The sequence below is a fragment of the Bombus flavifrons genome, chromosome 8 (genome assembly GCF_040668555.2).
Source record: "Bombus flavifrons isolate JBK064 chromosome 8, iyBomFlav1_principal, whole genome shotgun sequence".
Taxonomy (NCBI): Eukaryota; Metazoa; Arthropoda; class Insecta; order Hymenoptera; family Apidae; genus Bombus; species Bombus flavifrons.
Genome location: NC_138449.1, coordinates 16,028,209 through 16,145,414, shown reverse-complemented (window position 1 = coordinate 16,145,414; position 117,206 = coordinate 16,028,209). Strand labels below are relative to the sequence as shown.

Genomic DNA, 117,206 nt, shown 5'->3' with positions numbered 1-117,206 from the left:
CAAATTATCCATTTTACCTGCAGTTTGTGTTGCCTAAATTAATTAAGCAGATACATACATTATTTTGCCACCTATAGCAAAATAAAGTAAAGTTACAAAAGTTTTGTTTTTTATTTGATCTGATATGTTTTATATTATAAAACTTATAAAACTTTTAAATAAGATTCATTTGAGAAATAAAAATGATGATGATATTAGTGTAAATATTGATGTAAAGAAAATTGACGTATATTTGAAATGAATTATTCAATATACTCTATGATATCTTTTTATTGTATGTATAAGTTGTAATTTCATAATAAAAACACTTTTGATCCTACTTACATATTTTATGTTCTAATTAATTAAAGCACTTTATTTTATTGAAAATTAGAAATTCTTTTATATTAAAAGTGTGAAGTTTTAAATACATTATTTGTTGAAATTTTAAATTAATCGATAGTCGACCACTCTTTCGATATATTTAATAATCGATATAGAACATCGATAGATGTAAACAGTAAACTTTGTAAAGAATCTATGTAAATTGTGATTAAAGTATAAATTTATATTTGTAATGGCTAATTTTACTGAAGACTTGTTTGACGTTTTTGAAGAAACAGAAGATATAGAAGTGATTCCAACTCCAATAAAGCCAAGAAATGAAGATATAAACGCATCGTTAAACGAAAAGTTAGTATAAACGTTTACATAACCTCTTCGTAATATAAGTATGTATGTAGTCTGAAAGTAAATTCAAGCACTCTTTTTAATTAAAAGAAATAATATGCACACAGGGGAACCAATACAGAAAGTGGAACTAAACGAGAACTTGAAAATAATTCTGATGCATTTATTTCTAAAAAATTACGACCTGATCCTGTATTGGAGGATTTAAAGTAAGATGCAAAGTGTTAAAAATAAGGGCTTATAGTATTTATCAAGAGCAGTAAAAAGTGTCTATTCAATGTTTCCATTAACTATACATCTAAATAATAAAAGTTAAATTTACATCATAAGAATTGTTTTTAGAATCTATGTCAATTAAACATCTTTCTACTCTTTTCAGTGAGTACTATAAGCTCTTTAAATATTAAATACTTTTTTTCTAACAACCTATACAGTAGTTGTTCCTCTTTTAGTTATTTGCAAAGTTTTATTTGGTTCACTTAATAATTATCTTTGAATAATATATTTTCAAATTTTCAAATTTTTATAGTATAGAAGAATTAACATCACGTATCAAAATACATACAATAGAAACGATTGAGTCATGTACACACGAAGTTGCAGTTCCACCAGATTATGAATATGTATCCCTAGAAAATAAACAAGGCAAACCAGCAAAAGAGTACAAATTTGTATTGGATCCTTTTCAAAAGGAAGCAATATTATGCATCGAGAATAATCAATCTGTTTTAGTTTCCGCACATACATCAGCTGGTAAAACTGTTGTTGCAGAGTATGTATTAGAATTTGAGAAAATGATATATTTTAAATAATCTATGTATTGTTAATAATAAATAATGTACAAAATTTTGTAGGTACGCAATAGCGTGTTCGTTGAGAGATAAACAAAGAGTTATCTATACAACACCTATAAAGGCATTAAGTAATCAAAAGTACAGAGAATTTTTTGAAGAATTTGAGGATGCAGGTTTAGTAACTGGAGATGTTACAATTAATCCAACAGCAAGTGTGCTTATCATGACTACTGAGATTTTAAGGAATATGCTTTATCGAGGATCTGAGGTTTTTTAAAATATTTTTTAAATTTACATGTAAATAATATTCTTACCCTCTAGAATCTCAAAAGCGTATTTAATATTTAGGTAATGCGGGAAGTTGGATGGGTAATTTTTGATGAAATTCATTATATGCGTGACAAAGAAAGAGGAGTTGTTTGGGAAGAAACATTAATATTATTACCAGACAATGTGCACTATGTATTTCTTTCTGCTACTATACCTAATGCCAGACAGTTTGTAGAATGGGTTGCACATTTACATAAGCAACCATGCCATGTTGTTTATACAGATTATAGACCAACTCCTTTACAACATTATATATTCCCTGTTGGAGGTGATGGTATCCACTTGGTTTGTAGACTATAATAAACAAGTAGCCTGTGATGAAATGACCAACATATATTTATATATTTATATTTATATGTAGGTTGTAGATGAAATGGGACAATTTAAAGAAGAAAATTTTAACAGAGCAATGGCTTGTTTGCATCATGGTGATGCAGCTAAAGGAGATACTAAAGGACGTAAAGGAGGTATTCGTCCATCGAATGCTGGGCAAACAAATATTTTTAAAATGGTTAAGATGATTATGGAAAGAAATTTCGCACCTGTAATTATATTTAGTTTTTCAAAAAAAGATTGTGAGATATATGCAATGCAATTGGCTAAATTAGATTTGAATACGTTAGAAGAAAAGAAGTTAGTAGATGAGGTATTTAATAATGCTATGGATGTTCTTAACGAAGAAGATCGACGTTTGCCACAAGTTGAAAATGTATTACCGCTTTTAAGACGAGGTATAGGTATTCATCATGGTGGACTTTTACCTATTTTGAAAGAAACTGTGGAAATATTGTTTGGAGAAGGATTAATAAAAGCGCTCTTCGCGACAGAAACTTTTGCTATGGGATTAAATATGCCAGCACGGACAGTTCTATTTACATCATCGCGAAAATTTGATGGTAAAGACTTTCGTTGGATTACATCTGGAGAATACATACAAATGTCTGGTCGAGCAGGCAGGAGAGGTTTAGATGAAAAAGGAATAGTAATATTAATGATAGATGAACAAGTTAGTCCTGTCGTTGGTAAAGCAATTGTACAAGGAAAACCAGATCCTATTAATTCAGCATTTCATTTAACTTATAACATGGTTTTGAACCTTTTGAGAGTTGAAGAAATTAATCCGGAATATATGCTTGAGAGGAGTTTTTATCAATTTCAAAATCAAGCATCTATTCCAGACCTATATAACAGTAAGTGGATTATCTTTTCGCCTATTAAATATTATGATTTAGAATAAAATATTATTTCTGTATATCATTGTAGAGGCGAAGGATTTACAAATTGCATATAATGCGGTGACTATTGATAGGTATAACCATATATCTTCTTATCATGATATACGTGAGCAACTTGACCATCTTAGCACTGAATTTAGGTCATTTTTGACGAAGCCAGAATATTTACTCCCATTTTTACAACCTGGAAGATTAGTAAAAGTATGTATTTATATATATTATTTACATTTTAAATCATTTTTTTTTCATAATTATATTGATAATTGTAGGTAAAAAATGAAAATGAAATGTTTGATTGGGGTATTATTGTGAATTTTAAAAAGAAAAGCCCTAAAAACCCAATGAAAGAAAGCACTGCTATTATTATTGATATATTACTTCATGTTTCTAAAGACTCCAAGGAAGGTTGCCCTGTGCCTTGTCATGAAGGAGAAGAAGGTGATGTGGAAGTAGTTCCTGTTATACACACATTAATTTCTCAAATTAGTTCACTTAGATTGTATTATCCAAGGGATTTAAGACCATCTGATAACAGGAAAAGCGTATTAAAAACGATACAGGAAGTAAAGAAAAGATTTCCTGATGGACCACCATTATTGAATCCTATTACAGATATGCATATTGAAGATGAAGCTTTCAAAGATATTGTTAAAAAAATTGAAGTATTAGAAGAAAAATTATATGCTCATCCTTTGCATAAGGTAAAATAGTCATCTTCTGTTTTTACATATTTTTTCTTAGTTTTAATTCCTTACATTAATAATGAATATTTTACCTTCTGTTAATGTAGGATCCTGATGTAAATACTCTATATGAACAATTTTTACATAAAGAAGATTTAAGTAGTCAGCTAAAACAAGCTAAACTAGAATTAAAACAAGCTAAATCAATACTTCAAATGGATGAACTAAAATGTAGGAAACGAGTATTGCGAAGAATGGCCTATTGTACAGCATCAGATGTGATAGAACTAAAAGGCAGAGTTGCTTGTGAGCTGAATGGAGCTGATGAATTGTTAATGACAGAAATGATTTTTAATGGTTTATTTAATTCGCTAAGTGTCCCGCAAATGGTAGCGTTAATTAGTTGTTTTGTTTGTGATGACAAATCAAATGAGATGCCTAAGTGTACTGAAGAGTTAGGTGGTCCACTCAGACAAATGCAAGATTTAGCTCGAAGAATAGCAAAGGTATCTACAGAAGCTAATTTAGAATTAGATGAAGACGCATATGTAGAACGATTTAAACCGTATTTAATGGACGTTGTATATGCTTGGTGTAAAGGAGCTACCTTCTTGCAAATTTGCAAGATGACAGACATATTTGAAGGTATGTTTAGAATTGTTGTTCCTTTTTACTAGATTATTGAAGGCCTTTACATGTTATTTTTAGAGAATAATGCAATTTTAATTTATTTTAGGTTCTATCATAAGATGTATGCGTCGTTCGGAAGAAGTTCTTAGACAGTTATGTCAAGCAGCAAAAAACATTGGAAATACGGATTTAGAGAATAAATTTAGCGAAGCAATTAAGCTTATAAAGCGTGATATCGTTTTTGCTGCATCTTTATATTTATAATATAAATTCTTAAAAAAATTAAATATTATTCAAAATATATCTTTTTATTACAAATTCCATTCATATTTGTTACAAATTGAACTCCTTTAATATATCTTTAATGCTTTTTGCAATCATGGTAACGACAAACAAAAGGCTACTTTTGTTTGAGGTTTTTTGAAATGTAATTTATTTTTAGGAATTTAAAATATACAATGCACATGCATGGAAAGAACCTTTTTTTATAATATAAGACTACATTTGTCGTACGAATGAATAGTACGAAAAAATACAGCATAAAAATGTAGTTACACGATAAACTGAACTCATACTAACTGATAACTATTCAAAACTTGTTAAATAAATAACACTTTCAGAATATTGCAATGTTTAACTTCTACATTTTAATTTAATTACAACAAGTTACTTATCGTTCTTCTAAAATTACTGTTTCTTGAGGACAGAATTTTAGATCCATAAGAGTTAATTTCGAATCCATAGAAGTTAACTGAAACAAATAAGAAAATAACATTAAATAAATTTTAACTTCACTATTACAAAGTAATGACACATGTAAAAAGCTCATTTATCCACGTTTAATTCAATAAAATGAGAAGCACATTTACGTAGTGAGAACTCAAGTGCTTACATCATCTACTTACATCCCTTCGAGGCCAACTACATAGAACTTTGTATTCTTCTGTTGGGTAACCTTCCACAATAAGGAAATTAAGAAGCGTTTGTAATGGTGTATCAGACTGAAATCTACGTTCCAAAAATTTCCCAGCTGGGAGCCGGACTCGTACTTTTAGCACTCCATCACCAGTACTTTGTTGTGGTTCGGGAGGTAAACTTGATTCTACTGCTTGTCTATGAGCTTCTTTTCTCGCTTCTTCAGCCAACCTTTCATTTTCTGCTTGTTCTTTTCGTTGTTTTTCTAGCTCTTCTTGCATTTGTTTCGCTTCTTCTTTCGCTCTAGAATTATATCGAAATTAAAACAATTTGGATATATATATATTTATCAAAATATTATATGTATATTTTTAATGTACCTGTCTGCAGCTAAACTTTCTTGATATGCTCTATCTTGCTCCTGTTTTACTCTTTCTCTAGCTTGTCTTTCTTCTTCAACACCAATATCGGTACGTCTTTGTTCCTATTTTGAAAAAATGTAATGCTAGAGATTATATTAACAACATATATTAATTTTCATTTACCTGAAATACTTCAACAACGTGAATTAAATTCGTTAATAGTTCATTTACTCCGACATTGGCATGTATTACTGTAAACATTTCTGTAATTGATCTAGCTCTCATTATAATTACAAGAGCAGGTAAAGTATCAACATCTATATTTTCCATAGCTAATGTTGCAAACGATCCTAACGTTTGTTTTACAGATGAAAGAAATCTGTAAATTAAAGGCATTTTGCAAGAAAAAGGTTTGATGTTATTAAAAAATTATCGTTTATTGTTATATATACTTTTGCTTATTGGATTCAAATGTAATATCCCAACCCCATACAATGAAATTTGCTGAGAGGACTTGGAGTACTGCTTCACAACTTAATAACTGTGTGCAAAATACATTTGCTAATACACTATTATCATGATGCAAATATACAGCTAACAATTTTCTCTGTAACATTAAAAAATTATAATATTTTATATAAAATATTAATTAAAATAAATAATTCTATCAATTACAAACCTCTTTCGCAGGCTTTAAACATGATTCTTTAACAGCATCTTTAAATGTACCAGTAAAAAATTCTGGATGTGCTGGTCCATACCGTTTTTCAAATTCTTCTGCAAAATGCATTGTACCTATTGTTTCATCTGTTACATTTTCTGGCACTAAAAATAAATTAAATAAATTATTGATAATGTAAAATTAAATTAAAAAAATTTAATGTACGTACTAAGACGTTGAGTTTTTGTAGATCTGACATTATCTACAAAAACATCATCTTCTATATCATCTTCATCTATAGAACTGTCACTCTCAACTAGGTCTATAACTTCCTGTAAGTACATAAGTATTATTTTAAAGCTATATATATATATATTTGCAATTTAATTATTACTATACCTTTCTTTCTTTTTTTATGGGGATTTCATTAACAGATAGATCATGTTCTGGATAAGAAATTCCACTCTGAGCTAACATAACATTATCATTTTTTACTGAACTTGGCCAGCCTTTCCATTGTTGATTTCGAACTGGAACAGCTGTTAATGAATAAATGCCAGATTTTACATCCAAAATTGTATTGGTTCCAGGAAATTTCAAGTTATATGTTTCCTTATTTATTTCATTTTTAATGTTCAAAGTATATGTTTGAGTCATTCGATTTGATAAACTCACTCTACAAAAATAATAAATATGTGTAATTATACATAAAATTGAAATATTTTATAGAATTAAACAGATCATTTTTTAGAAAATTTACTTACATATCAGTTGTTAAATCAACATCTTCTGTTGCTGGAGACATATACAATGTATTTTCTTTAGGTAAATCTAATGATTGTAACGATCTATAATCTGATTTTGGCTCTTTTTTCCACCCATACAGACGTTGTTGGCAAGGTGGCACATTTGTTTGTACCCATATAAGCTGTTTGAGATCCTCTGAAAAGATATATATGTGTAACTCCCATTTTAATTATTGTATACAAACAATATAATAAAGTGTTAACCACTTACTTAATGATGAAAACTCAGACAAATTTATTTTATATTCATTATTAAGATGGTTAATATGGAATGTAAGAGTTCTTTCACTTTCGCAACTTTTAGGTTTACTTGTCCCTGGTTTTGAATTTTCTGTTACTTCTACTTTGGAATTACTTTTAGGATCACAATTGGTTTGGGATGATAATGAATGTGCCTGAGGCATTCTTTCAATTTCTTCTATCATTTCTATATCTGGACTTACTTCAGAAGGTAATTGTTGTGTAGCATGAAGCATAGCTTGATTTACTGCCGCCTATATAATATGATATAATATCACTTAAGTTCTAATGCTTTTTTAAATATAATACATAAATGAATTTATACAAAAAGTTACCAATAAATCCCAATTTGATTCTTCTAAATATTTAATAGCATCACCAACATCATCAATTCCTGTACATGCCTAAAAGAATAGTTTACATTTATTTATAATATTCATAAATAATTAATATAAATATTAATATAAAATAGAGAAAATATTTTTTGAATTAATTAACAACAGAATTCTTTTTAAAGTTTGTTTCTGTACTTGTAATTTTACAGTCTTTGTTATCCGTTTTTATGATTTATAAATACAATAATACAAAAACAAAAAGAGCGTGAAAAAACGTTTAACAATATACAGAATTAAACATCATAAAATATCGTTTTAATATTAATAATATAGGAAAATTGTCAAATTTTCAAAATCACTTCTTTTTCTTTTTTTTCTTTTTTTTCTTTTTTTTTAATAAAACGAACTGTGAGAATTTTTTTGAAAATTCTCAGAGGACAAAACTTCATACTAAATTTTTTACTTATTTTTTCTCATGGAATCGTTTTCTTTTTGGTTGTACTACGATTTTCAGTCCACCCTATATATGTGTATGCTTATCTTTTTATATACTTTAAAATATCGCTAAAATTTTGACAGATCGAAGACAAAACAAACGAAAATATTGTTTTATATTTATACACTTTTTTTACTACTGTCAATGTCATTAATGCATACAGCATAACCTAAAATTCTATTTTGTATTTAATATTGGCGAATAATTAATCATTCAATATATTACCTGAAAGTTAGCTAAAATCTCATCCCGGATCCCAGCCATCGTGTCGTCGTTTACTGTCACACTTAAAAAATACTTTCGGATCGCGAAACGCTAACTCGTTACTTTTTGATCGTTACAAGCAACATGCACAACTAATGTAAGCCATTGACGTCTTAAACCTCACTCTAATTCGAAACGAACATTGAACCATCTAGGTATATAGTGTTTATACATTTTCCCTTGTAGCAGCAAATAATTGTTCGTATATTCAACGATACCAAGAAAGATATTTTCATTGCACGAATAAAGGTTTCCAATATATGTGAACTATTATGATTGGTAGAATCTCAAATCGTTACAAGCGATCTCCAATCATATTTGAACAGCAAGAAATACATGCGAAATACTTTTCTATACGTTTATGCTTATGATAACGTAATATAAACATTTGACATTCTATATCTTCAAATCATAATATATCTTACTTATTATAAGCGTTTAATAATAATAATAATAATTGATTTTCATAAATTGCCTTGTAGTTTATGTAACATTTAATCTTCAGTCTACGCTCCTCTGAATTATGAGACACTAAATTAATTCAAAACTGATAAAATAAATTATTAATATTCCATAATCTACATTACTATAGGTAAATATCAAAAACATAATAGCAAAAATTTGTCTTAATCGAAAAGAACTAATTATTTAATTTTAATCTGGAACATGTCACGTGCATATATGCATAAATGAAATACAGGCTTTACTATGTGAAAAATGGTACTTTAATACCGTGATCGTAACAGAATCGAGTTCTGTTCCGTCCACGTGAAACCAGTCGTAAATTTACAGTAGTTGTTTCCATTGTCAAAAAGTTTTGTTGCGTGCATCGTAGCTGCGCGCGTGGTCGATCGAGGAAGAAGACTTTTGTGCCTTCCACGCCGGGCACCGCCACTCTATCATGATCAAATTATTCTCGTTAAAACAGGCGAAAAAGGATGGCGAGTCGCCGAAAGCTGGCACCCAAAAGAAGGCATCTGCAGCACAACTGAGAATCACAAAAGGTTTATTGACGGTTACTCATAGTCTCCTTTACAATGTCTGTTGTATTTGTTACTATAAATTCAACTTAATATATAAAGACTAAAACGTATCGATTAAAAGCTGATTAAAAGTTTTGTTAAGATTCAACGTTGTAGTTAGTTTTAAATTTTGTAACAGTCAATATTTGTCCATTTTTATTTTATACCATATTACGCGCATATTATATATTTAGTTCTTTACTTTCATTTACCTTGCATATACATATATACAGAATTTACAAATTAATTTATTTCCGTATTTCTTGAAGATGTTGATTTGTGGGCAAAAATGTTATAACTTGTTTATAAAATATTATTTATAACGTTTCGACAAATTAAGCTAACTTTAACTTAAAAATTTTAAAATTAACTTAACTTTAAGAAGTTAACTTAATAAATAATAGAAATATATGGTTATATCCAATGAAGCAACAAAGAATTATTCACAAGATTATTATAAAGAAAATTCCTTAATAAATAAGATAATGTGATTTGATTTGTTTTTATAGTTTTTGTTATTAATATTAATATTTACATAATATTTAAGACTATCTTAAATTAAAAATATTTTGTTCACTATTTTGACCTTTAAATAACCTTGTGTAATTTGAATAATTGAAATATATTTTTTCTTCTATTCTTTAACATGTACGTTAAGAAATTTTTATTTTATGTAGACATAAATGAACTTAATCTTCCAAAAACATGTGGGACAGAGTTTCCTGATCCAGATGATCTTCTCAGCTTTAAGCTAATTATTTGTCCAGATGAGGTGAGAACATTTTTCTTTTTATATATACAACTTGGTAATGATTTAAAAATTTTTTAGGGATTTTATAGAGGTGGTCGATTTGTCTTCAGCTTTAAAGTTGGGCCAAATTATCCACATGAGCCGCCTAAAGTAAAATGTGAAACACAAGTTTATCATCCTAATATTGACTTGGATGGCAATGTGTGTCTAAATATTTTAAGAGAAGATTGGAAACCAGTCCTTACAATTAATTCTATTGTCTATGGATTACAATATCTTTTCTTGGTATTTAGTATAACATAAAATTATTACATTTTCTGTAACAAAGTAGAGAATTTTCTACATAAATGCTTAATTATTCAATTTATATCAAATTCGTTATATGTTACATCTTTGTATATAATTGAGCAAAGAAATTTTTATGAAAAGATATTATTTGTTTAGGAACCAAATCCAGAAGATCCATTGAATAAAGATGCTGCGGAGGTCCTGCAAAATAATAGGAGAGCGTTTGAGCAGAATGTAGCAAAAGCAATGAGAGGTGGCTATGTTGGCGCGTTTTATTTCGAACGGTGTCTCAAGTGACATTAACGTTCACTTTATCCGAGGACACATTGAGGAAAGAGATCGAGAGTAGAACTCCTTCATGCTCTAAACGTGTTCCTCTCATCCATCTCATTCGTTTTAACGGGCCTCTTTGCGTCTTCATGAGTGCTTCGTACCTTTGGTCAATAAACCATCGGTAAAAAATACCACCGATGTGCTGTTTTCTCGGAGTTGTGGGATACTTTTTTTCCTTTCTGTACTTTTGTTTTTCTTTCAAATGTAACAAAGAATTGAAATTGTATTTACACTTGCAAGCTTTTTATTCAACTGTTAATTCGTTAGTATATATAATGAAAACAGAACATATTGCTAATAACGATTATTAAAGTTGTTTTTGAAAGTACGTCCATTAATGATTAGAAGTTACTGCTTTACTAGATACGCTTTTTGCAAGATTAAACATGAAAATAAGCGTATAATTATTTTGTATTTAAAAATTTATTTTTAACTACAATCTTCTATACCCAAATGAAAATTTCATAGTATCTCTAAAACTGGAATTGTTCTAATCTTATTTTTAAGAATGTATGTGTGTGTATACATATATATATATATATATTTTTATAAATTATATATATATATATATATATATATATATATATATATATATATATATATGCGTATAGACAACAGCAAATGTATCTACAATTTCAATCATCGCAGCTCCTCTTATAAATGTATCTCCGCCCTGAGGGTTACTTTGCAGGATATAAATTATTTTCCATAAATGGATATATGTATATATCCTGCTAAGTTCTTCATTTAAAATCACGTAACTTAACTTATGTATCGATCGAAAGTGGAATATAAGGCTGTTAACGAAAAAATTTTGCATTTTAATTGTTAGTCAATTCTGTTCCTAATTATACAACTTCCGTTTTTCTAGTCAGATATGATAACCAATGTTACTATGCGGAACTGTTATCAAATTTTATTTTATTCCTTCAAATAAATGAATAAAAAATGGTTAATAAAGCATTATACAATTTTTACAAAACAGGACTTAGCTTAACTAATGTCTTTAAATTAGAAACTTAGTAAGTCATAAACTTTGTACATGACTTTTACTTGTAATATAATGTACAAAGTGATATAATTCTGCATAAATTTAATCTCCTTTTGAAAATATTATTACAATTAATGTTATTGAAATTAAAGCTGTTAAGTTCTTTAAGTCTTCATTTTTAATTAGCATTAATTTATTATACTCTAGTACATTGTTTAGGAAACTTACAAACTAGAGAAGCGTCCTAGCCTCGATCCAATTTGCTTTGTTTAAGTTAGGTCCCATCCGCGTCGAGCATGTTGAAGGCACTTTTTCGAGCGCTTCAAAAGCGATCGAACTACTTTCTCCTTTTTCGTCTGCTTTCCTCTTTCAAACACACACATACATACACGCGCTCTTTCTCTCTTTTCACCCTTCCATTTTTAGTTTCATACATATCTTTTTCTTTCTCGTACAAAAAAAAAAGATTCGATCGCGCTGAACGATGGATTGGCGTGAGCTCGGCGAAGAAGCACAGTGATTTGGAAATCGAGATCAGAACATATTCCCTGGAATCTGGAAATCGAAATAGCAATGATCAAAAATATCTTTCATATCAAAAAATACAAATTACTATCTTTATTTATCCTAGATGCATTTTTCTACTATGAGAATTAATTACGTTTTACTATTATGTTATGAGAAGAAGCGTGCTTCTCCGCAGACTCCATCGTGGAATGGATTTCCAAACGCTCGAAAGGATGCTACCATTGTTGTATGTACCGAGCTATAGTCATGAAAAGTCAAAAACGTGGAGAAAAAAACAAAAATGAGAGCTTTTTTCATGTTGAATTCAACTCGTGTGCAACTCGGTTTTAACGGAGTGGGAACATGTACTGCATTGTTAAGGATACTCGACTTGGATGCTTCACAATTTATTTACTTACTTAAGCTAAGAATATAAACGATCGGGTGTCTATCGGCTTAAAAGCGTTCCACCAAAATTGAACGATGTAGGTACAGTCTGTGAATGAAAGGCGTAACCTAAAACAAAAACATTAAATATATGTATATTATTTTAGTGCAATGCATCTCGAAAGCACCTATATTATACCTATATTTTTTATCAATAAAAGGGAGGCTTACCACCGCTCTGTTCGATTCTTTTACTTTCAAGGGCTGCTTTACGCTGATCCGCTAAAAGAATAATTTCCTGTAATGCCTTTTGCTGTTCTGCAGTTAAATGACCAGTCAATGCTCTATACCAAACTGTATCTGTTCTTTCAATATCTGTAAATAAAAAAGAATTTAAGTATGTACTTCATTCAACAAATAGAAGGAGGTACAAATATGTGGGAAGCATAAGAATATAGTGATTACTCACTTTGCATTACTTCTTTGAAAACAATGTACTCATCTTGATTCATATCATCTGAATCTAAAGGTGTGGCATAGTATTCAAGTGGAGTTTCCTCATTAGCATCATATTCTGAGTCATCATCATCATCATCTGATCTGTGATCACCATGTCCATCTTGAATTGAAGCTGATACATTAAAACCATGTTGTGTAGATGACCTTGTCACCTTCTCCTGCAACTTTTCCAAATATTCTTGACTAGCATCGTCGATTTCGTCTTCATCGGATGATAAAACCTCTATATAAACATATTGATAGCACTATTAGTTTTTGGAAATAAAAATGAATGAAAAGAGATATAGGAGGATAAATGGAAATTCCTACCTTCATCGATATCGCTGTCGACCTCCTCATTTTCTTCGTCACCGACGTCAGATGCTTTAGCTGCATAGGCTCTTTTCAGTCCATCAAAAAGTAGAATCAAAGATGGGATGATTTGCTGGGCGCATTCATTCACTGCTGATGGTTTTGCAGGACCCATACTGATTAAAGTACACAATCCAAGAACACAGAGCTTTCTATCATGCAACCTAAATAATGTAAATATTGTTTTTATAAAAATGTATCAATTAATATTTATAATATTTAATTATAGAACAAAAATGCAATCACTATTGAACAATTAAAATAATTCACCCTAAAAAACAATCTGTATCGTGAATCCATTGTTTAATAAAGTGTGAAGCGATTGGTTCTGTCGACTGTCTAAAATTTCCTTGCAATCTATCCATTGTTTCAAGACAAAGTGCTGGGTTATAATAAAGTGCTGCAATTACTACTTGCAAACACATTGTTCTTAACTCAGATGTTTTAACTTCACGCATCAAACGTTCTAGTACCAATTGTACAAAGGAAGGTATGCACTAAAAGAATAGCATTACATATGAAATTTGTCACATTCTTATAAAATAAAGTTAGGTTAAAATGCACATTAAAATATACATCTAGAGTGTAGCTTACTTGATCAATATGATCTTTACACTGCAAGATTATGACTTCCAATAATTTTGCAGCATGACATTCTGGATCTTCTCCAGCATCCCCTGTTAATACCTAGTATGTACAAATAAAAAATGAATTTTTAACAAAATAAATTAAAAACAACGCCTTCTTCAATTTTTATAAAAACATGATCAACGTACAGCTTTGCACATATTAAACATAGCCAATATATGATTTTCATTTGATAAGAATGCTGGAGTATCAACTGTAATATAATTATGAAGAGCAGGCATCATATCAGTAAAGTATTCAAAGCCATCTTTCTGGAATAACTCATATATCATTTCTAAAACTTTCCACATATCTCCTGATATTGTTTTTATTGTAAGATCATAAACTAATGAAAGAGATTCTTCATAGAATTCTAAAATAAAAAAATACATTACCAGTCATTTTAATAAAGTGTATATTACATTTAGTATCTGTGCCTTCATTATTATTATTTGCCTTACCCATGACACTTCTTCCAAAGATATGAGCCACAACTTGAAGCACTGTTGGTTGCAATCGTGCTATGATTTCTGGTTGATTTTCCATTACACTTAATAAAGACTCTATTGTATTTAATAATCCCATGGCAGTAATAGCTTTTTCATCACTGCCTTCATCTGTTTCGAGCACATGGCTGAAAGTCGCAGCCTAAAAAATATCAATAAGATTTTTTTTCAATATCTTAATTTATTTTGTAAAGGGAAGAAATAAAGGAATAATACTCACAAGATGTTGACATATCTCAACTGCGATTGGCATAAGTTGGTCTGGATATATATAAACAATTTTTTGAATAACGGTTGTTAAATCATCATTTTCTGTTTCTCGTACAATAGCTAATAATTCAAGGGTTATAGGCTTAATTAGAGGTTTTACATATTTTTTTGCTTTCTCTTGAGCAGAAAGAAGCATTTGCAAAGCAATAGCAGCTTCTACCTTAACAGGTAGATCTTTGTCCGTCAGAAGAACGTTCGTCGTCAATCGAACAGCCTCAACTAATATTTGTTCTTGCTTAAATTTTATTTCGGAGAAATAATGCAATACCCAGCATGCCTGGAGTGTAATAATTATAAAAGGATTACAAATCAAATAATCAATAAATTTTAATAAATAACAATATACGAATTACTTACTCTCGCTCGCATATGTCCATAATCACTACTAAATTCTGGAAGAACATATTGTAGTAACATCTTATCCATTTCCTCTTTATAAACTTTCTTCTTTAATAATACATCTGCTAAACTTCCAATCTAAAGAAAACTGATTTTTAGAATGTTTTATATTTTCTACTTTATAAAATACTTTTCTACATAAAGATAATTACCATATGCAATGCGCCATCCTTTTGTGTAGGGTCTGCATTTGGACTAGTTAGTACTTCCACACAAAATTGTATAGTTTCCTGGAGCATATCTTTACGTTTCTTACACGCAGAATATAATAAGGACTGTGCTGCACTTACTGGAGACACATAGTCTTCAAAAATGTCTAGAAAGTAATAAATTATATCATTTATTAAAATAAAATAATAAAAGACAAAGTATATGCAAAGAGGATACACTTTATTTTTAAATAAATCATCTCACCAAATTTGACCCTAATATATTCATGTGGATTACTATTCCAAAGATCTTCATCTGCTGCAGAATATGAGAGTATTGGAAAGAGTACATCACGAATTATCTCAAACATGTGTGGTTTCAAAAGCTTCCATGAATATGCGTGGCTTACTCTATACATCAAAACAGAGAATTTTCAAACTGTAGCTTGCAACATAATAGAATTATTGTTTGAATTTATTGCTTACCCTTGATTAATATAATTAATTGATTGTTGAATCACTCTAGGTGATACATATATCTTTCTTCGATATTGGTCCAAAATTTTCAAAAGGACTTCAAGTATTCCTCCACTAAAAGTTCTTAAATACCACCCAGAAAACTCCTTGTACTCATGAGTTACATTTCCTGGACTTCCATATCTTTCAAACACTCTGCGTAAAATATGAAGAGCCCACTTCTTACATTTCCACCATGGCAATTCAGCTCGTTCGTCATCATCTAAATCTGGATTGTTGGTCTCAGATGGAACAGGTCTATCAGCTACTTGTCGTATCACATCCATCCATTGTGAAAAAACTTCTTTTGAAATCAAATCTAAAGGAAGTGTATACTGAAAGAAAAATCATAAATTATAATGGAAATTAAAAAAGTGATTACATATACTTTTATACAGAATAATATGTTTAACATCTATAAAAGCAAAATGTATACCTGTATAAGGGTGAAAAATATTTTTAATATCTGTTTTTGCAGCGATACTGATTGTTCTGAAGGATCTGGTAAAAGTCGTAATATCAATTGATAAATCATAGGAAACAAGAGATTCATTGCTTCATTTAATGGTGCTCTTTCTTCTGCCTTCTTATATCTAAAAAAATATACCAGTAAATGTTTCTACTATTATCACTGCAATTTGAAACATATGTAATATGTCGTGTTTTGGTAATAATTTTTTCTTTGAACAAGAAAGTCCAATAAGACATACTCAAAATTTTTGACAAGTTGTTGGAGTGCAAGGAGAACACCTGGCCAGCAAGAAGCATCTGAATTCTGTAAATATATTGTGATCTTGTCCACTATCTGTGTCCATCTTCCAGGAAAGTCATGTTTAACTATATTACTAACACAAACACCCAATTGTACTCTAAATCAACAAAAGAATGTATTGATTAAGATTACTTATAAAGATACCATGTTACATATATATATATATATATATTGTATACTTTCTACAATTGAAAATGTGATTGTGATAGAAAAACTTACCTAATAAGTTCTGGTGCATGTACAAGAGCATCAACAATTGCATCACGGATCATTGCACGATCTTGTTCATGAATAGTAAACTCGACTGACCCATTTTCATCTTCTCTGTCAGTCCAATTTGTTGTAATTAGATTCTTCAAATATATAACACCTAAATTGGTATTAAGTTATCATTAGGTAACTAATTTTTTCTTTTTTTTTTTAAGCAATTAATCTTATTAATTACCGGCTTGTCTTACAGACATTTCCTCTGCAGTCATTAAAATTTGAAGTAGTGTTGGTGCAAAACCAATAATTTTGTGAATCTGAAAACATTATGGAATCCTTTAAATTATAAATCTAGCCTAGTGTAGTTATTATTGTATGTAAACCATTATATGTAACTATAATATAATCTTTTATAATTTGAAATATAAAATAATAGTTCATTTTTATTAATATTCAACAGAGTATATAAACACTATGATGCATACATTCAATAGTACAAATGAAGAGAAAGAGCGTTAATAAATAATAGTATTAAATTATAACAAATTAGGAGTATCTCGTAAATGAAAAAGAATGTTTTTAAGTAATAATAATTAAGTAATAAGTAAATATCTCAGAATTGATAGACAGTAAAATAATGTTTTAAAATGTTAAAAAATTTATCTATGTTATTTCATGGAAGAATATATAACAAAAATTTCTAGATCCACATAATTATGAGTTTGGTTAAATGCCGTCCTCTCGAAAATTAAAATTAATAAAAAAAATCAAATTGTTAGCTAACAAAGATAAAAAGATTTATTTTCCTGAATATGTTTTAGAAGAATGAATTATATATGTATACATATATACATAGGTGAATAATAATGAAGAAAATATAAAAGATGAATAATAATGAAGGAAAATGATAGGAATGGAGCACATGTTTCTGTTGGAGTATCGGTCATTTAAGCACGTTTTCAATAAGTTGACCGACCTGTTTTAGCTGCTCCTCAGCTTGCTTCTGTTGCTGTGGGTCGATCGTGGCACGTAATAATTCTGTCACTTTTCGTATATCCATCTTGTAATTGGTTTCGTAGTAGACGGTGATGTCCAAATTTTTAACTCTTCGTCACGAATTCGACCCGGCGCATTCACCTCGCTACTCCCTCATCACGTGACACAACAATATGGCAGCCAAAACTGATGTGCGAAATATCCGGCCGTTAACTGTATAAGAGTTAGAAAGGGAACTGGCAAATTCATTACGTTGCAAGATTGTAGATAGCAAACTACGTTATAAGCAGATACATGTGCAATAGCTATATTTGTTTATAGGTCATCGGTCGGTCAAAACATTGTAATCGTAATTGTATGCACCATAGTTGAAGCTGCACCATTTTTACTACTATTGCATTAACTTGGAAAAGATATAATTTAATAATATTTTTAAAATTTCACTTGAGTGAAAGTGTTAAGAATTTAATTAAAACAAGAACAGTGATATGTTGCAATTAATAAACCTGCCTGACATTGTTTTAGAGACAATTTTGTCTAACCTTTCGTACGATGATATTTCTCGATATAGAATTGTAAGATTATTTTTATCTTTCTTGTGTGTTATTGTTTGCTAAGACTCATATACTAAGTTTTAAAAAAAATTGTAACAGGTTTGTAAACAATTTGATCGGATATGTAAAAAGTTATTAAACCGAGGTTTCAATTTGATGGAAAAATATCATGCACAATGTTTGCGTGCAGTAAAAAGTCAATTACCACGAAGAGAATCAGAAAGAAGGAGTCATCCTTTGGCACGTCATTGTGATATATTAACAGCTATCGAAACAAGAATATCTATGTTATCCATGACTTTTATAAAATATGTGGATCTTAATTTGTGTTGTTTTATTCCCGGAAAGGTAGAGTATTAATAATTTCAGCTCTTTTGATATATGTTTAATTAATATATATTTTTGCATCAGGTAATCGATGAGATTTTTCGAGTTCTTCGTTTAATTCGGGATTCTAAAACTCCACCCAGGGCTCATGAAATACTTCAAGAGTTAAGAGATATTAGTAGCATGGCTATGGAACATTTCGATGAAAAGATTTTACCAGGTCTAAAACACAGTATTTGTACTTCAGTTGTTAGTAATGTAGGTTCTTATGAATTGCCAAGTGGAAGTTTAATGATTTCTCATCATACTACAAGTACAAACAGTGTAACACTGCCACACAATTTTAGTTCAGAAAGATTGAATCAGACTTTCAAGAAAATTTATAGTCGTACTAAAAAGAATAAATTATCTGTTCTGTCTATAAAAGGACAAATTGGTAAAATGAAACTTCGAATGAAAAGACAAGGCTTCCAAATGAGATTACAAAGCTTAAAATTACAAGAGCAGGCAAAGAAAATACATGATCAAGATACACAATTAGCTGAAATGAGAAAACATCTTGAAGAGTGGGAACAAAAAATGGTTGATTTAACAGCTGAACTAAGTCGTGCAAGAGAAGAAACACAAAAACCTGATTCTATAGAAACTTGCAAAAGAAAGCATATAGATATGATTAATCAACGAGAAACTGATACATTGCAAACAAAAGAACTGCAAGCGAAGAAACGTAAATTAATTGTAGAAAGAATATCATCTAATGATGCAAAAGATGTCAAATTTAAAAAATTTATGACTGATCTTCTTGCAGGTAATGCTATAGAAGCATATCCATCAACTTCACATTAATTTACTATTTGTACATAATGAGGTTGTATATCAAAACAAAATTATTATTCTATGTGTATTTTGCATTTTGTATGTTATAACTGAATAAACTTAAATGTTTAAGCTTCTTCCATATTTAAATCAAATCTATACAACTGCTTCTACAATATAATTTAAAATTATTTGAAAATATAGTAGCGAAATATCTAATAAAAAAGTAGTATGCAAAAAATGATATGTTATTTTAAAGCGATACTGTGTTTAATAAATAAACATACAACCAAATCTTTTTAATTCAGATAGATAATATTGTACAATTTATACAATAGTCCTCGTTTAATAGAAGCACACTCCGAACCGCGTCGCGTCTATTACTATACTAAGGGAAGTAGATACATATTACTGGCTGTTATCTGATTTTGGCTTGCACGCTTCTTAAATACTTACATATTTATATCAGAAACAAGAGTGACAAACAGAGTCTGAAAATCTGAATGAAATGAAAGGAAAGATTCGATAGTTATTTTATATTAAATTCATTCATATATGGTCACGTTTTCAGCTATCATTTTCGCCAAAAACACTTGAGATATTTTATTAAGATAAATACGAAGTAAAAGATATAAAAATGTTACTTTTCTTATTTTGATGTTTCATTGTTTGTGGAAATAGCCTGATCACAGATCAAAAATGACGCGAACGCTTGCTCTACGTAAAAAATTACAAAAACTGGTGGAATAACATTGCGTCTATGAGCGGAAAATACTGTACATACAAACACATGAAAAATGAAATGTGTGATGTTCTCTATTTTGATGCAAACATATTATTAAACAAAAAAAATATGCGTATAAATATAACGAATTGTATATTAAATTATTGTAAAAATTTAAAATACAATTAATAAACATATTAAAATATATAATTGTACGCGGCATGATATGACTCATATATTATTTTAAATATATCATTAAAATGTAGATATTAATTATCAACTAAAATATTAGCCCTTAACGCTCCGACTTTTAATTGTGAATATCGACCTGTAACTCCAACTTATTCTCATCATATTTCGACATCCGAATTCTTCATGGAGTTTATCGAAAATTTACTGTTCAAAACGATTGGTAGACAATGCTACTTCGCAAACATCGCATCTTACATTCTTTATAACAGAGGAAAAAAGGAAAAATTATTTATTTAAAAAAAATAAGAAATAAAAATCATATTATTTCTCGTGGAATTTTTTAAAATGGTGAATACAATAAACTGATATAGGCGAGATGCCGACAAACGGGTCAAACGTGAACTCTCACATCTGAAGAATACCTAGCGATTGAAATAAAAAGCAGTCGCAGCGCGCGTAATAGTCCGCGCTTGGTGATAGAAGACAGTCATCCGATTGCGTAATAATCCGCGCTTGGTGATAGAAGACAGTCGCAGCGCGCGGATTAATCCGCGCTTGGATACAAATGAGCTAAAGTCATTCAAAACAATCTTTATTCGTCTTAGAAGTAATATAATTTTGCTTACAATATTTATATTAATTATAATTGAGTAATGTGTGGAATTTTTTAAAACATTCATTGGGATGCAAACCGGGTTTGCGTTCACAGGTCTCACAGTAGAAAACTGTATGTTTTTTTACCGCATTACTTCCTTTTGGTGAACAAACAAGACACTTTTTCTTTTTCCCTTTCGGCAATTGATTTATTATATGGAGTTTCAGAAGGCCTGCCATACACATTGTTACTCCGAAAATTACTTACAAGCTGACTTACTAATAATTTGACAAACTTATAGTGTGACAAAGCGTTTTCTCCTTTCCTTTCCTGAGAAATTTTGTAAAGTATATAAGCATTTATTACGCTTGTTTCTAGTCCTCAAAAAAACAATTTCTACCGCCATTTCAACGATTTTCTCAGGAAACAATATGTTGATGCATATTGATCGGCTTTATCTACACCACCCTTATTACTCCTATAATCAGCAATCACATTTGGTTTTGAAGCTTCTTTAATAGTACAATTTCGTGATGATCTAGTCATGACTCTTGACCCAAAGGTGTGATATGTGCTCAACATAGTGACAATTCACTTGTCTTTCCAAGCAAGGAGTAAGTAATTTGAATGGCGCATTGCTATTATATTTGAATTGATAAATTTCGGATTAGAAATTCCTTGTGGTATGTGTTTGCGATTTTTTTATATTGTACCTGTTATGTGACTCTTCATTTGTAACAATTCCTCTGCCAGGACTAAACTTGTACAGTATCTATCTGTGTAAACGTGATATCCTGCACAGCCAGGAAAGGAATGTAACAATTTGTTACACAGATGTAAAACTATTCGTGATGATACTGGCAGATCTGGTTTTATAAAATCTTGCGATGTGAGTTTGCCATAGTATGGTAAAATGCCATAAACGTATGCGGATTTTGCGTCGGCGAGGACAAATATCCGTATTCCCCATTTAGTAGGTTTCTGTGGATTATAGTTTATAAAACTAATCCTCCCCTTAACTTTTACAACAGCTTCGTTTATAGAAACTTCTTTTCCGGGTACAAAATACTCTCGGAATTTCTCGTCCAAGTATTCGATGAAATTGTTTATTTTCTGAACTCTCGTTCTGATGTCTTGAGCTTTTGAAGCATTCTCATTCAAGTGTAACATCCAAAAAATTTGCAAGAAACGCTTCCGGCTGAATATTTTGTTAAAGAACGGTATTCGTGTTTCAAATTCCTTTGATCGATAATTTTAAATTTGGCTCGCATAAATTGTACCCATGTTCAGTATGACACCAAGAAAAGCTTTCATCTCTTCAAATTCAACCTCACACCAGTCATTCCACATAGAGCATTTTGATAATATCCTATCCCTAAGAATATGCCTTGCATATAAATTTGTTTCTAGCGTAATGTCTTCTATTAACGCATTAGTAAAAAATAATCGAAAGTACTCAATAGGTTCATATAAATTGTGTACTTGCGGACCAGGAGTTTTTGTACCAGTCGAAAATTCAAATCGTTGTGGAATGATATCTTCGTTAAAAATTTCCTGCCAATCAGAAGGTCTTACGTTACAAATACTCTTGGTTAGATTTTCTTCCTGTGGTTCTCCATCATCTGCACTTTCGATGAATTCGATGAAAGTTTTCTTATTTTTCTTCTTCTTCCAGGAACGAGAATATCATTATCACTGCTGTCACTATAACTGCTTTCCAAATCAACAGCTACATCATTATAGATGCGAAAATCAAGATTGTTATCGTCACTATCTATACCTTCCTCATAAGGATAATTCATTTTTCTTCTCGACATAATTAAAATAGATGGGTTTACAATAAAACAGGTTCAGGTCTGACTATCTTTACTGATCGCTTGTAACTGACTGAGGAGTATCATTTTTTGTTTGTAAACAATTACCGGTAACGACCCAAAAATACATTTAGAGTAGAGCGCTGTACATCGGTGGTGCTTGAGAGGCACACTTGAAGCGTTAACGGTTAGATCTCACAAATATTTAATTTCTTTTATTTTTATCATAATAAATTTTCTATTTACAGAAAAAATTTTATTTAATATTGGTAAAAACATTAATATAAGATTAATAACAATAAATTATTGGTAAAAAATATACTATCAAGTGTACGTAATTATATTTGTTCATGTGCCTTTACTCTCTGTTAATTGTGATTGTTTTTCTTATTATCTATAACAATACAAAATAATTAAAGTGTACTGTATTGTATTTTTGTTTTGTAAATATTATGTTGTAATACGTGGTTATATGCGAAAATACACTTGAGATAATACTCTACATAATTATTACAATATTTTTTGGAGGAATTACAAGTGTTCATTTTAATTCCGTATGTGTAATGTATATTATTGAACATATTTCTAACTAAAATAATGTAATATAACATGAAATAACAAAAGATCGAAAGTAAAATATTCTAAGGGATAATAATATTTATTATAATTTTTTAAGATATTTAATTCTGTGATTCAATCTTTTTGCCATGTTTTTCTTCAGATTCTTTATCTAATAAACTTTTGTCTTCAACAAGTGGTAAATTGAATATCTCTTCATAAATTACAGCATGTGCATTCTGCAAATAAACTTGTTGCTTTTCTCTTATATTTTTTCGTACAGCAGTTCTTTCCACTTCAGGTAATACAAAATTATAAATCATATTAGCAACCATTTCTTCTTCTGATAATTTTGTTGCACTAAAATATGAAGCATTAGGAAATATAATATATTAGTCACAAAAAGATTTTATAAAATGTATAATATTCATCATACTTGTTCTGCGCAGCTTTTGATATACTGTCTATTTTATCGCACAATTCCGAAATATATGCTTTAGTTGTTTCATCAGATATCCATTCAATGCCTTCTTTTATTATATCTTCTAAATAACTTTCCACAGATTCTTGATTAACTTTCATAGTTTGCCTAAACATTTCGTCAAATTCCCTGCGACGATTATATTCTAATTGACGTCTTCCAGCTTCCGCTGCTTCTCTCGTAGCTCTTTCTCTTTCAGCCAATAATGCAAAAGCATGTATTCGACGTTCATCCTCTAATCTTATTAATTCCTTAAAAATAAGAGTGAGAAATATTATAAAAATTGTATTTAATTATTTTTAATAATCGGAACTCAAAATGAATTGTACTTTGCTAAGAAAATCTAGCATTCCCGATATAGTCATTCCTTCTAAAGAATTAAGAATTTCATATAAACGATCTTCTTGCATAGATTTTTCACTTTGTAAATGTTGTAATTCTAACGTATGCGCTTTTTCTTCTTGATGTTGTTTTTTACTATGTTCTTCTAATCCATAAGATGATTGTAATTCTTCGATTAATTCCCTACATCTATTGCGGCCTTCGAACATCTAAAACATGATCACTTTTTTATCGAAATTTTTTATCGAATTAATCGAAATATCTTATTTAGTCTCATTTCATATCATTTAGTTTCTAATTATTACCATGCATTGGATAGCTCTTCCTTTAATTATTTTTTGAATAAGTATAGACAACTGATGCAGACGTTTATTTGTTATATCTTCTGTGCTTTTTCTATATGGTGTAGAAGGTAGAGATGGCAATTTATATTTGCGTTTCAATAATAGTGGTGCCTCTACTGTCTTAGTACTTGATCTACTTGCTTTCAGGTCACTATGTAATTGACTTAGCTTTTCTTTTGTCCATCTTGTTGCTCTGATACATAAATCAGCTGACTTAGATCTCGGCTTTAATGCACTTAATTCTTCATATGTTGGAAGCCAATTTGGCAATGTATTTATTTCAGTTACATCTAAAATAATTGAAAAATATAATATAAAAAATATCATATACAGATATAATATTAATATTAATATACATATTCTTTTTACTTTCGATACAGCCTTCTCCTAACAATTCTTTTTCTATTACTTCATGTCTTCTTTGAGGATGTTCGCCATAACGCATTTGTGGGGCATACAATTCAGAAGATGGATCATCATGTTCTTTAATAATATCACGTTTAAAAGGTTGCGATTTTTGTTGTTGTCTTTTATATAGTTTTCTCAATTCTCTTCTAAGCTTGTGTTTAATAGAGTTTATTTCTTTATCTCTACGTATAGATAAAAAATTTGTCCATCTATCCAAACGGCCTTGAATCTTTTTTTCTTTTTCATATTCTTGTGATTTAGATATTTCATTCATTAATTCAAGCCTATAATCCACTATTGCTTGAATTTCCTAAAATTAAAAAATTGTATTTATTAAGCATTTTATTCTAGAGATGAACATAATTACAGTCTATATTTTATGAATTAAGAAATATTTACTGATTCTCTAAATGCCCATTCATCTATTTCTAATGCATTTATTATAGCTGATCGCCTTTTTATGTTTGCTGGTGTATCCATAGGAGGAAGAACAGCTTCCCATGCTCTTTTTCTTCTCATTCTATTAATGATTTCTAAATCATGAATTCCAATTTGTAATCCATGATTCCAAGATAAATGTGCTATTGATAATGCTTCAGGATAATGGCCTGGAAAATAATGTTAATATTCATCAACAGGTGAAAATATGAAGTATATCTAATATATTATACCTGATTTAATTTTATACGGTGGATCCCAAGGTGCAGTTTGTGAGTCACTATCCCGATAATCTGTTTGGGTTCCTATATTTCTAAATGGTTTTAATTTAGGTGAAAATGTATAACATTGTTTTTGTGCATTTGTTACTATGCCACTTAAAATATCATGATTAAATCGTACAGGAATATTCATATTTTGTGATTTTGATACTAAAAATGGTACAACTGGTCGATAAAAACATTTAAAACTGTTACAGTATTCAATTTTGGTTAATTTATTATGTCCAGCCATTATCCTATAAGTATCAGACATAAAGCAATTGTATGTGCTCACGCTCATTTCTTAATTATAACATAATGTATAAAAATATTGATTTTTAACTTATATAAATGGTTTACCTGTAAATTAAAAATTATAACATTAATTTATTACTCTAAATCATTATTTAATATATTAACTTGCTTAAACTCTGCAATCCAATTTTCTTTTTCACTGTTACATTGTCCCTTCAAGCTATACTCTAAATTTTTTACTTCATTTTTATATATACGCACATCATTTTTGTATATATTCTGCAAATTTATAAGTATGAAAGTTTGTACTACTATTATTTAACAGAAAAAAACAAGAATAATATCATAAAGCAACTTACATCCATAAAAATGTTTTGCATGTCGGATGTTTGAAATTTTGGTTTATTAGCACATGCAGTATATGAAGATTCTGTATATATAAATATATAGAAAGATCATAGAAATTTAATTAATAACATATGTATTATAAAATATATAACTTACGGTTTAATATTTGTCTTCTAGGCATCTTTAGAATTAAACAGTTACATACTCTATTTTAAGATAAATTATTTTAGTATTTTAATTTTAATTAATTAAATAGTTTATATAAAAAAAATACTATTGTTTTTTAAAAAGAAGTTGATATTAGCTGTTTAGGAAAAACTTCTATATCAAATGGATATTGATCAAACACCTAGCTTCAGACTTTTTAGAATCATATAGTAGAGATTTATTCCGTTACTATATCAGTAATAAACAATGTTTTTAGCAAGTTTTAATAAAACTACATTGGTTGTGATATCTGTTGCATATAATACCAGTATTTTACACATAATAACAACCGATAAGTTATTTTCCATATCATTATATTAAACATTACAAATACCTTGGAAATAGAATATATTGTACATAAATTAATATTACAACAATTGACAACCTTATAACTTATACATATGTAAGTTATATAAATTATAGACACACATACGTACATATCATTATGTGACATATCAGTTAGGCAATAACATTGTATCTTTAGAATGTTAGTACCAAATTGTAGGTACTACAATCTTGTATATATAATGATTTCTTTTATTACATAATAAATATATATTAAAAAAATAATAATATATAGTTGTAGTTCATTGAATTCTGTTTATAATGTTAGTGTTTAAAATCTAATATTTCTGATAAATTTTATATATTCCTATAAAAAAGAAATATATATTTATTATTAAAAAATAAAATATAAAATAGTATTAATATTTTAATGGATTTAATGCTCTTTATGGAAAACATAACTATCTTATTTAAAAATTTGTTTTATAAAATGATTTAAAATATCCATTTCCACCTGAACCTAAATATTCAGGCCAATTCTGATGCAAAGATATATTTTTGCAACTTTGATTGGGTAACATATCTTCTGGACACATACATTCTAATTTCATCCTATATATTGTCATTTGTCCAAGAGAAATTTTTAAATCTTTTTTGTTGCTCGTATCTAGATTTGCTTTATAATTGATACCTCGTTCACCTAAACATTCTTTAATAATATCATCATTTTGTTTATACTGAAAATTTTTTTCGGAAAGCAATGTTTTCCAATGAATACAATTAAAATCTTCTTGAACTAATATTACAGATGCCTCAGAAGACGGAAACCAAAATGTAGAGAATACTAAATCAATAGAACTTATTCCTTCTGTTTTTAAAATAGATGGTAATAATATTCCAGTTGGTGGTTGTTTTTGTATACCATGTACTGAATACATTTGATTGTTAGCTTTTATATCCCGCTTTTTTTTTTGTTTTTTTAATTTTGATCCAGATTTATATTCTAATTTTAATTTTAAATCTATGCCAGTATCCTTTTTCTTATTCCGACCTTTCAATGATCTTTGTTTAGGAATTTTTTTTACAGCAACAGCTTCTTCTTCTTCTTCTTCTTTTAGCGCAACATTAAAAATCTGACGAGTGTAGGTTTCTACATCCTAAAAAAAATTTTTCTGTACTTTTTTCCTATAAAATATAATTTTTAATAATCTTATTACAAATTAATAGTCTTACTATAAAAGGTTGATCAGTTGTTTCTTTTGTTTTATTTACGTCATAATGCAACAAATTAATCGCTCTTTTACTTAATATTTTAGTTTCTCCATTATTTGCATTGTTTTCAATGTCTAAGTTATGAGAAGTTTCATGTGTACTTGTCTTACTATTCGTAATGTCCGTTTCATCATTACGCATATTTTTTCGCATAAAATTATTTATTCCCTTATCAAATTGATTAGTAAATTTGAGATTATTGTCGCTTCTTTGTTCTCGTACTTCATCTTCTTGTTGGTAATCTATTGGCTGTTCTCTTTGTGTGTTAATTTTATTATTCTCATCATATAACAAATCAAAATCTTTACTTGTTTGTATAATATTCTGAGTCCATTCATTCTCGTTTTTCAAAACATTATTTTGTCTACCAATAGGAGTAAATTTTTTCTGTTGTGTGTATTGTTCGTAAGTTTCATGAGAATCTTCCTGTTCTTGTTTGGAACTATCTTTTTTATTTTTATCTTTATATATTTTTGGCGATCGTTCAGATACAAAAGGTGTATTTTCAGGTAATTCTATTCTAACATTCATAGAATTATTATATTCTAATGACTTCCAGTCTTCAGAAAAATATAATGATATACCAGGTGGTCCAACATGTTGGCTTAAAGCATATAAATTTGTAATTAAAGTAGAGTTAAACCGTAGTTTACAAACATCAGCGCGTGATTCAGATATAAAATCTTCACTTCTTAAGAACTGATATTTTTCTTTAATTCCTTCATAGTTTAGACAATCAACTGACCAATGTAAAAACCAATCATTTCCGAATCCTTCAACGGTAACAGATAGGCCAGACATTTCTCTACTTAAACTATCTTCTATTGGTTTTTCTAGTAAAGATTTGCCAGTTTTTCCATCTATGATTGTTGCAACTGTGTAGTAATATGTTGGAAAATCCGAACCTATCTGATGTTTTACCATAAAGTCTGGAATATTATCATCATTATAATAACCAGGAATCGGTATACTTATTATTTCAGAATTAGGTACTGTATAATTCCAAATAGGTTCAAAAGTTAATCCATTATAAACTATTATTGTAGAGTTAAACATAGCAGCAACAATATCTTCAATTCCATCTAATGTTACATCTACCAAAATTGGAGGTAGCAAAGTTCCTTTTCCTGTGTTATGGTGAAGTTTTTGTAGTTTCTATAACACACATATAATTGTATAATAATCTATTTATAAGTTATCTTTAAATATTTAAGGAACTTACCAAGTTACTATACATTAAATTCACTTGAGGAATTACGTACAATCCACCCGATTGTTTTTTACTACTAGTAACAAGGACAAAAATATTTTCTCCATCTGGATGGACTAATTTCTGAGGTGCCAAAAACAATTGCTCTGTATCTGGTAAAACTGAACGGTGTATAATATTTCCATTGATTCCTGATATCATAAGAATTTCACTTGAATGAATTTCTCTTGATTGTACAGTGTGTGATGCAATAATATCTCCAATGTCATCTCCATCAACATCAGCAATAAATTTAGCATCATAGATATCTGAGAGTTTCCATTCTTCTGAAATTGATAAATCTCGAACTGGTATTTTCCATATACTAGCTCCATTATAGCCATTAACTGCATGAAGTATTCCACCTCGACCACATATAATACAATCTTTAATTTTGTCATTTGTCAAATCTATACCACAATCAACTGAAAAAATAGCATGAGTTGTCCAATACACCCAAAGGGTATCTCCTGTTTTTCCATTTAAAGCTAGAACTCCACCAAAACATGGAACCTGTCCATCAAAGTAGAATGCACAAATATACTCTGAAATGTCCATCGTGTCCAATCCTGTATATCAAAATAATGTTACTGTTTACTATAATTAAATGTAAATATTACAACTAGATATATTACAAAAATGATATACCTCAAAAACTGAAATATTCTGCAAAATCATAAAACTATAAATCTAAGACCTGTAAATCAAAAGGTAAATATACTAAAAATTTAATTTACTACTAAAACACATAAAAAATTATTTTAAGAAATTAAGCTGAAATACACTTGTTCAGAGATAAGAACCTGTACTAAATCCAATAATAATATCTTCAACTCCATCACCATTAACATCATTGCTTCTTATCGGTGATTCAGATGTTAATTTTGGAAATGATCTAGTCCATAAAATCCTTGATGCAAGAGATGTGCATGGTATTTCGTTAGATTCATGTAATGAATCTTTAAGATCACGTGATAACCAATTTTTCAAGATTGACATTGGTCCAGGAATTATATTTATGACATATATGCATAATATAATTAAGCCTAACAATATTATTAATCCCACAAGACCAAAGCCAGTCCTATTTGATAATCCATATGTCGCAAAATTATATGACCTTTTACATCTTCTACGAGGCGCCATTAAAGGCCGTTTAACTCCTCCATCATCATCTAATTTTAAGCCACTTTTTCCATCTCTAATGAATACCTCATCATCAATATCTGTTAAATCTTCATCATCAAAACCATCTCGCTCAACCAATTTAGGTAAAATTGGATAAACAGCGGACATATTGTTTACCTATAAAATTTTTATATTCTTAAAAAACTGCTTATAAATTATATAATAAACTTATATTTTTTCCAAATAAATGTAATATAATTAATAAAATGATAAAAGAAAATGCATTAACAATACACAACTATTTATGTTCCTGAATATTAAAGGCAAAAGATATTTACATTCGTTATTATATTTATAAATATACGATAGAAATACACTTATTAAAATAACAAAATGTAAATAGAATATCAAGATAATAATATAAACACGAAAGATGTGCTTAAGTCAACGTCTACCGCATTGAAATAATTATTATTCGATAATAAATAAATGAAATTATATAATAAATAAGAATTAGTAGAATTAAAACATACTCTTTATTTACGTATTTTTGAAAGATTCTGGTTTCAAATAACAAGCAAATAAAATTTGTTCACTAAATTTTTCAGAGACGTCGTATGAGAATGATGCAATAAATATACATATTATACTTAAGGGTTATTCATACTCATATTCGTATTGAACATTAACATTGAGATACATTTACAATTTTAGTAATTGATAACTTGAAACATTATTAAGAAGCATAATTAATTTGTTGAATATTGTAATTTATACAAATAATCTATATAAGTTATACATGAAAAAGTTTACCAGTTAAGTAACGTTAATAGAACTTGTTATATTAAGAATTTTAAGATACATAAATTTGATCTTATAAATTAGAGAATTTATTCCAAGATGTTTAATTGATTAAATTAAAAAGTAGCTCTTAAAAGAATAAAAAAAAAGACGGAAATATTATGGAGTTATATTATACATATATCTTTAAATCTAAATTTAAATGGACCAAAAGGGCAATCATTCATCTTTCCTATTATACCAATATACTAAACTATAATTAAAAAATTTAATTATAGTTATCATTTGTTCCTAGGGTATTAAATCTGATATAATATTTCTCTACATTCTACATCATAAAAGAAACTTGGTTACTATTGTTACCAACTACCAACTATAACAGATTGAATTCGTGCTTCTTCCAGTAACCGGCAGCGTGTATCACCGGTGGATATTAGTTAACATAAAATGTCGTACACTAAATTCAATTTTTCATTTTATATCACATGCTGTTGCTTATCTTTGGGTCTCGTAAATGCAAATGCTCAGACATCGTCGAAGAATTTTTTCGCGGAACAACTTACCGAAGAAAATTGGGATCGTATGCTCATCGGAGAATGGATGGTGGAATTGTAAGTTGAATTGGTTCAATGTCGTTAAATTTGATGGCGTGTCGAAAGTCATATTGAAAACATTTGTGTATACGTATTTTAATGTTTTATTTGAAATTGTATAAAATTTATAAGTTTTATAAAAGTAATATAAAAGAGAAAAGAAAAATTTTATTGGATTCAAATTGAAGATATAAGGAGGAAGCTATAAGAAATATTTTATTGAAACCTATTTGTATTTTAAAGTAATATATGTATTTATAACTAGACTATTTTGTGATTTAGCTATGCTCCATGGTGTCCTGCTTGTAAAACATTGGAACCAATTTGGGAACATCTTGCTGCACAAAAGGAAAATTTAAATATCAATGTAGGAAAAGTTGATGTGACTGATTCTCCAGGACTTAGCGGAAGGTTTATGGTTACAGCTTTGCCAACAATATATCAGTAAGATTTTTTATTTTGGAAAAAGAATAATATGATTTAAAGTTCTAAATATTTTTACTTACATTTTAATATTTCCTCTAGTGTTAAAAATGGTATATTTAGGCAGTATAAGAGCCCTAGAGATAAAGATTCATTAATTGAATTTGTGTCTGAGAAAACTTGGGAAAAGATTGAACCAATTCCTGGCTGGAAGAGTCCAACATCTATTCAGATGTCTGTTATTGGTCAATTCTTTCAAATCTCACAAGTATTGCGGGTGAAGATTTAAATTAAATGTTAATGGGACTAATATAAATTTTAAATGCATTATAAAACAATTTGATTATTCTTATAGGGAATACACAATAGGTTTATGGAAGATTTTGGATTACCTACATGGGGAAGTTACTTGATCATTGCCATTGCTACCATTGTCTCAGGTGCAATATTGGGATTGGTAAGCTTGAATAATAAAATTGAATCATTTAAACTAGAACTAATGAAACTAACTGTTACTTATATCTTGTAGTTTATCGTTTGCTTGATTGATTTTATATATCCACCGAAACCTGTGATGCTTCAAAACAAAAAGAAACAAAAAGATGGATCAGGTGGATTTATGCAAGAGAAAAGTATACGGGATGAAGAAATTGTTGAACATGTTAAGGATGATTTAGTAGATGAGGAATCAGAGCAAGAGGGATCAGAGACAGAAGAAAAAGAAAAAGATGCAGATAAAGATTCCAAAACTGAACCAAGCAGTCCAAATGTTCGTAAACGTAAGCCACGTAAAGCTGATTAGACATACTAGTTTATTGTATGTAAATATCTAATGTCTGGTAAAAATGACAAATAATAGCACATTTTAATGTTAATCCATTTTGGTAAATGAGAATAGCAAGAGCAATACATAAATATTTTATGTTTGTCAAAAAATGTTAAGGGTTTGAGCAAAGATGGAAATAATCGATTGTATTAATAATTTAGAGTTATATGAAGCATACAAAATATTTTCAAATATGACAGCTGAATTTCAATATTGCATAAAAAATTTTAAATGCAAAATAACTAACCTCAGGTATCGTTTTTAACATTATAGAACATTAATCACACATAATACTAAAAAGTAAGATTCGGAATATTTTACTGTAAATTTATAATATCATCGCTTCCAAATACAAAGAATCTATCCTTGCTTGTACGTATTAGATATTGTGTCACAATTATTATTGTATTACTATTATTTTTACTAAACTTTTGGTATTATAAAATGATAGAATGATTATTTTTTTCAACAGCATTTCATTACATTTTTTTTAAGAATTTTCACATAAAATAATCTAAATGTTTATTAACATAGTTAATTTTAAGTAATTAATATATTTTTTCCTGTACAAATTTTTTATTTATAAATTCTATATACCATATTACAAAACAACTATGTATTATTTATACATACATACACTGTTTCTCCCATTTTTCTTATTTTTTCAGATTTCTTATATAGTTAAGAATTTATTAGATAGCTTTAACATTTTTTATATGATTGTATTGTACAATGTATTTTCTGCTTTTATAAAATGCAAATTTTGTATACAACACTAAATGCACTTCTTAGAAGAAGAAATTCGTTCAAGTTAAATTATTTCATAAAATTATGACTGCAAATTATAAGTTTTTGATATATTGTAAATTGTACTCATAAAATTTCGTAGTCTTAATTAATCGTTACACTCTCTTTTATATTTTCTAATACAGAAATAAAGATATTAATATAACAACAAACCTCGTAATTGTAAATAATTTTTAATAACTACATGTGACTCATTGTATTCAACTTTTATAATAGTTATTTGATACGAAACAAAATTTTAGGTTATTGTACATGTGGCATATGTTAAATCAAGTAAAAAACATAAGTTTAATAAAAATATATGAGACACATTGCATTTATAATATCTATAAATAGTTTATCATACGTTGTAATCATTTTAGAAGTATTAAATGTCTTCCATGCATGTTATACATATACATGCTTCAGGAGAAAATAATATTATTAATCATAAATATATTAAATTACATTTTGTTGTATTAAATTAATTTACAATGAATATATTAACTGGAGTTTAAATTTCAAACAGATATACATATATTTAAGTAATACTGCTTACATTCTTTGCATAGGAACTACACATTTACATAAAAACTGTTATATGAGGAAACAACTTTCAACTAGATAGTACAAAAATTGTAATGCTTACTGCCTAATAAATGCATTATGTAATAATTATGTCTTGTTTGTTAAAATTCATAGATTGAAATTTCCTGTTATGCTTATAAAATATTTAGACAAAAAAAGCAGTTGTACCTTTATAAGTACCACGTTTAAATATTAAATAATATATATACATTAAACACATTTAACAATGACATTACTAATTACATTATACATATATAAAAACACTATTTAGTTAATAGTTGCGCTAATAATTTGAAAAGAAATTATTTATGCTTTATAAAAATTGCTATTATTTATGAAAATACATATATACATATGAAACAAAACCAAACCTTTCTTATAACGGAAGTGACGTGGAAATACAAGATTTTATTTTATTTAATTACGCACTATTTAATTACATATATATCGTTATTTGCACTTTAAGAAATATTGTTTTTAAGAAATATGAATAATTTAAGAAATAAATGTCATAATATATGACAAAAGTATAATAAAATATGAACGCGCATGCGTAATTTCCGCAAATCGAAATCGGAACTGTACGTTTTTAAGCGGATATATGAGAGACGCGTGCTGAAGTTAACCTCGATAGTTGCATGCACGACCACGTTTAGATAGGTAAGTTGGTTTAATTTCGTAAAACTAACAAAGTATGTATCTCTGTATCTTATATGTTATTTTAATCGAAATAATTATTGATTATTAATTAAAGCAAATGTAAAAACTAAATGGATTTGTACTAGTAATTTCAGTTTCAGTTGCAATTATATTGTTAACCATATATATATATATATATATATATATATATATATATATATATATGTGCATACAAGTTCATATTTTGTTGAAATATTAAGTATATATATCATGTTTTAATTAAAATGATTGAAACATAAATTATATATACTATATGAAATATATTGAATAGGAAATTATACATAACAAGTAGATAAAACTTATTCTCAGTATATTTATCAGAGACAAGATTTAGCTGTTTTCTTCGTAAAAGATGATCGCGTTTTTGATTTTTTTATTTTTCATTTACAGCAAATCAAAATATAGGGCAGTAATGGCTAAAGTAAATATGGCTAGAAATGTAAAAAAGCGATCAGCGAGCGTGTCTGAGATAACTGAAAAGAAAACAGAAACATCAGGAAATTTCAATAAAGATTTTAAGAAGAAAAAAACAGAAAACGGAACTGTACAAAATGGACAACCAAATAAGCAAATTACTAAGAATTCACCTAAGAAATTTAAAAATGAAAAGAAAAATAATGATTTAGGAATTGTTCAAAATCCTAAGAAAAAGGAAACAAATGAAGTTAATTTGCAGAAAAGTAAGAAGAAAACATTAAGTACAGCGGAACTATTGAAATTGAGACAAGAATACCGTAAGAAACGTAAAGAAAATAGACTGTCGCAAACACATTTGTTACCTCCTAATTTATCTGTTGAAGACATAAAAAAGAAAATTGGATCAATAGAAAAACGAGAAGAACTCACAAGAAGTGCTAAGAGGAAACTAGCAGCACTTAAAAAAAGGTTACGGGTAGAGGAAGGAGTAGGCAAGGTAGAAAAGGGAAAGAATGAAAAGCCAGAAATTGTCAAAAAGCTAGAAATTGTGAAACAAAAACAAATGCAAAATGCAAAGTCAATGCAAGAGAAAGTAGATGCGAAGTCAAATAAAGAGAGTAAAAAGAGAAATGCTAAACAAAGTAAAACTCTTTTAAAGCAAAAAAATGAGGAAAATGATGACGATGATGAGGAAGATGAGGAAAATGAGGGTGATATGGAGATAGATGATGAATTAAGCGAAGATGACGATGGAACTGATGTAGAAGAAGGTGATGAGGATGATGAGAATGATGACGATGATGAAGAAGAAGAAGATGATGATGATGATGATGATGATGATGATGATGATGATGACGACGGTGATGAGGAAGAAAAGGGTGAAAACGACAAGAATAATGAACAAGACAAAGACAATGAAATTAAAAAAAATAATGTACAAAAGGGAAAAGGGAATTCTGCAAATGTAGAAGATGGCAAGAAGAAAAGATATGTCCTTTTCGTAGGAAATTTGCCATATAAGTAAATATATATATATATATATATACATATATATTTCTATTTCTCTGATGCAAAGCGCATACATATATATTCATGTATATATTCTAATAATTAAATTCTTATATTTTAGTATTACTAACGAAGAACTTAAAAAACACTTCTTAACTAAGGTCAGTCAAGTAGTCGATATTAGGATACCTAGGAAAGATGCAAACACAGCACGTGGATTCGCTTATGTTGAGCTGGCCAATAATACAGATTATGAGGTAATTTTATGTAGTAATTAATACTTCGTTTATCTTAAATATTAGAATTAACTATCTGTATATATTTAATTACACATTATTATACTTATTTGTTAACAGAAAGCACTTTCATTAAATCATTCATTTGTTAATGGAAGAAGGATAAATGTGCAATATTCTGGACCTGACAGGAAAACAGCTGTTGCAAAGAACTTCAAGTTACATGCTCTGCAAAAGACAGGAAAATTTGCAGGTGGAAGGAACAAATATAATCAGAAATATGCAAATAACAAAGGAAAGCAAAATATGCGAACGGTGAAAACATAATTGTTAAATCAATAGAAGTAATTTGAAATAAATGTTTAAATCTATCTTCGCTATTTCCCTATTTGGACATTTAGAATTAAGTTTTTTTATGTAATCAATATCACTGATTGTAAAGACTTACATGTTGGATAATACAGATAAAAGTTTTATCTACTAGAACATGTTTAATTTGTTTATGATATTAACCCAACTTGCATGAAATTATCGTCTATTTCGGAATAAAATCATCATACATTTATCAGAACAAAAGTTCAACTTCATATGTTAACATAAAAAGAGATTACTGCAAAATTTATATCTAGTAAATATATAAAAAAATGTGGTTATTTTTTTTATAGGAATTCTAATGTTGTATATTGTAACTGAGGAACTGTAGCTTCAATTTATAATAAAGAAAGGTTAGAAACGAATTTTGACAAGTTATAAAAAATGTCTAAATCAGAAATAATAGATAAAACGTTGCAAGATGAGATAAATAATTCTCTAGATTTTGACGTAACGATTCCATGGCCCAAGGAATTAACAGAGGTACTATTTTTGAATTCGTCGCAATGAGTATTTTATAAAATAATTATAATTGTAAAATAAGTGTAAAAGGAACTTATATCTTTAACACATCACAGGAAATTTTACCTGATCACATCATATTCCCAAAAGAATTAAATTTATTTTTAAGGAATCGGATACAGGTAATTAGGATAAATACAGTTTGTACATTTATCATTCTTTCAAAATGACATTTATAGAATATATTAAATATATATATATATAAAAAAAAATCGATTTCACCATAAAGTGAAATTAATATCGCAAAATAAATAACAGGATTTAATTGCTGAAAATGGTTGTCTGCGTCGGGCACTCGAAGAGGCGGAGGAGAAAATTCACAAAAAGCAAGGAATTGCAGAATGGGGGGGGCATTCAACAATTTTAGGAAAACCCCACGAAGTAGCAACAGCAAAAATTATCGAGCTTAGCAAAAGATGTCGAGAACAGATAGCCGAGATTGAAGTTCTTAAATCAAAGTGCAAAAATCTAGAAGTGCATTTAACTAACAAAGAAACAGAATTAGAAAATGAGCGACACGAAAGGAGACATTCGAAAACTGATGACTCCTCTCAGAAGAGTGAGTTATATTAAAGATTTTTCAGTCGTACACGACATTTTTATATTGTTACATTCTTCCATCATCATTCCGTCGTATTATGATCGAGATACAGGATGGTATCCTTGACAAAGGTACCAAGAATAGTCAGCCGAAGGGAGACGAGGATCGAATCAAACATTTGTACGAAAAGTTACAACAGACTCAAATAAAGCTCTATGAATCCAAAAATATTTGTGCCAGTCTTAAACAAGAGATTAATAAATTGCATAAGGTATTGTTTTTAAAACTTTTATCGGAAAATTTATACATAAATAAAGAAAATATAGGGCACACACAAGCGCGCGCGCATGCAATACATAGCTTTTAAAGTTGAAAATGTAGTTATTGTACAGCGAAATTGGTGTAAATGTGAATTTGAATAATTTATTGAATCAATCTGGATGGCGAGGGAGAGCTGAACAGATTCACCTGCTACAGCAAAAAATAACGGAACTGCAATCAAGATTGTCGGAATACGAAGGAACGCAAAAGACATCCATCGGTATTAAAACGAAATTCCGGAGTTGTAGGTTTTTATTTATAAGGTGTATGTCTTGTATATTAGTGTCTGTAGAACGGAAAAATTTGGCAAATCTTCGAAATGTTGAGAAAGAGAGGCGGCGACAAATAGAAGATTCAGCGAAGCAACTTCGGCAAACGGAAGTCATCGTTGAGGGATACAAGAGGAAGCTAGAGGCTTCGAAGGCAAGAATAAAAGTGCTGGAACATGAGTTGAATGTTGCGAAAGGAAATATTGCCATATTAAATGAGAAGAGATCTCATGATAATCATTTAATCGAGACACTCAATGTATGTATACGACGATATTGAAATTGATCGTTCCTCTTAAAGTTAATGAAAACAAAATTAACAGAATCGGCTTAAAACTACCGAAATAAAACACGAAGAACGCGAGATAGATATGAAAAATAGAGCAGAGAAGTTCGAACGTGAGTACACGAACTTAAAGAACGATTTGCAGTCGGCGCAACTTCAAATCGATCGGTTGCGTAGAAGACTAGAAGAACGAGAAATCGAGATAGATAAGTTGAGGTACTTTATTCTTGGAGAAAATTAAGTATAAATAAATTTTTATACAAATGTGTTATTCATTGTAGAAATGGAACAGTCCCGAATATATGGGATATTAAATCTCGAAATATTGCGCAACCTGAAGAGTTATTAAATAATTTGAACCACAGTGGTCCTCCTCATAGCGCTCGAAGTACATGCGAACCTAACGAATATGTAACTTTGGCTTTTGCTGCTGAAGCTGAAAGAGAGAGACTGCTGGAGTTAATAACAATACTCAACAGGCGTCTGGACAAAGAGAGAAACTATGCTGACACTCTTTCTGTGAGTCTTCAACGCTATATTGCTTTTTTTCTATCTGTTGCTTGAATTTTTAATTAGGTGAATTATATATGTAGAACACGTTACGTAATGAGAAAGATAAATCGGCGAAGTTAGAATTAAAGATACGAAAATTGGAGACAGAAAGAATAGGGATTGTTAAAATTGACACTGGCTATAAAACGAAATTACCAAAATTATCGAAGGCTAGTGATAAAGAAATGAATGCTGAACAAATGCGGCTCAAGTAAGCTTTAAAAGCAACATTTAAAAACAAACAAAACATATAAATATATATAAATTATAGATATATTTAACAATTCCTAATGCCATGTAGAGTGGAGTTATTACAAGAAGAATGCCTCGCGTTGAAAGCTAGATTAGACACTGTGCAACAGGACAAAGCTGAGGATCTTGCGACTTATAAGCAGATGCACGAACAAGTTAGAAAAATTTTTCATGAAGCCTGCAGGTATTTAAGAGCGCTACATGAGAAAGCAAAAGTATTAAAAGAAGTATTAAAGAAGATCTTTCTTTTCAGAAGCAAACCACTGCCTCCCATTGGTAGTCGTTCTACCATTACAGTTTAATCAGAATTTAAAACTTTCGATAGCCTTCTAAGAGTCTAAAACATTCGATAACTTTAGTGGAGCGAAACTCAACAAATTTATTACGATTGTACATGATGAATTAAAGTATAATGGTTTCACCGGTGAATCATAATTTGATCATCGACGTTTGTTAGTTCCTTCCGAATGGAATTGTGTAAGAACTACAAAACCGTGTGCGATGATGTAACTAGGACACGAGATAAGGTGCAACGCACCACGTAAACGCGCGTGACATCGTGGAAGCAACGGTTCCGTTTCTATCTCTCATTATTCTTCCTCCTTTTCCCCTTTTATAAAACCTGTGTTTGCTCTAAACCACTGTAAACGCGTTAACTCTTGCCATTGATATCGTTCGTCAATTCTACATCGGAAGATTCATACTTTTCCCTAAAAATTAAAAAAACGAGATGTTTAAAAACCATTCTTTTATTTACTTTTCTTTATCGTTTTTCTTTCAATTACAATTATCGGATGAAAGGAAAGTTTCTTAAAGAGAAAACTAGAATGAACTATAAGACTGATGCACTACTATTTCTAAGTAGTGGTATATCTTTTCCTTTCGAATGATATGATATAGTTCAAACAAAGTAATACTACCATCTTTCCCATATCCTCGTAGAAACTTTCACAAGAAAAAGAAGGTTTTGGCTCAAGCGGAACTCTTTTTTTATACTTTTCTTTAACCTTCTGAATAGAAATCCTATTCCATCGACTATATTTTATACGAAATCTCTATTCCCAAATCCAATTCTGAATCCAAATCTAAAAATGGAGTTTTCTTTGAAAACTTAACTGATGATTGACTGCATGTTGCCACGAAGATATTTATAGAGATTCGTGTTAAGAAATCTTACAAGTAAATACATCGATTGTAGCATCTCTGGTGCAGAAATATCTTTCGTAAGAAAATTCAGTTCAGGGCGTTCCCATCGACGCTAAGCTCAAGCATACAGGTGCGAGCTTACAGGTGTTGGCGCTTCTACCTGATAAGAAGCATACCCGTGACGTCAGATCAGCGCTGGTAGAGTATATGAGTGGCACCGGAGAGACATCCACGTCACTCGTTCTTGAACCTCTTCGTTCGTTTGTTCTGCAAAGAGTTGTTTTTTGGTTATTATATTATCCGTCTCGTTGGTTCGTTGCGCGCCCCTTTCACAGCTTCGTTATTCCTCTACGTTTTCCTCACACGATGACGTGCAACGAGAAGAAGCTGCGAGCGGAATGTATGTTCATGCGGAAGTCTAGCGTGATCATTCATGATTTTGGGACTCAGGGGTACCGATCAGGTAAGTCTTTGAGCCGCCACAAACTTTGCCTCAAAGTAGATTAAAGATACCGGAAGTAGTTTACTTCAATGCCATTGTATTAGAAATGAAAAAGATGCGATAGAAATTGGTAAATACGTTTGAGGACTGTTTGTATAAAGAATTTCAAAGATAAGGGAAAAAGTCTTATTTCGTCGAAGGCGCTCATGTCCATCGCTGCTGAAGTTCCTGCAACCTCAAGTACCTACAGCTGGAATTCTTCGTGCCGTGGTCTTTTCATGTGTAAATTCCAGGGATATAATTGCTACTAGAGAATACACGACGTCAGTTTCGCGCTTGAACTAATGATTATGTAACGTACGGGCATCGGTAATGAAACATTTTACAACGACCCCGATAACGTTGTTTCTCAGGCATTCAAGATATTTGTTTCGCGACATTGTCTATCGAAGAAATCCTTTGATAAGCGTAAATATCGCATCGTTACGATATCTCGGTTAGTGTTCGTAGATTTCGCATTTTCATCGTGATGACGGTGTTCTCACAAAATATTGAATATAACGTCGTAGATGGATCGTACATCTGATCGAGGAATCTGGATGAATATTTGTCCGAAATAGTAATTTTAATCGATGAACACGTCAGAAAACACATTGGCGTTGATAATGATATTGTTACGATTACCGCGATAACGATGTTAAACGTGCCTCGTATTTGTTTAGATGGTTATAATATCGGAATCGAGAGAAATCTCGGAACGATGTTTTTAATATTCAATTTCTTCGAGCGAAGCATACAAATATTTTACACGTTGGCATGTTAATAAAACTATACTTTTTCGCAAATAAGCGCGCAAATAAGAGGATAACGTGAAACTCATTAAAGTTGGTAAATAGACTACGATGGAATAAAGAGAATCAGTGTATTGCTTAATTCCATCTTCTTTTATCTTGTTGAAACTAATCTTTATTAAGATCTTCCCAGGAAAAACTGTTAATAAGTTCAGTTAATTTATTATTTCGAATAAAGTATAGAATGAAAGTAATTAAAGATTTCAATTTATTTGATCGTATTTCGAGATTACACAAGTCGCTTGCAAATTGAGCGACGAAATCCTTCTACTTGAGGATTTTTGGTAATACCTGTACTCTGTACAAGTCAACTCTTTATCGCTTTTATCGCATCGTCTACTGATAACGTGTAATCGTTGGCTTCTCTCAAAGGTGATATTCGATATTTGTCGTCAGATTTAACAAACGTGTGTTTTTATTGATTCTTCTTCGGGTACGCGATAGAAGAATATTTAAAAAAAGAATATGATATGTGCCTGAGCAATTATTGAAGATGCTGAACGTTTCATTATGCAACTTTGTCTAGTTTTCCTTTGTGCAACGAAATAACGAGGAAAGGCATAAATTTTGTTGTGACGTAATACAAACTTAAGACTTATGATATAATTATGAGATTTTCGCAGTTGAAGGCTGCGTGTTAAGCTACTTACCATATTACTCTGTATTATCAATTTTTTAATTATTTTAATCAAGTTCATACGAATACGGACGCTCTTTGGTAAGGTATCATAAACGTCCTAGCTATTGCATGTGATTGATTTAATGTTCATGGTTTTGCCTGTGAAAGTCATGTAGATGATAAGAAAAGGAATAAAAGAAAAATATAGTATATAAATACAATTAAACTCCGGTGTAATTAAATGTTTGTCTGTTTAAGCAGTTGCTCAGAATCAGTAAAAATGTCAACTGAGTAAATAAAGATTTTGAGTCTATGGTGCTACCTTGGGAAAATTAACGCGTTTATTCATTTTAGTTTATTTGGAAATTAGTTATTATTCGTTAATTACAGCAAACGTACTGTTACAGTATAGTTATACGGATACTGATAATTCACGATAATTTCAATTGTAAGTGTATTTTGCGAACGTATAGTTTTCCCTCGATCTTTAGATGTTTGTTAGCTCCTTTAGGATTCTTTATATTATAGAATATCTCTAAAATAGTCACGATTGATTTTTTAACTAAGTGGTATCTGATAACAGTTATCGAAACAACGAATTATTCGAACTTATCGCGGATTGATAGAATTATCGATCAATTTAGAGTGCGACCCTGCGTTATATCGTAATCTTTGAACTGATCGCCTTAATTGAATCTTGATTTGCAGTTTAATGTATTTTTAGGTTTCAACGTTCGGCAAACGCATCGGAATGAAGAAGAAAAGGAAGTGTTAACGACTCATGGCACGAGCTAACGCACGGAGGTTATGTTTACCGCGCAATCAGGTGGCAACGCTAAAGAGGAAGAAGTTACTCGCACCTCCTTGATAACAAGCAAAGCTGCTATGCTCATGTTATATTCCACCACGGCGACACTTTCTGTCTTTCAGCGTTTTCTTGCTTAATATTGTATAAGATATAAATGCTTTATGCGAATCAAATTTCTTTTTCTAATAGAAGCATCATTTCAAATGTTTTATAACGTTCAGGACAATACGATTTATGAAAATCAAAATCTCTATAGCTGTAAAGAATAATGCTGATAAAATGTAAAAAAACTCTTAGGGTTTTAGGTGCCACAAGGAAGTGATTTAAATGAAGGATAACGACAAAAGGCGCGCGCTATGAAGAGAGCTATCCATCGACAGTATGGTGATAATAGACACTGTCATGGAGTTGCTCTCTTTGTGGACGCAGCTATGTTCAACGATTATCGACGATAAAAGTGGAACAAATGCACGATTACAGAAATTTATTTACTTATGTAAATTTAATCGCTTATCGTCAACGTATCATGGACATTCTCTATACAGTATGAGATCTCTTTCTCGATTATTTCTTGCGATAAACAGAAATTAATGTTTTTATCATTGAGAACGATGTAAACTGTACATAATACAATTTTTAATTACCTTTTATCTTCCTACATTTATATTTTCCCCTTCTTTACCGGTTAAAACAACAGCAGTTCTTTATCCGGTTTACATGTTTCGCGTTGCCAAAAAGTTATTTGTATCGGCGCGCGCATCTATAAAATATTGGCGCGCATTTTTAGTCAAAGAGCCGAAAATTAGATGCTGTATTTAATGGTCCTCATTTAAGTCATAATTCTCTGTTATTTGTTGTGGCTTAAAATATTTTTCTGCATCTTTTAGCTTTAAAATTCGATTTAAATGATCTTATTTAATTGTTCGGATTGGAGAAATTGTTAAAATTAACGCACAATGATACATAATAATTGCGAAACCGTATCCAACCGGGATATGATCTCAACATTCTAAAGAATCTGTGTACAAAATATTTAACAGGCACCAGACAGTAAACAAATGTTAAATCTGATATATTAACCGTGATAGCGCATAAGCTAATACAACGCAAAGAAACATTCGCGTTTCGAAAATGCTAATACGAAATCATAAATAACTTTATTTGAGGACTGTGATAAGTGTGTACTTATGTACATAGTCTGCATAATAAGGAACAAAATTACTTTGAAAAGATTACAAATACTTATTTGATTTATTTACATTTCGAAACTCTTCTAATTTTGATTCTCAAAACGAGTAATTTTCAATATATGTATCCACGTATGTATCCAGCTCTAGTTCCCAACACTAACAATATTATGACTATGTTTTATGTTAAATCGATAATGTTGGAAGTGATACAAGAATGAAAGAACATTACAACAGTTCGTATGATACAAAAACGTATTGATTATTAAATTTATTTTAATAGATGAATACTAATATAAAGAAACCGTAATACGAATAGGATACAATCGATTGAATTTATTTAATACTAAAGAGGATAAGTAATTTAATATACTCAACTGATAATGTAGATATTTTGCTGCGAATTTAGCGGCAAGTTTGATTCTAATATTATTGTCAATATTATCATATGTCGACCATATTTTCTACTTCTGAACATTTGTGATCTATAGTAAATATAATGTTTATAACGTTTAGATATAATAGAAGTCTAATTATAGGGTTTTTGATTGAAATAATTGGAGATAATTAGAGCGTTACACCTAGGAAATTTTTGCGATATAACTTATGTATGGCTGTATTGCAATGTAATGTAGCACTTGAAGTTGGCACAAAATGGATGCTGCTTGCAAATATATCAATTTCAACTAAACATCGATATACAAAATGGGAAATCAATTAGTCGGTATTGCGCCTAGTCAAATATTTCCAGTCGAACATTATTTGACGGACCATAGTGATTTATTATTTGATGTAAAGTGAGTATTTTAATCCAATGCTATAAAATGACTAACTTTTCACCAACTTATATTCTGTTGAAGCTTTTCATAACATATTTAATCTAAATTAATGAATCTTTGAAATATCTTTTAATAGGAGAAATATAATATATCTCTATGCATTTTGTATAAGACAGAATTATTGAACGTAAATGATGAATCATGTAAATGACATATAAATTATATTTGTATATCCCCATTTGGTTTTTTCAATTAATCTTTATGTGTCTACAGCTTAGGAAGTACTAGATTTTTTAAAGTCGCCCGAGCCAGGAGCCAAGAGGGTCTTATAGTAGTTAAAGTTTTTGCTATTCATGATCCAACACTTCCACTCTCTGCTTATAAAGAAAAGCTTGAGGAAATTAGGTCTAAATTAGCATCTGCCGTAAATTGCCTACCTTTTCAAAGAATGATTGTAAGTATTTTTAAATAGTATTTATGTTGCACCGTATATTATAGATTAACATATAATTATAAATAAATATGTGTTTATATAAGCTCACAGAAAAATCAGGATCAATAATGAGGGAATATGTAAAATATTCCCTTTATGACAGAATTAGTACTAGACCATTTTTAACAAGCATAGAAAAAAAATGGATTACCTTTCAAGTTTTGTATGCTTTACATCAAGCTCATAAGGTAAGATAATATCTAAAATTTCCTAAATGAACGAGTTATATTATTTGAAACTATTACATTAGACAATTATCAAATGTCAATTAACTATGTTTAAACAATGAACATAACTGCAATCCTGTCCTGAAAGTACATTAAACAACAAAATTAAAATATTACTTCTCATTTGACTATAGTTTGGAGTCTGCCATGGTGACATAAAACTAGAAAACATTATGATAACCAGTTGGAACTGGATTTTACTCACAGATTTCGCAAGTTTTAAGCCGACTTATCTACCTGAAGATAATCCTGCTGATTTTTCATACTTTTTTGACACCTCTAGGAGGAGGTACACAATCAAATAGCATAATCCTTGATAATCATTGTTATATTATTGTTTTAAATAATGATTCATTCACCTATTTCAGAACATGTTACATAGCTCCAGAACGGTTTGTGAAAACACTATCTTCAGAATTAAGCAATACATTATTATTATCAGAACAAGAGCTAAAAACAGGTGACTTACATCCAATGATGGATATTTTTTCTGCAGGCTGTGCATTAACAGAATTATATAATGAAGGACATCCACCGTTTGACTTTTCTCAACTATTAGGTGAGTGTAATATACATAAAGATCGTATATAAGTTGTATATATAATATTATTTCAATAAAATATTTAAGAATTTCATTATTGTGATATCTTAAGCATATAGAAACAATGAATATTCAGTGAGCAAGCATTTGGATACAATAGAAGATTCAGGAATACGTGAACTTCTTGCATCTATGTTGGAGAGGAATCCAGCAAATAGAAAAAGCGCTGAAATTTATTTAGCTCAAGCTCGTGGAACAGTATTTCCAGAATATTTTTATTTATTTCTTCAACCATATATGCTGATCTTCTCTGCTGCCCCAATTTTATCTCCTGATGAAAAAATTAATAGACTCAAAAAAGATATTGGTAATATCATTAATATTTTAAAAGCGGAGGAAAATGAAAAAATGAAGAGTGACATAAGAAACGCAGAAGTCACACAAAATAACCATTTTGAAAACAATGTGGAATCAACTAAGGACGATTCTGGTCACAGTGAAGATATTACTATCATAGAAGTTGACAGTGATCAAAGTTTTGACAAGAGCGATTTAAATCAAAGTGATCCAAAAACTGTCCAAATTCAAAAGTCTAGTTGTAACAGTCAAACAGATCAGCAATCGGACGCTATATTAGTTGAAAGTCAAAGACGAAAAATAGATTTGAAGAGCGAGAAAAAGGTTTTATCTTCAGAACCTGTTGAAGGATTGGTTATTATTACTCAGCTCGTTACTTCATGCATACGAGGTTTACATCATTCTCAATCTAAATTACAAAGTTTAGAAATATTACTTGAACTTGCTGAAAACACATCAGATGAAACAATATTGGATCGAATTTTGCCTTATATCGTAAGTATTTTAATATGAAATGAATAAAACTCCAATAACTGTTAACAAAGTTTATCTAATATATTGTACAGTTTCATTTAGTTCATGATCCTGCTCCACGTGTACGGGTATCAGCAATACACACTTTGACAAAATGTTTGCATCTTGTAAAATCAATTCCACCATCAGATGTGAACATCTTTCCAGAATATATTCTACCTGGTTTAGCACATATCACACAAGATGAAGCTGTAATTGTTAGAGCCGCTTATGCAGAAAATATTGCACATTTAGCACACATTGCATTACGTTATCTAGAAAATGCTCATTTATCCAACTTAGGTAACAAAGAAGGTCCAAAACCAAGTTATGATAGTGAGCTTCAAACTTTGCACGAAATGGTAATTAATAAAATTATTTTTAACAATATTTATGTACGCTATATATTAAAATATATATAATTATTAGGTGCAACAATCTGTGTCCATGCTATTAACAGATCCTCAGAATTTAGTAAAACAAACATTAATGGAAAGTGGAATAAATAAACTATGTGTATTTTTTGGAAAACAGAAGGCCAATGATATTCTGCTTAGTCATGTAATTACTTTTTTAAATGATAAGGAAGACAAAGAGTTAAGAGGTTCCTTTTTCGAATGTATTGTTGGTGTCGCTGCTTATGTTGGTTGGCATAGTAGTCCTATTCTTATGCCTCTTCTTCAACAAGGACTAGCAGATCCTGAGGAATTCGTAACCACAAAAGCTATTAGTGCAATGGCAACCCTCACAGAATTAGGTCTCTTACACAAGTCTGCTCTTTATCAACTTTTATACGAAACCATGGTCTTTTTAGTAAGTTATGTTTTAACAATACTAATAATTATAGGATTGCGATTTTTCCTATTCAATATTCAATATCTTGAATTTAAACTCCTTTGTAGGTGCATCCAAATTTATGGATAAGACATGCGACTGTTGGTTTCATATCTACGGCGGCAAGAACACTTAACTTAGTAGATGTTCAGTGCAAAGTTCAGTCAATAATACAGCCCTACTTAAAACATCCATTAATTCAAATAGAAAAAGAAGTTTTGTTATTAGAAGCCTTGGTATCTCCTATACCAAGAATTGTTTATGATTCCCTTGTAAAATACAACGATGTGGAGGAACTATTTCAAGTTCTTGAACAAAGACAAACTGCTCGAGCTAAAGCAGTAACAGGAATAGTACCACAATATAGTGAAATGAGTACTTCATTACGGAATGTAAGTCGAAGATCTTCTTTGTAAATATGTTTCGCAATTTTCAAGAAATCTAATCGATGCTTCTTAGCTTTTCAGACGTTTGAGTTCAGAGTCAATGACTGAAACTGTTGAAGACCACTTATTAATAATGAAACCACATTTAATGAAAATCAATAAGTATAGAAATTCGATGGATGCGAAGCTAAGTACAGCTAAATCGATAGATGGAAAATTAGAATTAAATACTATGAAGGACAAGATACGACATCACATAGTAATATTATATCCTGATACAAAAGGTGATCTAGGTCTTCCGCCATTTAAACGATTGGATCGTAGAACATCAGATGGTGTTGGTACATATGCAACAATGAATCAAGAATGGCGTACAATGTTCGCAGCTCAAGACAATGTTCAGGTAATTAAAAACATATGATCTATGTCCATAATTAAATTTTTATAGAATTGTAGTAAATCTTTTTTATAATATAGCACACTGTTAAAATGTCAGATATGACAGGAAGTAATGGAAGTCCGAGTCAAAGTTTACATGGAGGGGATATCCACTTATCACCACAACATAGTTTATCTGACATGAATAGTATAAATGACCATTCTCTTCATGAACGTTCATATATTCAATGTATGTGTTTTCAAAAATACTTTTGGACGTTAAAGTATTATTTATTTATTTATTTATTTTTTGCTACAAGACATACAGAAAATTTAATGTAATTTTGTAGACAGGTGTGCACCATGTAGATTAGAAGTAAGACAACTAACGTACAGAAAACAAGAACAACATGCTGCAGCGTTAAGAGCACAGCATTGGGCTGATAACATTGCATGGCAAGCTGGTAATTAATAATTATAAAAATATATTTTTCAAGCGCAGTATCGGTACTGTACTATATTTGATTAAAAAAAGGTTCAAGATTATTACCAAGTGGATGGAGACCTAGAGGGGTACCAATTGCACATCTTCATGAACATAGAGCTGCAGTAAATAGGCTAGTTTCTATACCGGATACTAGTTTATTTGCCAGTAGCTCTGCAGATGGATGCATAAAGATATGGGATGCAAGTAGAATGGAAGGTCGAAATATCGCTAATCGTTCTAGGTAAGAACTTTATATAATGCGCTATCAGACTAAGTGTAATGTATCTTGTATTTTAATTCCATTAGGCAAACTTACATGCATAGAGGTGGTCCTCTAGTTGGCTTAGCTATATGTGATCAGGGACAATCATTAGCAAGTTCTGCTAGCCAATCAGGCACTGTATTTGTTTTACGAATCGAATCAAATTCTAGTAAAATGAGCGTTATCGGTACCAGACAGTTAGATCTTCAGGTGATTATACGTTACTTACTTTATATTTTCGGACTTTTAAATAAATTAATACTGGAACCTTGAATTATTGTATTTAGGAAGAGGGATGTGCAGTTGATTTACAGTATTTAGACTCTGGTTCACAATCAGTCCTTGTTTATGCATCACTTTATGGTTCATTGGTAGGGTGGGATTTAAGGTGTCCTGGTACAACATGGCGTTTAGAAAATGACCTAAAACATGGAGTAATTACCTCATTTTGTGTAAACAATTATCAACAATGGTTGACCCTTGGTACAAGTTCTGGCGTACATACTTGCTGGGACTTGCGGTTTCAATTACCAATAACCAGTATTAAACACCCTACAAGTAAATTTACTATTGTTTTAAATTCATATAGAATAAAATGTATTGCATCAAATAATCCTCGAATTTTATGAAATCTAATTGATTTTAGATGCAAGGGTGAGGAAGGTAATTACTCATCCCACAGAACATTCCTGGATTATTTCGGCTGTTCAAGGAAACAACGAAATTTCAATGTGGAATCTCGAAACTGATTTTCGTCAAATGGTTCTCTGGGCGTCAAGTGCACCTCCACTTAGTCACTCGCAAGGTGGTCATAGTGTATGTGCAATGTATTCTGGATGTATCGATCGCTCAGGCTTCTTATTAGCTGGTGGTACTGATATGAGATTGCGTTTTTGGGACTTAAACACACCCAACGAATCGTATGTTGCATTGCCTGCTGCTAATGATGTCACTCCTCCAAATTCATTGGCATATGAGTTAGTATTTGTAATAGAATTTGTTTAAAATAACATTGTTTACATATTATGACTAATAGAATATGATTTACATATATTTTCACATTTTACAGACAACGTTTAATTGATGGAACCAATGTCGTTCAAGAAGTCTTAGCTGGAGGTGGTCCAACTCCATCATCCGGAGGAGGAAGCAGTATTAGAACAAGAAACTCTGAAGAAGGTGGCCAAGGTCCAGAAACTCCGCCATCTGGACATCACGACACTATTTCCGCCGTAGCTATGTCTAACACGTGTATTCTTACTGGTAGTACAGATGGATTAATACAAGTTTGGAAATGATTGTTTTCCATTTCATCGTGTCACGTTACAAAGCTGCACGCATTGTACAAATTTTTTTAATGTATCACAGATTTATTCTGGGGAAAACATTTTGATCAGACATCGAGATTTTTATGACCGAACTTGCGTGCTACAGTAATACTGTGATTTTATTTGTACATAATATGTAATATATATATAACGTATATAAGCTCATCGATAGTGATAATTATAATATATAATGCATTTCTTAAATGGAACGTAAAATTTAAGTTACTGTAATACAGCGATGATTCTTGTGAGATATAAATGATTTATTTTTCTACGTAAAATAGAAAGGAGAAAGAGAGCTTGTTGTACTGTAATATACAAAGACGGCAAATCAATGACATTTAGTTTTAGATAGCGTAATAACAACAACTGATCGTGTGGATATAATACAAAGGAAAATGTACTAACGCATACGATTAATGTACAAAAAAGTATCGTTAACAGAATCCCTTGATATATAATTTATACCGGCAGGTATATACGACTGCGTACTTTCATGTCATTGGTTATACATAGTAAACTTGTATACCGACTGAAATACTCATAACCAGTGAATATCTTCGTACTCCCTGATATATTGTTACAATAAATTCATATTTTTAATGGATTTGTATATGATGTAGTTCAATCGTTCATGCTTCATACCTCCGTTAAACGAATTTATCTGGTTACCAAGGGCAAACTGGTGCAGAAGGATAGGGAACTTGACCCGGAAATGCGTAAGGATTGGGATTTATCGTCCTACAAATTTCTTTCCACCTTTCCTTCCCTGCTTTTCCTTGTCGCCGTCTGTATTGTTGATTCTTGTAACTCGATGGTAGTTGATAATCATAATCTGGTTGTTTACCGAAAAGAATTTCAACCCAAGGGGCTGCAGATCCAGCGGCAATCAACAATAAAAGTATGAACAAAATTTTCATTTTGTTTGCGCTATTTCGAAATTCTTCGCTTTAAGAACTAACGGATATCTGGAAAGAATATAAATGAGTGAACATATACGCGAATACGTACTAATGGAGAGCATAGGATCGGTGCTATGGATTCTCATCTTAAAAAGTTAAATGACAAACAATTACCACGTATAATGTGTATTCGGTCGTCTTGTATTTTTACTTTCGAAATTCACACTTTCTGAACAAATTGATTAGCGACACTTCCTCCTTCAACTTTTCTTCGCTGTTCAAACGTAATTGACTGAACCGGCAAGAATTTGTTTTTACGCAATATCCAACTATTTACATTTTTCTTTTTTTTTTTTTTTTTCTCTTTTTTTCAGACTTACGAAAGAATTTGAGCTGTACTCGCGGTAAGAAGTACACTCTCGCAATGAAGTGATGCTGGATGCTTGCTGCTGTTTTATAGACCAACACGATCCTACCACCCGGCAAAAAAATATATTGAATGGTATACTTGTAAACACGTATACATTTACTTCTAATTGTTTCATATTTCACTGTCCACAGAAATTGAGGAATTCCGTTTGATTTTTTTTTTCCTATTTTTCAAACGAAGCAATTGGACCAAATTTGTTGCTTTAAAAAGCTGTATTCATATTTAACAAAGTTTTCGTTTTACTAAGGTTTCTAATCTTTCGCGTGAAAAAGCAAATGTCGAAGTAAAGATCATACTTATCGTGCCATGATTTATCGAAAATATTATTTTTCACTGATTAGTTCAAGTCACCATAGAATTTGCGTATACAAACGACATGCGTCTTACCGTCGCATTGAACTTGGAGAAGGCTTTATCTGCTTATTGTTTGATGTGAATTACAACAAATTTCGCATTCACGGCTCGTATCATCTTTCTTCGTATTCTACGTGTGTACAAATTCTTTCACAATAAAATACGCGATAATATAAGGGATACCGACTTAATTATAGATACTCGTTTACGTGGAATGTCAATGCGCAGCAAATGCAATTGCACATTTCTCTAAGTACAGGCGCTCAATATTTAAATTACCATTATAAAAGAATCATTAAAAGTTGATCTATTATTGCGTCCATTTATTTGTTCCAACTTGTTAATTAGGTACAATTATTCCACGAAGACGTTATAAGCTTATCATTGACTCGTTCGTGAAACTGTACTGAGATTATATTACAGACCAGATGATAATTTCGTTGATTGTGAACTGTCCTACATTTGCTGTGCTCCTATGTCAAGGTTAACGCTTTTAAGTGCAATATTGATATAATATTGATACAAGTACAATGGCATAAGTACATTGATATAAATACACTAATATATTTATATGCATATTCTTAAAATAATTTTAGTATATTCGAGAAAAATAATAATCATTATTCTATTAATAAAGAAATGGTAGTTTAGTTGCATGTGACAGTTGAAGTGCCCCTGATAGATAGCAAATTACCGTGCAAATACGTAGTTCCTTGACTTAACCGAGTTGCACGTAATCGTTCTTATTAAGGTTCACCATGACTAGCCGTTACTATTTTCTATTACCGTAATAGCTGGTTTCCAAGCTGTCGATCTATTAATAGCATTTGGCAGAGAAAGTAAGTACGCTCAAGTTTTGCGCTAAGAAATTCGTGATCCTCGAATGGTTTCCTCGTCTCCGAGCGAGTCTGATTCAACTTTCGCGCTTGTTACCGATTTTCTAAATTAGAACAAACGATAAACGAATGCGGGTCACGGTGAACCGTATCTGATTACGTCAATTGTATTTTGATAAATTAACTGCGTTTAATTTTTTACGCGAATGATAAATTACGCGTCTATTCCGCATTTCCGCGTATTTCCTTCTCAGATGATTCTATTTCGCTGATAAGAAAAATTTACCTTTCCATAGGAATAGATGAATCATAAAACGTGAATGTTGAATGGAATAAGATGTATTTTATGCATGTTCGTTCATTAGTATTCCGCGCGTAATACGCGCCTGAATATACATGAATAAATAGCTTCTATAATAAGACATCCAAGAGAGAAATAGGATGTGTTCGATGATCCAATGTACACATCATTTTTCGTAAATAAATTACGTTCTGTTGCGTTTAGGATAGGAGATAGATGTTACTCTTTCGAGTTCGAATCCTGAAGTATCATTGCCGTAATCTGCACTTTTGAATTTCTACAATAATATAATCCGGCGATACAGTCAGTGCAACTATCAATGGTTAAGAATTATTTTTAACGCAATGTTCGAAGAATTCGCGATTCATTTATTAGGTTTAGAGCTATTGATATGCCAAATTGTCTAAATATTTTGAACAGCAGTTTCCTCGAACCAACTCCTCTAACTCAGTTGCACTATGTGCGTCAGTTCTGTTTGACTTCTGATCGAGAAAGCTTCTGCATTTTGATTTTCTCGTGAATTTCATTAATCGGGCAATTTTTCCTCCCTTTCGAGTATCTCTGTAGTTGATATGGAAGCTATTAAAGATTTAGTAGGCCAAGTAATACATCTATCTTCATTCTGAAATAAACAAATCTCTTTTTCCTCATTGCAAACATTTTTTCTATCCTAGAAATTTTTAACGACCATATTCGTATCACGATAATGTCTAATAGTCTCAATATTGATAATAAGAGTATCGAGCAGATTAGAGATCGTATAAGCCTCTCGTTAAAAATGCAACGGAGCTTCAAGAAGATGAAGAGGAGTATCCGAAAGATAACTGGTATGTCATTGAAAATTTGGGCATACGATAAAGAAGCGCAATATAAAGTTAATAATTTCTCGACGTAAATTTATATAGAGAAAATACTTCGATTGATTACATCGCGCCACTGTTACCTCGTTGACACTTTGATACTAGAATACCAATCACAATTTTAACAGAGTAGAAAAATTATCTCGTATAAGAGTATTTTCAATACTTTTAGAAACTTCGACGAGTGTTCAACCTCACTGCGTTTTCGTAGAGAACATGCAAGACGATGAGAAACAACCGCTGTACATATTTCCGGAACGGCTCTCTTATTTAACGTACCAAACGGGATTTTCGAAGGATGAGATACGAAAGTTGTATCGAGTCTTTAAACAACATTGTCCGAAAGGGGCCGTAACCACGAACGATCTGAAACCAGCGTACGCAAAACTATTTCCTTTAGGAGACCCGGCGAAATACGCGCAAATCGTTTTTAACGCTTTTGATAAGGATAGGGATGGCATCGTTAGCTTCGCGGATCTCCTTAATGAAGTTGCTTTAATTATTAATGGTGACGTAGATCAAAAACTCTCCTGGATTTTCAGGTGATCATTCAGTCGGATAAATATAATTTATGACACATTTAATGCTACTTTCTACTTTTACCTCTCATTAGATTTTATGACTTAAACGGAGACGGTTATATCACAAGAAAGGAAATGCTAGTTATAATGTCCGCAATTTATGAGATGCTACATAACGGACAGATTATTCAACGGATGGCAAACAGACACGTGGACAAAGTTTTCGAAAAGATGGATGTTGATAAGGATGGAGTTATATCTCAGGAAGAATTTATGAGTATTTGTAAAAATGTACAGTCAACTATATAATGTTCATTGCTTAATTTCATAAAACATATCACAGAAATATTGGTTTCAAGCTTTTATAATATATTTTCATTACAGGATAGTGTAATTCAAAAACAGCTGGCAATATTTAATCAGTTCTGGTGATGACATATATGTATACATTGAAATGTCTAAGTTATGCTAATCCTAAAAAAGAAGGTAGCTTGAAAAGTTTTCTGTTTCATAAATATTCTTATTTGCATGATAAAATAGTACAGTTATGAACACAGCTTCCCCAAAAGTTGGATAACAACGTTATACATAATTATACATAAAGTTATTAATAATTCAACAATACTTCAGAAGAGATAACTTTTCTCTTTCCCCATGAAAGATATATATCTTCACTTTCCTATTTACAATAGTTCGTACTTTCAAAATATTCTTTTTTGTAAAATGTAAAAAACGCAGGCAAGGAAAAATGCAAATGCCAATGTTATTAAAGCTTTATCGGTGACTTCCCTTCTACCATATTTGCCTAAAAGTTTTCCAGATTGAACTATAACTTGTTGTTGATGTTCTAACTCGTCTTTGGTAGTGGTAACTTTATCCGATGATATTACTAAAGAGGTTTAAAGTAATATGAATTAAAAATTATATCTTAATACTTAAAATACATTGAAAGAAATAAACTACATACTCAATGTATCCAATGTATCCGCACTTTTCTGAGTCGTTTCAGCTAAATGTCTAGATATACTTAAAAGTTTGTCAGAAAGTTGACTCGACGTATTTGCTAGATTTCGCTTGTCATGCCTCCTACGAATAGCAGCTTGCTCCTCTTCAGGCATGGAAAGCATTTCTTGCTGCTCCTTAGACATGGAGAGCAGTTCTTTTTTAGCGAGCTTATCTATCACACATACGCTAACAACATTAGCTTTACGAAATGCAGCTAAAGAAGTATTGAGTTGCTGCCTGTAAGTATCTACCTCTGCCAGTAATTCTACTTTCTTTTTCTCTGAGGATTCTCTCTCTGCTAGTGATATTAATTTATCTATACATGACTTTAAAGCTGCTATATTTGCTCTGCCTTCTGCATTTAATTTATTAAGTAATTCCAAAGGGCCAATACATTGTTGGATATCCTGAAAAATTCATATTAATCAATGAATTTTCTTAATTAAATTACAATAAAAATATAGCCATAACTGGCCTTTTATTTAACCTCAAATAATGTTATTGTTAGCGTATTACAGTAAAAATTTGTATCAATGAATTATTTATAATTAATTTGATGGTAATTACAAACATAAACATAATTACGACGAATTTGTCAATGTTATAGGTGTATATATATATATATATATATATATCTCATTGATATTATCTGATGTTATGATATTACAAATCAGGTTATGCTGTGACTACTACAAAAAAGCTTTTGTTTTAAATAATATTTACTTGTATTACAGCTGTAACTTGAAGGTGATTTTTTACGATATCTTGACGAATAAATTCTATTGCATGGTGCTCGGTGTCCATCGAGGCACGTGTTTTTTGACAGTTCCTTTACGTGACTCTTACTATATGTAAAAGAGAAATGTGACTTTAATACTGATTAACATATGAACGAAAAATGAAAATTTCATACATAGGCCATTTTCTAGCGTAAAACTTTTTACTCGAAAGATATAATATATGGGCTTGATGTACTTAACTGTGATGATCTTAATATTACCAGAATTAATTTGTAAACATTAAATTAACATCTTTTTGTTTCTTCCACGTGCGCAATATTATAAATTTCTATATCTTACCTACATAAAGTAATGCAAATAAAGATACATAATAAGGCTATATTGTAAAATGCATAAAAGTAATATGAGGTAGTATAATTTATTAATGTACAATTTGAGTATTACACTATTATCATACAACTGGCATTGCCTGGTCACAAACACAGTCTCAGTTATAAATATAGCGTCGACACAAAAATGTTATACTTTTCTATTTATAACATATAACCCTTTCTAAATAAGATCCTAACTTATATCCAAAGCAGTTAAGTTACATAAAATTTGCGATGAGATAATACTATGCAATTTAACATAATTATATTAAATACTTCTGACAACATGAAATGAGCACAATGCCCCTATTGTATGTGATTCTATTTTACATAGGTTTTCTCAAATTTAATATAGATTAAAAATTAACGAAGGCAGTTTATTACAGCAGTTGTAAAGTCTGTTGTAGAACTTTGTCCACCTAAATCCTTTGTCAATACTTTTCCATCATTTAAAACACGATTTAATGCATCCTTAATTTGTTCACTATAACGTTTTAAATTCACATGGCGCAGAAGTTTAACAGCACACAAAAGCATAGCAGTAGGATTTGCAACGTTTTTACCAACAGCTTCTGAATATGTGTGTCTTGCACCCTACATAATGAACCAAATTTCACAATATCTCTAATTTTTCTTAAATTTAATCATTTCTACATGTTATACCCATGACCTTACCGGTTCAAAGACAACACACTCGGGGCTATAACTAGCACCTGCAACTACCCCGGCACCACCAACCAGTCCAGATGCCACATTATCCAAGATATTACCATATAAATTTGGTAGTACCATTACATCAAACTGATGTGGATTAGATACCATTTGCATTGTACAATTATCCACAATCATTGTTTCAAATGTAATTCTAAAGTTGGATTGAACATATGACAATTATAAGTGATTAATGATAATTTATGAAGTGAAAGATGTTTATAATTACCTAGGATACATTTTAGCAATTTCTTGGCATGATTTTAAGAAAAGACCATCGCCAAGTTTCATGATATTAGCTTTGTGAACGCAAGTGACTTTCTTACGATTATGTTTCACTGCATAATCAAATGCAAATTTTGCAATCCTTTGGCTTTTAACTGCAGTTACTATTTTTAAACATTCCACTACTCCCTTTACGGATTCATGTTCTAATGCAGAATATTCTCCTTCTGTTTGTTCTCTAATAATAATACAATCTACATTCTTATGCCGGCACGTAACACCAGGCAAAGATTTTACATGTACAACATTTGAGTATAAATCTAAACTTTTACGTAATTTCATGTTCAAAGTTTGAAGTTCCCCGGTCATAGAATGATCCGGTGTTGCTAAAATACCCTGTGAAACATAAATGATATTAAAACCTATATCTCTGTTACCATTAATTACTAATATTTTAATTAATGTATCAAATATAAAACTACCTTCAGGCATACTCGATTTCTTGCAATACTACTGGATACTTGTTCAAGGGGTGCACTTAGAGTTGGATTTACTTCTGAGAGAAAATAAGGTTCAAATTCAACCGGCACATTTGCAGCTTTGAAAACACTTTGAACGGACACTACTAATTCTGGCCCTACACCGTCTCCTGGTATAAGCGTGCATTTTACCTTTCCCTCCTGTTCAACTGCCTAAAAGAAAAGATTATTAATATTGTATACATACGATAAACATTTTTGAAAGGTTATTTAATACATACAGATTCTTGTCGATGTACTGTTCCTACATGCAAACATCTGACAGCTCCTTTTTGAGCAGTCTGTAAATAATATTTTATGCTGTAATCAATAAGAGGTATAAACAAAGTCAGATGAATATAATTTAATGATGCAAACAAAATTTGTTATCTCCGTGTAATTAAGGTACATATATTCCATGGAGAAGTTATATTTATAACAATATAGGCGTGAACGTAATGATTAAATAACACGGTTATTAAAGTCAATCATTTAGCCGACTTCGTGAATTGAATTTCGAACTAGTCCATTTATCTTAATATTTTCCACCTACCAGCTACTTGTTTAGTTTTTCAAATTGCATTTACCATTAAAGAATATCTTCAGGTATCTTTGAGAGAAGTTATGTATTTTGTATGAAATGTCCTTGCAATAGTCATTGGTAACTAATTAAATGGATGAACAATATTCAACGATATTTTGATATAGTTGTAATATTATACAATGTCATTGATCTTGTAAAAGGAGAAATCGTGATAGTTTAATTGAACGTTCACATTACCTGTGAAAATACTTTGCAGAAGTTCCTCGCGAGTAGAGCCATTTTTCACGATGGACCCTAGTTGTCTAGTCTATTTTACTCTTATCGTCATGCGCCAGTAATGTATCAAATTAGAAAATTATTATGGAAATTTAATGAAAAACAAAACAAAAAATATATAAATGTATTTCTAATTATACTGTACAACAAGATTATTAAAAAAAGTACGATTTATATATTTCGATTTTTCATTGAAAATATTAATATTAAGTTAATATCAAGCAATTTATGAATGGTGCCCAAGAAGTGTAATGTATGTGTTGTGTGTACGACCCTGCCATTTGAAATCGTTTCAATTCGTGTTTTATCGCAGTACGAGTGTATGTAATAAACGTTTCATGAATATTAAACTTAACGGACAATGCTAGTAATTTTAAATAATTTCTCTAGTTTGCTTATATATTCTACATTGGTTTGTTTATCTTATAAACTTACTGCATTCAACATTTTCATTACGGCAATATGTTAATGAAATTATCAACTCATGTATCGTGCACAAATTTTTTGTGTGCATTGTACAATAGGACAGATAAGCATAAATATTCTTTCTTCACGATAGTCCAATGTTTCGCGCCTGACATGTTTGTGTAGTTATATCAGCTGTATCTGTTCTCTTCCCTGTAATCGGAAATGTCAAATACGATAACCTATTTCGCTGTTTCACAAAATTATATAAGATTCGTTTGTTGAAATGTATACGCATGAAATTTTTCGATGAGGTTGAAATTTCATACGTACAAAAACATTCTGGTGGATTTCATTATGACAAGTTTGCCGACATGATTTTCCATAGAAATAAATACAAGAATAAAAGGGACTACAGATAAATCATATAATCTATTTTTGCAATATAGGTTTTTATAAAAAAAAAAGTGTTACTATAATTTACAATAAATATTCGGTGAAAGTTCATTAAAAATATTTTACGAAAATGACTGAAGAACAATTGCGTGAGTAATTCCTTGATGTATTATAAATATTTATCTATTATACATATATATGTTTTAATTTCATTATATTAGTAACAATATTAAATGATTTTAGAAATAGGAATTTATGACACGTTAATTTGAGTCATAAATAATAATAAATTTTGCTTTGAATTCATGAATTGTTAGTCTTAACTTCTAGAGAAATTGTAGTAAGAATGAATATGTGTAATATTGTAAAAATCATTAATGTGATATTTTTTAGCACCAGAAGTAACTAAGCATAGTTTTCGTCAAAAAGTATGGGATTATTTGATGAAGAATGATTTAGTCAATTTTCCTCTTACTGTCTATGATCGTATACCGAATTTCAAAGGTGCTGCCGAAGCAGCACAGCGCTTGGCAGATTTGGAAGTTTTCAAAGAGGCAAAAATTATAAAGATAAATCCAGACAAACCCCAAGAACCTGTAAGATTCTTAGCGTTAGAAGCTAATAAGGAAATATTAGTTCCAATTCCCAGACTGAGAACTGGTTTGTTTCTTCATGTTACACCAATCGCTGGTTGCTCGAAAAATGAATTGAGGACATTATCAAAAATTCATGGCTTGACGGAAGCTGGTAAACCACTTGGCGTAGATTCTAAAATAAAGGTATATGATTTATTATTGTAACAGAAATTTGTTATTAGTTAGATCTGCTTTCATTGTTTTATACATTATCCTTATTTATTGTCAGATAGACCTTGTGATATTGGGATCAGTGTGCGTAAGCCACGATGGATACAGACTTGGTAAAGGCAAAGGATTCGCAGATTTAGAATTTGCTATGATGATGAGGATGGGTGCAGTCACACAGGATACTATAGTTATTACGACTGTGCATGACTGTCAAGTCTTTGATAGTCTTCCAGCTGAAATATTTAAAGAATACGATGTACCTGTTGATATAATCGTTACACCTACTCAAACAATAATAGTAAATCCAAAGTTAAAGAAGCCTAATTGTATTATGTGGCATATGCTTAGTGATAGAAGAATTAAATCTATGCCGGTATTACAACAATTAAAAGAAATGGATGAAAAGTACGCGTTGAAAGATGTAATTGATACTATATGTTTACGCGTAAATATACTAAATTGCTGTGTTTTTTTTTTTAGAGAAGGCAAAATAGTAACTCTGAAGGAGGAGGATTCAGATATAGAAATACAAAAGTCTTATCGTTCTCATTACATAAAAAATAAGAGACGTTTCAAAACAAAAAAAGTTGCGTCAAGTGGTAACGACGTTAATGAAGAAAGAGGGAAACAAGTAAAACCACGTTTTCCTAAAAAACGTGCATTCAATAAGTTCAAATCAGAGGACGATAATGTATTTTCCGATGTTGCAAAAGTAAGAAATATTTGTAATCGATGTATACATATATTTAATTAATAAATTATACATATATCATACATATTTATTGCAATATTCTAGGAGAAAGTGGAAAGAAACGATAGGAATATGCAGCAACGTCGTAAAAATCTAAAACTGAAGTCTAAATCTCAGGTTGAATTTTCCTTAAAATTGTCAAATATTTCATCTGGTGCCAGAATACGTGATTTGAAAAATGCATTATTGGAGCGTGGTATAAAACCAAATGAAATAACCTGGCTAGGATATCGCGGGATTTGTTACCTCCACTTCAATAAACTTAGAAAGAATAATAGTTTATCGGAACAACCGATACAGGTTGATTCAATAATGGCAAATTTACAACAGCTATGTATTGGGATGAAATCTAGCGAAAATGTGAACGATTTCATAGTAGTAGAACCCGCTAAACCAATATCTAGAATCGAAGTCACGGACGTGACTTCGGTTTAGAAAACAGTTGAATACATTTTAGAAAATGTGCAGTTACTTAGAATAATACTTACTATTCCAAGTAATTGTACAATCTCTATCGGCATTCGACGCATATTTTTTATAAATGCGTTTGCTCTGTCAGCGACTGCTAACTCTGTAAATTGATGGTTGACTACAAGTTCAAAGTGTACAAAGCTTTATAAATAATTTATAATGTATTTTCTATACATAATAAGTGCAAAATAATCGTACGTGTTGTATATAACAAACTAAGTATGTATAATTATCGTTAAGATATTTAATTTATAACAGCCTATTTTTGATAGTTTGCATTGGATAAAAATTCATACGAAAATTAGCGGTTCGTTCGGAAGTTGAGCTAGATCTGCTCAACTGAATCCAAATTTGAAGTGTGTATTATATTTATACGGGTGAACTACTTCTCGATAAAAATTGCATGTGTATTATTTTTATCGATAAGCTTATGATAATCATTAATAATTAATAATTCGAATTACGTTTACTGTGATCATATAAAAGATATTCAACGCTAAAGATAGCGGATTTAAACGTTTTCTTGTAAAATATATTACACGAAGATAAACAATCATGTAAGATGCATATCTAGCACTTGATAACGCTTATCTGACATTACAGACTGACAAATATAGTTTAGCTAATCTGTGGGTAACATGCGAGGCATACGAAAGCAAAGCGAATACTTTTTGTTTATGTATTTATTAGATATTCTATTTTTCTGAAAGAATATTTTGATATTGCTGTACGTTGTAGGCATATGCTTTGCCAAAAATTGGATAATGAAGAGAGGTAGCTAGCGATAACGTGAGTGTGGTAGCCGAGGAAATGGCAATATTTTTGTGATATTAACAGATATGATTAATTATACTTGGAACACAAATACATATAGGCAATTATTATTTTTACCAGCGTTATTGATAATTCTTTTATTACTAATGCTTTTATAGAAATCACTAGTACGCAAATAGATGGAAAGAGAAGCAGAGATTTTTTTTTATACGATTATCTCAGTTATATGATATAAAAAATCTGCTAGTCAAACTCTTTTTTTTGAGGTTCTTATTGGATAATAAATAAATTAAATTTTTGAATAACAAGAAAGTGACGAAATTTCGTTTTTCTTTATTTCATCTGTCCCGTTTTCTAAACTCAAATCTAATGGTTTGTGACTATCGGGAAAGACATGTGCAAATAAATAGAAAATGTGAACTTGTTTTGTCGATTGTGACGACTCTACAGAATTTTCATCTTATCCATCGATTGGAAAAAGAAGAAGTCTGTTCGTACTGTCGATAAAAATTTTCCACTCTCGAATCAAATTAATCTTGATTAATGTTTGCTTTGTAATTTTTCTTTCGATCTCGTCCCGATAACACGTACTTACTTTTACCTTTTCTATCGCTGTATTTCCCATAATACCATGTCAAGTAAACGTAATTGTTTGTCCCTTATGATCACGACATTTATCGGTATCGATCTTTCCTTATCGTTATCTTCCTATAAACGTTCTTAAGATCTTATTTTTATTTGAACGCTACAAATTAAGAACTCGAATCGTTCTTCTCGCATTTATACAACACAGCTTTTCTGATTGTTTAAACTGGTCGTAGGCTAAAGGCGTCTTTCGTCGGAAACGGAAAGTGGTAAAACTAGCTTTGTTGTTTCACTTTTCGCTCTCTTCCTTTCCGCGGAACGGCGCTGCTTCTATCGATTATTTGACACTCCTTTCTTCGGTGGTCGTGCTCTACTTTAATATCAAATGTCCATTGAGAATTCTTTCTTTCTGCCAAATACCAATTACCAACAGCGTCGAGAACCTCATGACGTAACGCACACTTTATTTTTCCTTATCGTCGATTCATTTTTCAAACGTGTACCCTGTGCGACGAGAGATCGCGTAACAAGAGAAGCGATCGTATTTCCTCGTTTGATCGTTTCAACAAAGAGAAAAATATTTTCGCTGGTCGCGATTGTATAATCGATACACCATGTCGAGAAAACAGGGATAGACAAGATTCGAGTGGTTCGATCGTTCAATCATCGTTTAATTTCACGTTACAGCGTAGGATTCTTTCTTAACGACTATTTATAAAATTACATTGTTCTTGGTGTTCGTCGGTTGATTATCAGAGGAGCGATCGTTGATCTGTTGTTATACAAGACACGAGGTATACGCGAAATGGTGTGGCAGGTATGTATCACTGGACAAGGATATGAATCGAGAAAGAACGCGCGATCCTCGTAACGTTAATCGTAATTTGCTAAAACATTCGAACGATACGAGTCTTCGTATGTATATCGCTACGACCTTACAATGTTAACTTCGTTTAACGTTATAAAATTTATGGGAATCGAGACTACACGAACTTCCGTAACATTCTAAGAGGGAAGTTAAACAGCACGTAGGTAGAAACTATGGATTAAAACGAGGTGCGATTGTTCCGAGTATTTGTTGGACCGTGCGTTTGCTCGAAATTTGTCCCTTTCCGAGGGAAAGGTGAGTTCGAGGAAGAAGAAAGACCATGTCCCCAGTACCTGCTTATATCTTTGCACTAAGTTTTCGGTTTGGCAAAATGGTCCTTGAAAGGCTTTACTTTTGGTCGGGAGTGTTTCCTCTTTCGTTCTTTACAAAAATAAACGATACGCTTTTCCTTATGAGAGACGAAGAAGAGGCGTGAGATCAATCGTTCGAGGTACGAGTTAATTTTCTCCGAAAAAGAAATCTTATCTGTAGAGAAACGTTGATTTCTTTGTAATTCTTTTCTATATTTTTTCATAAACTTCGAGCATATCATTTCTTCTACGAAGATCAGAACGAAACGAAAAGACGACAGAAAGTTGGATCTGCGATCATCTTACTCTTATTGATTATCACGTTACTTTCTAACCAGTCATCGAACCGAAGAAATCCATCGTTCGGACGACTAGATCAATTTACCACGATCGAGAACTTTTCAAATTCTTCGATACGCTAGAAATCGGGGACCGAATGTGATTTCCAACGACGATCACTTTGTTTCAGAATGTTCTTCCCGAGAATACGCGTCGGCGTTTATTTTTCGCGCACAACAGATTGTTCAGGAGAAATTTACGACGTGGAAGGTTCAGGACTCGCATCGATGTAGTCGATATCCGACGATGTTGCGGTGCTGGCGCGTCTTCCTTGCCTAGGGGATGCGTTTATGCGTGTCTTTACGCTGGTCGTAGAGACGCTCAGTCGGTTTCCGGTTCGATGTACCGGCTGTTGTTTCGTCCTATAATTATCAAATGAAAGTTGTCCTTCGAATAATTGCAAATACGAAAAGATACAAATGTTAACACGGCGAAAGGAGCGTCGCTTAATTTTTCTCGAATAAGAGGGACAATTTTTCAGATTCCCGAGTTATGATTCTTGTAATTCTAAAAACAAAGGGAAAGCAGCTTTTGTGTCGCGAAATTGAAAAGCATATCGGTCGAACGGTTCGAGCTTTGTACACCAGAAAGCTTCGCTCCTTTCGCAGCTGGCTATGTTCCAAATGTATCGTAGAAAGCGAAATCGAAACTTTCGAGGTACAGGCAGGTATAGGCTGCTTTCGATCGATGGATTTCCTCCTACGTCCACTTTAAATTTGCAAAGATCGCCACAAGCATCGATCGTTTATTCGGTAACATTGTACGGTAGTGGAGCTCCCTGATCACGGTGGCTAATTCAAAATGAAACCGTTCTCTTCTCTTCATCGACACATAGCGAAACTATAAAACTCGAGGCTATAAAGAGAAATCAGAATTTCGCAACGAATTATTCGCCGTTAGTCTTTCTTATCGCATTACGAAGGGAACGTGGAGAAGTAATAATATGTAATCTCCTAAGACCCAATCTGGCATTCTTTTCCATTTCAATCGATAAACGAAAATTAAACCGGTCCACGTGTACGTTACAATTCATCTTTCTGCTACGCGATTATTTCTCTCCGCGGCTTATACGAGCCATCGTCTTCAATCACGAAACCCCATTTATCCCTCTTATTAAATTCTCTCCTAACTACCTCGGAATTACCTCCATCCTTCGTCTCTTAGGAGAGTAAAAAGAAACGACAATCGCGACGGAGTAGAGCGGTAATTAGACGAGCGGCTTAACTCACTTCAGTCTCTCTTCGGCACCCTTCATGGCAGTGTTCAAATCCTCCTCCCACTGTTTCTCCTTTCTTTCCCTCTCCTGCCTCTCCATCTCGCGTTCCCGATTATACACTCGGTACTCTGGGATGAATGCCAATCGTCTGAAATCGACGCTCGGTCCGGCGCCTTCCGCGAGCCCGATCGCCGTGTCCTCGGGCAGATGATCGACTTTCAGAGATCTGTGCACGAAATGTCAGAAATCACAAGCACTCTGTTGGTCCATTTGTCAATTGGAAAGTCGTCAATGCGATCGAACTATTATCTCATTCGTTCGATTATAGGCATTCACGTTCGGACCGATCCTTGGGAAAGATATTTTACTGCAGCGAGATCGAACTTGTTCGGATCCGTCCGATTATTAGTTTATCGTCGATCGGTTCAGATTTCTCAGAAACAGACGTTTCCGTCATTGTCACGACGCACTGCGTCGCAACAACGGCGATTCTAGCTAATAAAAAATAATTTCTTGGTCGTTTCCTGTTACTCGATTTTCAGTTTGCTCGAATTTCTAAAAGAGATACCATTTCGCGTTTGATGTTTCCGCTTGTCGCGATAAATGGCGATACGAATCATCTGGCGTATCGTGAATTTTGTACAGAAAAGTACGTACTGTGCGTAAGTTGGGAGCACAGCGTACAGGGGCAAGGTAACCGCTCTCTATCGCTCGCTATCGCGTCTTGCTATATATCGTTATGTATTGCTATGTGTTATTTTATTTGTATACGTTACACTTTCGGCCAATACGCGTGTTTATTGGACCGCGTAATCGGACCGTGACCGGAAACCGGAAATCTGACACTCAGCGACACACGTGTGAACACGTACGGTCAGTTATTTCTGACAAATTCGACACAGTTGTAAAGATAAGTAAGCGTATTGGTCAAAAGCGAATAAAAAATAACTTTTTATCGCTTCGAATCGCTGTTTGGCTTACCGTGCGTCGAACAACACTGGGAAAATCGCGAGTTGTAAATAAACGTAACGGTCGACGGTAAATGGAGAAACGCGTTCACGCTACCGTTTCAGTTTCGGACCAGTTCGATCTCGCTTCGGTAAAATATTTTGTTTCAAGAATCGAAACCATGGGACAGTAATTAATTCGATCGAATCGAGAACCAGCCGATACGATAACGTGGATCGAATTTAAGGATACCGCACTCGTTCATTTGTTTCGAGCGAATTTGGTTCCAGCGATTTAACATTTGTAATTACAACCGGGCAGGAGATTTTAGAGTGAAACTGGAAATGGATTTGTGAACGATCAATGTGGTTACGAGGGATTATTATTTCGATTACCACTATTACTATCGTTAGTAACATTACTACGAGGCATTAATACTATTCTGATAGAGTTCCGCGAGAACCGTTGTTACCGTTACCAAAATAAATATTATCGCGAGAGATCTGCCGTGAAAATGATCGATTTCACACACTGTGATCGATATTCTCGAAGTTAATTTCCTTTCAGCAAGGGGCACGATCACGCGACGTCGACTAGAATCCGACGATCAACCTGCTCTTCTTTGCGACACGCTTACCTTTGTTTCGCCAGACGCTTCTTCTTCTTGTGCAACGGCTTCGTCTCGATGATCATCTCCTCCAGCTCGAACGTCGGATCGCAGTTCAGGTGATCTTTCGGCGGCGTGAACGAGGGTTTGATCTGCTTGTTCAACACTTTGTCAAAGTCGAGTTCCCTCATCGCGTTCACTTGCTTCAGCTCCTTGAGCGTCGATATTCGCGCGCCTGGTGCCACGACTAACAGTCTGTTGAGAAGCTCGCAGATCGCGGAGCTCCAGTCAACGGGTGTCGGTCTTTCTTTCTGAAGAACGTTCCTTTCGTTTCAACGTATGCGGATGTACTCGAGCTGAGAAGCTTTTCGAATATTAACGTACAACGGAAAAACCTTCCAAGTTTTTCCTTTTAATTACATTCGAACGTGTTCGTTTTCGCAAACGTGTTTGTCTTTAAAGGAGTGCGAATAGTTTCCGATACTTTTGATCCGACGGACATTTTCTCTTTTCAAGACGAGGCGATGTTCGACACGGAGAAGCGTCGAAAATACGATTTGTTTCGCGTATGTATAGATTTTAGAAGAGAAGAAGCGCAATACCACGGAAGAATGATATTTCGCGGTGTTAAAGAACGAATACCAAAGGACGAGGTAGAGAGAAGGAAAGATTTGATCGGCAATTTTACCTGCATGATCTGCAAAGCCTCTCTGTGCGTCGTAGTGGAGCAGAGAGGGTAAGGACGTTCTCCTGCGAGAGTTTCCCAAGCAAGAATTCCCAGGCTCCACCAGTCTACGGCAAAACCGTAGCCAAGAACGCCGTATTCCTCGCAGGAACACATGTAAATTTCCGGTGCTGTCTCGGAACAACGTTCGAAGAAATATTATCCAAGTGACACAGGAGATAACGACGATAGAAGAATCGTTATCTCGGTCGTTCGTAGTTCGTAGAGTTCGCCACGAATTATTCATCGTCGTGTTTTGCTACGTTTGATTAACCGAATCGATCTATCGATCGGAGTACGTGTTATCAATTCATACCTATGTACGGTTTTGTTCCCGACATCGACGTAGCCAATTCTCCATCCTCCAATACCGTTGCGATGTTGAAGTCCGTCACGTGCGCGTGTCCTAAGCAGAACAATAAACCTATAATCGCAGCATCTACATCTAACAGAGACCGGGCAACCGAGCAACGTTCGATATAGCCTCGTGGCGCCACTACATCGTCGTCTTTCCTTTCCCCGTTGATTTTATTATTCTCCTTTTAGTCCTTCGAATTAGCCGAGCAATAATAGCGCGAATCTGATTAAGCGACGAGCCGGTGATCGTTGGCGATCGTTCGTTATCCGTCGTATGACATCTGACGCGGACGATGCCATATGCTTGACTTGGAGGACCAACTTGGAGGGTCGAATATCTGAAATTCTTTACGCGTGGAATCATTATGTTACCCGAGTTTCGTGTTTTACCACCTACGAGAAGAAATATGAAGTTTCAGAGTAAACATGTGTAAAATATCGTCGAAAGCGTACGAGACAGTGGAGACTGTCGCCTATTTTTAACAGCGCGGCACACGAACGACATCTTTCTATTCGTTTCTCTTCCTTTCGTTCTTTATCTTCTTTCTCATCTTTTCGCCAATTTCCAATTTACCATTCCTTTTACCGTCTTGAACGTTAACGCGGACGATCATACGTTACAATTAAGAATCGATTTAGTGGTTTTACGAAATTAAAGAAATTGCCGGGACGAACAGGCGAAGATAAATTTCGCGTTTCTGCGAACGAATAAAACGCTATCTACGGAGAATTTTTAACAGCCTGGTTCACCGGTGCAGCCATTGATCAATGAAAGAGTTAAAAGGCGGCGGGATAACGCGCTTCGCACGTAGAGGACGTTTTCACGAACAATAGGGGCGGGAATGGCGCGAGTGAGATGAAACGCGAGCCGGGTCGACAGCCGGCCCCGGTAATTTTAAATGATGCAGAAGCAATTCCGAGGCACAAACAGCTGTCGGATAAATGCAGCAGGAAATTAGGGTTACCCTTCTACGGGGAATACGAGTGTCCTTGGTCCAGTCGTTTTCAACTCGACGCCATCGTACGCTTCTTTCTTCGGGCCTGGCCTTTGAATTATAAATCTAGCTATGCCAACAACCAAGAAACGATCCCTTGAAACTTTAAAATACAATTTCTTTCGATCACGATAAAAGGCATACGTTATTTAATATTTGATATTTAATGCTAAATTATAGGCGAAGGATTGGCAACTTTGAAAATTCTTTTAGAGTATTTCTCGAGTGCCGGTTCGTGGCGAAAAGCTTAGGTAAGTAGGTAGATTCTCTTTTTTCCGTTAACGTAGAGATTATTCCTAGATAGATGGATGTCTGAAAAACCGAGTCTCATGGTTGCTTCATAACGGAGAAGAAAATTTCTCCGGTGGACGAGAAAACCTCTGGCGACGAAATTGAACTTCGTTTAAATTGAATCGTCCGTCTTTCGAACCTTTACCGGGACGTGCGTAGTTAGGTTCTCGCGATAGTCGCAGTGCTCTTTTTCCGGCGTCGTACCGGGCGGTCAAAGGGTGAAAGGTAAAATTTCCGAAGCACATGGCCTCGGGGGTCGAATGGAAAGCGTAAAATTATTTATGGGCTGAGTCAGCCTGTCCGTGGTCGCGACTAATAGACAGAGAGAAAGAGGGAGAAAGAGAGGAAAATGACCGGATCTGCGGCCTGCTACGTCACCGGAATATAATGCGGTTCTCTATTGTAGGCGTTCTTTGACCTTTGCTGAGAAATCAGAAGCGGTTCTCCATCGTCGAATCCAACGGGTTTGTAACGAAACTCGATGGACGAACGCTAACCGATCGAAGATCTATTCGTCGTTATGCTACAAGTCGCTCGATCGTTTAACTTTAGCGCATACGAATATCGACGTTGAATCCGAAATTGAACAGATCCCGACGAGTTGAGCATCGGTGGATTGGTATTAACGGAACGACGATTTTAATTAGTTTCTTCGCTTTTGTAAATTGTCCGTCTACCGAAAGGGGAATAAGCTACTGAACGTTCATTTAGACGTGAAATATATTTTGTTTGGTGATCACGAGGTTAAACGAACCTTCGTGCGAGCAACTTCTTTCCAGACTTTATTAGAGTCCCGTGACCGTTTCCCTCTTTCACGAACCGCTTTTAAACTTTGATTTTCGAGTTTCATCCAACTCGTTCAACTCCTGTCTCTTTCCTTATCGTTTCGAAGAAGAAATATTAGTCGACGGTTTAATAAAAAGATGAATTTTCGCGAAGGATCGGCAAATCGCCAACTCGGTGCAAAGAATCGTCATCGAATTTGAAAACTGCCTGATACTCGTCGAAGTAAGACGATATAAGCTTGGTAATGCGACGTTCTTCTTAAAATTATTTACCGCTGTTGCATCGTTGTCGGAGAATCCAATGGTTCTAACGTGAAACGATCGTGCTGTTTGTTCCGTTATTTTATCAACGATTCGTCGTCAAAGATATGTCAAAGTTGCCTCAAGTTCAAAGAAATTCGTTCAAATCGCGCTCTTCCACCGAAGCTGAAGTTCCAAAACACGACAAAACACAATTTCGAATCGTCAACGATAAACTAGTTGTCCAGTCGAACATTATCATGCAGCGTTATAGAGGTAAATGCTATTGATTTTTGTACCGCGGGTCGGTGCCACGTCGGTCGACGACGAAATATCAAAACACAGAGGCTGGTTCCTTCACTCAGCGTGGAATATCATGGATTTATGTTTCCATTGAAATCATCGTATGAAAGGGTAGACGCGTTTGTCGTAATCAAGCAACTTCGAGGTGAGTTAACTAACAAGGTGCTTTGTGTTTATCTGTAACATCTCCGAGACGAAGCTACAGATATCGTCTAAAATCTGAATCATCTTCAACGTCGCTTTTAAGGGCAAATATCATTCGGATTTCAATATGTAAGTTCTAAGCTTCAGCCCAGTCGTCGTTATTCGACGGTAATTTGTTAGCCTTGGCATGTTTCGAGGATGCTCGTAGGAAATACTGTAAATGGGGAAATTGAAAAATTTGAATTTTTCGTTGGAAACTGTTTTACGTACCGATGAGAATGCCGTAGTATAGAATTTACGAATGGAATTTTCCCCTTCTAAATAGCCATTAATAATGCTAGAAGATGGTCGCCTCTGTAGAAGAAAATCTAAGTGCCAATAAACATTAGGTAATCGTTCCTCGATTTTCGTTTATGTCGTTCGTTTTAAAGGAATGGCTTTTTTAAACGAGTTTTCTTTACAACTAAGAGGCGACACATACAGGCACGTTCTCTATAGCTACATTTTTCTTCCACGTGAATTTCCCAAAGTTCGATGAAAATTCGATCGATCAGCTGCGGAATCATCGACGAAGCGATCCAATGTTCGCGATTTACTTCGATCGAACGTACGGATTGTTCGAACGATGCATTTGTCATCGACGAACGTGGAAACGAAGCGTAAACGGTTCGGTTGATGAGCAAACGAAGCGTACGTTCGTTTACGATGCTGGCTCTTGATTTACGGAATTTCGAATACCGGTCGTCGTAGGTAACTCGACGTTGAATATATTCGACGAACGTGTGGCGTTAAATGTTGCTAATTAAAAAGAAGCACGGTGCCGCGTTTCGAGCGTAGTCGAGTTCGAACCGTGTTTCCGCGTTTACCGCTTGTAATTGTCGTGTATCCGAGCCAACTTTCATCCACATTTTTGCCCCTTTAGTTCGCTTTCGTTCGTACGAAACGTAACTTGCATCCCGTTCGAGGGACGCGAGAGTCTTAAGGCAAATTTGCGCTCTTTTCAGGGCTTTTGGATGGATCTTCGGTCGAGTTACACGTATACGGGACCTCGTTCCAGGAAACGTTCGACGGAAATTTTCATCCTGGTTATCGCGCGCGTGTCTTTGCTCGAAATCGTTCGACGATTTTCGCTCTCGACGAGTTTCAAAGCATTAAGCGCAAATGCAATGAAAAAGAGCGGAGAGGAAACGCGTTAGAGCTTCCGCGAGCCAGAAATTGTTGTTTGGCCCTGTTTCGCAGTTATACGCTCTTGTCCTTAAACAAAGGTGCGAAACGAACGCGGTGTATACGCGCGGATATCCGAGCGTCGACATTTTTGTCGCAAGCCCGGCGATCGTGAGTAAATCTAGCGGTCTTAATCGCGAGTAGATCGATGGAGTTAATCCCGCGTGGTTCGTGTAACTGTTTGCCTTTCGTCGTTCGTCGACGCGACGAATTCGTTTCGCAAGGCGTATTCCGACGATGATGAAACACCGTCCGTAGTCCTATACGCGGAAGCTTCTAAGGATATTGGACACCTCGGTGAACGACAAAGTCGTTCGAGTAGTCGATCATCTAATTATTTCGAGCGACAAATTGGATCGTCGGACGGGCCATTTTCCACTACGCTGATATACAAAGTTTGCCGGCGCCGACACTGTTTACCGTTGTAAGCTCTTAACTTTCTCGCTATCGAGTTCTATCCCTCTTCTTATCTATTCTTTGTACCGGCCGTTATATCGATTTTTCTTCTTTCTTTTGGAAACGAACGGTGTCCCTAGTTTTCTTATAGTTTTCGTTAGTACGTCTCGAAGAAACTCGCGCGTACCGAAGCTTTGCTTTACCGAAACGAATACCGAGAACGATGGAAAGACGAACAAACGGAGATGCGGAGATACTGCAGAGTCTCGTCTAGACTGGAAACAAAGATTAGAGGTACTTGGTATTGTAAAAAATTGCGCGAAAGATCTCGAGTGAAGTACATAATTTCGTTGGTACGACCACGAATTTATATTTCAACGAGACGTCAACGAACGTAAATAAAAAACATTGTCTTCCTACGTTACGTTTCTTCGTTTATGTTCGTTTCGTGCTGGCGATCATTAACAAAGTTAACGAATACCAACGACGATACATCCTAATTTTCGGTTACATGCTAAATTCTTTAGTCCCTTGACATCGGATTTCTCGTGTTGCGCGGTAATTCCTTGTCGGTTAATAGCCCGTGGACACGTTAAATCGGTAGAAAGCCGGTTGGTCGCGGTTTAAGTACGTATCGGGGAATTTGCACACAGAGCGACGTATTTCTAGTCCGTAGGAGTAGAACGAGCATAACGTAATTCGTGTTATCTCGGGAACGTGATTTGATCGGTTTGCGGGCGTGGCCGTCGTTTTAACAATAAACCCTACGTCAGTCGATAATACGATAGTTTCGGAATTCCGTGTAATTTACGTGGTGAACGACCAACATTCGCTATCGACTCGATCGGAAAGAAAAGAACGGACTTTCGCGTGCTTGAAATTGATTAAATTCGGTCGCGACTCGCTTCGATTCGATCCGGCTGGTTCAAGGTTCAACGATAAATCATCGAATACAGCTGCCGATCGTTGAGCGAGGACGCGGATGCAAAAATTGCGCGTACGTATTACGGCTCGAGTGATTAATAAACTCTACCGTTGCGTGTATAGCGTTCGCTCGCACCTTTCAATTTTATTAAAAAAAACGAGGAACGTTGGAAGTTTTGAGTGGTCCTAATTCGGTGACCTAGGTAGAATTAGAGCACTCTGTGAAATTTCCCTTAAAAGCGATCGACGTCCTATTAAACCGTTCCCGGCTTGTCGGCAATTTTTAAATTGTCCGTTGTTAAAAGGGGATTAAAGCGTGGAAACGATATCGTTCCTATTTTACAAATTGCCGCGATTCCTGCGAAGAAGAAGGGAAACGAAATAGTCGGCCCCTCGACAAGCTTTTTCTCTCGAAAATCGATGTTCGCAAATCGGTTGGCTTCTCGTTGGTTCCAGCGTTCGACGTTTCTCGCGACTCCACGCGAGATTTCCTCTTTCGAGAAGCGAAAGATCCCGGAGCGAATCGCTGAATTATTCGGCGCAGCCAACGGCAAATGTACGGAACAGAGAGGCGAGATCCGTCGGTTCGTCGAGGTTCGCGCGAAGGAAACCCGGGGCCCGGCTATGTCTTTTATACGACGGCTGCCACGTACCTTCTTCGTCCAACAGAATGTTATCGGGTTTTATGTCGCGATGTACGATTTTGTGACTCTGCAAATAATCGAGGGCCAGAGCTATCTCGGCAACGAAGAGCACTATGCTTTCCTCGGAGAAGACGACCTCTTGCTGGATGTGATACCTGAGATCGCCGCCAAGCAGTAAATCGGAGACCATGAACAAGTCTTCCTCGTCTGGAACAGAGAAAACAGCGAGTCTCCTCTTTCACCTTTCTTTTTACGCCGATTAACGTTTATCGGTGCAATTATTCGTAACAGATTCTTTTTTTAGTCCGATTGTCGTCTACGCGAGAGATAATATAATTGACGAGGGAAAATTCAATCTCGATAAAATGACACGACGAAAGAAACTCGGAGACCTCCGTAAATTATCCTCTTAACCGTGATTTTCTGGTTAATAGCGGAATTTCGTGGTTAATAGCGGAAGCAAGGAAAACAAGCGCGAAACAAGCGCGAAACAAGCGGAAACCGAGGGAGAAAGATCGTCGATCGAGTTAGTTCGCCTAATGCCCTTAGTACCGTTCGTCGTGGGAAAATCGATATTAACGATAGAAGGACGTTCACGGTATTCGAGAGACAGACGGACGATCGGCTTACCTTGAAAGCTGAACCACAGGTTCACCAAACAGGGGTGTTCCAGCTGCGAGAGGATCTCCACTTCCCGTGCGACATTCTTCAACGCACCCCGCATCGCGCACTCACCCTTGTGCACGTACTTCATCGCGTACATGTTTCCAGTACGATCTCGTTTCTGCACTATGCACACCTATTAAGGAATAATTAATTGCCCGTTACCGGATGAGCCGGTGAATTACGAGGCCGCTTCCGGTCGATTCTTGCATCGGACGATAAAGCGCGCGTTAATTGGAATAGGACGGATATTTTTGGGAGAGAGAGAAGCGACATCAACGGTGGGTGGAAATTTTGTTGCAGTGTAAAACGAATGATCGACGAATTACGACGACGTTTCTTTATCGCGAACGGTCTCCACGAGACGTAAGAGGCGTAACAGGGTAGAGACGTTTTCGCGGGCGAAATATCGCGGTCGATAGGGAAACATGGAAGTAGGTGCAGTTTGCAATGCTGATTCATCGTAACGCGATTCGATGACAAACGTATTGTGGTACATGGTGGATGTAAGCGACGATAAATTACGAGAGGAAGAGACGTTTACGGCAAGTCGCGCTACAACTCTATTTATCTAAATCTGTCGGAGACAATTGATTCGTGTAACGCGAGTTCGCTGACTCTTCTCTTTATCATCTATGATTTCTACTTATCCAAACTTGCGATTCGGTCGGCGGAAGTTCGTTTACATAATCGAGCGTTAATCGAAATTTTTCTCCGATAAATGGAATTCGGATGAATAGAATTTTATCGTATAATTGGCATGGATATAAGATAGCCTGGGTGGGGGGGGGGGGAAGAGCGTTATCTCTGATCAAGTGCATCGTATTTTTCCAGCGATCGGGGTCGATTTACGCGAATACGCACAGGTATAAAATTTTTAACGGAAATTTATTCGCATCGAAACATTTTCGTTTGGCAAATTTCGACGTGAAAATTTCAATACGTACATTGAAATTTAAACGGTCGAATTTCAAATAACGATACAAGTTGAACGATGTATATTAATCGGATATCAGCTCGGTAACCGATGCAGGTATCATCGCGGCGTTATTATCCGGTGTTGTTACCTCTGCGTTAATTCGATTATTCGAGGGAATAATTTCGGAATTATGGATTCCATTGAACAAACACGGACTTTTACGATTAGGAAGAAAAGGAACGAACCCACCGTGCTAGGGGCGTGCCAATAACTTTAGTCAGAGCTATGTTTGTCTCTCGTACCTTTCCGAAGCTTCCTTTCCCGATGGCTCGTAGGATCTGAAAGTGATCGAAGTTCACTGAAACGAGAAACGGCGTGGAATTAATAATAAAAGACCGTATCCCGTGCTCGAAGAAAAAGGAACGAACAAAGCGGTTTCGCGAAATCTCGTTTCATCGATAGAACCGGCGAATCGTATCGAACGTTTGCAACGTCTACGTAGCATCGTAGTACAAAGCGATGTTGTTCACAAAGGACCGATGGAGCGAAAAGTTGCGCACACGAGCACCGGAACTTGCGGTGGCTGTGTAAACTAGGCGAAAAACCGTCACAGGAAGTTTATAGTCGTTGACGTAGCGGCCAGGCGGTCTCCTCCTAAAATCGTGTCGGCGTATCCTGTCATCTGTCGTTTCCCGGCTAAATATCCGGTGACGGGAGAAATTTGAACAACTTTCGACCTTCTGCGTCGCCGACACGCCAACCATCGAATGCCTAAATGCTAAGTAGATGGTCGACAGCCGACGTACCAGACGCGATTAGCTTTTGACGGCAAAACGACTTTCTTCGTTTTCCTAGTTTCGCTAATTAGATCCGTGGAGGCAATCGTCTTTGAAAATTCGTTCAGAGTGATCTTAAAAGCCACCCGTCGAGAAGCTCAAAAGGCAGGCGGTGGTTTTAATAAAGCTGTTCTTTAACGGGGCTATTCCATGTTAAATTCGCGAATCTGGCGTGATTTCTTTTTTTAATTTCACTAATTCAAACACAAAGACGAAGTCTATTTTCCGACCTTCCTGTTTCTCTCCGGAGACCTTGCTCCCGGAGCAAGTTGCCTTTTTCGTCCGCATCTCGCGCGCGTGTGCGTGTCGTACGACTGCACGGTTTCCGTTCGTTGCGATATAACGGTTATTACGAATATCAAATCGAACGAAGGAGAGATTTCTCGACGTATAGCGATCCACTGGCAAAGTTTAACGATTCGATGCAAATCGATTTGATCGAACGTAACGGTTTACGTTAACTTTTCGCCCTGGCGGAATCGGAAACGTCGATAAAACGTTATCGCGAACTCTGCAAGTAGTATTTCGATAAATATTCGACTTTTATCCGTCACGTTGACGATTTTTCGCTGCGTAGTTAACGATAGACGCACGTTCGACGGAAAAATGTCGAAGACTTACCTTCTTCCCCAGGAGTAGGCTCGTTCCGTGTCGACTGGTTGGCACCCATTTTTGCCCCTCAGTGGATCTGGATACGTGACGCGAGTGCCGGTGGCCTGTGTAACGTGTAGCCGGATACTTTGATCGGGCCGAGAAAAGACATCCACTTAGAATTCTCATGCTTCCACCCACTCACGGCTCGGTTATTCATTTGATCGAACGTCTTCTTTTTTCCACCGTCGATTTCTTGTCTTTATTCGCTCCTCCGCCTCTGCCGCCGCCCTCTTGTCGTCGTTTCGTTGCCCCAACCACTTAATCTTGTTTCTTTTTCTTCGTATTCCCTCCAGCCTACTGTCTCCCTGTTATTAGATCTCTAGCCCGAAGGTCGTTTCTCTCCGTCGAGATTCTTTCGTTGCTCTTAACTCGTCACCTTGTTTCTTCCACTCGGCTTTCACGGCTTTCACGGCTTTCACTCCCCCGCACAGGGCTGTTTACTTTTTTTCACTACCGTTGCGCTTTTCCTCCGATTCGATATCGTCGCTTTTCGACGTTCGCCTTTTATTCCTCCCCGCCCTCGTCTTCCCTCCGAGTTCGTCAGATACAGCCACGTCGCTGAAATATGTCACCGCTCTGACGACCCTTTCAGCGTCGCCTCTCAAACTTCCTATCCCGTTACCTGTCTCTCCCGGTTCGTCGTCGCTTTACGTCCAATTTCGCCGAGTTTAGACACTCGGCGAAACTTCTTGCTCGATTTTCGAACCCTACTTCCCTCGCTTTCGCGCTCTTCCACCGCCTCCGCTTTGATTTGTCTGTCGCCGTTTCGTCCTCGTCCCTCCTAATACGTATATACGTCTTTGGACCCTTTTATCGCTAACTGCCTCCACTTCGGACTTTCCGTTCAAGATTTCGCAATTTCTGGTTGCCGGTCTCCAAGGGATTCGTCGAGAAATCGCGTAGATCTTGGGCGATCCAAGCGACCGATCCAAGCGACGAAGGCTACGGCGTTGATTACTGCTGCGCCGATTCGTGGATTAATCAACGGTGACCTGCCGTTAATTCACGGAATAACAAGCGGCGGAAGCGCGATGGCTGTTCCGTGATGACGGTCGATGGCTCGTGGATGGTGGCCTGCAAGCGAGTAGACATTTATCGGTGGCAGAGATTCCGTAGGAACCGGTTAATCGGCCAAGTAATCGGTAATTTGCGGATTCGCGGAACGAAAATCGCGATTTCATCGATCTTTGCGCGAGAGAACTGGGCGTTTGCAACTGGAAATCGTTCGAATGATCGTTCCCCAGGACTTTATCGCCAATTACAGCCTACTTTCTCATAACGACTGACGAATACAGCGCGCGAGTGTGGGATCGCGAGAAAAGACGATTGCGCTTAAAGGCAACGAGAGTTCAGAAGCTGAATTTCGTTTGTTACGATCCTTTGACGCTTGGAAAATAAGCGAACGAACCATGCTGGTACGAGAGAAATCCCCTGCGAATAAAGGATCGCGAAATCTTGTAATACGGAAAAAATGTTACAAACAAGGAGAATTTTCCGCCTTTCTGGCGGTTGGAACGCGCTGCTTTTCGAAAATCTCGTTAATTCGCGTCGTTTTTATCGCGGTATAGCGGAGGAACGAACAAGACGAATCGAAGAACGTTCCGACGAATATCCTTGCTTATGTTTCAGATAGAAGTTCGCGCAATTTTTCCGAATTTTCCAGTAAAAAGAAGAAGCATCGTAAACGCGATTACTCGGTTCAACTGGAACGAAAGGGACGAAAGGACGAGTATATATAATTTGCATACTCCCTTAATTTTCGTTTGACAAACTACCGTTTCTTCTCTTCTTTGTTTCTCCTGTCAGTGAAGCAACAGACTAACGGAAGTTCCGTGTATCGCGAAATTCAAAGGGAGATTTCCAAGGACATAGGGGAAAGTTCCCTAACTCGGATCCCATCTTAAATTGGATCACACAGTCTTTGTTCGCATAGAAATTGTCGGCCAACATTTCTTAGCACGAAGTTACAGTTTACATGTCGTTTAGTAACAGCATTGAAACGAAACGCTCGAGATAATAGATAGTACCTTTAATACGACGAATGCTTTGTTCCGACGTCAGCTGATGCGGTTCTGCCACCGATTTGCGGAAGCTGTAACTTTTGACTCGTACGTAATTTTCCCCTACCGCAAAAACCATCCCTTTCTCGTATCCTTTTAACGTTTTTTCGTTGCTTCGTTTTTTCGAAAGATAACGCTCGATACCCGACACCGAACGTATCTCAAACTCCTTTCACCCGAGCTACGCGGTCAACGTTAATTCCGCTGCAACCCTAGCGAGTACGAAATAAAGCTTTTCTTTCTTCTCCTTTGATCCAACGGAAGAATCGTAGCATCTTTGTGCTAATTATTTCTTTCTTAGCGAGAAAACGATCCAAGTATCCTCGCTCTGGTCGATTGAAATTTTTGATAATTGGCCAATTATCGAAAACTTCGATTTCCAGCCGATTCACCCCCTTGCCTCGTTTTCTTCTTCGACTTTTATTTATTTCCCTCCGCTTCTCCACTCCAGGGTTCAATTATTCTGCCACTTTTAATGGAACTGATCAAAGAGCGTCGCTAAATACACGAAGAAACGCAGAGCTCCGTCGAACCGTCGATTTATACGACGATTTTGAACAGCAACGTTTACAGCTTCGAGCAATCTATTCCTTTAGGAAGGAATCGATGTAACCACGAAACACCGTCACGGTTCCCGACGTTATGACACGTCGAATCGATGCAATTCCTTTCGTCCTTTCGTTCCAGAACGAGTTTGTTCCCTTCGTGCTTCAGATTCATTGTTCGTTGTTCCGGCAAATAAAAATTTATTGACCACGGTATATTACGGTGCTTCGACATGCGACGCGCATGTACGTTATTCTTTTTCTTTTTCATCGTTTGCTCGACAGTGAAACGTGTTTCCTCGAGATCGTAATAAACCGGAGATTGATGAAACAGGGAAAAAGCAGCAACCTTATGATTTCTTATAGCGAACTTTTCTTTGGATGACCACCGTGTTTCGTAGGTCTCGTCGTTGGACTATGTCGAACGAGTCTCTTTATTCGAGAAGACGTTTCGCGACATGCGACCCACGTAACGTTTCGCGTATGAATCGAATTTTGATTTCTATTCGCAAAAATTTTGAAAATATAATCTTTCAAATGGGGGAAATTTGTCGCGAATCGTACGCGTGAAAACGATCAAGCTATATTTTCCTTGAATTACGTATACACGCACGATGCACGTACGCGCGTTGACGTTGTTTGATATTCAATTGTTCGAAGGCTTTGTTTCTTCGTAAAACTCGCGTCCTCTGATCAATTGCCGCGTTATTCCTGGCACGGGATTATAACGAGCGTGGACGAAATGTCTGACGGCTCGATAATTTACAGGATATCGCGGAACGTAAACGGCTGTTGTCGATTCACGATCGTCCTAGTTTTACCCTTTGTCCCGCCTGTTTCTGATCTATTCACGAGCAAGTTGCGGTACGAAGACAAGCCAACGTGAAAACGCGTGTAACTGTCCATGCCATTCTATTATCTAATTAAACGCTCTGCTTGTTTACGGTTGATCGATAAACGCGTGCGATTGTGATTTGACGAGATACGAGCAATTAATATCGAAACTATCGCAGCTATTTAATTCGACATGGACATTTTTTTAAATATAATAGATCGTTCGTAAAATACGCACGGATACAGCTTCGTTTCAATTACATTATTTTCTACGTACGCGTCGACTTTTTCCTAATTCCAAGAGATACCGGCGTTAATCTAATCGACTGACGATCAACCACCCTCTCTCGCGGTGTCTCGTAAAAAACTTTGACGCTATCTTCGCGCGGTTATCTAAACGCGTTCTCGCGAAGCAACGTTTTCCCGCTACCTTTCGTCCTCGCTTATCCGCCAAACGTATTCTCGCGAATCAAAAGCAAAGAAAAGCGAAACAGAGAGCGAAGGATCGTACGCGGGGCGAACGAGTCTCGCGGCGTCGGAAGTGCAGACTGGCAATTTGTTCGTACGGCTAACGAACGCGACGTTGGTCGTGCTAATGCCGACTATCGCGTACCGTGCTCGGTACATATCGTTCGAAAAACCACCTCAAGACAAAAAGACGGCGAAAAAAGAGGGTTAGGTCTGACCCCGTTTCCAAGTTGCAGTCACTTTTGAGGTTCGCCGGGCTCGGAAGCCAGCAAAATCAATTTGATCTCGCGAACCGCGGTACTCGTCTTTTCGAATCTTCCTACTTTTCTTTAATTTACCCTTCTAAGCCACTACCGTCTGTACTCGCGGTTTTCACTCGCGATCCAAGCATCCCTTGTGACAACGTCTTCGGGTGAATTTTTCTCTTTTTCGACGTTCGTCCTTTTAGAGCAATAGGTACATCGTTCTATTCCCGCTCTGGTCACCGATTCCTTGTTATTTAATGCGCGTTGCTTATAACGGTTATCCTTCCGCATTTCCAATTGCACGCGATCGTTCTATTCTTTCGAAATGTCGAATATTACTCGCAATTATCGCGTTTTGTTCCATCGACGCGCTAATCAGTCGTTTATTTTCGTTGGTCCACTCGCGGTATAGTACGGAATATAGTACGCGGATGCGATAGAACGGAAGTTTTTTCTAGCTCGTACACTGTCTGGAACGAGCGAGATTTTTGAAAATCCTGCACGTCGAAAACATCGTGGCCGATGTGGGGAAAAAAATTGTTGCCGATTCGTTTTTATTTCGCGGTGTCTAGATTTTCTGTTTTTTCCGCTTTCCTTGCTTTCGCATGGTTGCGCGTTTCTGCGTGTCCCTTTTTATGCGAGGAATGCGAGATATACGTTTGAACCTTTTTTCCTACGTGCTGCTATTAAAGCAACGACGGTTATTTACGTTCATACCGACGTAAAATCTCCGACTCGTATACGTTTTTCTTTCTTTTCTTCGACCGGTCTTCGTGCCGTTCCTCGTTTTATCGCGCGATACAAAAAGAACCAAGATGCTCTTCAATGCCATTGAACGGTTAACTCGTCTCATTCGCTGGAAAATACGTTAGCGAGTATTTTTTACGAAGCATCGCGCGAACCTTGTTTCACTGCTAATATCCTTTGCCTTCGCATCCACCTGGATGCGCCATGATACGCGAAATACGGAACGATGTTACGTCGTAAACGAGACAACGTGTAATAACGCGGTGTGACGATGAAAACATAATGAAAACGTTCGAATAGCGCGTAATTATCTGCGCGATAATATTATGATAATATCGTGTAAATATATTCGCGAGAAACGACGGGACGATATCGATCGATCATGTTCGACAAGGAAGAAGGGAATTGATACGAACGTGGATCGATCCTGTTTTCTCAGCAAGTTGCCGCTAAACGAACCGTTCGGCGAACGTAAATTTAAGACGATAGGAAACGTGAAAACACAAAATGAAAGAATTACCTGAATCACAACGTTGCCGAGGTCGTTCGAGACGCGACGGAATAATCGTGCGGAATGATTCAACTCGCGAATAGAATGGCGATAGAAACGACACGTTTCCACCAGGTAAAATGCTCCGATTCCAATCGAATAAATTTGTCGAAACGAACGGATCTAATCGGATTCCATGGACCACCGTCGATTATGTAACTGGCGCAACGTTGATTCGAATTTTGATCGCGCGATTCTGGCATCAAGTTTCGAACTTAATTCGTTATCGACGCGTATTCGTTCGATCGGCTATCTTCAGCCGTCGAACTTTTCTTACGCGACTTTCGTACGTGTCCGAACCACGTTACGAATATCAACGGCGTTCGTTTCTGCCAGCAGCACGCCGGAATCCTATAATCGAAGCGAAAGAAAATACAAATGGAAATAACGTTCACTCACTGATTCGTCTACGACTTCTTAATCGTGAGAAACAGATTCACCGACATCTTCCTGCGGAAGAACTTTTTCTCCCGTACCGAAGAGGCATCCGAGACAGCTGCCGAGGCTGACACGAACGAAACGAGCAACCGGAAGAACGATGTCAGCGGTGACGCGCACAAGACGACTTTTGCGGCTGATTCTTCGTGGCAGCGTAGAAAATCGCGCGCTGACGATCGAGCGTGGTTCCTTCGCGAGCCGTTGGCGCGCGATGGATCATCGTAGACAAGGAGGTAGCCGAACTACGACGACGACGAGGAGGATCGACGCAACGATCGATGGTGGAACCGCGCTTGAAAAAATCGCGAGGGTCCGTAAAATCGTGACGGTGGCGATCGCGGTCGCGGTCGCGGTCGCGGTCGCGGTCGCCGCACGAGTGTCGATGTTCCTAGACGGTTCAACGGAACGACGCTCGAGTACGCGAATCTACTGCGGCGTCTGCGCCGAGACGCCGCCTTCGTGGCTGCGTTTCGCGCGTGCTGTGCGTGTTTCGGCGGCGCGGTGCGGCGCGTCCTCTCGCGCGTATCATCTCCGTGTAGTCGTGGTATCGTAGATAGAATCCGTGGGTAATTGATCGATGGAAATTGGTGGAAATTGTCGTGTGCACGGGAACATTGAAAGGGTGATTTGGCGAGATCGTTCGAGGGGTCCTTTGATGTATTGCGAGAAATATAACGAGGGATATTGAGAGAGAGAAAGCTACAGGCTCTTCGGCAAGAGTAGATCATAGTTTTATATAGACGATAGCCTGTATAAGGTCGAGCTTTGTTTTATGAGAAACCGGCTCTTTTGCGAGTGAGAGATAACGATTCCTTCGTGGGCGCAGGTATTTCCTCGTTACGGGGTCACCTTTCTGTCTTTTTAAACGAGTCTATATGTTTTTGCTGCTCGGCCACTTGATAGATGAGTCCAAAGACCCATCGGCCACAGCTCCGCGATGGATATTAATAGTCAGAAAAACATTGGAATTCGTGTTTCACATTTAATGCGAATTTCTCCTCGGTTCTTTTCTTAGTGATAGCGTCGATGAAAGAAATGTAGCGAAGTCTCGAATTAAGCAAACAGCGGCGTCGATAGACGTTGGAACGTGCCGATTTCAACGCAACGTTCTTCGTTCGTTGACTAAGGTCGGAGCTCGGCTATGAATTATCGGCCGTGTATATCGTGCCTCGTTTTCGCATCGCCGATCGTTGCTAAACTTCTAGCCAACTCGAAGTTGCCACTCCCAGATTTCTGTGATATACGTTTTCGCTGGAACACGCGTTCTTCCTGCTTTCACCTGTCCTTTTGTCCATTTTATTCGCCTTTTCTTATCTCTCCGCTACTTTTTATTCGTGCATTCGCTAAAACCTCATGTCGGTGCTTCGGCAAGACGCGATGCTTTTCATTCCTGAAATTGCCACCGCTAATAGATCGGCTTCGTATCTGGCGATTCTTGCACGGTAGGATTTCGTGCTTGCGGCTACGTTGTAGGAGAAAGAAAATCTCGGAAACGTCCACTATAAATCAGGAAATAGGATACGGGAACGATTTTGAAGGAAACGTAAAGGCGAATAGTAAATCGCGAGTCAGTTGGACAGCATAGACCAGCTATCGGCATCTCGATGTTCGGAAAAATCGAAAACGTAGAAACGAGTTTGATCTAAAGTGCCAAAACGGTGGTGGCCGCCTCGTCCTTTTATAAATTTGGACGAGCGACGCTCAACTTGGAATAGCACCTGGTTGTCGGTAAGTGGTCCGTACTACTTTTACGCTCAAGTCGATATATAATTCTTCGATAAGCTAAAGTAACGTAGTAAGCCCTTAAGGATTTTACGTGCTAACCTACTTGTAACATGCGCAATAGTTATTATCGCCTCCTTAGTGTTAAAAGGATAATCGATAAATAATTAATACGATGTAAAGCTGTATGTTCGAAAGTCTAGATACTCGTGAGTGCGACATATATAAAGAAAATGGTAAAATACTGCTGCGGCCCTGAGCGTCGCTGCATCAATTGGTAGCACCGCTGCATTAATTCACAGCTATATACTTCCTTTGGCCTCTTTCGTCGGACTTCGATCATATTCCCTCCATCGACCGTGCAAACTCGCAGAAATATCCATTGAGAATGAAAGCGACTGAAAAATTGAATAGAACCGAAAATAAAGGGCGCACGATGGAAAGTAACGCCGAAGATCGCTGTAAGTCCGAATAACCGAATAAGAATTCGAAACGCGTAGTAGCGGCAAGACGTCGGTCTTGATAACTTTCGAGGCCGGATAATTCGCCGAAGAATCGAACGCTCTTACCAGGACCCTATTCTTCCTTCGATTCCATCTGCATCCTCGAGATCGGACCGAGGGTGAGCTACGTACAATATAACGTCTCGACTCTTTCGTTCGGTTTTCATCGGACTGTTCCGCTTCGAACGCGACGGGACGCGATTATTCGTCGCTTTTGTTTCAATGTCATAAACGATCGAAACGAATCTCTCTCGTTTTCCAGTCGCGATATATCGTTCGCGTACGTTTTAATCTGACGCAGCGTTACGTTCGAGGTTCGCCTATCCGGACAGGAAAAGAGAGCAAGATACTGGCGAAAAAAAAAAAAAATTCTGGTCGTTAATAAACGACAAAAAGTAATTTTACCTTCGACCTTATCCCTCAGAGTGTGAAATATTCGATATTCGAGTTGAACGGTAATCCGAGTTCAGCCTTTTTTCCATCATTATCTTTAATATCAGCGTCGTCGCTAAGGCCATATATTCTCCTGTCATAAAATCAAATATTTTCCTTCGATAATAAGAAAAAGCCTGGATGAAAGCGCAACCGTATTTCATTGTTCGTTTCGTGGTCGCGAGAAGGAGTTGTTAAGACGCTGAAAGGCGTAACAGCGCCCATATTTTTCTCTCGTTATCGCAGCGGCTATTGTCTCGTCCGGAGATCTCGCTACTTGGTTTTTCGCTTCGCTTCGCTTCTTTTCCCGTACGACGTGGAAAAGACGACGGAAACGCGGGATGAAGCAACGGTGGTGTTCGAGCGACGTTCGGCCGGTGTTGAGATCGGCCAGGCGTTTCCACGCTACGATAAACAGCACCTAAGAAACAACGACGTGGTTTGCTTCTGTTCGGTTTCATCGAAACGGGGAATCTGGTCAAAGCTATCGAAACCCGACATCCAACTTTCTCGTTGTTATCGCAGCTGCCGTTGCCGCTTCCGTTATACGTACACACGCGTGTCCTGTCCGGTCAATAGTAATTCGCGTTTTGCATGCGCCCACACGGTCGTCTACGCTCGAACCGTATAACTCGACGACGTTGTTTCTTCCTTTCACTTCGATCGCCCGTTGTTTTCACGCTGTGCAACGCCTGACTTTTCCTCTTCGACGTGCATGCTCGCGCGCATAACTCGCACCCTCTTTTCGTCGTGCCTCGATGAACATCGTGCTCCGGCTACCTCTGCCAACGATTAAACCGTTATTTCCACGAAATGTTGTTCTCGCGATTAACCTCTGGCTGCCTGCTTTTTCCTCCCTTCTCCGGATATCCCGATAAGCTGACGCGTAATCTTCGTATACGACGTGTATATAAAGTCGATTTTTATATCGCAGAATATTACTCGTTCATCGTGAAATTTATAGGCAATAAAACTTTTATTCGAAACGTTGTGAAATCCTTTCTTTCGAAGTTCGTGGCTTTTAATTCGTATTCTACACGGTGAAAGGGCTATGTGTCAACTAGGAACGACAAGCACGCGGTGGACGCGTTAAAGATGGGTTCTGCGAGGCGATAGATCTTTATTTAACCTTCCGTTGTACGCGGTTATTCGATGAGCGAACGTACGTAGAAGAATTTCAGATTTCACCAGCGACACGTTACTTCGTTAGGGCTACCAGGTGTTCCATGGATTAGTCGCGAGCCCTGCGCGTTGCACCGGTCTCCCATCGTCGAATAAACGATAGCTTTTACGACTTTCGTATAAATTCTGTTTTCCTATTTTTTTTTTGTCGAATAGCGGCCGAGTTTCCTATTCCTCGTCGAATCTTACATCGATCTTCGAGACATTTTCCGAGAGAATGTTGCAACTTTTGAAACGTGCTGTACATCGGTATAAAAGACGGTGTTGCACAGCAAGGACCCGAAGAAGGTTTCTATTTTAAAGAGGAGTCTGCGGCCGAGAAATTATTTACGGCGCGGCCCATTTATTTTTGCAGTTACGCCTCGAGTGGAACTCGGTGAAGGTGGCCGTTCCTCTGCCGTTCAATCAACCGGGATGGTTAATTTAGAATAGTCTCCGACTCGTGAGAAATGGGTTTTATCGAAATACCGTCCGACAGGTACAGTCGCGCTTCGATAAAAATGCTTCGAGTCGGAATGCATCGGCGATCGGCCGTGTACGGAGCCCTGCCTTGACGGATATCCTCCGTCCGGAGGAAACAGAGACTCGGAGCAAGATGTTTCGGTCGAATCGATCTGAAAACGAAGCCGTTTCTCGGGACGTTCGACGCGAGAAATGCCGTCTCTTAAGCGCCCGTCTGCGTGTATTTCTTCCTGGCGATTTAAATCGTAAGCCTAGCAGCGTACTTTCCAGTCGCTTTGTTTACAAAACGAAGATCGCACGGTGGAAAGCAAAAGAGTCTCTTCGAGTGTTGCTTGAAAAAACGAAATTTGATCTTGCAGCTTTGCTGTTTAACGTACAAGGAGAATTCACGGACGTACGTACGCCGAACGAAACGTTTAAACAACGTTTAAAAAAAAAACTGTTATCTTTCCATTATCCAGAAAAGTTACTCTTAAAAGGGATATTGTAACGTAAAAAATAAACGCCGAGCTAAAATGCCGAATGGCAAACTTGCTCTTCCATCGGAGTAACTTAATATTCCACAACCGCGAACCCTACGACCCCAAAGTGGACCTACTGTCTCTATAGTATTCTCCTTACAACGTCAAAGGTACAAGGAAAATCACGAAAAACTGTTTCAACCTTCGATTGACCGAAACCGTCGCGCGATCCCATCGAAATGATCTTTCGTCCGAGCGATCGTTCAAACTTGCTCTCGTCTTTCGAAGAACGATTCGAGCCTCGAACCGTAGACGAATCGAACCGGCTGGGACGGAATCGGTGCCTCTCACACAGGTCTCTCTATCGTTACTCGAAAGCGTCAACGATCGTTGGCAAAGCCACGAGACACGTTCCTATCCGATCGATCGAGAAACCAAGCGACCGTTCTCGTCGGCGCGACGGTCGGGATTGCGGCCGTCGAGCGTGTAACACAAAGGCGGCTACGAGTACGAGTCGCAGGATCGATAACGCCTTTAGAACGCTACCGGACATGTACGTGGAACGAGGCGTAGAACGCGATGACCAACGGCGTAGAGGCTGGCCGCGTGACCCTTCGACACGAGCTACACCGGAGTCGCTACACCCCGTGCGGATAGAAGGCAGCGAAGAGGGAAAGACTCGCTTGGTCTTGGGTCTGGCAGACCCAATACGTATCTGTATTTACCTACGTACGTACTTACGCAAAACCGGAGAACACCGTAGGAGAAACGTCGTATGGGATTATTGAGCACCACTGGCTTCTACCTGGTCGTTAATAGGAGAGCGGAGAGCACGGAATGTCCTCGTAAAAGCGAGCGAGAGGGACGGCGAGATTGAAGGGGATAGACGAGGAGGACACGGATGGCGGGCTGGTGTTTAAAGAAGGACACTCGATATAGGAGGCATTGTACCCGGTTACCGTCAGCCGTTCCAGGTGCTGGAGGGCAGTCGGCTCTCGCCACGGGACGGGCATATACGCTTGCATTTCCTTCTCCGCGCGAACGAAAAGAATCGTCGTCGTGCCTCGTCGATCGCACGCAGCGACGGCCGCGTGTTTCTTCGAGAGGAGAACGCCGGAGAAGACAGAAGAGAAGCGACGCGCGGCTTTTGCCGAGTTTCTCTAGCCACTAGCCAGCGAAACGGACCGATCGTCATCGCGGTCGTGGTCGTGGTCGTGGTCGTGATCGTCGTCGTGGTCGTCGTGTGTCTGCACCGGGAATCGGGACGCACAGCCGGCGAAACGCGCGCGAGTGGGAGAGGATCGACGACGAGAGAGAGAGAGAGAGAGAGAGAGAGAGAGTGAGTGAGCGAGCGAGTGAGAGAACGAGAGGGGGGGGGAGAAGAGAGCGAGACCGAGTAAAAGGCAACAGGGGGGAAAGAGAGTCGAGGAGAGAAAGAGAACGAAAGAAAGAAAGGAAAATAAGGAGGGAAGAAGCGACAGGGACGGCTGTGGATCGTGTGCCGCTCTGCAGTGCGACATTCGACGACAACACACGCTCGTTGCTTCCCGTCCCTTCTACGGCACACCGAGTGCTAATCAACTTTCGTACACACGCGCGCTCCTCCGCGTCTCCTTCGGTGATTCCGCTTACGGACCCGTGCTCTCTTCACCGCCTTAAAAACGCCGTTTCTCTTTGTTCCCGCGACTCCTTCGACCTCGACGCTGCTCGAATCCGCGAGTCGATCGGACGTTGTACGCTCGTCGATACGCTCGCGCGAGCTTGTCTCGCGTATACGTATATCATATACGTAGAGGAAAGTTACGTGACTGTACAAGGATCGAGGGGAACGTTCGTAAGGGCCGGTTTCTAACGACGCGGTTTTCACTCCGATCGAGACGGTAGTTGCCTTCGCGATGATCGATGTGGTGAAGAAGTGAAACGACGACGCGTTCCAAGTACGATAGGCGGAGGTATTTCAGGATTTCGTGAATCGATTTGCGAGAGAAAGGGAAAAAGTAGAGCGACGGTCGACGCGTTTTTCCCCGCGCGTCAGAAAATCCGGCGGTTTGTAAACAGAAAGAGAGAGAGAGAGAGAGAGTCTCGACGAGTCGCGAAACGAGCAGACGCTTCTACTCGCTTTTATCGACGATCGTTTCAACGTGCGAATCTTGCGCGAAGAAAAACGTAATCCGACCGGCCGAGTGCAGTGTTGGCGAGACGCGGAGGCATCGACGGAGGAGGATGTGCAGGAGGTCGGCCTGGTGATACAGCCTGGTCGATGTCTTCCGGGCGACGGTCACGTCACGGACGGGATGCGAGACAAGAGCCACGTGAATGTTGTACGCCGTTGAACCTTCCTTCCCGCCAGGCGAATTATTCTGGATCGGCATGGAACCTGTGAAAGCCAAGTACGTAGTTTACATACATCAGCTAACTGCAGGAAATTTCGGAGAGTTTGAGAAACTTGTCCGCCGCCTTTCGTCCACGATCTACGTTGCTTTCCGCTCGATATTACATCGCCGCGATGCCTCGTCGACCAGTTCGCATTTCCAAACTAACTTCGAGATCGTTGTTTTCAGTTTGTGCGCGTTATACGCACGATTCGGAGACTGGGACGGAGACGAGCGATATCGTAGAAAGCCGCGTTTTCACTGACGTCGACGTCGTTTTTTCGTGCTTTTGTTTTGTTCGCAGTGTGCTGTACTTCCTTTTGAGTAAACAAGTTCCGTTACGTCCTTCCTTTACCGACGCACCGACGTACCATATCGATGTATCGTTTACTCGCGCAAATATCTCTTTATTACAATTATCAACGATAATAAGTCGCTTTTCCCTTATCTTATCCTCTCTTCTTTTTAAGCTCAAAGTTTTCGCTCGAATATTTACAACGAGATCTTCCAGTTCGTAAATTCTCAGATTCTTATTCCCGTGCTTCTCGAACGATTTTCCTCTTTACACGAACAATTTCCTTCCAATTTGTTCCTTCTACCGTGATTTTATTTCTCTCTGCGTCGCGCTTAACTAATCGTTTCGACCGAGCAGAAATCTCTGAATGAGAAATGGCGCCAAACGTTCCTCGTAGTCTTCACCTTCGACGGGTTTTTCAATCGACGCGCTTTGCGTCGGTCACACGCCTGTCCGATTTCCAAATTTCTATTCGACACGACGTTACCGTTTTGAGCGCGGACAACCGTGAAATGGAGTTTACGCCGGTCGCGACGAATGGAGCTTACGTCGATACCATTGCCAGGCAAAATCGCAAGAAACGTCGTTTTCCCGATATCTCCCCTCGCGAAGAAATTCGTAAATATTTCGTGACTCGGTTCCACGGCCATCGATCCATTGGAACTGGGAAATACGCGGAAAAAGTCAATCGGGAACGAGCCGGCCAAATAGAAAGGGGGGAAATGGGAAAAATAATCGTCGTTGTTCGACGTTTTCTTCCCGATGGTGGAGTTGCTCCGTTGTAGGATAGAGCCTTCTTCGTGCTCGAATAAATTTCTTTCTTCTGTCTCCAATGATAACGTAGTACGAAAGGGTCTTCCAAAGTGAATTTTCCGTATCGTTTCAGGTTTTTATATCTATCATCTTCCATAATCGTAGCGCGCGTCACGAAACGTACGGTAGAAATGTTCGTCTATCGCTTTGTCGTCTGATACGTCTCGCGATCTTTGCGAAGGTCACAAGGCGTAGTAGGAGCGAAAACCGGGACGCGCGTCTAATGGCTCGAATCTACGTAATTTGTCGCTAGCTATCTACGCGAGTCGCAAAATTCCCATTTACGATTAACTTACGTGCGAACAGGCTCGATAAAATTACCGTCGCGATCGTTATTATCGCGTTTGTAAAGCGCGGTAGCAAAACGTCGTCTCTGATCGGATATTGTGCGCGTAACGGCAATCGAATACGGTCACGCGGTTCGTACGGCTGAATCGAGCTCGGCAAATTCGCTGCGCGACATCCCCGCGATACTTTGGAAAATTGAGTTTTCCACGACGCGTTGATAATCGAAATGTCGCCGCTCCAATTTTCGTCGCAATCGCGTCAGTTCCGCGAATGGGCGTCAACTTTTGTACGCGTTTCGACGACGCTTCCTCTGTCGAAGGACTCTATCTGCGATTAACCGCGTTCGAGTTCTCGTTTACTATATTCTTCTTTGAAACGGTATCTTCGTCTCTTTTTCGCCGTACGACTATCACGGCAGAAACAACTTGGATTTCGCGTACGTTGGATCGACCACGACCACCGGACAATGCACGTTGCCAACGCTATTCAAACAGACCTGGGTACATACTCGTATTTGCTTATACCTCACCGTCGGAGTAACGATCGCAGCCTGACCGATCGATCCGACGATCGTAGCATAAAGCTACCGTCGACAGACGCGATCTGTCGCTTCCAGCCTCGTCTACCTTTTATATTCCGTTCGTTCGCGTCTTTCGTCGTCGCCCTAAGCGCTAGAACTCGCAACTCGGTACGCCGATCGACGATCGGAACGATGAAGTCGAGACGCGATGCACGGAATATGCGAAAATCGAAGCAAGGCGCTCGACCTTCGGCAATAAAATTGGGTCGTTTGATTCAGGGAGCGTTCAACGCGTAAAACGCTCTCTGACGTGTTAACTACCGTCGCGTTGAGGAAATTAGGCCGCGACAAAGCGCGTGGTTTACGCGATGCGCGCTACTTTGAATCGATTCGTCTTATCCTATGAAACCAAGGCGTATATGCGATGAAACGACGCGCGATACATCTTGTCCAAAGATTCGGAGTAAAAATCGGTTTGCGAGAGTTGACGATACGAGACGTAGGATAGACATGGAAATAAATTTCTTTCTATCGTCTTTCGTATGAAACAAGGTTTACTCGCAAATATCGAAATACGTGGCTTTCACAGATACGGAAGGGTTAGTATTCTTCTGGCGGAATATCGTATCCAAAGGTTTGCGCGTGGGTGGATACGCGGAAGTTGGTTCCGATCGGTGGCTACCGGAGTTGCAGAAACTCGCTTAGAAAGCGCACGATTGCTCGAATGTCTGCGCTTCTGTTTCACGATTGCCGGAATATGGAACGTTTGGTAGTTGGAAGACTTCTCTGGCGGAAGGAACGTAACTTTTGTAATATTCGCTAGAGTTCCGTAGTTACTTCCAAGACGAGCTTCCTTCTAAAACAACGGATTTAAAAATTCAGTTTGTTCCGTGTTCTGGTCGAATAACATTGTCTACGACGACTTTCCAGTCCGTTCAAACAATAGAAAACGTTCGTCGCTACTCGCGACTTACTTTCCCCCCATTAGTCTCTTTCATTTTGCAACGCGAGGTAACACCGTTTCCGCGTTAACGTCCTTCCGCGTAACGAGGCTCGCTTCGACCGACCGTCGTCCTTCCCTCGGTGCTCTCGCTCGAACAGACGAGAAGAAAATTGCTGAAACGAAGTCTGAATGGAGTAAACGAGACACGTAATCTGTTACGAAGGAACGGAACATCGCTGGGAAGAAATGACAACCGATAACCGAGCGTATTGTTGCTGTCGTCCTTTCGGATTTCTGGGTCTTCGTTCGACGGTAGATCAAATTCCCTCGATAAATCTCTCTGTACAAACCGATTTCTCCGTACAAATCTTTGCACAACGACGCGTGACATTTCCATTAGCAAAATTCGTAACGAGATCGCGAGCGAAGAAAACTGAAATTGTTAGTTTCTTGGACGATAACCTTGGAATCTCTGCTTCTCTTCGTACTCAACGGCCAAAGGTTTGTCCGTGGTAAGCTTCGCCGGCGAAAATATCGCGTGATTTTGAGCACGTTGCAGGATAGAACGAATCGATTGGCATTTTCTCGCAGTTAGAACGGCTCTATAGCGCCTTATATCAAAGTCGTAACGATATTATATCGTGATATCACCTGGATCGATGGAGAAACGGGGCCACGTTGCAAGGGAAAGATAGTTGCATCAGCTAAGATGCGGTTGCGTTACGGCATCGTGTGAAAGTTTAGCTATTCGCACGGTGAGCGTAACACGGATGACATCAGAAACCGGATCGTCTCGAATCTCGATCGAAAAAGTCGATTTCACTTCCGCGTAGATGAATATCCTCCGTGTAGATCGTCCGGTTTGTTCTTTCGTGCCACGTCCGCGTCGACCGTGTACACTCGTGCGTAGTCGGTAAATGCTATTGCCCGTCGATCGCAGTTTTATGCAGCGGGACGATTCTTCGGGTTATATTTACGACTATGGCGTGCGTCGACTGGGTACGTCTTGCCTTGTAATAATCGTTCGAGGCACGGTGCGTCGCGTGAAACTCCATGCAACGACACTCGTCGCCGCGATAGAGAATGAAAAAAACGAACAGACGTAGATATATCGTACTACGCTGGCAGGGTAAATTTACTTTGAATTTACTCGTCCGACGGATAGAACGATTTCTGTAAGAGTACACCCGGCTAGAATTTTCCACTCTTGGAAACGATTCTCATTTTAAAGTCGTCGAGCTTGACGTTACGGTAATAACTGGAATTACAGAGAGACAGAATACTTTGCTTACCACGGATATAACGCGACGAATGAGTTAACTGTTCGAGAATCTTACCTTCTCCCCGGTCAGTGCTCGTCCTTTCCCGCGCTCGGATCGAGTTCCCTTTCGAATTCGAATTGCAACAGGATCTCGTGCCCGTTATCTGGTTATTACAGCGCTGCGAGGTACGTACCTATGCAAGCAGCTGGTTCCCCGGTGAATTTAAACACGGTGAATATTAAGTCAAATCGCAACGAAGCCTCGTGCACGCGACGATCGTATCGCGGTGCGAACTAACGTAAGGCAGCACGCGTCGCAAGTGGTTCGCAAGTGGCTCCGTAACTCCGTAGACTAGATGAATAGAGCGTGTCGAGAGACTTCGTCGAAAGGTTATCCTTTGCTCTGGTCTTTCTTCGCTTCCGCATCTCCTGTTTTCTATTTTCTATTTTCTATTTCTTCCTTTTCGTCGCATCTCTTCCCTCGCTGCATCCTCCCGCGTTACATACATTTATATTCCTTTTAAATTCGTCCAAGCGCCGAAAGTCCTTGGTCGTTGGAACGATAAAGAGTAGGTATATTCGGGAAGAAAACGGCGAACGAACTTCAAAATAGTACTCTTAAATAGAGGCTTGGCGAAGATCGAGTGAAATCGAAGCCCTCGAGGCTTCCTCCGGTCGTTCTTTCGTAGATAGGAAATAACAGATCGAAAGGTCGACGCCGCGGGGTCTACGGCACAGTCGTTTACGACGGTAAACTCTCGTAGAATTTAAAGGGACGTAAAATTTTTACGAACCGCCACGCGTACGATTCGACGAATCATCCTTCTCCCTAGGTACGAAATAAGCATCGAATTATACCACGGTTTACGACGTTGAATTATCAGCACCGTTACGAACCGTTGGCTCGATTCGATCGAACTCTTCCTCTCAGTCGACTCGATTTTTCCGATTGATCCTGTACCTTCCTCGATCGGAAGTACCATTCGGGAATATATTCCGGCGAACGATCGTTCGTAAGCGGATTTTTATCGTTTCTCAAGCTTTTTTCTTTGCGTTACGGTACGACGTAATCGAGCATCGAGGGTAAACGGTCTTATGGTTGCAGAATGGCTCCTACAGGGATGCCCCCAGTCACCGGTGTTCTACAGCCACCCACGGGATCGACTCTGTCAGGGAGCACGATTACAAACTACAAGAAAAGCTGGTGGAGAAGAGTGGCCTCCTGCTTGGCGTTTCTTGCCGCTTTTTCCACTGCCATGTCCTTGCTCCTCGTTTGGAGCGAGGCCGCGGCCTTGAGGTAAGTTTCTTCGTACACGAAGCTAAAAACAGGAGGAAAAGAGTATCCGGTCGTTGCTCGTTTTCTGCGAACGCTTTAATCTCGTTTGTCGCTCCGTTTAGTACGTTTAAGAAATATGAAAGTTGATCTTTAAAATTTAAGTACGGTTCCTCTCGTACCCTCGTTGTCCCGTACCTTAAAAGCGTAAATATACCCGCGTACAAATTTTACAACGCCGTAAAATGGAAAACTCCGATACTTCTGAAGCTATCGTCACCATCCCCGTTAGTCCAGCGAGAATGTTTAGTATCTCTCTCTCTCTCTCTCTCTTTCGATATTCTGTATCCCGTTCGTCGAAATTTACAGCAATTCACATTGTCAATTTATGGCAATCAGGGAAAAACGAACGACAAATCGCGAACCGTATCGCTGATTTCGATTGATGTCTACCACAATTACGCATGCGTGTTGGTCCATCGCGAAACCGACCGGTCGTCTGGCCATTTTTCGAGCTCGTTTATCGTAGAAAGTTAAATATTTGGTCGCAGGCTTTCATCGAGATTCGAGTGACAAAACACGGGTAATCCGGATAATTGATAAAGATCGTTTCAACTGTTATTAACGCCGATTGACGAGGTATTTGTGTAATTTGGCTCGTAATTTATACTTTTATGACGCGATTCGTCTCGCAGGCAAAAAAAGAAAAAAAAAGAAAAAAAAATATACTTTACAAACGCGACGTACAAGTTGTTTGCCTTCGAGCGAGATACGATTAATTACGTCGTTTCGTTTTGACGACGTTGCATCGTTTTCCATATAAAAAGTAATATTGGCGTGTAAATGCCAGAGTAGATAAAAAAAATGTATGGAAACACCTTTGATACCTCGCGAGTAGTCGATATCGTTCGAGACGCATGAAACAGCCAGTCCCTGATCTCTGGAGATCTACAGAGAGCACGTTTCCAGTCGCGTTAAAGAAATACGATTGTTTAAACGAAGTTAATTACTAGGTCACTCGAGACGATTATCCTTTCCCTCGGAGCCTCGTGACAAAGGCCGCTCGACACGGGTCTTTCAAAGAAAGAACGTTCAACGTTTACTTGAAACAGGATCGCTATTAATATCGAACGTTATTAATTAATCAACGTAATTAACTCGCTGTGCTCGTTTGAATTTTAATCTCGAGCGTCCACGAGTTACGTACCTGCATCGTGCTCGAAAATATTTGCATATTAAAGAGCTCGCATTCTTGGCGATCGTCTACGTATACTCGGGTCGTTTCATCGTTGACTCGATGCAACGGCGGAACGTAACAACGGTAAAATAAAGATAGACGCGGATGACGCGAATAACGTAGCCCACGGTAATCGCGATTCATCGTCGGATCTCCGAGTTCCAGCGAATCAGATTTTACGCTAAATCCGACATGTACTCAACTTCCGCGCAAGAATCGAACGATCCGTCTAACGATACGTTCGACCGATTGTTCGAAACTTTTACGAAGACTTTGATTTTCGAGCTTCGACGTCCGTGCCGTCGCTTCCTCGATAAGCAAACGGGTATAGACACATTCGCGGAGGCGTTCGAACGTCCGTCAATAGAACGTACACACGGCCTAAACGAGAAACAGTTCATCAACCACGTGTGTACATGCCGGGCTTAATAAGAGCTCGGACGTCCGTGTGTACTTACGTTAAAGCGGACGTTTCATTGCAGGAGGCAGGCGTTCGACGCCAACATGACCAGGGACTACGTGTTGAACAGCGTCTCGATGGACAATCCTGAATTAGTCGCGTACATCAGAGAGGTTCAATTGAAGCCGACCACGCAGCAGGATCCGTCGAACGCCACTCAAACCACGGAGGAGAGGTACGTGGCGGGTCTGACCGAGGGAAAACGCGAGGGCGTGTACGTGGAGTACATCAGCAGGGTAAGGAGAGATCTTTCTCGTTCGTTTGGCCGACGACGGCCACGAGTGCCGTCAGCTAATTTACCTCCAAGCTTGATTTCCTCCCGAGTTTTAATAAGCGGCGAATATCGGTCAAAGTAGGAAAATTTGTTTCCCCGTCGAGCTTCGTCTCGTAGAGATCTTATTGTCTTATTATAGGAGTGAGCGAGGAATTCAAGCGGTTTCATGTACTTTTTGATTATTTTAACGCGATATTTTGATTCGGCACTCGGCTAGCTAGAATAATATTTAAGTAGCGCGTATATTTAAACGGGACTATATTTATCGAGTCGAAATTTCAGTCAGAGCACTCGACGACTAATTGAATTTCTACCGAATAGAACTACCGCTAACAAGGAGATGGCACGAAGCAGTTGGCTGTGCGCGCGTTCGATGCTTTGGGTCGACGATAAAAGAGCCTGAAAAGGATTCGAACGCGTCGATGCGGCTTTATTAATTTCCTTTATTTTTATCAATTTCTTACGTCTGAAGTATTTTCGTTGGAATTTTCGCTCTCGAAGTGGTGAGCACGCGCGACGGTAGTCGGAGAAACGAGTAGGTGGAGAAAAGATCGCCTGTCTAGAATTCGGATACGCGGATAATATATTATCGCGAGATTTATTTAAGAATTATACGAATTATTTCCTCTCGCAGATAGGTGCCATTTCCAGTACGGCTTGGTTGGAACGTAACTTAAGTTGGAGAGGCGTTCTGATCCTGACCGATCCCAGAAGCTTCTTCGAGGCGCACAGAAGCACCAGAAATCCAAAGACCAGAGTTCTTCACGCTTGCCTCAGTACCGACAAGGATACCAAAGAAGTGAGCGTATTTTCGAAATGTTCTTTGACTCGTATCTGTTCCACCGATCCAGATAAATCTCGTTAATTATCTACCTACAACGACACTTTTATCTCTACGCGAGCTCGTTCTAATTTCAGATTACCTATCATCAAGAATCCGAGGTTCAAGTTACCAAATTGGGCGAAGGGCCGAATAGCCTCGTGTCGTCGGACGAAGGTTTCCCGACCACGAGATTGAAATGCTTCCCTTTGTACAGCGTTTTATTGGCGTACAGTGCCACTACCTTGGATTACCTGAGTCTAGATAGTCCGGATGCGCAAGACAGTCAGGTAACCGTCGTTAGGCATTTCCGTATTTCCGAAATTCCGTATCCAATACGTTTTACGATATTTTCTTCTGTCTGGACGGTCAGGACGAGACCAGAGTGGATCGTTACCGTCCAAAGAAAATATTTTCTTTTCACGCTGATCGTGTTTGTGCAGGTTCTGGACACGATCCCCTGGGAGACCACCAGGATATCCGTAGTGTCTATTCGCTGGAGTCCTCACCATAGCGAAACCGAGACGAAAAGCCTGATCGATAAGATGACTAGCAGACGATACAAGCTGATGTACACGACCGACACCGCAAACTTGATCTTCTTGTACAACGCGTTGCTTAAGATTTGAACATGCTTGACTAGGCTTGCTTTCCACCGACACAGCACCGTTCTACGTTCCTTCGTGCGTTTTTAAACAAACACACGGGCTCCAACAGCGATGAGAAATATCTTTCTTTCGAGTAAATGAAAAATTGTTGGCGGAACGGCGTTCGTGACTTTCCTTTAACGATCGAACGAAATCTGGGTCGTCGAAACGATTCTCGCTTCGTCGTCGAATCAAAGGGGACACGAACTCCGTCGTCGAAAGTACCTTTTATTTTCTATAAAAATATGTTTCTTACCGAGCGTGTGCGTATCGGTTCGTAGAACGGCCAAGATTTTTCGTTTTCGTCCGTTTGTATACATCGATACGCGTCTAGTATCGACGAACAGACTAGCCGTTTCTTCGTTCTTCGTTTATCTTTTTTTCCGCGACAAAGACTGAGTCGAGAGTTATTTCCCCGAAGTATAGTTATCCACAACGACGCTGATCGACCAGAGTCTCCGGCGTCGAACCTCCTTCCGACGTACGATTCAACGATCGATCGATCGTCGTTTTTGGCGCGGACAAGCTCGTACGCGCTTTGCTTTACGGCGAACGAAGGAAAAGAATCTCAAGAGAAACAAGCGTATTTAGTTTCGTATTTTCGTATTTTAGCGTAGATTCGTTTTAATCTAACGTCGAGCCAGCGTCGGATCAGGACGATACTGGCACGTTTTACGAATAACGTAGACTTTATTTTGTCAAAGATCGACAGCATCGTGATCTACTAGTACCCACCAAAAACGATCGTTACTCGCGATTTAACGAACGCTGTCACAGTGATAATGGATTTGATTACCTACACCACGGGCCTTATTAGCACGTAAGTCGATACTTAACTAAGCTATACTAGGATACGATACGAACTGGTTGTCCTCTGCTCCTTACCAAGGGCTGCTCTGCCGTGCCCCTTTATCGAGTCTTTCGTAGGATCCCAGCAGTCGTTGCTTTTACGACCAGGATAAAGTAGGTTCTTTATTGTAGGGCGGGAGCGGGGGGCGGGGGCGGCGGCGGCGGCGGGCGGCGGGCAGGGTTTCCAAGTTACTCGACACCAATCATATTCGAGCTCAAAATTGCCATCTGCTCGCTTTCTTTATTGATTTTTCACGATGGTCCTTGCCGTTCTTGGCCTACGGCTTATTCTCCGACCCGCAAGCAAGCGATCGCTTTCCTTCTATTTTCTCTTAGGATACGGATACGGTCGTTGGCCACCTTTTGCCATTTTGTACGAAAGACCTTCGCGTATCTCGTGAAGTTTGCCGTTCCGAGAAACGAAAAAATTCCACCTAGATAGGAACGTTCTTCGAGTTGAAACGATTTCTTACGCTTCTTGCGAAGACCGCCGTAGGAGCGGAGGAACTCCGGTGGTGCGAACGCGTCCAGCGTGGCGCTTTCAGCAAAACGATACCCGATTACAGGGAGCGCGATTACTTAGTTACGCTGTTCTCGCGATAAACTTAGCAGGGTTTATCGGTCGTCTGGCCATGGCCACCGGTGTCGAGCAAATGGCAATTTATTTTCGACCAGCGTCTCGTCCGATGGTTTCGATCGAGGGAAACGGATCGTTCCTATTTCGATGGAACGTTCGTTGTTCGCGATGTTCGGCTTGTATTCGGCCAGATACCACACACGGTATACGATAATACGCCTTACGACCTATGACCCGTCGCTGTCAGTCTGGTCGAGAATTACGAGCTGCGCTTGCAATTATCCGACATATAGGCGCACGTACGCACTCGTACACGCACTCGTACGGGTTTCGCTCGTTTGTACTTACGTTATCGGAGGTCTGCCAACCACCGCCTCCCTGATCGTCCAGTCGAGAGATGCGTCCTCTTCAGCTGTTTTCTTTTTTCTCACCTCGAAAGCACCCCGAGAACAGGATGTTTGTAACGCGTGTTATTTCGTTCCGAGGGAAGCGGACCGATTCTTTCGGAGAATGATACACGTGGATATTTTGGAAATTCGTGTTTTTTTTATATTCTAATGAAGAAAAGTGTATTTTTGTTTTTTAAAATAAAATTAGTAATTTTGAAAAATTACTGTCTTCGTTAAGCTTCTCACCCGTCCTCCGCTACTCGTGGAAAATTTCGTTCGATAGACGGCGCTAATTGCTCCATTCTATGGCCAGAACCACGCCAATTCTCACTTCTTTGTCTTCCGTGGGAAAAGTTTACAAGGTCCGTTCTAATAGTAAAGTGGCAAACCACTAAAGTAAAGTTAACAGAGACGCTACTTGTATCGTACTGTTTGCACGTTCAAGGACCGAGCTCCTATCGCACGCGGCGAATGCATCGGAGAAAATATGGCAATTTAGCGACAAATCGCGCGGATCATATTTTTAATACGCCTTCTACCGCCTTCTACCGCACCGAGAATCGTCTCGACGGTCTCGATGGTCGCCTCGAGCGTTCTACGAAGAAGATAGAACGACGTAGCTCACGAATGTTTCTACGGTTTGCAATTCTCGTACGTACGCTTGAAAGGTAGTGGAAGAAAACGGAGAACCGTCTTGGAAACGCTATACTTGACTTTTCCCAGCGATTTCTTTTTCACCGAAGGAACAATTACGATTCGATGTGGAAGGTTTTCGATTCGTTGAAAACACGGATCGAAGATTACGATCCTTCTTTAACGATAGTCCTCCGTGTGCTTTACGAATAATTTACAATCGTCGGGAGTTCGATCGTCCAAGTTCGCGCGCAAACAAGATTTCGGGAGGAAATTTCGGGAAGAGAAATTCTCATTGCGAGAAATTTCTTGGGAAACGTGGAACGCTCCAGCGATCCGTCATCCCGACGAAATACTTGTCAGAGGGAAAAGGCGATTTGCCGGTTGTTTCATTAAAATGTTCTTATCACTCACCGTATTATTACACATTTATCTACGTCGTGGATCGTCGTGAAATTTTATACGTTGCCTCTCGCGACACAAGCGGAGAAAATTACCGTCGGATGCAGCATCATCCAGGTCAGCTGGGATCGCGTCATTCAACGTATAATTACTTTTTCATTAGCCACGTAGAAAACGTAGAGCGGAAGAGGTTCTATCTCGCCGACATCATCCTCGTTGCCTTTCCTACGTTTTAATTAATTAACTTTTCGCCAGACCACGCGCCACTTCTCATTTTGACTTTTCGTTACCTTGTTGCGGCACGCGATCCGAATCGATCACCGGCAAGTGGGTCAGCCCACGAAATAACACGGTTTTCCCTGGAAGCGCGCAACAAGGCAATAAAAACTGGCCAGTCGTTCGCTCGCAATAAATTCCGAGTTAGCGAACATGAACTCCGAGATGGAAAGCTGTTACATTCTGGCGGGATCGATCATTCCGACGCTTCTCCGTAAAATTGAAAATAATAAGTCGACGTAAACGAAGAAAGACTGGCGGCAAGACGTGTCGGCGATAACGAGGAAAGTTTGATTCGTATCGCAAACGTATTTCGCGGTTGGGCGTTCGTGATCGATCGCAAACCTAATCGATACCCGAGTACTTTTCTCGAGGACGTTGCCATCTAATTATTCTATCGCGAAGCTTTTTCGCGCTTCGACGCAAATTTTCTGACAAAAATGTGGCAACAAGAACGATAGAACGATCCGATCGAACCGAAATCGGAAACCAGTTTTTACAGTTTTTTAAAGCGGCGAGGTGAGATCTGGCGAAGGTGAACTTAACGGTAGCGGTTACCGCAGTTCGTTCCACTTCAAAATCGTTTAAAGGCTCGGTAAACGCGATCTTCGATTTCCGGATTTCCGTATAATAGCGTACGTTTAAGAGCGTAATTCGCCAGTCTATCGCGTTCTCAGAGCAGTTTGTTACCACTTTATTTATACGTATGTCAGTAGGATATGTGTATAGCTTTGGTAATGAACGATCAAACGAATCACAGACGAGGAAAGCTGCGCAATTGATGTTACGAAAGGTAAAAGGTAAAGGAAAATAAATTCGCGAGTGTTCGATGTTATCCTTGGCTCGATTCTACGCTAGAGAAAGCAAATGTGAAACGATCGATGCGACTCTGTCGATCTGTCTGTTAATCGATCGACGTCGCTGCAGGGTGCTTTAATTTAGATCGTGACCAGATCGCAGCGACTACCGTATATTATAGTTTAAAGCAAGATCATGGTTGGACGTTTAATCACGGAGGGAAAATCCGATGTCGCTGATAAGTCGTCGGTTTATCTCGGAAAGTTTGCCTTCGGTAGTTTCTTTTCTTTTCTTCGGCCGTATCATCGCCGTGATAAAGATTGCAAACGGCGCGCGCAAGTGTTTCTTATCGTTTGGGATCAAACCGAGATTTATCGACGGTGCTCCTTCCCCATTCTTTTAACGAATTCCAAACGAATTAAGATAAAGTTTCACTGTCAACCGTTTGATTTATCGCGCTGCTCGTATATCACTTCGCCGCTCGCTACCGACTTCCTCGTTCGTCGCTGGACGATCAGAGTCCTCTAATTACATCGAAGCGTCTTATTTTTCACGCCTTCCAATTTACTTCGCTTCCATTTATTTCTTTCATTTTTTTCGCAGATCCGCTCGAGAAAAGGGAATAAGTATCGAGTAATGGCGATGATTCGATCGCCAAGGTGCGACGTGAGTTCTCGATTTGCGATTTACGAGCACTGTGAGAAACCGATAACGGTGATTCGACGGTGAAGTAAGCACGTCCTAACCGATCAAATCAAATCGAACCGCTTGATAAATCGACCCATTTAATTGCTTTTGTTCGCGTTTTGGCTGATTATAACGCCCCAATTATATTTCGATTAGAACGCTGTTTTCAAATATCGATAGCGGGTTTACGCTTAACGTTTACGCGCCGTTTTATCATCGATGAAACATCCATGGAATAATTTACTTTGGCCGTTTCTGCTTCTCTCGGGCATAATCGGTTTCTTCGAAACGAACTTTATCGTAAAACGGTGCCGAGAATTACGTCTTCCCGTTAATTTCCAGCGGTATCCGGAAGCGGAGCACGTCCACGTTGACGAGCTTCGTTCGAATAATTAAATTCCTGCGGTGGCTCGACCAACCTCGATCTACGAAGATAACGTATCGCTCGTCATTGGTACACGTGCCAGCGAACCAATTTATAATTGCCGAATAACGAGGTCTGCGCGGTCACCGTTCGTCGCAATTACAATCCCTACGTGTAACGGTCACGATGCGGCCAGGTACCTTTTCGTTTCGAGTTTCCCTGCAATTATGTCCAGGCTGGATGTTCGGATCTTCGCAACGGCTGACTCTTTAGACTCTCTATCTTCGGAGTTCCTTTCGGCATAAGAACATCGCGGACGGGTCGTTTAACATTTTTCCACTCGCTCGTTTCGCTTCGTGCGTTTAAACGCGCCGAGGGGCTGACATTCTTACAGCTGTTCCTGGTTTCCCGATTGAAAAATTTTAACGTCGTTATTTAAATTTCATTTTAAGATTATCATCGGTACAGGGGCTGGCAAATATACATGCCGTTATTGAAAAAATGTTTACAGAACAAAAATGTATAAGAAGAATGATCGAACGTAAATTGGTTCGTAAGTTAAAGATCAAAGCCGAGCTATAAGGTTAAAGACGGCTGTATGTATAGGAAAAAGTTAAAATTAAAGGACAATATATTTGGAAATAATTTGAAAACGGAGATTGCATCGGTGAAGATTCGAGTTTCGGCCTGGCACGGTCCTAACGCGATGGAAGAAACTAAAATTTCTGTCGATGATCGAATTGCGATTAGATCGACGACGATTCGAAACACGATCGAGTGATAACGTTGATCCATGAGGATTTTAAAGAAATCGATCGAAGAGGCACGTTTAAAAATTGTTTACCGAACGATTTACTCGGATTAATGGAAATTAAGCGCAAGCTTATGGAAAAGCGGCGATTTAAACGACACGGTAGCTATGTTTCATATTTTAACGTTTAATGAAAAGAAACGTAATTTTATCGATCAAAGAGGGAAGAATCGCCTGTTACTTGTAAAAAGAAGAAGATAAGCGTAGAAAGAATTTTTACACGTTGGTTTATGTTTTATTTTGTATTTTACAAACGACGTAAAAAGCACGATAACGCAAGTGCGCGCATTTCTTTCGAATCAAGAGAGCACGAGAAGGACGAAAATGACAAACACGTTGTGCGATGCAATCGAAACGATCGTCGCTTCGATCGCGATCGATATGAACAGATATCGATGAGCAACGTGCCGCTGCATCGGTAATTATCGTTCGGCTAATGTTGTACGTTTTTCGAATCGCAGGCTTTTAGTTAAATCGGGATTTAATTGGAATCCCCTAGCCAAACTCAGAGTCGAATATACTCTGTACGTATCGATAAACCGTCTGCGTACACGTTTGTTCGTCGAATGCAAATGAAATTGCGAATTACATCGTACGCTAGTTAACCAATGGCACAATAGTATAATCCATCGATCCAACGTCGTGTTTCCAATGAATTCAAGCAGAAGTTTCCATAAAGGGTACCACACCTTGTACCTAAATAAACGTTGCTCGTCGACGGTTGATGCTTGGAAACAGCGGCTCGCAATATTTTGCGTATAATGGAAGACGGAGGAGACTACCGTGGAATTTTCACCTGCACCACCTCGCACGACGTTTCTCTGAAAACTCAACGTATAGAAGGTACCAGCGAAATTAAGCGAAATTAAGCGAAATTAAGCGGAGAAGCGCACCACCGGCTCTTAATTGCTTCTGAAAAATCTTTCTCGCCACTTCGGCGTATAAGAGAGCGATTATAATTCGTCAGGATTGTAAGCATCGTTCTTACCTTCTCCTTTTTCTGACAGAAATTTCGATTCTTCGAAATCGACGAACGTAACCCGTCCTAACGCTCAGATTCCTCGTAAACATCGATACGTCGTCGTGATTTCTACGGCTGTTTTTTTTTTCCTTTGATTATAAGCGATAATAAACGAGACTAGTGATAATGATGGTGAGATAGTGGCGGGTGCGATATATGCTGGCCCCTCGCTGTCACCGAGATCATTCGGTTTCACTCGATCGTCTCTGCTCTATCCGAAATATGCGGTTTACCTAAAGTGTTTGTCGCGTCGATTCCAACATCGATAAACGGTGCTCGTTTTTCGCGTTGAAGGATTCGAATTTTCTCGCAGCAGAGAGGCAAAGAGAAAGAATCGAGAGAAAGAGGAGGTAAAGGAAGAAGCTCGTCACCGATTGCGATTCGATACGGTCGAACGGCCGCTCAATCGTCGAATCGCTGATTTTTCAGTAAATCGTCTCGGTCTGGTGGTGGTGGTGGTACGTGGCGTTCTTCGAGTGCAGATTCACCGATCGACCAGGGGAACGCTAATTCGAAGGAAATGGAAGGCACGGGAATGATTAATGACGCGGTCGTCCGCCAGGAGAGCAGGAAGCTGTGGCAGTACCTCGCTTCTATTTCCGGTATTTCCACGGAAACGGCCAATCCGCCTTAACCTTTTCCGTTTTCTTCCTCTTTTACTATTTCTCGCAGCTTCGTTATGCTCGTCGTAACTCGGAGTTTATCGAGATGCCAGACGTTTCGATGGAACGAGAGCGGGGTAGTTGGTAAGACAGAGTGACAGTCTCGTCGGAGCGTCGATGTAATTAACGAAGTTAGTTCGTAGTATATAATTATAAAATATAAAATATAAAAAAAAAGGTAGGTAACGTACGCGTTAGCCATTCCTTTTGACCGTTTTGAAACTTTCCATTAAAAAGTTTCAAGATTTCAAAGCTGCTCGTTTTTATCGTTCCATTTACCTTCGATTTCTGTTTGCTTCGAACTAACTTACTTGAAAATCGATTGTGTATACCCGTGGAAAAAATGACGCGATACTGATAAAACGTAGAGTGGAAAAATACACGTTCTCGTTGGAACCGATCGCGAGACAACGGAGTTACTGTTCCGCGGAGTCGGCGATTTGCGACTCGAAGATATCCTGAAAATCGTCCGGTCGGAACAACGAGTCTCTTCGATGTCCGATACCCGTCGTAAGGTCGGTCGATTATTACGGTATTTTATTTTACACGTACGAGTTGCCTCCTTCGTATTCACCACGCGCGTATTCATCACATTCGCGATACGAATTTTCTGGCAACTACTCGACGTTATCTGGCCGTGCCTCGTCGTCCGTCGACGTGACGCAATTTTATAATTGAATTTAAGTGTAATACACGAGTGTCGGTAGAACGTACAATTATCGGCAGATAATTGCGTAGTTACGTAAACCGTGAGATCGATGGACGAGCGTTAGGTGGGCGAAATAAAAGTTGCGAGTGAAAATCGGGCAGACGGTTTCGAGGAATTTTTTGAAAAGTTCGCAGTCGTTTTAACGGAAGCTTTATTTTCCAGCATGTATACTGGTGGTCGGCGTGGGCACGGCTCTGGCATGGACCTCGCCGGTGCTTCCACAGCTGTACGCAGCCGATTCGTGGCTGGTCATCACCAAGGAACAAGGTTCCTGGATCAGCTCTCTGCTCGCACTGGGAGCCATCGCTGGTGCTCTAGGTTCGGGATCGATGGCCGACAAAATGGGACGAAAAAAGTCTCTTCTTCTGCTATCCGTTCCGTTCTTGGCCTCCTGGGGTATCATCCTCGTGGCGACCGAAGTAAAGCTTCTTTACATCGCCAGATTTTTGGTCGGTATCGGCGTTGGCGCGGGATGCGTCCTCGGACCAACGTACATCTCCGAAATCTCCGAAGTCTCGACCAGGGGAACGCTGGGCGCGCTATTTCAGCTGTTCCTCACCGTTGGAATTTTCGTCGCGTTTATCCTCGGAAGCGTTCTCAACTACACCATGTTGGCGCTCGTGTGCGCTCTCATCGTCGCTTTCTTCTTGGCTACCTTCTATTGGATGCCCGAATCTCCCGTCTGGTTGGTGGTTAGTAACGAAGAATTTCTATCTTCGCAGCTTTTACGGCTACGACGTTCAGACCGTCGACTTTCACTGACGATCCGTCGATACTTTTAGAATCAAAACAGAAAGCAAGAAGCCACGTCGGCCATGTCGGTACTCAGAGGAGAGGACTACGATCCGAAACAGGAACTGAACGAGATGCAAAAGGAAGCGGAGGCCAGCGCGGGCAAAAAGCCCAGCCTGTCCGACATGGCGAAAGACCCGGTTAACAAGAAGGCTATGATCGCTTCCTTCGGTATGATGTTCTTTCAGCAGGCTTCCGGCGTAAACGCCGTCATCTTCTACACGGTGATGATCTTCGAGGCATCCGGAAGCTCGATGGCGCCGGAACTGGCGTCCATTCTCGTCGCGTTGGTTCAGGTTTGTTCGCTTTAACGTATTTCCTCGATCGATCTTCGTATCGTACGTATACGTTCGTATCGTATCGTATCTTCGGAAACTGTAAATACGGTTCTCGGAGGTTCGTGCCACTTGCGACAAACGGATCGAAGGAAACTTTTCGTCGCGGTAATCCGGTTGCCCGACAAGATCCGATTCCAGTTTCCTGCAAGAGACTGCTGTAATCCAGCCGCGAATTAACGGAGCGATCTGTTCGCGAGAGACGTTGACGGTGTAAACGTTGTTCTATGCGCAGTTGGTAATGTCAGGCGTCGCGGCGTTGATCGTGGATAGAGCAGGAAGGAAGCCGCTGCTCATGATTTCCACCGGCATCATGTCGGTCAGCCTGATCGCGCTTGGATATTACTTCCAGCAGAAAGACGGCGGAAACGACGTCAGCTCGCTGGGCTGGCTGCCGCTAGCCTCCTTGATCGTCTTCATGGTCGCCTTCTCCATCGGGTAAGTCGATTTTTCTGATTCGACGAGTTCGGATCGAACGTTCGATAGGCTTCTCGGTGGAAAGTTCGAAGTATCGACGAAAGACTTTTAAATGTCGGTCCGATGAAACGGATCTGTTATTTTTAGATTGGGTCCGGTACCATGGATGTTGATGGGTGAGCTGTTCGCCGCGGAAACAAAAGCAGTCGCCTCCAGTGTCGCGGTCATGTTAAACTGGTTGTTGGTGTTCATCGTAACGAAAACGTTCCCGATGATGAACAAGGAGCTAGGTACCGACATGACGTTCTGGATCTTCGCCGTGGTGATGGCTTGCGCCACGGCGTTTACGCACGTCTTGGTCCCGGAAACCAAGGGCAAAACCTACCAACAGATCCACGACGAACTTCAAGGTGGCCCTACCGTGGATAAATCGCTTCAACAGATGAAAGCTATCGCCTGAAAGCGATATCGATAACGATCTTAACGTTAGAAAAATATTTCCAACCTTTTCGTACGTTCGTCCACTCGAAGCGTTCGAATCGTCTTTCCGTCGCTTTTAAACGCCGATCGGATCGCGTCGTCGTATTATCGTCGATCTCGTTTATCGATCGCGCACGATCGTCGCCTAAAATCGATTTGTTATTATTTTTTCGACAAAATCACGAACAGAATCCGATCGATTTAATTATTTCGTTTATCGAGCAATCGCGCGGTGCTGTTGCGAGCAACGCGACCAAGTGCTCGAGATGCTTTCGCGCGAAATGAACGCGGACGTTGCGGTAGAGAACGCGATCGATCGAATATGCCCTCGGCTAACGCGACGCTGTTTGTCCGTTGTACAACCGTAATTTTTATTCGATCGAATTACCGACGTCCGAAAAAGCTCCGACATCGCCTCTCCCAACCATCGACGCTTTGCCTCTTGCAATTTTTATCACGTCCCTGTATTTATTGCCCGTATGAGAGCGTATCCGTTCGATACGGTGCTCCATCGTCGATTCATATTTGATCGTTGTTCTCGTAAGCAATTTATTTTCGTTCGGGCGAATCAATCGCGACGATTCGCTGTGACCCCAGCGACAAGCAGCAACACCGAGTTTCTCGTTTTTCGGTCGTTTAATTTCGTAATGTCGATCCCGCGGTCGTGGAATGTGCCCACGCCCGACATCATTATCGCGAGTGGACGATTATCTGGATGACGTTCACAATGGAAAGATTCACCGTTGCATCGTCGGGCGTTCCACGTATCTCGCGCTATCGTCTTTTATTTTACATTTTCCTCGATCTCTCGAGGATATGGATACGGCGACCGCGGGACGAGTGTCTCGTGCCGATAACCACGATAACTGCCGCGAGGCTATCGTCTAGTCTGCTGATCGAGCGATCGACGCGTAATTCTTTATAGCCTCTGTTTCTCTCTCTCCCATTTCTCCTTTTTCCACCTTTACGATACATTTTTTGACACGATCGTATCGACGAATCGTACACGACGTCGCTCTCACGGCCGTAGAACAGAAGTATCCGTTGTAAAAATCAAACTCGACGTCACGATTCACTGACTTTTTCGACTTTTTTTACCTTCTTACGTATAAGAAGATTTATAATATTAAAAATGTAAGAAGACAATCACGCTGCGTACAATAAAGCGTAAATATTAAACTCGTATGCGAGCTATTGTTCCTTTGTAATCGTTCCTCTTCGTTGTATTCGTCGGTCTTCCTTCTGTCGCGGAAAACGGAAAAAGGATAATTGCGAGTTAATCGCCGCCAACCAACGTAATCAAAATAAACGAACGAAATCACGGATATGCTCGCGAATATTTTCATACAGCGATCGTTAGATCGAGTAATTCTCGGTGTCATTAAAACGCAATCACGGCTATATGTACAGATAATCACGGTAAAAGAAATTTGAAAACGCGTATGACGTAACTTTATCCGAACGAATCGAACAGCGGCCACTTTTCTTTCGAACCAAGGTTGTTCGTGGTACTCGAGAAAGTTGGATAATGACGTCAGGTACTCGACAATCGTCCCGTTAGTCCGTGCAATTGCCTCCGTGTCTGTGTAAATATTCCGAGCAATCGGAGTGACGACGAAAAGTCGAGAAACCATCGATCGCCTACGTTACTCGATGTTCGCGCTTCGTGTTCCTCGATCGCGAGATACAGTTTGCGCTCCCAATTTTCCGATTTTTAGCACCTGTCGACGCGATTATAGCGGCACGTTTATTTGTTTCACGCGGTAAAACCGCGATACGAGTGTTAAACGTATCGAACGTCGCACGATCCACGGTCTACGGGTGAGCGTCGAGTCTCGCAAAAGTTACGATTCGCACGGCGACGTAATTACAAGGATCGAAATTTTCCGATGAAAACGTAAACGAAGAGGAACAAAGAAAGCCGATCGCCGGTCGTCGTTATCGGAGTCGACGGTGACCAGTGGTCTACGTCACCTCGTACACCAACTACCGATCGCGCCTAAAAACTAAAACTGGTTTCAGTTTCCCAGAGAAAGCGTGTCATCGAGAAATTTCCCGCTCCACGCTTTACGCGTTGTCAGGCTGTTTGAGCTACGCGGCGTGCTGATGCGCAACCTCGACGATGTTCCTAAATGTTCTTCGCTTCTGTTCCATGCTACGCGACGCACGTATTTATCGTACGGAGCATCGCTGCGTCGAAGTACGTTCGATCGACCAATTAAAAAGTCTCTACTGGGACTTTAACTCGTTTCGTTGCTGCGCTCTGACGATCGAAATCGATTTCGGTATTTTATTCCGATAAATACGAAGCAACGCCGTTATATACGACGTATATCTAACGTAGCATCTTTCCACGGGAATCCTTGAAGAAATCCGGAATGGTTTCGATGGCGTAACGTCGGTTACGGGAAACGTTGGTCGTCGATACCAGTCCCGTAACGTCTAATGGCGTTTTGGAGAGGATTGCCGAATCGAAGGAGTCCCCGAGTGAGTCAGGTACCCGGTACTTGGGTTTCCCTCACTTTCACTTTGCTATTCTTCGCTTCTTTTGCCATTATTCCCCTTCCTCTCCTCTTCGTTCTTTTCAATGAAATCCCCGAAAAGATCAACCTACCTTAATTACCATGCGCGGTCACGAGTCTACCTTCGTTCGAGGATCGTTGCCAACGAAAATAGACCAGGCAAAGAAGAAACTTTCCACGTAACGTGACGATTTTCGCACATGCGGATTCGTTAGCCACGGCTTATGTAGCCGCGGTATATGTAGCGGCGATCGAGCTTGCGCGTGTCGAGAAACGAGCAATTGCCGAAACATTCGGCTCGATACCGCGTAGTAGATCGTCGTCCTTCTCCGTAACCGTCCGTGTAACCTGATTGTAAGTATGTTTCGCATCGAGTTGGCTTTAGATTACCTTCAGCTTAGCTTTGGACCAACTTTCGATCGAGTTTGTATTAGATTTGAATTCAGGATCGAGCTGCCGCGAAATTTCGTGATGCGAATCGAACGGGTATGCAGAGGTACGAGCTACCTCCATGGAATTGTACGTGATCGAGTACGCGTACTCGAGAAGCATCGAGAGTTTGACACGACGAAATTTTCGGGTCAAGCGTTTCGCGTGTGTTCGATCGGTCGGCGCTTTCGGCGGATTTTTGAGAGATCGCTTTGGAACACGGTGTGCGAATGGAATTCTTAATTCGGGAGTAGAAATCGGAGAATCGTTCTCTTTTTTTTTTTTTTTAGAGAAATACACTCCGCCGGGAGTGTTTTACGTAGAGGTAATTTCCTTTCCAGGGAATGAGTATTCTTGCTTCCACGTAAATATTCTCGATTCTAAAGTTTCAAGCTTCTTAAGTAACGTGGCGATTTTTAAATTATTCGCGAAATATTTCATCGAGCTAGGTTAATATTACATGGAACGCAAACTGTGATACGTCGTTAAAAGGCTGTACCTCTTTAAAAGACTATATTTTTAAAATTAAACGGTTTTTTCTGTCGTCCTTCTCCTCCTCCTCCTCCGCTATCTTCCTTATTACGCTCTTCGTCGAAGCAAAAAGTCGTTTAAACGCTGGTCTCGTCCAAGACGAACGTTAACGGAGACGAACGGACACGAACGATAACTGGGAACGAAAAAACGCGGTGGCAAGAAAATACGCGCGTATAAATTAATTTCGAGGTGTCGTCTTCGTTCGGTTCCGAAACGGTCGTGGGCACCGTTTGCGTTGTAAATGCACGTAGACGCCTCGTAGGTATCTGCCTCGATAAAAGTGGCTACGCTAAAGCAGAAGGGAAAAAGTCCATTTCAACGTTCGCGATTCGCGATATAACACTTTCTCGTTGAGAACAGCGGACGCAATTTTCGGATGTTCTTCGTTCCAGTGATTCGAAGATTCTCGTCTCTTTTGGACGAGCAAAGGAGCCTTCTCGATCCAACGAAAGAAAGAATTGGACGAAACTTCGTTGGGGGGAAAGGGAGACGAGATACGTCGATTCCCGATAGATAATAGCTAATTGCTACCTGCCACTCGCGTAGTTTTATTTTCCTCGTTCGAATCAGCTCGTACTTTCTTACTTCGCAGTTGTTATTACAATCTTTTCAGCCTCATTTTTTATCGCGATCGAATCGTCGATTTATCGACACTCGACGCCAAAGTACTCGAAGGACTAAAAAAGCAATATCGTATCGATCCAACATTCTTCGCTAGATACGAGGTAACCGTTAATTATCGAAATTCACGTGTTTCCCGCAACGCCGAGCGAACCTCGTTGCTCGTGTGCAAGCTTATTACGCTGTATCGTAGTTCGCAGAAGGGCAGGGCCGCGGATATTTGCGACGACATTCGCGAGAAAGTCAACGGAGAAGAAGCTTTTGCGACGACGGAGAGGTGTTTATGCAAATTCCGTTGCAGCAACTTTTCGATCCATCGTACTATATCGTTGGCCGCCGTAAATAGCGTGCCAACGGTTACCATCCGACCATGAAAACCGAGACCTATTAATTTTTCGAAATATTTTTCGAATACGCGAAAACGAAACCAATTTACGAAAGTCGAGAGAGTACGCGAAATGTTGGATTAGCTCGTCGAGCGTGTTGCCGAAAAACGTTTAACGTCGTTTAGCGAGTAAATTACCGTTTCGTTCCGATCGGTGTTAAGCGATTTACAACGTACGGAGCGTTTAACGAAAAGCGAGAATAATTACGAAAGTACGAGTTTAGGAAGTTATGGATTCGATAGAGAGTACGATTAGAATTTTGGAAGAGTCGAAAACTGGATATAGATACTGGCTGCTTGGTGAATATATCGTTTAATATGCAGCAGGATCCACGGAACTTCGTCTACCTGTCCTATTATACTCTCGAGTTTACGGTCTCGTTATAACTTCCCTTAATTCTCTTCTAATTTATTCACCCCTCTGACGGTGCCTTTGTCGCCTCATCGTCGTACGTTATTTCTTCTTAAAGAACAAATTTTCATGAATATAAAGAGGATAAGGAAGGCGATATCGAAGCTCGTTGTCATCGAGTCAACGTTCACGAAGCCACGTCGTCCGACGTGTCTCCAGCTGGACGCAGCGGTCGGAAAACGCGATCCTCTCGTTCGCCCATCGTATCGTCGCAGTCGTAGCCTCTATGATTGTTGGAAAAAGGCCCGAAAATGGCAGGAGCTTTGGTCGTTGGCAACGACAAGGAATTTTTCGCGAGTGAATTTTTAGCCGGTGAACCAGACGCCGTCGGCGTTAAAGAAACGTAAGTAGAGATCCTCTTCGTTTTCCCGAAATTCGACCGTTTCCTTTTCTCGAGATTCGAATTTCGACGTTCGACGTTCGACGTTCGACGTTCGACGTTCGACGTTCAACGTTCGACGTACAACGTTCGAGGTTCGACGTTCGACGTAGCCTGTCGGCACTTCGCCGGCCAACGTAATCCTTGGCACGAGTCTCTCGTCGAACGATAGGAAAAATTTCTTAAATCGTTTAGCGGCTGAATATAGCCGATCGATCGTCGTACGAGGGACTCTAGTGACGTCTCGAGCAAGGACAGAGAGTAAACGGCGACGGACGATTCATCGGCGTCGCGTCGCGTCGCTTTTACCATTCGCGTATGTTGGCTGATTACGAGGCAAGGTTCGCGTATCGATCGATGTACGTAAGCGCCCGCCCTTTCCTACGGTTTTCAACGTCTCGGAGACGTTTCTCGATCCGTAGATTAGATTATATAATTGCCACCGAGTCGCCACCGTACTTTGCGCGATGTTTTCAGCTTGAGATTTTAGATTTCGTCGTTCGATCCTTTTTGTCTCAAGTTCGCGTTGTATGGCGGTCGAAACTCTCGGACGTATTCCGAAATCTAGTAAAACCTATTCCAAATCTAATGTCGTTGAAGTTTTAAAGAACCACGTATTTCGACAAAATCATGATATTGGATAGGTATTCGACGACTTTAGCGCTACTATGATTAACGCGCAGATAAGCTCGATACTTTTTCGTATTTACGACGTTTCGAATCGGATGGAAAGCTCGAATTCACCAACAACGTCGTAGAGGCGAAGAGGATCCTGTCGGTTCGTGCGATAGGTTTGCGTTTGAACGAAATTCGCGGTTGTCGCCATGGAGCGAATCACGTAGAACGAACGACGATCTTCGATCGAATCGAAACAACCATCCGCTCGATTATTCATCGTCTTTGTCGTCTTCGTCGTTGGACGTTTTAAATCCAAACGACGCTTTCGAAGCTTTGGAAGCACG

The 117,206-nt window shown here is 37.4% G+C and overlaps 19 protein-coding genes and 3 long non-coding RNA genes across 39 annotated transcripts; 12 read left to right on the top strand and 10 right to left on the bottom strand.

Annotated features, from left to right (window-relative positions):
- The first annotated feature begins 489 nt into the window (after positions 1-489).
- Positions 490-4,926, top strand: Mtr4 (exosome RNA helicase Mtr4). Its single transcript, XM_069119130.1, has 10 exons — positions 490-672; positions 777-878; positions 1,199-1,441; positions 1,524-1,731; positions 1,812-2,078; positions 2,155-2,983; positions 3,057-3,229; positions 3,298-3,729; positions 3,819-4,356; positions 4,448-4,926. The coding sequence occupies exons 1-10, from the start codon at positions 557-559 to the stop codon at positions 4,603-4,605; spliced, it is 3,066 nt and encodes a 1,021-aa protein (XP_068975231.1). The 5' UTR covers positions 490-556; the 3' UTR covers positions 4,606-4,926.
- casp (Fas associated factor casp) lies at positions 4,629-8,686 on the bottom strand. Of its 2 annotated transcripts, none has more exons than XM_069119132.1 (12): positions 8,382-8,686; positions 7,661-7,729; positions 7,297-7,579; positions 7,044-7,221; positions 6,679-6,955; positions 6,509-6,611; positions 6,298-6,443; positions 6,071-6,225; positions 5,802-5,997; positions 5,637-5,740; positions 5,234-5,559; positions 4,629-5,092 (listed from the first exon to the last, which is right to left on the bottom strand). In XM_069119132.1, the coding sequence occupies exons 1-11, from the start codon at positions 8,418-8,420 to the stop codon at positions 5,235-5,237; spliced, it is 1,875 nt and encodes a 624-aa protein (XP_068975233.1). In that variant the 5' UTR covers positions 8,421-8,686; the 3' UTR covers positions 4,629-5,092; position 5,234. The 2 variants fall into 2 exon arrangements, with proteins under 2 accessions (XP_068975233.1, XP_068975232.1); XM_069119131.1 differs by having other exon boundaries at positions 5,247-5,559.
- A 464-nt stretch (positions 8,687-9,150) lies between these two features.
- UbcE2M (NEDD8-conjugating enzyme UbcE2M) lies at positions 9,151-11,046 on the top strand. Its single transcript, XM_069119134.1, has 4 exons — positions 9,151-9,424; positions 10,120-10,214; positions 10,272-10,478; positions 10,638-11,046. Exons 1-4 carry the CDS (start codon positions 9,322-9,324, stop codon positions 10,776-10,778), a joined length of 546 nt encoding a protein of 181 aa, XP_068975235.1. The 5' UTR covers positions 9,151-9,321; the 3' UTR covers positions 10,779-11,046.
- msk (importin-7 msk) lies at positions 10,637-18,196 on the bottom strand. Of its 2 annotated transcripts, none has more exons than XM_069119128.1 (19): positions 17,992-18,196; positions 17,254-17,332; positions 17,028-17,178; positions 16,747-16,905; positions 16,473-16,629; positions 16,007-16,371; positions 15,786-15,931; positions 15,524-15,687; positions 15,330-15,449; positions 14,923-15,249; positions 14,658-14,844; positions 14,346-14,569; positions 14,164-14,256; positions 13,840-14,066; positions 13,528-13,733; positions 13,169-13,441; positions 12,931-13,074; positions 12,732-12,828; positions 10,637-12,360 (listed from the first exon to the last, which is right to left on the bottom strand). In XM_069119128.1, exons 1-18 carry the CDS (start codon positions 18,073-18,075, stop codon positions 12,761-12,763), a joined length of 3,174 nt encoding a protein of 1,057 aa, XP_068975229.1. In that variant the 5' UTR covers positions 18,076-18,196; the 3' UTR covers positions 10,637-12,360; positions 12,732-12,760. The 2 variants fall into 2 exon arrangements, with proteins under 2 accessions (XP_068975229.1, XP_068975230.1); XM_069119129.1 differs by having other exon boundaries at positions 10,637-10,682.
- Positions 18,197-18,340: 144 nt separating this feature from the next.
- pall (F-box protein pallbearer) lies at positions 18,341-20,647 on the top strand. The gene is made up of 3 exons (XM_069119133.1): positions 18,341-18,586; positions 18,665-18,913; positions 18,977-20,647. Exons 1-3 carry the CDS (start codon positions 18,500-18,502, stop codon positions 19,736-19,738), a joined length of 1,098 nt encoding a protein of 365 aa, XP_068975234.1. The 5' UTR covers positions 18,341-18,499; the 3' UTR covers positions 19,739-20,647.
- A 1,274-nt stretch (positions 20,648-21,921) lies between these two features.
- LOC138182658 (piggyBac transposable element-derived protein 4-like) lies at positions 21,922-23,021 on the bottom strand. Its single transcript, XM_069118687.1, has 3 exons — positions 22,848-23,021; positions 22,500-22,773; positions 21,922-22,358 (listed from the first exon to the last, which is right to left on the bottom strand). The coding sequence occupies exons 1-3, from the start codon at positions 23,019-23,021 to the stop codon at positions 21,922-21,924; spliced, it is 885 nt and encodes a 294-aa protein (XP_068974788.1).
- Positions 23,022-23,365: 344 nt separating this feature from the next.
- LOC138182946 (cilia- and flagella-associated protein 91) lies at positions 23,366-26,117 on the bottom strand. Its single transcript, XM_069119420.1, has 7 exons — positions 25,838-26,117; positions 25,566-25,774; positions 25,128-25,476; positions 24,720-25,048; positions 24,402-24,623; positions 24,028-24,323; positions 23,366-23,951 (listed from the first exon to the last, which is right to left on the bottom strand). Exons 1-7 carry the CDS (start codon positions 26,115-26,117, stop codon positions 23,714-23,716), a joined length of 1,923 nt encoding a protein of 640 aa, XP_068975521.1. The 3' UTR covers positions 23,366-23,713.
- Positions 26,118-27,005: 888 nt separating this feature from the next.
- On the bottom strand, positions 27,006-34,730 carry LOC138182944 (uncharacterized). 3 transcript variants are annotated; one of them, XM_069119417.1, is made up of 5 exons: positions 34,597-34,730; positions 30,284-30,785; positions 29,454-30,049; positions 28,193-29,386; positions 27,006-28,116 (listed from the first exon to the last, which is right to left on the bottom strand). In XM_069119417.1, exons 1-5 carry the CDS (start codon positions 34,618-34,620, stop codon positions 27,430-27,432), a joined length of 3,003 nt encoding a protein of 1,000 aa, XP_068975518.1. In that variant the 5' UTR covers positions 34,621-34,730; the 3' UTR covers positions 27,006-27,429. The 3 variants fall into 3 exon arrangements, with proteins under 3 accessions (XP_068975518.1, XP_068975519.1, XP_068975520.1); XM_069119418.1 differs by lacking the exon at positions 34,597-34,730 and adding an exon at positions 31,142-31,393; XM_069119419.1 differs by lacking the exon at positions 34,597-34,730 and adding an exon at positions 30,129-30,177 and having other exon boundaries at positions 30,284-30,365.
- LOC138182948 (thioredoxin-related transmembrane protein 1) lies at positions 31,776-34,372 on the top strand. Its single transcript, XM_069119422.1, has 5 exons — positions 31,776-32,020; positions 32,285-32,446; positions 32,528-32,702; positions 32,781-32,882; positions 32,955-34,372. The coding sequence occupies exons 1-5, from the start codon at positions 31,857-31,859 to the stop codon at positions 33,225-33,227; spliced, it is 876 nt and encodes a 291-aa protein (XP_068975523.1). The 5' UTR covers positions 31,776-31,856; the 3' UTR covers positions 33,228-34,372.
- Positions 34,731-35,705: 975 nt separating the features above from the next.
- LOC138182947 (nucleolin) lies at positions 35,706-37,471 on the top strand. Its single transcript, XM_069119421.1, has 3 exons — positions 35,706-36,761; positions 36,871-37,006; positions 37,106-37,471. The coding sequence occupies exons 1-3, from the start codon at positions 35,737-35,739 to the stop codon at positions 37,310-37,312; spliced, it is 1,368 nt and encodes a 455-aa protein (XP_068975522.1). The 5' UTR covers positions 35,706-35,736; the 3' UTR covers positions 37,313-37,471.
- A 211-nt stretch (positions 37,472-37,682) lies between these two features.
- Positions 37,683-40,604, top strand: LOC138182949 (coiled-coil domain-containing protein 13). Its single transcript, XM_069119424.1, has 7 exons — positions 37,683-38,001; positions 38,138-38,691; positions 38,802-39,269; positions 39,334-39,512; positions 39,578-39,815; positions 39,890-40,059; positions 40,150-40,604. The coding sequence occupies exons 2-7, from the start codon at positions 38,518-38,520 to the stop codon at positions 40,400-40,402; spliced, it is 1,482 nt and encodes a 493-aa protein (XP_068975525.1). The 5' UTR covers positions 37,683-38,001; positions 38,138-38,517; the 3' UTR covers positions 40,403-40,604.
- An 837-nt stretch (positions 40,605-41,441) lies between these two features.
- Positions 41,442-44,479, bottom strand: LOC138182520 (uncharacterized). 2 transcript variants are annotated; one of them, XR_011173821.1, is made up of 3 exons: positions 44,019-44,479; positions 43,190-43,317; positions 41,442-41,513 (listed from the first exon to the last, which is right to left on the bottom strand). It is a non-coding gene; the product is annotated as an uncharacterized LOC138182520 (long non-coding RNA). The 2 variants fall into 2 exon arrangements; XR_011173820.1 differs by lacking the exon at positions 41,442-41,513 and adding an exon at positions 42,655-43,070.
- Positions 41,491-44,184, top strand: LOC138182519 (uncharacterized). The gene is made up of 2 exons (XR_011173819.1): positions 41,491-41,709; positions 43,883-44,184. It is a non-coding gene; the product is annotated as an uncharacterized LOC138182519 (long non-coding RNA).
- Positions 44,480-45,780: 1,301 nt separating the features above from the next.
- Vps15 (vacuolar protein sorting 15) lies at positions 45,781-52,645 on the top strand. 4 transcript variants are annotated; one of them, XM_069119141.1, is made up of 18 exons: positions 45,781-45,950; positions 46,206-46,386; positions 46,470-46,613; positions 46,787-46,941; positions 47,021-47,211; positions 47,306-48,045; positions 48,117-48,425; positions 48,493-48,876; positions 48,966-49,289; positions 49,357-49,686; positions 49,761-49,911; positions 50,012-50,125; positions 50,197-50,389; positions 50,455-50,620; positions 50,698-50,968; positions 51,057-51,387; positions 51,480-51,642; positions 52,415-52,645. In XM_069119141.1, exons 1-18 carry the CDS (start codon positions 45,859-45,861, stop codon positions 52,643-52,645), a joined length of 4,470 nt encoding a protein of 1,489 aa, XP_068975242.1. In that variant the 5' UTR covers positions 45,781-45,858. The 4 variants fall into 4 exon arrangements, with proteins under 4 accessions (XP_068975242.1, XP_068975239.1, XP_068975240.1 ...); XM_069119138.1 differs by lacking the exon at positions 52,415-52,645 and having other exon boundaries at positions 45,782-45,950; positions 51,480-52,345; XM_069119139.1 differs by lacking the exons at positions 45,781-45,950; positions 46,787-46,941; positions 52,415-52,645 and having other exon boundaries at positions 46,245-46,386; positions 51,480-52,345.
- Positions 51,978-54,032, bottom strand: LOC138182859 (uncharacterized). Of its 2 annotated transcripts, XR_011173920.1 has the most exons (3): positions 53,458-53,828; positions 52,815-53,112; positions 51,978-52,706 (listed from the first exon to the last, which is right to left on the bottom strand). It is a non-coding gene; the product is annotated as an uncharacterized LOC138182859 (long non-coding RNA). The 2 variants fall into 2 exon arrangements; XR_011173919.1 differs by having other exon boundaries at positions 52,815-54,032.
- Positions 54,033-54,148: 116 nt separating this feature from the next.
- LOC138182856 (neuronal calcium sensor 1-like) lies at positions 54,149-56,566 on the top strand. 7 transcript variants are annotated; one of them, XM_069119146.1, is made up of 5 exons: positions 54,149-54,263; positions 55,236-55,388; positions 55,594-55,963; positions 56,035-56,233; positions 56,327-56,566. In XM_069119146.1, the coding sequence occupies exons 2-5, from the start codon at positions 55,268-55,270 to the stop codon at positions 56,372-56,374; spliced, it is 738 nt and encodes a 245-aa protein (XP_068975247.1). In that variant the 5' UTR covers positions 54,149-54,263; positions 55,236-55,267; the 3' UTR covers positions 56,375-56,566. The 7 variants fall into 7 exon arrangements, with proteins under 7 accessions (XP_068975247.1, XP_068975248.1, XP_068975251.1 ...); XM_069119147.1 differs by lacking the exon at positions 54,149-54,263 and adding an exon at positions 54,305-54,720; XM_069119150.1 differs by lacking the exon at positions 54,149-54,263 and adding an exon at positions 54,753-55,163 and having other exon boundaries at positions 55,594-55,798.
- Positions 56,235-57,792, bottom strand: Sec20 (vesicle transport protein Sec20). Of its 2 annotated transcripts, XM_069119153.1 has the most exons (4): positions 57,671-57,792; positions 57,199-57,354; positions 56,910-57,081; positions 56,235-56,831 (listed from the first exon to the last, which is right to left on the bottom strand). In XM_069119153.1, exons 1-4 carry the CDS (start codon positions 57,749-57,751, stop codon positions 56,644-56,646), a joined length of 597 nt encoding a protein of 198 aa, XP_068975254.1. In that variant the 5' UTR covers positions 57,752-57,792; the 3' UTR covers positions 56,235-56,643. The 2 variants fall into 2 exon arrangements, with proteins under 2 accessions (XP_068975254.1, XP_068975253.1); XM_069119152.1 differs by having other exon boundaries at positions 56,910-57,354.
- Positions 57,793-58,086: 294 nt separating this feature from the next.
- Positions 58,087-60,421, bottom strand: Idh3b (isocitrate dehydrogenase [NAD] subunit beta, mitochondrial). The gene is made up of 6 exons (XM_069119143.1): positions 60,294-60,421; positions 59,755-59,814; positions 59,477-59,686; positions 58,999-59,390; positions 58,734-58,923; positions 58,087-58,652 (listed from the first exon to the last, which is right to left on the bottom strand). The coding sequence occupies exons 1-6, from the start codon at positions 60,333-60,335 to the stop codon at positions 58,422-58,424; spliced, it is 1,125 nt and encodes a 374-aa protein (XP_068975244.1). The 5' UTR covers positions 60,336-60,421; the 3' UTR covers positions 58,087-58,421.
- Positions 60,422-60,660: 239 nt separating this feature from the next.
- Positions 60,661-64,049, top strand: lost (methenyltetrahydrofolate synthase domain-containing protein lost). The gene is made up of 5 exons (XM_069119142.1): positions 60,661-61,282; positions 61,527-61,912; positions 61,998-62,344; positions 62,420-62,651; positions 62,736-64,049. The coding sequence occupies exons 1-5, from the start codon at positions 61,264-61,266 to the stop codon at positions 63,123-63,125; spliced, it is 1,374 nt and encodes a 457-aa protein (XP_068975243.1). The 5' UTR covers positions 60,661-61,263; the 3' UTR covers positions 63,126-64,049.
- Positions 64,050-65,586: 1,537 nt separating this feature from the next.
- On the bottom strand, positions 65,587-85,421 carry LOC138182852 (serine/threonine-protein kinase 32A). Of its 2 annotated transcripts, XM_069119135.1 has the most exons (10): positions 84,757-85,421; positions 78,876-79,982; positions 77,721-77,776; positions 76,467-76,635; positions 75,846-76,043; positions 69,850-69,939; positions 69,498-69,664; positions 68,840-69,120; positions 67,268-67,480; positions 65,587-66,400 (listed from the first exon to the last, which is right to left on the bottom strand). In XM_069119135.1, the coding sequence occupies exons 2-10, from the start codon at positions 78,922-78,924 to the stop codon at positions 66,235-66,237; spliced, it is 1,389 nt and encodes a 462-aa protein (XP_068975236.1). In that variant the 5' UTR covers positions 78,925-79,982; positions 84,757-85,421; the 3' UTR covers positions 65,587-66,234. The 2 variants fall into 2 exon arrangements, with proteins under 2 accessions (XP_068975236.1, XP_068975237.1); XM_069119136.1 differs by lacking the exons at positions 76,467-76,635; positions 84,757-85,421 and having other exon boundaries at positions 78,876-78,917.
- A 4,797-nt stretch (positions 85,422-90,218) lies between these two features.
- LOC138182472 (protein Star) lies at positions 90,219-102,794 on the top strand. The gene is made up of 6 exons (XM_069118361.1): positions 90,219-91,947; positions 97,155-97,346; positions 99,042-99,255; positions 99,928-100,092; positions 100,212-100,403; positions 100,557-102,794. The coding sequence occupies exons 1-6, from the start codon at positions 91,874-91,876 to the stop codon at positions 100,740-100,742; spliced, it is 1,023 nt and encodes a 340-aa protein (XP_068974462.1). The 5' UTR covers positions 90,219-91,873; the 3' UTR covers positions 100,743-102,794.
- A 4,940-nt stretch (positions 102,795-107,734) lies between these two features.
- Positions 107,735-112,147, top strand: LOC138182719 (facilitated trehalose transporter Tret1). The gene is made up of 6 exons (XM_069118835.1): positions 107,735-107,917; positions 107,997-108,169; positions 109,101-109,630; positions 109,721-110,026; positions 110,301-110,503; positions 110,630-112,147. The coding sequence occupies exons 2-6, from the start codon at positions 108,088-108,090 to the stop codon at positions 110,940-110,942; spliced, it is 1,434 nt and encodes a 477-aa protein (XP_068974936.1). The 5' UTR covers positions 107,735-107,917; positions 107,997-108,087; the 3' UTR covers positions 110,943-112,147.
- Positions 112,148-117,206: the final 5,059 nt, after the last annotated feature.

Coding starts and splice junctions, on each gene's coding strand:
- Mtr4 (XM_069119130.1), top strand. CDS start 557: ATGGCTAATTTTACTGAAGACTTGTTTGACGTTTTTGAAGAAACAGAA. Junction 2,079..2,154: donor GAGGTGATGGTATCCACTTG/GTTTGTAGACTA, acceptor ATTTATATGTAG/GTTGTAGATGAAATGGGACA. Junction 3,730..3,818: donor ATGCTCATCCTTTGCATAAG/GTAAAATAGTCA, acceptor CTGTTAATGTAG/GATCCTGATGTAAATACTCT.
- casp (XM_069119131.1), bottom strand. CDS start 8,420: ATGGCTGGGATCCGGGATGAGATTTTAGCTAACTTTCAG. Junction 7,730..8,381: donor AGATTTTAGCTAACTTTCAG/GTAATATATTGA, acceptor CTATTCTTTTAG/GCATGTACAGGAATTGATGA. Junction 5,998..6,070: donor TTTGAATCCAATAAGCAAAA/GTATATATAACA, acceptor TTTAATTTACAG/ATTTCTTTCATCTGTAAAAC.
- UbcE2M (XM_069119134.1), top strand. CDS start 9,322: ATGATCAAATTATTCTCGTTAAAACAGGCGAAAAAGGATGGCGAGTCG. Junction 9,425..10,119: donor ACAACTGAGAATCACAAAAG/GTTTATTGACGG, acceptor TATTTTATGTAG/ACATAAATGAACTTAATCTT. Junction 10,215..10,271: donor TAATTATTTGTCCAGATGAG/GTGAGAACATTT, acceptor AAAATTTTTTAG/GGATTTTATAGAGGTGGTCG.
- msk (XM_069119128.1), bottom strand. CDS start 18,075: ATGGATATACGAAAAGTGACAGAATTATTACGTGCCACGATCGACCCA. Junction 14,570..14,657: donor CTTTGGAAGAAGTGTCATGG/GTAAGGCAAATA, acceptor TTTTTATTTTAG/AATTCTATGAAGAATCTCTT. Junction 14,257..14,345: donor TGTTTAATATGTGCAAAGCT/GTACGTTGATCA, acceptor TGTACATACTAG/GTATTAACAGGGGATGCTGG.
- pall (XM_069119133.1), top strand. CDS start 18,500: ATGTTGCAATTAATAAACCTGCCTGACATTGTTTTAGAGACAATTTTG. Junction 18,587..18,664: donor ATATTTCTCGATATAGAATT/GTAAGATTATTT, acceptor AAATTGTAACAG/GTTTGTAAACAATTTGATCG. Junction 18,914..18,976: donor GTTGTTTTATTCCCGGAAAG/GTAGAGTATTAA, acceptor TTTTTGCATCAG/GTAATCGATGAGATTTTTCG.
- LOC138182658 (XM_069118687.1), bottom strand. CDS start 23,021: ATGAATTATCCTTATGAGGAAGGTATAGATAGTGACGATAACAATCTT. Junction 22,774..22,847: donor TTTCATCGAATTCATCGAAA/GTGCAGATGATG, acceptor TCTGATTGGCAG/GAAATTTTTAACGAAGATAT. Junction 22,359..22,499: donor TGGTGTCATACTGAACATGG/GTACAATTTATG, acceptor ATGCTTCAAAAG/CTCAAGACATCAGAACGAGA.
- LOC138182946 (XM_069119420.1), bottom strand. CDS start 26,117: ATGGCTGGACATAATAAATTAACCAAAATTGAATACTGTAACAGTTTT. Junction 24,624..24,719: donor GAAGAGCTATCCAATGCATG/GTAATAATTAGA, acceptor ATCATGTTTTAG/ATGTTCGAAGGCCGCAATAG. Junction 23,952..24,027: donor TCAAAAGCTGCGCAGAACAA/GTATGATGAATA, acceptor TTCATATTTTAG/TGCAACAAAATTATCAGAAG.
- LOC138182948 (XM_069119422.1), top strand. CDS start 31,857: ATGTCGTACACTAAATTCAATTTTTCATTTTATATCACATGCTGTTGC. Junction 32,703..32,780: donor AAATCTCACAAGTATTGCGG/GTGAAGATTTAA, acceptor TTATTCTTATAG/GGAATACACAATAGGTTTAT. Junction 32,883..32,954: donor CAGGTGCAATATTGGGATTG/GTAAGCTTGAAT, acceptor TATATCTTGTAG/TTTATCGTTTGCTTGATTGA.
- LOC138182944 (XM_069119417.1), bottom strand. CDS start 34,620: ATGTGTAGTTCCTATGCAAAGAAT. Junction 30,050..30,283: donor TATTATTGGATTTAGTACAG/GTTCTTATCTCT, acceptor TTTGATATACAG/GATTGGACACGATGGACATT. Junction 28,117..28,192: donor CAACTGATCAACCTTTTATA/GTAAGACTATTA, acceptor AATTTTTTTTAG/GATGTAGAAACCTACACTCG.
- LOC138182947 (XM_069119421.1), top strand. CDS start 35,737: ATGGCTAAAGTAAATATGGCTAGAAATGTAAAAAAGCGATCAGCGAGC. Junction 36,762..36,870: donor GTAGGAAATTTGCCATATAA/GTAAATATATAT, acceptor CTTATATTTTAG/TATTACTAACGAAGAACTTA. Junction 37,007..37,105: donor CCAATAATACAGATTATGAG/GTAATTTTATGT, acceptor ATTTGTTAACAG/AAAGCACTTTCATTAAATCA.
- LOC138182949 (XM_069119424.1), top strand. CDS start 38,518: ATGATCGAGATACAGGATGGTATCCTTGACAAAGGTACCAAGAATAGT. Junction 39,270..39,333: donor ATTTAATCGAGACACTCAAT/GTATGTATACGA, acceptor CAAAATTAACAG/AATCGGCTTAAAACTACCGA. Junction 39,816..39,889: donor ACTATGCTGACACTCTTTCT/GTGAGTCTTCAA, acceptor TTATATATGTAG/AACACGTTACGTAATGAGAA.
- Vps15 (XM_069119141.1), top strand. CDS start 45,859: ATGGGAAATCAATTAGTCGGTATTGCGCCTAGTCAAATATTTCCAGTC. Junction 50,126..50,196: donor TAACATTGCATGGCAAGCTG/GTAATTAATAAT, acceptor GATTAAAAAAAG/GTTCAAGATTATTACCAAGT. Junction 51,643..52,414: donor ATCACGACACTATTTCCGCC/GTAGCTATGTCT, acceptor CTGGTTACCAAG/GGCAAACTGGTGCAGAAGGA.
- LOC138182856 (XM_069119146.1), top strand. CDS start 55,268: ATGTCTAATAGTCTCAATATTGATAATAAGAGTATCGAGCAGATTAGA. Junction 55,964..56,034: donor AAACTCTCCTGGATTTTCAG/GTGATCATTCAG, acceptor ACCTCTCATTAG/ATTTTATGACTTAAACGGAG. Junction 56,234..56,326: donor TTATGAGTATTTGTAAAAAT/GTACAGTCAACT, acceptor TTTTCATTACAG/GATAGTGTAATTCAAAAACA.
- Sec20 (XM_069119152.1), bottom strand. CDS start 57,751: ATGGACACCGAGCACCATGCAATAGAATTTATTCGTCAAGATATCGTA. Junction 57,355..57,670: donor AAGTTACAGCTGTAATACAA/GTAAATATTATT, acceptor TGAATTTTTCAG/GATATCCAACAATGTATTGG. Junction 56,832..56,909: donor GGATACATTGGATACATTGA/GTATGTAGTTTA, acceptor AAACCTCTTTAG/TAATATCATCGGATAAAGTT.
- Idh3b (XM_069119143.1), bottom strand. CDS start 60,335: ATGGCTCTACTCGCGAGGAACTTCTGCAAAGTATTTTCACAG. Junction 59,687..59,754: donor CAGTACATCGACAAGAATCT/GTATGTATTAAA, acceptor CTTTTCTTTTAG/GCAGTTGAACAGGAGGGAAA. Junction 58,924..58,998: donor ATTGCTAAAATGTATCCTAG/GTAATTATAAAC, acceptor ATCCAACTTTAG/AATTACATTTGAAACAATGA.
- lost (XM_069119142.1), top strand. Junction 62,345..62,419: donor TTAAAAGAAATGGATGAAAA/GTACGCGTTGAA, acceptor TTTTTTTTTTAG/AGAAGGCAAAATAGTAACTC. Junction 62,652..62,735: donor TATTTTCCGATGTTGCAAAA/GTAAGAAATATT, acceptor GCAATATTCTAG/GAGAAAGTGGAAAGAAACGA.
- LOC138182852 (XM_069119135.1), bottom strand. CDS start 78,924: ATGGGTGCCAACCAGTCGACACGGAACGAGCCTACTCCTGGGGAAGAA. Junction 76,636..77,720: donor GGAAAGGAAGCTTCGGAAAG/GTACGAGAGACA, acceptor ATTCCTTAATAG/GTGTGCATAGTGCAGAAACG. Junction 66,401..67,267: donor GGTGCCGAAGAGAGACTGAA/GTGAGTTAAGCC, acceptor TGATAATTATAG/GACGAAACAACAGCCGGTAC.
- LOC138182472 (XM_069118361.1), top strand. CDS start 91,874: ATGTTGTACGCCGTTGAACCTTCCTTCCCGCCAGGCGAATTATTCTGG. Junction 99,256..99,927: donor ACGTGGAGTACATCAGCAGG/GTAAGGAGAGAT, acceptor TTCCTCTCGCAG/ATAGGTGCCATTTCCAGTAC. Junction 100,404..100,556: donor CGGATGCGCAAGACAGTCAG/GTAACCGTCGTT, acceptor GTGTTTGTGCAG/GTTCTGGACACGATCCCCTG.
- LOC138182719 (XM_069118835.1), top strand. CDS start 108,088: ATGGAAGGCACGGGAATGATTAATGACGCGGTCGTCCGCCAGGAGAGC. Junction 109,631..109,720: donor AATCTCCCGTCTGGTTGGTG/GTTAGTAACGAA, acceptor CGATACTTTTAG/AATCAAAACAGAAAGCAAGA. Junction 110,027..110,300: donor TTCTCGTCGCGTTGGTTCAG/GTTTGTTCGCTT, acceptor TTCTATGCGCAG/TTGGTAATGTCAGGCGTCGC.